The sequence below is a fragment of the Eulemur rufifrons genome, chromosome 23 (assembly GCF_041146395.1).
Source record: "Eulemur rufifrons isolate Redbay chromosome 23, OSU_ERuf_1, whole genome shotgun sequence".
In the NCBI taxonomy this organism is placed as follows: domain Eukaryota; kingdom Metazoa; phylum Chordata; class Mammalia; order Primates; family Lemuridae; genus Eulemur; species Eulemur rufifrons.
This window is the reverse complement of record NC_091005.1, coordinates 28,347,825-28,488,257: the sequence shown is the minus strand read 5'-3', so window position 1 is coordinate 28,488,257 and position 140,433 is coordinate 28,347,825. Positions and strand designations below refer to the sequence as shown.

Sequence of the window (140,433 nt, the reverse complement as noted above, 5' to 3'; positions counted from 1 at the left end):
TGCTTCACTGAACCTAAGCATGGAAACGGACACTTTCCCCGGTATCTTTGGTTTGGGTCTTCATTCTGAAGGCTCCCACGTATGCATGTTAAATAAACCTGTGTGTCTTTTCTCCAATTGATCTGCCTTTGCGAGTTGATTTTTCAGTGAACGTTCAGAGGGCCAAGCCCTGGGCCTTACAATAGCATCTGCGATGATGTCGCTGAACCACAGAACCAACCCAGCCCACGACAGCTGTCCCTGGGCTTGTAGTCGAGTGACGTAATTCACCCTCTCATTGTACAGCCGCTAAGAAGATCTCTGAAGCTTACCTCCTGCCACCTACCAGCTGTGTGACCCTGGGCAGGTTACTTAACTTCTCTTGCCTCAGTTTCCTCATGTGTAAAATGGACGTAAAATAATAAGCCCCACCTCAGGAGGCTGCCGCAAGGCATAAATGTGTCTGTATAGGTGAAGGGCTTAAAACCGTGCTTGGCATTCAGGAAATGGTGTTTCGGTGTTGGCTGTTGCTGAGTTTCCCTTTACGAATAGGTCCGAGGTAGACGGCCCTGGATCAATCACAGGCCTTGGTTCCTGACGTGCCACTGGGATACGCATCACAACAACAAGCACCTGGGATCCCACCACTCGTGACAAGAGTGAGAATGTGGCCAGCAGTGGCCACTCCTGCCCTGACCACCTCACGCCCCCACCCCCATAAGCACCGTCCTGAATTCTGGGTTTATCATTCCCGTGCGTGTGCGTGTGTGTGTGCACGGATGTGTGTGCACGCACTCGTGTGTGTGTGTGTGTGTGTGTGTGTAGTTCTATCACACACAAAGTACGTCCCAGCAGCATATGCTTGTTTTGCCGGCCTCTGAGCCTTACCCAAAAGGTTACACACCGCGTGGCCTTTTGGAAGTTTTCCTTTCTGTGAAGACACTTGTATTTGGGGGTTTCTGCGCCTCACGGCTGACGGGACCCAGTCACATGGCCCTTCTAGAAGGGAGGGAGGGAAGCCTGCTTCAGCTCACAGGACACACAGTCAGATCTTTTCTTCTTTCTCTGTGCACTTCACTCAGCTGTGGAGCCGCGCCGGCCCTCAGGAGAGCCCTTCCAGAAATGCTTCCTTCCGAATCAGTGTGCGAGGGAGTTCTTGTCCTTCTGGCCTGGCTGCCCTGCTGGGCACAGAATCCAGGTAGGAGGGACCAAGAGATGTGACTGCTCCGAGCCCTGAGCCACACGGAGCGGCCACGGCCCCTGTGGAATTTTTCTGATGTTTTCGAATCCCCACTGGGAATCATTTTCCCTTTTCCATCCCAAATATGGGCTGGGGCTCTGGAAGGCGTGGGAGAACTAATTTGAGGCGAGTATAAACACTTCCATGCCAGTGGAGCCCTGGCCAGCAGGAATTCCGAGGCATCCAAGAATTCTGCCAACCTAGAGTTGGACTTTGGCTGGGGCCCTCTTGTGTAGCTACTTTTAGCTGGGAACATTTTTTTCCCAGACTCTAGAAGGCCACACTTGAAGGGCTATAGTTTAATTCAACAAGGACCCGCACTGACCAGGGCCATTTCTATGCTGAGTTGGCCATTTACAAGCCTGCCTCCCAAATCTCCCCCCCTTTTTGGGTGATGGAACCTACATAATTGTTAAGTTCCTACCTTTGGATCTACCTCTTATTGACTTTGGGCCAATTATCTAATATGTATGAGTCCCAGTTTTCCAATCTGGAAAATTGAGATAATAATAGTATTTACCTCTAGAGTTGTGGTGAGGATCAAATGAGATAATAATACGTATGAAAATGCTTGCACAGGATGAGACTGTACCTGTCAGCGCAGGTGAGGCTATGCTGCTGTAACAAACATCCCTGGAAGCTCAGGGGATTATCACAACTTAAGTTTATTTTTCACTCCCATAAAGTTTTTTTCCCTCCCCAGGCCAGCTTTCTTCTACATGTTACGTATGATCCACAAGATCAAATTCTGGCTCCACCATTTCAACCCCAAGCCTCCATGTTTACTGTGGCAGAGAAAGAGATGAAGAATTGGCCAGAACACTTCTGCTCCCAACTAACTGGCCAGGCAAGCCACGTGCTTCCAGCTCACAGCAAGGGTGCTGGGATATGTAGTATCCAGGAAAGAAAACTGAGCCAGATATTGGGGATCCCTTGCAGTATTTACCATAGTGTTCAGTAAACGTTCGTTTCCTGCCTTTATTTTCTACTCTCAAACAATTTAGAATGCTTTCAAGGTGACGAGGCAGATATAGATGAAAAGATCAACATGTTTTCCTTAATTCCTTAGGAGCGTGCAGTCCTTTGCATTTTACAGAAGGCTTTTTTCGGCCTCATTTCCACAGTCCCCTGGTGAGCACTTTTTCTCCTGGAGCCTGGGGAAAGGGAGGGCAGGGAATGAAACGCCGGGGACCCACTCAGTGGCTTGGCCGGCGAGTGTCAGAACTGGCTGGCCCGGCAGGGGAACTCCAACGTGCCGAGCCTCCAGGGGGGCAGAACACGAGGCGGGCACCTCAGAGGTTCTTTGTGGAGAGAAAGAAGGACAGTGATGACCCCTCTTGTCTTTCAATCCATGTTGGGATCTGAGGCTGGCCAAGATCAGGGTCAAAGTCACTTTCCCTTGTTAAGTTGAAATTGAGACCCAGGGTGGGGAAGGCTTTCTCCAGGGTCACGTGGCCAGGGAGCAGCAGCAGCAGCAGTTGAGGACCGAGGTCTCCTGAGGGCCTGTCCCCTCCCCACAAGTCCCCTCACTGCTGCCTCTGCAACAGAGAGAGAAAAAGAGAGGTCTGTGGCCGTGAAGTCACAAGCAGCTGCCACGAGCCCCGTGTGTAGGCAGTGCTGGCACAGTTGCTGTCCCCTCTCCTCCAGGACAGCAGGAAGGGAGTAGGGGTCGTGACACCCCCACTGCACTTCAGTTTCCCGAAATGTCCCATTTTCTATAAAGGTGATACGTAGTATGTCGTCATGACATCTATGGGGATTGTGGTAAGATGGCAGAAAAAGCAAGACCAAGAGGTATAGAGGAAGGCGAATGGATGCGGGTCACCTTTTGATCCGTGTTCACCCTGCAACCCCAGCCAGTGCAGTAGGCCCTGCCCTGGCCCCCTGCAGCCGCACTCTCCTGACACTCAAATAGGGCCAGCTTCCTAACCCCCAGAACTTGGTTTTGACAGGAACTGAGATTTGGGATCTTCAAACTTGGATAGGCTGCTTGCGGGTGCAGGTGGGGGACGAGCTTCCCACGCTTGGACATGTGCACGTGGAGGGTGGTGCGGATGTGGCATGCTGCAGGGGGAGTCCCGCCACGCACGGGGTGCTGGGTGTTCTCTGCTTGCCCCTCCAGACCCTGCTCCGTGCCCCGGATAGCTTGGTCCACACACCTGCATCTTCCGGCCTCCTTTGCCCTCTGGGAGGTCGGAGAGGGCAGTCAGGCTGCCCATTCTCTGGTCCTCTCCCTGCCAGGCCACAGTTTGGTGGTCTCGGTGTTCCTCCCTAAAGCCACAGCTCCTATTGGGTGGCCCTCTCTGATGTCACCCTCTCTGGGAGCTGATAACTGCCTGGCCCCCTTGTCTTTCAGGCCTAGAGGCGGTAACGGTTTCTCTCTGGTGCCAGTCCCGGGGTGCCCTCCCCCTGTGGGTTCGCCATCATTAGGAAAGGTGCCATCTGTTTCCTGCCCGGCCTGACGGATCCAAACGGGAAGGATGAAACGTTGACCTCCTTGCCCTAGTCTTTCCCAGAGGCCACGGTTCCCGGGTCCCCGTGGTCACCGTGCAGTCCTAGCACTTCCGGCAGCCCGGCCCCTCCGTGTGCCAGGCCTGCGCCGAGCTCCCGCCAGCCTTATTTATTTATTGAGCAACATGCAAGCACAGTTTCCTTTTGTGCTTAATGTGTCAGCGTTTCAGTGGATTCGGACTTCAAGGCTTGGATTTTGTTGACAATAATGAGATCACCCAGACAATTATCGTTTGATTTTCAGTTTGCCAGAGAGGGGAAGATTAAAGAAAAGTTAAGAAGCTTTGGCTGTTTCCTGTTATCCATTTGCTGGGAGGGGTGGGGGTGGGGTGAGGGGCTGGGAAGGGTAGAAAATCTAACTGCTTGAAAACGTCCACATCCGGAGACTCCCAGAGTGTGTGTGCCTGAGCGGGCTTCACACATATAGGAGGGTGTGCACGCAGGGTGACGCTTGAGGTCCCCAGAATGCTCCTGTCCCCAGGTACCTTCCCATCTGAGGCCACAGGGTCTGAAAATCCATCAGCTCCGGTCTCCGGTCCTCCAGCTTAAATCCTGGAGTGAGAGATAGGAGAGGGGAACTCAACAAGCGCTTACTATTATTATATTACCATTATTATTGATAGAATGGTTATTGCGTCAGCACAGCCATGCATTTGTTGACAGGATGGCTTCCTCCTCTGGCTTCAGTTTCCCCTCTGCAGAGCGAGGGATGATTGAATGAGATGTCCAAACCGCCTCGGCCCTGCCTCCCCGCACCCGCCGCTCCCCCTTAGTCTGCGAGGCTGACTTATCGGCAGGAAGGGCCCGAAGCCCCGGGGAGAGGTCGGAGGCTGCTCAAGGACAGGAGGGTGCTGGAGGGGGAGCAGGTACCAGAGCCTTCTTGGCGCCCATCACGTGCTCCGAACGAGTCCCCGGGCCCGGGAGGCCAGGACTCCGCTGAGGGCTTTCAGAGCACGTCCCGGGGGTCCATGGAGTGTGGGGAGGGCAGGGCAGGGCTGCAGCGATCGGCCCCCCTTCCATCCTCACCCGGGTTCCTGGCTCAGCCACCGATTGATGGGATACGGCTTTCCTGCCCAGAATGGCCCTCCGGAAAACCACGCCACCTCTGGACATTCTCAGCAGCTCGCGGATGCCTCGTGCCCGTCTAGAACACCAGAGACATCCCCACCCCGCCCCCCGCAGAGTCAGCCCTTCCCTCCCTCCCCTTCTCCCTTTCTCCCTCCACCTGCCTTTCTAGCCCCGTCTGCCTCTGTGGCCGTGCCTCTCTGTCCCTTTTCCCGTCCCCTCCCCCAGACTCATCACGAGGCTGCTTCCCCAGGTTGTCCCCCTGTCAGTCTGTCTGTCTAGGTGCTGGCACTTTCAGACAACCCGCTGAGTATGGATGTTGGAAGGTGACCACTGGGACAAAACTGTTTGTCACTGGGGGAAAAAAAAGAGGAATGATGGGCGTGGAGGAGGCTGAGAATCCTTAAAGAAGAAGAATGCTGGGCAGATGAGGACACTCAGGCCCAGAGAGAGGAAGCCCTGTCTCCCTCCTGGCTCTGAACGGCAGCCCCTCACCGAGAGCTTCGATCCACGGCGCAACAAGGCCAGCGAGGGCGATGTCACTGCGTTTTCCGTAAAGCTTTTCATCCAGAGTCGGCCTTTCCTACTTTTGGTGTTCAAATGTCCATTCTTCTATAAAACCTTAGTGACAAAGAGTAGTTGCTGATTTCCTTTTAAATGTCCTTGCTTGACCTAAAGCATCCTAAAGTATACTTTTTCTTTTTAGAGACAGAGTCTCTCTCTGTCACCGAGGCTGGAGTGCAGTTGCTCAATCATAGCTCCCTGCAGCCTCGAGCTCCTGGGCTCGAGCGAAGCTTCTGTCTCAGCCTCCCGAAGAGCTGGGACTACAGGCGCTCGCCACCATAACCTGGCTAATTTTTCTTATTGTTAGTAGAGATGGGGTCTCACTGTGTTTCCCAGGCCACTCTTGAACTCCTGGCCTCAAGTGATCCTCCCACCTGAGTCTCCCACTGTGCCCAGCCCTAAAACACACTTTCCAAATTGGCGGCATCATACCGACAAGCCGAATCTGGGGGAGATGTGACTGTTCCGGGACAGCCGACGTCTAGGCACATGCGTCTCCCGGCACACTGTGATGTGTGTGGACCAGCATTTGCGAAACTCCTCTCTTGAGGGGAGCTCCCAGTCTCCCCTGGAATGTGATTCTGGGGAGCACAGCCTCAGGGAAGCTTCTGGCTCAGGCCTCAGCCCGCAGGTGGGCCAGGAGCCCCCACTCTGAGAGGACGCTCGCAGCCAAGCCCCGGCCACTCTGGTTCCTGGAGCTTCGTTCCGCCTTGCATGGCTGCAGGTTGCAAAAGGGACACGATTTTTCCTGCCTAGCCGGTGATCGTGGGCGGCTTTTCACTTTCCTTACTGTTTTTTGCTATTTTCTGAATTAACACAACGAGCAGAATAACTTTTATAACCACCTCCAATAAATCATCTCCATATTAAAAAATGTATACACCCATAAATCTTTGCTCTCCGCTTTTAAAAGTAATAATTACTCATGGTGCTAAGTTGGGGAAGCCAGGAAAGGACAGTGAGAATGTCTCCTCCTGTGAGAAACTGACTGATGGCGTTTTGGGTCCTTCCTTCCGGTCCTTGGACCCACTTAAAAATGACAGAGGCAATGGCGGCTGCGGGGACAGCTGCTCACAGCAGGTGTCAAACTCCCCTGCTTTGAGGATGCAAAGTCCCTGGGGACAGAGACGAAATCCAGTTCAGTCCTCTTCTCCTCCGAAGGTCCCCCCAGCCCCCTCCAGCCTCCCTGGACACTGACGCCAGCCCGGTAGCGGCTCCCTTGATAAATATTTGTGGAGCTGAGTTAAAAGCAGCGCAGAAGAGCAGCCCCTTGAGGAGCGTCCAGCCACCGGCCGGGGACAGATCTGCCTGCGGGACTTGGACAGACGGCGGTTTGTTTCTCATGTTGTTCAGCTCAGAACGGAGCTGAGACTCCTCATCATCTCAAATGACCTGAAATGGTTTCCCAAGCAACCTGGGCAGACCCTGGGGGGTCCAGAGGGCATTCAGGGGCCCCGGGCCTCTGGGGCTGGAGGCCTGCCTGCCGCTGCCCTGCTGTTGCAGATTCCAGAAGGGGGGCAGACGCCTGACGCCGGGGGTTGGGGTGGGCGGCTAGGGAGTGTGCGCGTGTCGGTGTGGGGGAGGGCTGGGCAGGGAGCAGGGGTCCAGCCTGGGCCTGGGGCATTGTCTGCAGGGACAGCTGCGTACAGGATGAACGAGAAGAACGGGGTCATTCTCCCAGAAAGCTGAATGCTCCATCTGGGGTGACTCCCAGAGGCAGGGGGCCTGGCCACTGTTTGCCCAGGGCAGGGTGGCCTGGGGGTCAGTGCCAAGCATGGCTGGGGTGCTGGGACACCACGCAGTTTTGGCATCTGTGGCTGTAGGACCTGGGAGGCCTTCGGGTCATCAACAAGGTGAGAAACTTGGCCGGGCGCGGTGGTTCACGCCTGTAATCCTAGCACTCTGGGAGGCCGAGGCAGGAGGATCACTTGAGCTCAGGAGTTCGAGACCAGCCTGAGCAAGAGTGAGATCCTGTCTCTACTAAAAGTAGAAAAAATTAGCCGGACATGGTGGCGTGTACCTGTGGTGCCAGCTACTGGGGAGGCTGAGGCAGGAGGATCGCTTGAGCCCAGGAGTTTGAGGTTGCTGTGAGCTAAACTGACACCACTGAACTCTAGCTGGGGAACAGAGTGAGACTCTGTCTCAAGAGAAAAAAAAAAAAAAAAAAAAAAAAGAAAAGAAAAGAAAAAGGGAAAAAAAAAAACAAACCCAAGGTGGAAACTTGTTCCCAGACAGGAGCAAGGACTGTCCCAAGCTCCCTTAATGAGATAGTGGCAGAGCTGGGACCTTAATCCAGGCGACTCTGGAAGCCTGGGGCAGTCATTTATTCAGGTCAGCGTGAGCTGTGGGGCCTCACCTCCTTCATTGGAAAACGGAGGTGACATAGTCCCTCAAGGAGCTGACGTGAGACCCAGAGCTCACGTGCCCAACGGCACCTTTAGTGTGCCATGTACGACTGGGTCTCAAATCCGCGCCCCCTGCGCTCTGCCACCCCAGTCTCTGTGCTCCTGGCTTGGCCTTCAAGGCTCCCACAGCCCAGCAGAGTGTGGGCACCATTGCTGAGGGATTTTCTAGCTGTTTCCATAGCAGCTCTGCCCTCAGACTGGACGTCCCGCAGTTTCCTTGCAGAGCTCGGTCTTGAGTCACCCTTCCCTTCCAGGTCTGCGAGGTCAAGGGGGGGTCAAGGTCAAGGGAAACATACAGGTTCGTGCCCCACCTTTAAGAAGCTGAGGCCTCCGAGAGCCCTGGGGCTGCTCTCACCTGTGATCTGCCAGGAAGGCCCAGGAAGCCTCCCCCAAGGTCACATGGCGGGAGGCAGAGGTGGGCTCATACTGCGGTCCTTGCACTTAAGTCTGTCTTTGTTTCCAGGCACTTTCATTTTCCAAAAAATTTTAGGTAAGGGAGTCTTTGCTTCAAGTGACATCTTACATGTAACCCCAAGCAGAAAACAGAGAAAAGGGCCGTCACTGAGGAACAGGGTTCAAAATCTTGTCTCCCCATCCTGCCCTTCACTGTCCACGTGGAGCGCAGGCTGCTGGCTGGAGTCCACTCGGAGTGCTGTTGTTGGCCCACACAGTGATTTTTATTTTACTTTTCATTTTTAAATTAAGGTATAATTTTATTGTATAGCTTACATACTGTAAAATTCACCCTAAAAGTGAATTTTGTGACTTTTGACAGATCACCGCCATAATCAAGACAGATCATTTCCATCACTCTCCAAAATGTCCCCTTCCATGTCCATTTTGGATAATCTCTGTCCCCGTGCCCAACCCCTGGTAACCACTGATAACACGGATCTGTTTTCTGTCCCTGTGGTTTTGCCTTTTCCAGAGTGTCATAGAAACGGAATCCTACACCGTGGTTTTTGAGTCGGAGCTCTTCCACTTGGCAGAATGTGTTTGAGATTCAGCAATTTTATTACATGTATAGGTGGTTTGTTCCTTTTTTATTGCTGGTTCGTACTGCATTGTGGGTATACCGCAGTTTGTCCATTCCCCAGGTGAGGGACATTTGGAGTGTTTCTAGTTTTTGGTGATTATATATAAAGCTGTTATAAATATTCACATACAGGTTTTGGTGTGAACATAAATTTTCACTTCTCTTGGGTAAATACCTAAGAGTGGAATTGCTGGGTCACACGGTGAGAGTATGTTTTACTTTATAAGAAACTGCCAAGTGGTTTCCAATGTAGTGGTACCATTTTGTATTCCCAGCAGCAACGTGAGAGAGTTCTAGTGGCTCCACATATCCCTCAGCACTCCGTACTGTGTTTTTAAATATTTTAGCCATCCTAGTAGATGCATAATGTTGTCTCACTGTGGTTTTGATTTGCATTTCCCTAATGATTAATGACGCTGGCAACTTTTCATGGGCTTATTTGCCACCTGTGTGTCTTCTTTGAAGAATCCAACTCCTTTGCTTATTTTGTTTTTAATTGGGCTTTGAGAGTAATTTATGTAATCTGGGTACAATACAAAGCATTTTTTAAAAATCAGGATCTATTTAAAATATCTAAAGATGTCAGTAGATTGCATGTAGAAGTATGGATTTCTGTTTTTGTTTTTAAAAAGGAAGATCTGACAAGGTTGAGCTCAGTGTCCCACACGGCCACTGTGGCAGGGGCCGGGTAGCGCTCGCATCTCTACAGGGCCGTGTCTCCCAGCTTAGCCTCTTTGCATGCTGGCATTTACATGCTCCTGTGGGCATTTAAGTTCCAGACCCCTGAGTAATGCAGTCTTTGTTTGACCTGTCATGCATGTTACCCACATATACAGCGCCCCCTGGGGCTGAGTTCAGGGTTTGCACTGTTTTTCTTCCTATCGCCCCAATTGCCCCTTGTGGGGGACTGAATCCCCAAAACCTATTTATTCAAATGACCACAAGATTTATCCTTACGCCCTTTGTTCCCTGGTGTTTCCACCTGTCCACCATGCTATACCATTCACGTGGTAATTTTATGTGGATGGCATCCCCTAGAGTTGTGCAGTGTGCAACCCATACTGCTGTACATGCTGGTCCCGTCTTTGTCCCTTCCTAGTCCAGGGCTCTGGTGTTTGTTGTTTGCTCACCAGGTAGGAAGATGCTATGTAGCAGAGCAGGGCCTGAAGTTGTCTCAAGACAAGCCCCCTTCTTGATTTGAAAAGCATAAATTCTCTGTGAGGATTATACTGGACCAGTGGTTCTCCAACTTGAGCATGCACCAGAGTCATTTGGAAGGTTTGTCGAAACACAGATTGCTGGGCTCCACTCCCAGAGTATCTGATTAAGCAGGTCTTCAGAGAGGGCCAAGAATCTGTATTTCTAACAATTCCCAGGTGAGGCTGGCGCTGTTGGCCCAGGAGCACATTTTGAGGATCACTGTGTTAGGTCATCCTGGAGAGGAGGGTGGGGAGGAGAGTAACTCTGAGTGGGGGAGGTTGATTCAGGGAGAGGAAAATTAGGTCCCTGAGAGCGGAAACGGGTGTGTGATTTCTCTGATCCTTGAAGTCACAGGACAGTAGCTGGGAAGATGGGTGTGATTGTCCCTCCGGAGGAAATGGCTACACCTGGAGTGGCTAGAGCGCGGCCTCCGGCCTTGGCAAAGCTCCTACGCACAGGTGTAGCCGGAGGCATTACAGCCGCAGCCTCCGAGGGACCCTGTGGGGTTGTCCGGCTCTGCATGGGGTGGGGACCCATCGACCGTGACCAGGAACAAACCTCCAGTCAGGCTTCTGGGAGGGTGCTTGGAGTCATAGTTAATCAGGCTTTATTTTTAAGTATTTATATATTTAAAAATATTTTCCCAGCTTTATTGAGGTATAATTAACAAATTAAAATTGTATACACAGGCATTCCCCCAGTCATGGTTGAGATAAGTTCCTGAGAATGCCTTTAGGTTGGATTTGGTGTAACTCGGATCCCTGATGAACAGCACATACAGTAATAATAATAATAATGGCAATAATAACAATACTACAGTGGCTCACATGTGGTGATAATGACACAGTGTCATCCTGTGATAATGAGAATGATAGCCTGTACTGTAATATGTTACGGAAACTATTGTGCTCTTTTTTTTAATTCACACACAAAAAACATAAAAACAAGCTCATCCAAAAAGTTTAGATAGGAGATAGGAGAAATTTCAAAAAGACTATTAAAGGTTAACACTCAGCTAATGTTGCATCAACCCTAGGCTAATAGGGATGTTACAGTTATTTTGATCTTCTCACCACATCAATGATAGCCTCTCCATTTCCATAACTAGTCCGCTAGGTTGCTTAGTAATAACTGACGCATTCATTGGAGCACTCCTTTCACCTTTCATCTTGTCACCTTGTCCTTTATAATCGTCCCGACGGTCCAGCGACTGAAGTCCAGCGTTTCCCAGTGAGTGACTGGCGTGGGGCCTTTCTCCGAACACTTAATTATTCCTACTTCCGTTTCCACCGTAATCACCTTTCTCTTCGCCGCAGGCTCACCGGGGCCTGCCGTGGACTTCGCTTTGGAGGCGTGGCCCCCGGGAAAACACAGGCTCGCGACATCAAACACGAAAGTGAAGGCGGAAGTGACGCCGTGTGGACGCGACCGTGTGGACGCGACCGTGTGGACGCGACCGTGTGGACGCGACCGTGTGGACGCGACCGTGTGGACGCGACCGTGTGGACGCGACCGTGTGGACCACGAGAGCAGCCGCTGGCATCCAGACGCGGCGCCCACGGATCACCTACCCCGCGCGAGTCTGTCTACGCGCAGGGAAGAAACTAGTTCCCAAATGATTAATGTAATTATTAATTATAAATTATCCTCCCGGGCAGCCTTGGGAGCCCGTCCGTAAGTACGGAACGCTGGAAGTTCGGCCGTGACCCGGGGACTGCCTTTATTTATAGTACACGATGTGATGTTTCGATGTACATATACATTGCGACGTAATTACCAAAATCAAACTAAATAACATACCCATCACTGCACACAGTTACGTGCGTGTGTGTGCGTGTGCGTGCGTGTGTGTGTGTGTGATGGGATACTGAAGATCTCCCTTAGCAAATTTCAAGTACACAACATAACTTTGTTGGCCGTGGCCGCGCTGCTGCGGCACGTCAGATCTCTAGCACCCACTCCTGCGTGCCCAAAACTCTGACCCCGGGTCCCCACCCCAGCGCGGGCAGCTACCATTCTCCCCTCTGCTTCTATGAGTTCCACGTTTTTAGACTTCACGTGTAAGTGAGATCATGCGGTGTCTGCCTTTCTGTGCCTGGCTTATTTCACTTAGCGTGATGTCCAGGTTCATCCATGTTGTGGCCAATGACTGGATTTCCTTCTTTAAGGCTGAATGATACTCATCTGTGTGTGTGTGTGTGTGTGTGTGTGTGTGTGTACACACACTAGATTTTCTTTATTCATCTATTCATTGATGTACTCTTAGGTTGATTCCATCACTTGGCTATGATGAATAACGCTGCAATAAACATGGGAGTATAGCTATCTCTTCAAGACACTAGTTGCGTTTCCTTCAGTTATATACCAGAAAGGGGGAGATCGCTGGATCATATAGTTATGTAAGCTAGGTTGTTCTATTTTTACTTTTTTGAGTGACATCCATAATGTTTTCCATAATAGCTGTACCAATTTACATCCCCACCAGTAGTGGACAGGGCTCCCTTTTCTCCACATTCTTGTCAACACTTGTTATCTTCTGTCTTTTTTATTATAGCCATTCTAACAGGTGTGAGGTGATATGTCACTGTGGTTTTGATTTGCATTTCCCTGATTACTGATGTTGGGCATTTTTCATATATCTGTTGGCCATTTGTATGTCTTGTTTTGAGAAATGTCGGTTCAGGACCTTTGTTCATTTTTAAATTGTTATTTGTTTTACTGCTATTAAGTTGTTGGAGTTCCTTGTATATTTTGGGTATTAACCCATTATCAGATGTATGGTTTGTAAATACTTTCTCCCATTTCATAGGTTGTCTCTTCACTCTGTTGAATGTTTCCTTTGTTATGCAAAAGCTTTTTAGTTTGATACAATTCCATTTTTCTATTTTTGCTTTTGTTACCTGAGCTTGTGGGGTGAAATCTGAAAAATCACTGGCCAGATCAATGTCATGTAGGTTTTTCCATATGTTTTCATTTTTTTTTTTTTTTTTTTTTTGAGAAAAGTCTCACTTTGTCACCTGGGCTAAAATGCAGTGGTGTCATCATAGCTCATTGCAACCTCAAACTCCTGGTCTCAGGGGATCCTCCTGCCTCAGCCTCCCGAGTAGCTGGGACTGCAGGTGTGTGTCACTATGCCAGCTAATTTTTTCTATTTTTTTCTCACTCTTGCTCAGGCTGGTCTAGAACTCCTGACCTTAAGTGATCCTCCTGCCTTGGCCTCCCATAGGATTACAGGTATGAGTCACCATGCCCAGCTGCCTATGTTTTCTTCTAGTGGTTTTATAGTTTCAGCTCTTACATTTAAATCTTTAATCCATTTTGAGTTGATTTTGTATATGGAATGAGAAAAAGGTCTAAGTTCATTCTTCTGCATGTGGATTTCTGGTTTTCCCAAAATCATTTATTGAAAAGATTGTCCTTCCTCCATTGTTCTTGGCACCTTAGTCAAAGATCAATTGACTGTAAATGTGCAGACTTATTTGGGGCTCTCTATTCTGTTGCATTGGTCTACATGTCTGCTTTTATGCCAGTACTATGCTGTTTGGGTTACTCTAGCTGTGTATTATATTTTAAAATCAGGTGGTATGATGCGTGTAGCTTTGTTCTTCCTGTTGGCTATTCAGGGTCTTTGGTGGTTCCATATAAATTTTAGGATTGGTTTTTCTACCTCTGGTAAAAAATGCTACTGGGATTTTGCTAGGAATTGAATCTGTACTTCAGTTTGGGGAACGCTATGGTTTGAATGTGTTCCCCAGAGAGCAGTGTATTTGAAACTTAATCCTCTGTGTAACAGTGTTGGGAGGCAGGCCTAATGGGAGGCTCCACCCTCATGAATGGATTAATTCGAATTATAAAAGGGCTTGAGGCTGCAAACTGAATCTCATGCTCGCTTTTGCCCTCTCTTTACCCTGCTGCCATGGATTATGTAGCAAGAAGGCCCCCATCAGATGCCTGTCCTTCAGTCTTGGACCCCCAGACTCCAGAGCTGTGAAAAATACATTTCCTTTCTTTATAAATTACCCAGTGTCTGGTATTCTGTTATAGCAACACAAAAAACAGACTAAGACAGGTAGCAGGAATATTTTAACAACATTAATTCTTCCAATTCAAGAACATGGGCTATCTTTCTCCTTATTTGTGTCTTTGTCAATTTCCTTCATCAGTGTTTTGTAGTTTTCAGTGTACAGAGCTTTCACCTCCTTGGTTAAATTCATTCCTAAGTATTTTTTTATGCTGTTGTAAATGGGATTGTTTTCTTAATTTTTTTTTTTTTTTTTGAGATAGTTGTTCGGTAGAGAAATGCCACTGGACTTTGTATGTTGATTTTGAATCCTGCAACTTTACTGAATTTTTTTATTAGTTCTAACAATTTTTTGGTGGAGTCTTTAGAGTTTTCTATATATAAGACCATGTCATCTATAAACAGAGACATGTTACTTCTTCCTTTCTGATTTGAATGGCTTTTATTTCTTTTTCTTGCCTAATTGCTGTGGCTAGAAATTCCCATACTGCTTTGAATAGAAGGGGTGAAAGTGGGCATCTTTGTCTTGTTTCTAATCTTGGAAGAAAAGCTTTTAGCTTTTCACCATTGAGTACGATGTTAGTTGTGGTCTTGTCATGTATGGTCTTTATTATGTTGTGATACCTTCCTTCTATACCTAATTTTTTGGGAGTTTATAATCATGAAAGGATGTTGAATTTTTTTAATTGCTTTTTCTGCCATCTATTGAGATGACAGTATGATTTTTATCCTTTGTTTTGTCAATGTGATGTATCACATTTATTGATTTGTGTATGTTGAACCATCCTTGCATCCCAGGGATAAATCCTACTTGATCATGGTGTGTAATCCTTTTAATGTGTTGTTGAATTCTGTTTGCTAGTATTTTGTTGAAGATTTTTGCATCTATGTTCATCTTGGTTATTGGACTGTAATTTTCTTTTCTTGTAGTTTCCTTGTCTGGCTTTGGTATGAGCTTAATGCTGGCCTTGTAAAATGAGTTTGGAAATGTTCTCTCCTCTTCAATTTTTTGGAAAGTTTGAAAAGAATTGGCATTAATTCTTTTTCAAATGTTTGGTATAATTCACCAGTGAAGCCATCAGGTCCTGGGCTTTTCTTTTTGGGGAGTTTTTTGATTACTGATTCAATCTCCTTACTCATTACTGGTCTGTTGAGATTTTCTGTTTCTTCATGATTCAGTCTTGGTAGGTTGCATGTTTCTAGGAATATATCCATTTCTTCCAGGTTATCCAACTTGTTGGTATATAATTGTTCATAGCTGTCTCTTATGATCCTTTGTATTTCTGTGGTATCAGTCATAATGTCTCTTTTTCATTTATAATTATATTTATTTTCCAGCCTTTCTCTTTTTCTTAGTCTAGTTAAAGGTTTGTCAATTTTGTTTTTTCAAAAACCCAGTGCTTTGTTCCTTGATTTTGTTCTATTGTTTATTCTGTTTCATTTATTTCTGCTCTGATTTTTATTGCTTCCTTTTTTCTGCTAACTTTGGACTTAGTTTATTTTTCTTTTTCTAGTTCTTTTTTGTATAAAGTTAGATTAAGATCTTTCTTTTTTCTTGATATAGACATTTATTGCTATAAACCTCTTTCTTAGAACTGCTTTTGCTGCATCCCATAAGTTTTGGTATGTAGTGTTTCCATTTTCATTTGTCTCGAGATATTTTTTGATTTTCATTTTGATTATTATGACCCATTGGTATGTTGTTTCATTTCCATGTATTTCCAAATTTTTAAATTTTCCTTCTTTTACTGATTTCTAGTTTCATAGCATTGTGGCTGGAAAAGATATTTGATATAACTTTGATTTTCTTAAATCTGTGAAGACTTTTTTGTAACCTAACATATGATCTATCCTGAAGAATGTTCTGCATGTTCTTGAAAATAATGTGTATTCTGCAACTGTCGGATGGAATTCTCTGTGTATGTCTGTTAGATCCATTTGGTCTATAGTGTTGTTCAAACCTGCAGTTTCCCTCTTGATTTTCTGTCTGAATAACCTATTCATTGTTGAAAGTGGGGTATTTAAGACCCTTAATATTATATTGCTGTCTATTTCTCCCTTTAGTTCTGTTAATATTTGCTTTGTGTATTTAGGTGCTCCAATGTTGAGTGCGTGTATGTTTACAATTGTTATATCCTTTTGATATATTGACTCCTTTATCATTATGTAATGACCTTATTCATCTCTTGTGACAGTTTTTAACTGAAAATCTATTTTGTCTAATATAAGTATAGCCATTCTTTCTCTCTTTTTGTTAGCATTTATGTGGAATAACTTTTTTAATTCTGTCACTTTCAGCCTATGTGCGTCCTTAAAGCTAGTGAGTCTCTTGTAGGCAGTATATAGTATATAGTAGGACCCTGTTTTTTAAATCCATTCAGCCACTCATGTCTTTTGATTGGAGAATTTAATCCATTTAAAATAGTTACTGATAGGTAAAGGCTTGCTATGGCCATTTTGTTAATTGTTTTCTGACTGTTTTATAGTTCCTTTGTTCCTTTCTTCCTCTCTTTTTGTCTTCCTTTGTGATTTAAGGGTTTTTTGGTAGTGGTACACTTTGACTCCTTTCTTTTTCTCTTTTGTGTATTTACTACAAGTTTTTTTGTGTGTGTGTGGTTATCATGAGGCTAACATAAAATATCTTATAGTCATAACACCCTAATTTAAGCCAATAACAACTTATCTTCATCCACATTCAAAAACATATACTTTAACTTTTTCTCCCTCTAAATTTTATGTTATTGATGTTATAGTTTATATCTTTTAAATGTTGTATATGCATTAGAAAATTATTGTAGCTATAGTTATCTTTAATACTTGGCTTTAACTTTATAGACTTGAAAGTGATTTACACCCACCATTACAGTAGTAGAGTATTCTGAATTTGACTATATTCTTACCTTCACAGTGAGTTTTATACTTTCATCTGTTTTCATATTGTTAGTTAGTATACTTTAATTTCAACTTGATGGCAGGTCTAGTTGATGATCTCCCATAGCTTTTGTTTATCTAGAAGTCTTTTTCTCTCCTTACTTCTGGAGGACAGATTTGCTGGGTATAGTACTTTTGGCCATGTTTTTTTTGGATTTTTTCCCCCTTTCATCCCACTCTCTCCTGGCCTGCAAGGTTTCTTCTGGGAAATCTCCTAATAGTCTTTTTGAAGTTCCTTTGTATGTGATGAATGATTTTTCTCTTGATGCTTTGAAAATTCTCTCTTTGTTTTTGACTTTTGAGAATTTGATTTTAATGTTTCTTATTGTCTTTATATTTAATCTACTTGAGGTTCCTTGGTCTTCATTGGTCTGGATTTTCATTTCCCTCTCCAGATATGGGTAGTTTTCTTTCATTCCTTCCTCTTTTTCTATTCTTTCTGGGGATCCTGTGATATGCATATTAGTTTGCTAGACGGTGTCTCAAGAGTCTTATATACTTTCTTCACTTTTTGAAATTTTCTTCTCTTTCTGTTCCTGTGACTGGGTAATTTCAAATGACCTGTTTTTGAGCTTGCTGATTTTTTTTCTTCTGCTTGATTGAGTTTGCTTTTAAGCCCTCTATGGATTTTTTTCAGTTCAGCCATGTGCTTTTCTGCTCCAGAATTTTTATTTGGCTCTTTATTATAGTTTATATCTCTTTGCTGCATCTCTAATTTTGTCCAGGTATTGTTTTTCTTATATCATTTTGTTGTCTATCTGTGTTCTCTTGTAGCTTACTGAGCTTCTTTAAGATAATTATTTTTAGTTCTTTGTTAGGCAGTTCATAGCTATCTATTTCTTTAGGGTTGGTCACTGATGCTTTATTGTGTTCCTTTGGTGGCGTCATATTTCCCTGATTGTTTGTCATCCTTGTAGCCTTGCACTGATATTTGCACACTTGAAGAAGCAGGCACCTCCTATAATCTTTACAAGCTGGCTTTGGCAGAGAAAGCCCTTCACCAGTCAGCCATCCAGATATTCTGGGCAGGCTGTCTGGTGGTATCTTTGGGAAGGCTTGCTGCTCGAGTCCTTGGGCAGGCTGGTCTGGTCAGTGGGCAGGTGGGTCTGGTACCTGGGTCCATGGGGTGAGCCTTGAGCCATAGTCCATTGGGGCCAGGTGGGTGCTGGGCTGGGCCTGGTCCTAAGTCTTCAGGGTCATGGCATCAGGGTCCACTGGATGGACCCTAGCACTTGGATTCACAGGGGTGGGCCTGCAGCCTGAGTATGTGGGGGTGGACCTGGGTCCTGGGTCATAGGGTCAGACCTGGAGCCTAAGGCCACAGGGGCTGAGTTGGAGCCTGTGTTCATGGGGCAGTCCTGGTCCTATGGCAAACCTAGAGGCTGGGTCTGCAGAGACAGGCCTGGAGCCTGGGTCTTTGGAGCCAGCCTGGCACTGGAGTGGGCCTGGAACCTGGAGCTGGGGTGTGCCTGGAGCCTATGCGGGCTGGTCTGGGGCTACAGGGGTTGGCCTGGTGCTGCGATTGAATTGCATGGGCCTGGTGTTGGGGTTTGTGGTGAAGTCAGGTCTGTGCCGTGCCATCTGGGCTTGGGGGAGGGGTGAAGCTGTTCTTCCTATCTGCCCAATGTGTTGTGTCGTGTCTTGTCTTTTCTTTTTCTTTTTTTTTTTTTTTTGTTTGAGGAGTTTATCAATTTGCCAGCAAATGAGGAGGTTGTGAGACTCCCATCTCAAAGTACCAACGTCCTGCTTCTGAGCAGAGGTACAGAGATTTTAAAGGTTCTGATTCATCCAATCTTTGGCTAAGACAATCTCATGACCTCCACCCGGACAATTCCCCTGAGCCATCTCCTGTGGTATGAAGAACTAAGGACACTCCTCTACCGCTCCGGACAACTGGCGTGAGGCAGGGGTATAGGTTATAGTTCTCAGAAAAGGAAAGGGGATTTTGAAGAGACAGAAAACACTTTTATATATTTTTAGGCCATTTTCTCTGCTACGTATCCCCTACTGTCAATTTCACCCTTCCACGTCTGTGGGAGGAGGGGCAACATAGTCATCAAGCTACTTCCTGCTGAAGTGTGTTTTCTTATTTCTGTGTTCCACCCAGGTGGCCTAATATTTCACCTGGATTCCTTAGCTCTTGTGAAGGTATTTGTGTGCATGGATGGTTGTTCAAACTGATGTTTCTGTGAGGGAACAAGGGTTCAAACTCCTAGTCTGCCTTCTTGGTGACATCCCTCTCCAACCTTAATCTGATTTAGAGAAATACAATAGTGACTTTTTAAAAAACACACTCAAGATCATGGAGTAAAATTCATACCTGCTATACATGATTTTAGCTGTAAGCATCTCTGTCTTCACAATTGCAGGAGTTTAGCCAACAATGAAACAATTCTGTCTTCCTTGAACATGCGGAAACTGATAAGGGAAAGGAATCGATGGATGATAAAAATTGGTCTGTGGATTAGCAAAGAGGAATAATCTAGAGTTGGTTAAAATTCCTGCTGGCTCTACCCATCACCAAGGCTTTTTAACAACAACAACAACAACAACAGCAATAGTGATAAAAGCATTAGCCTGGTGTTGAAGATCTGCTGTGTTGGATACCGTGTGCAAGAATCTCCAATTATATTATTTAGTTCAAATCTCCCCAAAGCTCTATGAGGTAGGAATTTACTATTCCCACTTTATAACTAGGAGAAACTGAGGTTAAACAGCTTGTCTAAAAGCACGCAGCCGGGGCAAAGGCAGGATTGGAACCCCGATCTGTCTTACTCTGTTTACTTGGGGGATCACACAGCTGCCAGAGCAGGTCGTCTCCGAGTCAGCTTATAGAGACAGTGCTGCTTCTTAGGTAGGACACGGCGTGATGCCCAAGGGCAAGGGCTAGATGTGAAACCGGACCTGAGGAGGGGCTGGACGCAGCGTTGGGACTGTGTAGCCTCAGAGTGGCTGTCTCTCTGCACATCAGCTCCATCCTTCCCTTTCAGACACTGCGTCCTGCCGCTCGCCTGTGGTCCAGTTTGGGTCACCCAGCACAGCTTTACGTGGCTGGGCCCCCAGTCCCAGCGCCCAGGGATTGGCCTAGTGTGGGTGTGGTGTCCACCACTGGCCCAGTTGGCCGTCTCAAGGGCGGCGGGGTGGGGACCTGTAAACAAGGCTGGGGGAGGGGAAGGAGGTGGGGCCCCGAGTGGAAGGCTTGTCAACCGGCCACACAGGACAGCCTGAGCCTCTGAGAAGCAATTGGTCTAAGATCACCCAGCTCATCATGGACCCGGAATGGAACCAGTCGCCTGGGCTTTTGAGCCGGGCAGACCTGAGTCTCAACCGTGGCCCCACTGTGTAACCTTGGGCGAGTCCTTGAACCTCCGAGGACCTTAGTTTTCTCAATTGTCAGATCTAGAAAACAGAAACGGCTGTGTGGGATTGTTACGTAGAGTGTGTTTACTCAGCTCCGCACACGTGATAAACCCGAGTGTTAACATCGTGCGTTTCTAGGTGATGGGAGGCAGCTTTTTTCACAATAGCTGTATTGACCGTAATAGCCAAATGAGAGAAGACAAGTAAGTGTTACTTCCTTTTGTCTTGTGCTTCTTGCTTCTTGAGTCTATCACTAACCTCTGTGTGACCTCTGGCTAGCTATTTGAATGCCACAGGGCCTCAGTTTTCCCATCTGTATAGTGGGGACAATCATTTTCTCCCCTGTCCCCAACCATCTCCCGTGGCAGGGGTGAAGTTCTAGCGGGCCCAGGGATATATAAGCAGAAATGTCAAGAGAAACAGTAGTTTACAGCAATAATTTCTTTTTAAAAAATCTGAAAAGCGTTGAAAACTCAAATACCCCGTGGAGTAGGCAAAGCCTTCAGCAAACTGGTTAGCTCATTCTCTTACAGAAGTCCAATATTGCCAGATACCCTGATTTGTAAAGAGAAATTAGAAGGGAAATATACTATTTCCTTGAGAAATGTTTGAATATTTGAATTAATACTTAAACAAAAAAATCCTCCTGGGGGTGAAATCAAACACACCCTGGGGCCACCATGTGCAATCCGGCCTCGGCGGCAGGCAGGGGAGTTGGGGGCCTTGCTCTGAAAGCTGTCCCCCTCTCAAGCTCTGGTCCAAGGCTCGGACCAGGCTGCAGAATTCCTGCCCCTCGCTCTCCCCCCGGAAGCCTCCTCCCTGCCTGGTGCCAGGGATGACTTCAGCTGGAAGACAAAGGGGCCTTCATGTTCAAAGGCCGCAGGACGGTTCATCCTCCGTCCTCCACAAACAAACAGGGCGGCTTTGATCTGGGTGGGGGTGGAGGCAGCGGCTCCAATTAGGAGATCAGCCTGCGTCTGGGCTAAAGAATGTTTGTAATAAAATAAAAGATCTAAGTGGCTGTAATGAAGGGCAATAGAAAACTGGTGTCACTCGGGATTCTCTCTGCGTTGCCCTATTTGAAGTGGGTTCACCGAGTGGTATGGGAGAGTGGACGGGGGGCCAGTCCCCACAGCCTCTCCCAACCACCCCCACTCTGGGGTGGGTGGACATGTGGGTGCACACCGGAGGGCAGCCCGGAGGCGCGGCAGGACTGTATTCTCTGCAGTGTGCCCCTCCTCACCCGGCAGACACAGCCACTGCCACCCTCCTTCATCTGACGCATGCAAGCCAAGGTGGGCCTGGTGACCCTCCTTTGGGGAGGACACCCCTGCTGTTCCTGAGCTTTGTTCTCCTCATCCTGCTGCGGATTGTTTTGCTCTTTGGAGTCTACCCCCATGGAGTTTGGTCCTGCGTTATAGCTCGGCTTGGGCTATTTCCTGCCTGAAACTTCAGTTTCTTGAGGGCAGGAACCCTCGTGGATTGGGGACAGCACAGATCTTCCTCAGTGTTTGCATCTACTATACTCAGTATGGAGGAACGTTTGTGGGAAAGATTTTGAGTTAAAGTCAATGGTTGATATGCAAGCCTACCAAAAAGGAGGCACGGGGGTGTGTCCAACATGCTAACTGTTTTATGTTCATCATCAGGGCTGCTGCATATGGTTGCTCAGACTGTGCACTGCACAACCCTCGGGGATTTCATTTACAGCTTCAGGAATGATTCTTTTCATAAGTCCATTTTTCTTTATGATAATGCTGCAAGGCAGCCATTTGTGTTCTCAACTGAGGAAACTGAGACTCAGAGGGGTTACATGATATCCCCCAAACATGGTAACTGAGCTGGGAATGTGCAGACTCCTGGATCCCGAAGCTCTTAGTCACCACATCAGGATGCAACACCCAGCGTGTCTGGTATCGGAATGTGGATTTAGTAGCCACTGCTCCAGGGCTGTACGTGTATTAACCCATCAGATCCTTGCACTTCCTGATGACGTGGTCCCACGTTTTGTCATCTCCATTCTACAGATTAGGAAGCTGAGGCAGGGTGGACATGAAGTAACTAGACCAAGGACACGTAGTAAGTGATTTATGAAGATTTGAGCTCAAGCAGTTGGGCTTCCACGGTGTTAACCACTGTGCTACCTTGTCGTCATTCTATGCCTCCTTTCTGGCTGCTTGGGTGGATGTTTTTTACCCTTTTTGAGCTGGTGATTTCATTTACCTGAAAAGGCCTGGGGAGAGAATGTTTGTCCTGTCCCAGATCATATTGTCCCTTCAAAGTGGGCTGGGATTCCTCAGCGGGGACTTACTGGGGTTATGGGGTCTTCCTCCTTGTTGGGACCGAATCACCCAGCACCCCCTGCCCAGGGGCCGCCTGCCCAGGGGCCCGCTCTGTGCCAGAGGCAGCAGGAGACATTGCCACTCGGCCTCCCTCCCTGGGACAGGGTTACGCTCCCAGGGAAACTGCCTGACACAGTCTGGACGGATCTATATTATATAAAATTGAGAGCGTCCTTTCCTTGACATGGAATTCTTTTATTTTTTCAGTTTCTAAATATCAGCTTCAGTTAATTGGGTATGACTTAACATCCATTGCTGCTAAATTTACAGTGAGTAGCTGTGCTTGGGACATTAGCCTCCTTTTCATCTACAGTGACATGAGAAGCACCTTCTGGAAGACAACAGGGAGATTCCCAGGGAGGCACCACACCATCCTCCTAGTGGCCGGAAGAGGGAGAGGGGCCCAGGGAGCCGTGGTTCTGGAGTTGTGACTCTGATTTAGCTCTTAAAACAGAGGGGGTCACCGAGCCTGGGACGTTGAGTCAGTTCTGGTCTGAGCAAGGACAAGCCATTCCAGAAGGTCACCCCAGAGGCACCTTTAGAGACACACGTGTGTTTTTCTTCATACTGGTCACAAACTTTTAAAATTTATCATGCTTTTGAGGCAGGTGCATGAAGCCATACCTCTGCCCTGCTGAAGTTCCAACCACGTTGCTAAGTCTACATCCAGGTGGGGCCCAAAGCAAACTGATGAGCGTCCTTTCTGGCATTCTAGGGTGGCTAAGGCTCCCTAACCACCCAGGAGTGGCAAATTTCAGCTGGCATTCACCTGCCAGGGCCCGGGGCTCTCTCACTGTCTTTGGAGCACCTTGGGCAGGAGCTTCCATGAGGGAAGTGACAGACCTATTTTCTTAGTTTATTTCTTCGAAAAGCTCAGACTTCCCATCCGAGATCACAGCCTTCTCAGGAAGCTCCTAGCCAATGACTGAGAGCAACGTGGGTACACTGGGGCCTGGCATTGGTAGTTTTGCAACCTGGGGCTCCTCTCATGGGCACTCTCTGTTTTGGAGCTCTCTCTGGCCTTGGCTAGGCTTTGTCAGTTTCATATCGCATCGTGGTCTGAGGCCGCCCCGCCCATCCCACATCCTCCCCCCTGTAGCTCTCCCAGGCATCGCCCCAGGGCCTGTTCGCACTCCTAGCTCCCCCTCGGGGTCTGCTTCCAGACTCCCTGCAACTCAGAGGATGCCACAGAGACACAGAGAGATAGAGGGAGGAGGAGAGGGAGACAACACTTTATATGGGACAGGTGGGGACTGCCCGAGTGTGGTTCTCACGTGTAATGTCACATGGCCTCTGTGTCAGGGTTCTCCAGGGAAACAGAGCCAATGGGTTTTATATGTACACATATCATATGATTTATATAATAAGATTTATCATAAGGAATTGTCCCATGCAATTATGGAGGCTGAGCTGTCCCAAGGTCCGCAGTCAGCAGTGGAGAGCCAATGGCGTGGCTCCAGCCCGAGGCAGAAGACGTGGGGACCAGGACAGGCGGTGGTGGAAGTTCCGGTCTGAAAGCCGTCAGGCTCAAGACCCAGGAAACACTGATGTTGCCGTCCACATCTGAAGGCCGGAGGAGCCCCATGTCCCTGTTCAGGCCTTCGGTGGCGCGGGTGAGGCCAGCCCGCACTGGGGAGGGTGATCCCCTGGCTCAGTCCGCCTTTCCGAGTGTCAGTCTCGTCCAGAGACACCCTCGCAGACACACCCAGAACGTCCGGTCAGATGTCTGAGCCCCCCTGGCCCAGTCAAGTTGACACACAGAATTCACCGTCCTTGCACCCCGCGGGAGCCAACCCCTTCGAGAAGAGACGGGCGCCGGCTGGCTCGGCGTGGCTGAGGGAAAGGCGTGTGCACGGAGAGCCATGCCGTGCCGCTCATGGTGACTGTGACCACGCTTCATCTCCCAGCCCCGCGGAGAGCCCTTGGCTCCCCGTGCACTGCAACCCCCACCCCGAGTGTGCTGTTCCCTCCGCCCACCTCGCAGGTCCCAGCTTCCAAATTCCACTCACCCTCACGACCAGTCCAGGGCCTCGGTCCTCACACCCTCTCACCTGCGTCCACTCTCTTCCCACCCGGCCTGGGCTGCCAGCGTGGACTCCAGAATGTTCTCCTTGCATGGGATATTGGCACTGGGGCAACTTTGGACACAGAGTGGACTACAGCTCGGAGACGGAGGCCCAGCGACGGGAAGGGACCTGCCTGTGTGGCTGCTTTGCTCTCAGGCCTGGGCTTCACGTGTGTCCTTGGGGTGGCGACAAAGGAGGGTGGTGCGAGAGGGTGGGTGCATCACGGGTAGAGAGGACATAAGTAGCGTGATTGGGGGGGGCTGGGAGGGGAGCTGCGGGTGCGCGTAAGTCTGTGTTTGTGCGTGTGTGGCTCGTACCAACTGATCGCAGACAAGGGAACCTGGCTCGGATGGGACAGGGGTCGGGCAGGGGCCCAGCTAGTTCCTGAAATGAATAAAGCCCATCCTCCAGGATCCTCGTTAGAGGACTGATGTCTCCAACCACTGTAGGCTCAACCCACTCCCACGCAGACCTTCCTGGGGGCTTCCAGCGGGCTGCGCTGCCCCGCTCCCCTGGGAGGGCTGGAGGAGGGCATGGAAGTTCGCCCAGAGCCCTGCTGGCAGCTGCTGCTCTGCCCAGAGGCGAACCCAGGGTTCAGCTCGGTCGAACCGTTTTTCAGCTGTCTTCCCGCTAGCGCTCCGCCCTTCGGGGCGCAGTTTCTCTCATCTGCACAAGAGGCGTGTGTCAGGCTGGAGGCGGTTTCCAAATACCCGTCCTCCATGCCAACATCGGCCCCCTGGCCTTGGCAAAACCAGAAAAATAAGGACAATGCAGTGAGTTGTTCACAGAACTAAACGCACCCAGTTTAACGGACCACCCTTTCTTCCAAGATGACGTCCTTCCTCTTTTTGATATTCAAATGCCCTTTTAAAAATCAAATGATAGCAGCTCTGTGTGTGTGTGTGTGTGTGTGTGTGTGTGCATACACGCATGTGTGTACGCTTGTGAATAAAGGCAGGCTCATGGAAGGCAACGCTTACCAGAGTGTGGTCTGAGAATGCCTGGGCATCCGCAGGACAGCTTACAAGGGTTTCAGCAGGTTTACAAGGTCAAAACCATTTTCATCATAATACTAAGATGTCATTTGCCCTTTCCCCGTGCTGTCGTCTGCGCTGGCGGTGCCAGAGTGCTGCAAGGACAGTTCCCGAAATACAGCCAGTTAAACACGGTAGAAGGTGATTTCTCGCGTGGAAAACTCTGCGCTAGGAGGCGGTCTGGGGATGGAGGGCAGTCTGAGTCCATGGAGTGCAGCGGGGATTCATGTAGCTTCCGTCTTGTTCTCCGCCCTCTCCGCGGCTGCAGCTGGGTCTCTGCGCCGCGTCTATGTGGAGGGAAGGAGCGAAGGGCCAGCACACGTTGCTTCTGCCCGCATGCCACTCCCAGGTGGCCACTTAGCTGCCGGGGGCTGGGAAGTGTAGTCTCCAGCTGTGAGGCCGGCCCAGTACTAAACAGCTTAAGGGGAGAAAGGTTACTGGGGATGGGTAACAGTGTCTGCTACAGTTGGAACGGGGCAGGGTCAGGAGAGGAAAATGTGAGAGTAGCCAAAATGTGGAACCCGTGGGGCTCTCAGCTTCAAAGAGATGCTCAGGTGAAACCCAGAGGGGCCTCCCTAGACTCAGGGGCGCTGCTACCTCTTCTCACCTTGTCAGTCTGTATGTGGGATCCAGGCCACGTGTCCTCCTCACCTTTTCTCCAAACATCTGAATATGTAGATCTAGAAGGGACCTTAGAGATCTCCCTGTAGTCTATAAAAGGGGAGGCTGAGCCCCAGAGGGGGAGACTCTTGGCCAATGACATACAGTGAGCCAGAGTCAGGTTTAGGACTAGAACGAAGCTCTCTGGCCCCCGGGCCCATGGCTTTCTTGCCGTGCCATGCAGCTATCTCTGCGATCATGTATTCTATCAGACCCATTCCCTCCTGAACATACCAGGTAACTCCCCACCTGAGCCGACTACCTGATTCCTCACCCTTTAAATAGGGAAGGCGTGGAGCAAACTTGTATCACACAGTCCAAAGGAAGAACAAGCACAGGGATGTAGTTTAAGGAAGATTATTTAGAGAAGGGGTTTTTCCATCCTTTTTCATTCATACATCGGTCAAGATCCTTTTGGATGCAGGTGCAAAAATCCCACTGAAACTAGCTCACACAATTGAAGGGGAGTCATTGGCTCACACACTCTCCAATTCCATATTTTTAGCGTGGGTCACTTTCAACACCCCACTCCTGGTACTAATTTCTGCATCAGTTGGGGTAACTTGTTGACAAGCAGCAACCACATGCTCTCACTAACGTGACCCTTCAGGGCTTTTATTGGAATAAGCCTGGGGGAGCTTCAGTCAGAGCACTGGAGAAAGGGCTGAAGAATCAGATCTGAAACTTGTATCTCAGAGTTTGTCTGCAGCAGAGGGTCTGCCACCTAACGGTACAGCCACCTTCCACCCCCAGTCTCTGTACACGGGAGTTCTGACTGTATGCCCACCCCTGTCTGATCACGACAGACGAAAACATCACCGTCACACCTTCAATTTCCCCCCATAAGTGCATACTGTCATTATCCGTGTTTGATTAATAGATTGGTTATTTTTTCTCAAATTTTAACTTATAGAAATATGGATAGACCTTATTGATGACATCTTTCTAATGCCAGGTAGTACATACAGCGGTTAGGAAATCTTGGCTCAATGCTTATTAACTACATAACTTTGGGAAACTTACTCAAATTCTCTGAGACTTGATTTCTTCACCTTTCACATGGGCATAAGAATTCCCAGTAGGGGAACTGAGATAATTAAGACAGCTAATGCATGAAAGGGTCTTGCAGGAGGGTGAGCAGTTGAAGTAAAGTGGCCATTTCTATCATTTAAGTTTTCCTCCCTCTCTGCTCTTAGGCTGGGCTCCCAGAGGAGGAGAAGTGTAGGGGTGAGAAAGTGGGGCAGGAAGGGAAGGAGGCCGTGCAAGGATGTGACATCAAGCAGAGTCCCACAGAGAGTAACTGTGGCTCAGTTCCACATGGGAGCTCTGGAGACACAGGAGTCACAACTCGGAGTTGTGCGAGCAGGGAGCAAGGGAGCCGGGGCCCTGGTACCCTGTGTTGCCCGTCATTGGTTGGGGTGTCTGGCAGGCTGAGGGGAGCCTTCTGATAATGAGATGCAGGTGCTGGCTCTTGGGAGTCAAAGAACCCTAGGGGTCAGGAAAGGGGGCAGAGGGGGTATGAGTGGAGCACCCTGCCTGTCCTCAGTGGCTCAGTCTTATTCACACGACAGACTTGAAGTGGGAAATGATTTTAACAAAGGAGCCAGGGCTAGAGAGGGCATTGAGGTGAGTGCGACTCAGCAACCTTTGCCCTCTGGGTCAGGCTGTGCTTGGAGCTGCCAATTTGGGAAGCACTTGCAAGGAGGAGGCTCAGCAGGCCTGGAAAGGCAGTGCGCTCAGCTCAGAAGCTGGGAGCATCTGTGTTAAATCCCAGGCTGAGGGATCGGGGGTTCTCCCCTGGAGACCGTTTGCACTTGGCATTCCATCCGCAGGCTCTGGGCTGGCTCGGGCTGTGCATACCGGCCCAGGCTCACAGCGGTAGGAAAGAAATGAGTGGTTGTCCCCACTGCCCATGTCCTGAGGATCTAGAGGCGGTCTGGGGTTTCACAGCTGGCAAAAGGCCCACTCGCTCAGGCATTCTCTCAGCACGTCCTGAGTACCCGCAAGACCCCGGCACTGGCCTCCGCCGGGGAAGGCCTCAGGCCTCACGAGTCCACAGATGACTCTGGTCCCCTCTCTGCATCCAAGGAGACAGGACGATCAACTGTGTTGGCAGTGCTGGGGAAAGAGACATCACTTTCCACCTGTCATGGAAAGTCTCAGGGAAGGGGTGGCTTTTGAGTTGGCCTCGAAAGGACCTGCATTTACTGAATTGGAAAAGAACATTCAAAAGGGCCTTATTTATAAGCCCATGGTCTAGAAGTTATATATTTTAATATTTGTTTGAAAAACATTCATATGGCATTTGCCACGTGCCAGAAAAAGTTCAAGAGCTTTGCGAGTACGAGCTCAGTTACTGTTTGCAGGGAATGTGAAGCTACAGGGGACGTTTGTGGGGTTTGGGCTGCCTAGTGGGACCCTTGTCCCATTCAGGACTCTGACACCTGTTCTCTTTCTCCATGGTGGCCAGGGTGTGGCTGGGCCACATGGGCGCTTTCCTCTCCAAAGCCGCAGGGAGAGCTGAAGCTTCCTGCCCGGCACGCGGTGGCTTGAGGACCCAGTGCCTGGTGTTTGGGTACCCGGACAATCTCTCTCTGCTGCGGTTTTGTCCTCTTCTTGCCCCGGTCCCAGCTGCCTGACTTTTCCTGCTTTCTGTCCATTTTTCTCAGTCTGATTTTACAGCTACCTCTGAATCCCTTTTCTTTTAGGGTAGGTGAGGGTTGGATTCTGTTTTAGTCCCCAGAACCTTGACTGGTTCAGAAGAGGAAGCTGCGAGCTGAGGCCAGACATAAACAGAAACCAGACCGAAGAAGGTCTCGACTCTAGACTGTTCGTGACCTCGTCCTTTGGTCTAGTCATTCTTAATCAGGGGTGTGCTTCAGACCCGCCTGATGTATTCATTAGCTATCACTGCAATAACACTGCGTAACAAGGGACACCCCTGACCCTAACGAGGGTTTGCAACAACAAAAATTTATCTTTCTCTCTACAGGTCTGTAAATCAGCCAGGGTGACGCTGATGAACTTGACTAATATTGGCTGAGCTTGGGTCCAGGCTGGGGGCTGGGCTCAGGTCTGTTCTGTCTCTCACTCGGGCTGAAAGGGTAGTGTCTGTCTGGGCCAAACTCTCTCCTGGGGGATAGCGGAAATGCAACACAGAGAAGTGGACATATGCAATGCCTTTTTTTTTTTTTTTTTTTTTTTGAGACAGAGTCTCACTCTGTTGCCCAGGCTAGAGTGAGTGCCGTGGCGTCAGCCTAGCTCACAGCAACCTCAAACTCCTGGGCTCAAGCGATCCTCCTGTCTCAGCCTCCCGAGTAGCTGGGACTACAGGCATGCGCCACCATGCCCGGCTAATTTTTTCTATATATATTTTTAGCTGTCCATATAATTTCTTTCTATTTTTAGTAGAGATGGGGTCTCGCTCTTGCTCAGGCTGGTCTCGAACTCCTGAGCTCAAACAATCCGCCCACCTCGGCCTCTCAGAGTGCTAGGATTACAGGCGTGAGCCACCACGCCCGGCCGGCAATGCCTTTTAAGGCCTTGGCTTGGAACTGGCACGGTGTCACCTCTGCTTGTATTCAACTGGGCAAAACAAAACACATGGCCAAGGCCAAAGTCATCGTGTAGGAGTGTTGCCTCTGCTCACAATCATGCTAGAGGGAGGCAAGCGGAAATTGTGGATGAATAATTTAATCTATTACACCACATTCTGGTACCCCGATTCCAGGGTGTCAGAGTGGAGTATCTGCATCCTGCAAAAGCTGCCCTGGTGATTCTGATGTTCGCTCTGATGCGACAGGCACTACTGCTGGGGACATGAGAAGCCATTGGAGGCTTCTGAGCAGAGGAACGGTACAGCAGCACTGGGCTGGGCAGATAGCTTGGGGGAGCAGGTGGCTGTGGAGGCCAAGAGCTTAGTTATTTTGCAAATGGTTGCAACTGACCCAGAAGGGGTGATGAGCACTTGGACCTGGGGTTCTGGGCACCGCTTGCCGTGTAACAAACCACCGCAAAACTCAATGGCTCAAAAAACATTTGTGTTATTAGCTCTTGTGACTTTGGGGGATGACTGGGCTCGGTGGGTAGCTCTGCTCCGTGTGACACCCACTGGGACTGCAGGCACTGGGGACTCATTTGGGCTGGACATCCAAGACGGTGCACTCCTATGGCCGGCAGCTGCTGCTGGCAGCTCAGCTGGGGCTGTCCACCGACGCACACACACGTGACCTCCCCACGTGGCTTTGGAATTCCAGCATGGCAGCAGCGCTCTGAGAAGGAATGTTCCAGGAATGTTCCGTGAGCATTGCAAGAGGGCAAAATCAAAAGCGCCTTGTCCCCTTAAGCGCGAGGTGCAGCACTTGCACGCGCTGTGCTGGTGCGGCGGCCACAGAGCCGGCCGCATCCAAGGGCTTCCTAGGGGGAGAGAGGAATCCTCCGTGGCCACCTCTAATCCATCACACCTGGGCGCTGGCGGGGTTGCGGGCAGGGATGCGGATTCAAGAGAGATTTAGGAAGAACGGACAGAACTTGGCGCCTTATTGGTCATGGAAGGAAGAACTGGGGCTGCCGAGAAAGTCTTGCCCTGAGCATGTGTCAGGATGGCCACTTCGAACCCTGGAGACACTGTGGGCTTCTGACCTGGGACGGCCCCTCGGCTAGGTATCGAACGCTCTGTGGGAGAGAAGGGGCTCCGTGCCTTTGCCCAGGACACGTACAGTCACGCCAGCAGCCAGCAGCCAGCCACGCTGGCCGGCTTGTCACAGAGCACTGAGCGAAGAGGAATCTGCAGAAGCAGGAGCAGGCTGTAGTCTGGGCGGGTCAGCGAGATGGACAGAGACTGGCCTCTGACTACCCGAAGTGCTAAGTCCTTGCAGATGTTACCAGGGACTGAACTGTCCCCCTCCAGAGCAGCACTGGCCTCCCCCCAGTGGCGTCAGTTGATCCAGGCGATAGGGAAGTCTTGGTGACAACACTGCGTCATTGTTTCCCTCCACCTTGGCAGCCCAGGACCACCTGGTGAGAAGGTCCCATGGCCCTACTCAGTGGGAGAGAATCCAGAACTCACTGTCCTGGGCGTCACCGAGACCAGGCCTTGGAGGGCAGTTCTCGGTCCGTGTGTGGTTTGTACTCTCCTTTCTCTCTGAAGTGTCATTTGCTCTGGCTCTCTCAGCAAGCTGGCTTTCCTTCAGCTCTGGGGCTTCCGGTCTCAATGTCGCCTGTATTTTGGGGCCAAGTGTGGTTGATAACGTGCTCCTCGATTGTTCAGTCCCTTGTTCCTCTGCCTTGACCAAGAGGTCATGTGCGTGCATGGAACGACCTCTCCAAAGCCCGGGCTTGGCTCTGGGCGTGACAGGACCGGCTCAGGCGGGCAGCTGACTCCGCCACACGCAATGTGAGCACCTGTCCGTCTCTCCCTCCTGGGTGCCAGGCCCATGGGGGTGAGATGGGAGGGAAGTTATGGAGGCGGACCGTCCTTCTGAGTCCCAGGGCCACCACTTATAAATCAGGTGAACTTGGGAAAATTGGTCCGTAAAATGTGGGACGTACTTTCTTCATCCATGAAGTGAAACTGGGACCCCTCCAAGAGACCCTGAGTTCTGCGCACTTGAGGGGTCAGGTTATGAGGACACTCTGCCTTCCTTGGGTGAGATAATGTCCCTCTTCCCCCTTCCTACAGGGAACTTGATCCTTCTGGTCCGATACTGTGGTTGGGGCGGGGCTGCCAATCAACTCCATCTGGTTGCAGGGTTGGGCATCGGACTCAAGTTGGACCAATCAAACTCCCGTAGTGATTGGTCCAGGAATATGCGCAGGACCCAGGCTAGACCAATCAGAGCCCTTCCCCAGGACTTTTCCCACCTGAGCTGGGGAAGAATCATTTTCTGTTCACTCTCAACACAAGGCTGTTAGATTATAAGTCCGAGGATGCCGCTGATCGGTCCTCCCAACACCTGAGTTCTATTAGTTCACAAGTTTCTGTTTTGCTTAAGTTAGTTTCAGCTGGGTTCTGTCACTGTCCCTTGTAATCAGACAGTCCTGAGGAAAATACTGCTTTTTGAGGCTTTTATAACAATAATAATAATGATGATGATGAGAGCCACTTTTATAGCACGCTGCTGTTTGCCAGACTGTGCCAAGCACTTCCACCTGTTTGTCATGATGTACCCATCTGTGGCTGTCTGTGTGCCTGGTGGCACTCCCCGACTCCACCTCACCTCCTTGAGGTTGGTTTGTCTCAGCATTGCCCAGAGCACCCGGCTTGGTGCCCGTCCTGCACCGGGAACACAGCAGCCGAATGACAGCCCCTCGGAGCTCACACTGGACTTAGCATCCATGGGAGACGAATGGGGTGGTCAGTGCAGCCCCGGGAGGGGCACAGACAGTCTGTCACCACCCAGGTTCTACAGGCCACATGCAGTTGTTCCTCTGGCCGTGGGTTGGCGGGACTAATCTTCATGGGGAGGCATGACAGTGGGAGGGGTCCCTGTTCCTGCTCATGCTGCAAAGCCCAGCCTCAGCCTCTCCTTTCCTCAGCAGCCTTTCTCATTATTACCCGAACAGCTGCCTCCGGAATTCCTTCTGGAGCTGGGGAGAGGGGCAGCGAGGAGCTTTCTGCTTCCGCTAAGCCCCCTGGGGTGAAGGTGCGACCTCCCTAGGGCTCCAGCGGTTCTGTGCTGGACTGAAGGACGGGCAGGCGCCAGAAGTCGGGACAGCAGAGAGGGGAACGGCGTAGGGGCCCCAGACTCAGGAGGCAACGCGGGCAGACGGCGGAGCCCATGAGGCCTGGGCTGTGAGGTGGGGGAGCGGGGACATCCCGCACTGGCTCTCGCGGTACTCCAGCACACCTCGCTGTTTTTTAGGAACAGAAAATCTGGCATTTTTATTGGTAATAAAAAATGTTTGAGATCGGAATTATTTTCATCTGGAGCCAGAGACATCCAGAATGTTGCATGTGCATTAAAACGTTGAAGGGGGTGAGGGAGCACTGGTTTTGAAAGTGGCCACAGCTCTCCACTACGTGAAGCCCTTTCAAGACATCCTAGTGCTGTTTAGTTCCCGTTTCCCAGGTTTTTAGTGAGGGTGAGGAGCTTTGCAAAGGTGTGCTCGGCCCCAGAACCATTTGGGTCCCTGTAGTTCCAGAGGACCCCATGGCATCTTCTGACAAAAAGGAAGGTTATGGGTTTAGGGGAGGGCAGGGAGGAAGGAGGGAGGGGCTCCCAGGCCCGTCCCCAGCCCTTCCCTCCCCTCCCCTTTTCTTTCTGAGGCCAGCTCCATTCTCTTAGGGCCTGACCTGCCAACCTCAGAGAATGTGTTGTCACCGGGCCTTCTCCCCCCTGGTGTCCTCCCTGGAGAGACCCAGGACAATGGATGGAGGAGGCTTGTCTCTTGTCCCTGCCCCTCCAAGGGAACAGCGTCTGAGGTTAGCGGGCGGCAGGCAGCGTGGGAGCTCTGGCCCTTGGCTCCTGTGTTGCAAACGCCCCTGGAAAGGTCAGCCCTGCCGTGCTGCCCCGTGAGTTCTTCAAGGAGTTGGCCTGATGCCTGAAGAAAGTAGGAGCCATGGAAGGTGGCATGCAGGAGAGAGGCATGGTCCCTCCTGAGCATGTTTCCACTGATGGGAAGTCATAGAGACAATGATGTTGGCAAGACCAACCCCTCCCGAGAGCCCACTCTGAGCCGGGCACTGTGCGCCATTTGCAGATGAAGGAAGCGAGGGTGAATAGTTGGCCACGGCCACCCAGCTGGCAAGGGAGGAAGTCAGAGCCACCTCACTGAGCCTAGAATTTCTCTCCAATTGCTTCAGATGTGTTTGATTCATTTCCTAGCAGTAGCTCTCTGAGGACCGTGTTATAATCCCCATTTACAGATGAGAAAACTGAGGGCAAATGATGGAGCCAGGAAATGCTAATGTTCTGCAAGGTCTTTGCTTCTCTCAGCTACCCATGGAAGGCAGAAGGTCTGGGCAAAGAAGGAACAAGTTTCTTTATCAGAAGCAAGATTTGCTTCTGGGAAGAGGAATCTCGGGGGAAGCCTCAGCCTTGACATTCCTGGGCTAAGCCCCAGGGCTTCATACATATCTTGATGATGAGCACTTAATGTGTTGTAATTTGTCTGTTCTGCCACAGGGTCAGCATGTACAGTTGTGCAGGTTATGCACTGCGCAATTCCAGGAGTTACATGGCATAGACCTGGCGGACCCATCTTGCAGCCTGTGAGACTGTGTACAGTGGTGGCCGCGCAAGGGCTTGGCTGACAAGCAGTGGGGTTTGGATCTAGTCTCTGCTACTTTGTTGAGTAGCTTTGTTATTTGTATTGAGCCCATTTCCTCATCTGTAAGGTGGAGATGGTAATCACGGTCTCTGCTTCCTAGGGGATTGTCAGAGTCTCGGGAGATGACAAACCATGTACAGCCCTTCACACAGGGCCTGGTGCTAGTGACGCCTGAGTACAGTGTAGCTTCTGGAACCTCCATCTCCCTGTCTGGACTTGAGGGCAGGCCAGGGCCCTAATTCATTCTTGCGTCCCTGTGCCCAGCCCTGTCCGCACGTGGGAGGGACTGGTCGCCCATTTGCCAAGGGACTGCAGGAAGAATGCTGAGGGCGGTGAGGGTATTTGGGGGACACTGGTATCCCAGTGGGGTATTTGCAGCAGGCCCCAGTCTGGCACCACCCCCCTGTTTTCCCAGCGGCCTGGGGCCTGGTCCGAGTTCTTTGCCTTCCCAACACCTTCCCTGCCTCCGACGTATGTGTTCTCTGGGACGGGTTCACCCACCAGAATGGGTGTTGGACACAGGCTGGATTCCGTCACAGGCACGTTTCATTTGGCCTGCACCATGACTTAACATTTTTTAAATAATTTGGAGATTTCACCTAGAAACCTGGATTTCCAGCTATTCTTGAAAAGATTGAAAGGTCTAGCAACCCTGAGTCCTTGGCCCGTAGCGGATGTGGAGCAGCAGCTGTCCCTTCGTGCTGGGCACGTGCCAACCAGTTTGCCACCAAGTCTCCGCGCACTACATCCCTCCCTTACGTCGCCCGCCCTTCCCCTGGTGAACCCGCGACCCCTGGCTCTCTGGAGCTCCCGGGCAGGCCCAGCGACCTCTCAGGTCTTGGTCTGGCAAGTCATGGCCACGCCAGGGGCTCCATCCGTGGAATGGGTGTACCTCCCCGGGGAGGATCTGTGGGTGGGGGCGCCCTCCAGACGTGCCCACGCTCGCGACCAGGCCTCCAGCGACCAGGCCTCCGGCGCAGCGACCTGCCCACTTTCTCTTCCTCCCCCTGCCTCCGCGAGCTGGCGAGGCTGCTGCCTTGTTTGGGGACGCAAACATACACACGGTATTAGAACCCCAGATCAAAGGCGGCGTCCCACGGCCTGCCTCTCAATGGTCCCTTTGTGCAGGCGGAAGCCTGTGAGAGAGTTAGAATCCAGGCAGCGAGGGAGGAGCTGGGGAGGGGGAGCTCAGTACAAAGATACTTGTCACCCGCAGAAGTCCGCAGAAATGATGTTAAAAGAGGCGCCAGGTGGACGAGGTACCCCAGCTCGCTGTTGGAAGATGCAAATGGAGAATTCTCAGCTGGGCAGAGGAGAAGAAAACACCTGTCCCTTGTGGGCTTAGAGGAAAGGGAGGACAGTGGCTGGGGGCACGGGCAGCAGGCTGCGTCTGCCTTCCCGCCCACTGGGGCTGGGTGTGAGAGGGGCAAAGACTTCTTAGAGCCATAAGGTGGTAATGACCTTCTCCTGGGTCGTAAGAAACAAAATGACGTTTCCTACGGGAGGGAGGGGGCCTGGGGGAAGGCCAGGAGATGCCGTGGGGGACAGTGTCACCTCTGGCCTGATGGCCTGTTTGTTCAGCCATTCAGGCCTACAGCAAACGTTTCAAAAGCCCCTACTGTGTGCAGGCAGGGCGAGGATTAACTCGGGGCCAGGCCCACAAGCGGGGCGCTACAGCCGGCGGGTCAGAGAGAGCTGGCATCCACCGCGCACCCTCGCGGGCGCCCTCGCGCTGCACACACGTCGTCTCATCTATCTCTGGGGCTGGTTTGAACAAAGACTTGCTTTGAGAGTTCAGATGCAGAGCCGGGAAGCCGCTGCCACGGATGTGGGGAGAGGGGTGGTGGGCAGGTAGTGAGGAGGGGCTTCTCCAGGCGGACAGGGGGCTGAGAGGTGCAGGAGACAGGCAGAACGGACAGGTGTTGGCCGCAGCCCAGAGCGCTTGCTGCCCTCCAAACCGTGCAGGGCCCAGCGCTCTCTCCTGGGCCCTCCTCTCCTCCGTCCGCACTCACTCCCCAAGGATCTCGTCCAGGGTCGGGCTTTCCATTCCATGCTTATGCTGGTGACAGCCGGTGCACACCTCCAGCCCGCAGCTCTCTCTACTCTAGGCTCATAGATCCAACTGCCCACTTGATCCCGCTGCTCGGAAAGTCAACAGGCCTCTCAACATAACGGAGCTTGCGTCCCCCTTGCCCTGTGGACCAGCTGCACCCACAGGCTTCCCCGCCTCGGTCAATGGCAGCTCCATCCCTGCCGTTGCTCAGGCCCATGACCTTGGCGTCTTCCCTAACTCCTCTCTGTCTCTCCCACCCCTCGTCCAGTGAATTAGCGGATCTGTCGCCTCTAATTCCAGAGCACATTCAGCACGCAGCTGCTTCCACCTGCCCCACTGTTGTCACCCCGCTCTGAGCCCCCATCTTCTCAGGCCTGGCCTCCCGCCATCGCCCCCCAACCCACACTCTGTTCCCCACACCGCAGCCCAACTGTCCTCTAACGGCCCCTGTCTCCCTCAAGGAAAGCTAAAGCTCTTGCCCAGCATCACGAGGGTCTCACGATCTGGCCCTGTCACCTCCAACCACATCTTCTTCCCCCTACTCCCAAACCCTCACTTTCTCTGCTTCAGAGCCAGTGGCTTCTTTGCTGTTCCCAAAATATTCGCAGCATGTCCCTACCTCAGGACCTTTGCACTTGCTGCTCTCTTTGCCTAGACCCACTTGTCCCCTGACATCCTCGTGGCTCCCTTCCACAACTTCAAGTCCTTGCTCAAAGCCTACCCTCTCTGATCTGTCTACCTAGAACTGTAACCCCTGGCCGGCCCTGATATTTCTTCCTTCTCTTTCCTACTTGATTTTTTTCCCCCATAGACACACCATCTATTTCACTGGCTTACTTATTTATTGTCTGTCTTCCCAACTAGAATGTAAGCTTTATGAGGACAAGGATTTTTATGTTTTGTGGACATGAGAGCCTGGCATAAATTAGGCTCCCGGAAAAATCTCTGTTGAATGACAAGATTAATAAAAGAGAAACACCTTTATTTCTTGGCTCCCTCCGTCCTGACATCTGTCTCTCTCGCTCCTCCCCAGTGTTACTCAATGCAGCGTTGAGCAACATGACCCCATTAGCTGCTGGGAAAGGTTCTCTAGAGCCTCCCAGTGCGCATGCTCCACAGGCCAGCCGCGCCGCCTCTCCAGGGCGCTTGTTAGCAATGCAGATGCCCGGGCTCCACTGCACTGCGTTTCACAAGGTCCCAGCGGATTCGCAGGCACGCCAAATCCCCGGAGCCTTCCTCTAGGCGCTCTGACCCCACCCAAGAAAGAGGGACTAAGGGTCTTCCAGGGACCCAGGGTCGGGACACACGGGCAATATTAGGGACTGAACAGCCTGTCTGTGTGTCTCTGTCCCGTGGTTTACTATCCTTCCTTCTTCCTAACGGCTCCTGCTTCTTTCTGCTTCCTCGTGCGCCCTTCGGGGACCTCAAGCGGCTGCTCCGGCCTCTGGGACTATAGAGCCCTGCAGCTTTGGAGACCACCAGGAAGTGGACCCCAGGCCCTGGGCCTCTCTGTTCAAATTCTTCAAAGACATCCTGATTGGTCAGGCTCATGGGCCAGGCACCCAATCAGCTGTGGCCGAGAGAGAGGGGGTCATGGGTCATGCCTCACCAGCATGGTGGCAGGCACCACCCGGAAGCTGTGTCCTGTGTGATGGAAAGAGGAAGGGGAGGAAGCCAAGCTGGAAGGGAGGGCGGGTGATACAGGCGGTTACCCATGAGCGGTGACTGCTTCTCCTTCAGCGCTTAGGAAGCCCCGTGTTCCAGTGTGGAGCCTCCGGCATTGCAAGTGTCCACTGCTCAGAGGCCTGGAAGGGGACGAACATGTCTTAAAACACATTAAATGCACGCCACAGACGCATGCGGATGTTCTCATTCGGGACGCTCTTTCACACGGGCTGCGTCCTCACTGGGCGCTCCTTCCTACCACCCTCTCAGTCTAGGCCCCTGGAGTTAGAATTTCTGATTGCCAGAAACCTGAGAAATCATCTGGTCCAGTGTTTTCCAAAGCATGTTTCATGAAGACTTGCTTTCACTGGGACTTTCCAAATAGGGTTCCCTGATCTGGTTTAAGAAACCCTGCTAACAATGTCCTCTTCTTAGAGAATTACAGAGCTTGGCCACTCCATGAAGGCTCTGACAAGTCCTGCAGAGAAAGAACTTGTCTCCCTTGGCTAAGCCAGGGCTGCCCAGAGTTACTCACGAAGCTCCCTCCTCCAGCCTCCCCAGAAGACAACGCTCTGAACTTGTGGAAACACCCTAGACCTGGGAAGAGTTGGCGGCACAAAAATTTAATTCAATTCGACCAGCATTTAGAGGGGCCTCAAGCAGCTGTCTTCTGGGGCCTCTCTCCTTTAGGACCCAAGCAGAGTGGCTTGTTCTGGGGGAAGCCCAGCCTCCCCTGCCTCCTCTCTGAGGCCTGGTGGCTCCTCTCGCTGGCTGCCTGTCCCTCCCCCGTCCCCCTGCCAGCATCCCCACTCTGCAGGTTGCCTGTCGCCCCCTCAGTGGGTGACCTGCGTGGGGCTGTCTTTCTGCTTCCTTCCTCCTGTCCTGTGCCATTAGCCGGGGATGTGGTTAGGATTCTGCCAAGGACTTGGGGGCACAGAGGGAGATCACAGCATAGAGCTGAACCGGGGACAACTGCCCTTCGCATGTCGGTGCTCACTGTCCTGAAAGTGAGCTGGCCGCTCCCCCCCTCACCGGATGTGCCCCTCTCAGGCCGCTGCTATTGCCGTCTTCTCATGCTGGACACCCCTCTCTCCCCGCCCTCCAAAAGGCCTGCTACATTCTCACGCAGAGCAGTGCAGCTCTCCCCTCCTCACCCAAACCAGGCCTCCGGGCGCCTTAGCAATGCCGAAATCACCAGGGAACTGCGAAGAAGCAACTCTGGGGACCTAGGAGGAACCAGCGGGAACACAGGTGCTAATTTTTCCCTTAGTATGTCCCAGATCTTATTCTTGGCAGCCCTCCCCTCCCCTAACTGACCACAGACACCCCTGGGCCAAGGTGGGGCAGGATGGGGTTCTCTCCTGCCATGCAGAGCACCCACGACGTGGTGCTGTGTCGGGCACTGCATCCAGCGAGGCAAGTCAGGTGAGACGTCAAGAAGGCCGGACTCTGGGAGGGAAACTTAGCTTCATGATTAAAAAATAAGTAGAGATAGGGAGGGGGAAGGGAAACCTTGGCAATTCCGAGCAGAGAAGAGCTCTTCAGGTTGGAAGGTCAAGGAGGGCTTTCTTTAGGAAGTGGCGTTTGAAGGGGGCCAGGTCAGACGGCTTAACTTGGGGACAAGTGTGGGGGGGGGGGCGGGGAATCAACCAGGGTGATGTGGTTTAAAAAAGAAAAAAATCTCCCAGTGCTACATCTGACAGATTTCACCTAAACCAGCCTTGCTAAATCTCAAGCCCCATGAAACCCGTTTCTGTTATAATCTCTCTCTCTTATCTCCTCCTTGCCTTCCTTTCCCATTCTCCTCCCCCAAAGGATGGGAAATCTTCAAAGAAAAAGATGTGTCACTGTTAAGTATACAGCCCAAGAAATGGGCCAGATAAATTATTAAAACACATAAAAAGACAGTGAGTCGTGGGGTGGGAAGCCCTTGGAGGCTGAGTAGCCACCCCAGGTGGACAGCACGCTGGTGGCCTCTGGGGAGCCCCTCCGCAGAGCGCTGGACGACATTTCCCCACAAGGGCCTTGCCCCAGGGGCGGGTGGGGCGGGGTGTCCCATTCCAATAGCAGCGTTGTCCCAGGCGCCTGCTGGGCGGGGAAGCGCCAGGGTGAAGGTGGAGGGGCCTTTGTGTCCGGGCTGGACATTTGGGATTTGCTCCCCCCAAGACTCAAACTGCTAACTGCAGAGTTTTAGTTCTTGCTTTTATCTCTTTTTGAACTGTAAAAAGAAATTCCCAAGGGGAAGAGGGGATACTTTTTTCTCACGAAAGAAGAAAGCCACGACCAGTTTAAGAAAGTAACCAACTTTCTAAGCAGTGTGAGAAAGAACTCTCGGAGTTTTGCTTTGATTTAGATGTATCCGGGCACCGGTGGGGAATGGGGGTGAGAACCCCAAGCAAATTCTCTTTCCTTTTGAGGGGGTCTGAAAGAAGGCTCCCACTCTGATTCAGAGACTCACAGCCCCTGCCTTCCTCCTACTTCTGACCCCAAAATTCTGCTCTACTTTTCATGTTTCTATAGCTCAGGGGTTCTCACTTTGTCACTCTGCCACATCTGGGGCTGGGTAATTCTTTGTTGTGGGTGGGGCTGCCTCGTGCATAGTAGGATGTTTAGCAGCAACCCTGGCCTCTCTATCCACTAGATGTCTCCAGACATTGCCATATGTCCCCTGGGGGGCAAAATGGCCTGCTGTCAGCTCCTTATGGGATGGAAAGAAAAAAAATTGCCTGCGGTAGCTGGTGTTGCCTTCTAACCTACCACACTATTTACTCGTTCATTGCGTATATTGTTTCTAGCCTATCTTCCCCCACCCCAGGAGAGTATGAGCTCCATGAGAGTGGCAAGTGTCTATTTTGTTCACTGATATATCTTAAGGGGCTTGTCACATACCTGCCACTTAATATTGTTTCCAGATGGGGAACTCTCTCTCTAATGGTAGAATGTTAGCTTTGGACAACTTGATATAGTGGAAATAAGCATGGGCAATGAAATCAGCAGATTCAGGTTCAGTTCCTCAATGGGCCGCTGACTAGCTGTGTGACCTTGGGCAAGTGACTTCACCTCTCTGAGTCTAATAGGTTCTCTTCTTTCTACAGGGAGTCTGCATCAGAGAGTGGTTGTGAGGGCTCTGCATGATACAGGACAATGACTGGAACATAGTAGGTACTGAATAAGGAACTGCAATATAAAAATGACAATAGCATATTTCCTTCTGGTCCCAGCACTCCACAAATGAAACCACCCTGCCAACAGCATTAATGTACCTGCTTATAAGATCAGCCTTCATTTCCACCAAAAAGGGTGTGTAAAAAAGGAAGCTTAGAGGATGAAAGTAAGACACTGTGAGATGAAGAGATTTATGACTCTGGAGGGTCACGAGTTCCCAAAGTCCTTTTGAGACAGGGAGATGCTCCAGAGCTGTGCTGCCCAGTACGGGAGCCACTAGCCACAGATCACTTGCAAGGTGGCTAGTCTGCGTTGAGATGTTTTAAGTGTAAACAAATACACACTGAATTTTAACACCTCGTGTAAAACAAAGAATGTAAAATATCTTACTATATGTTGAAATTATACTATTTTGGATATACGTGTTCCCTCACTATCTGTGGGGACTGGTTCCGGGACTCCCTCGGATCCCAAACTCCTCGGATGCTACGTTCGTTATAGAAAACATTCTGTGGCATTTGCATATGACCTGCACACATCCTCCTGTATACTTTAAATCATCTCTAGATTTCTGAACATATACAACACAATGTAAATGCTATGTGAATATGCCGCTTTTTAAAATTTGCATTATGTTTTATTGTTGTATTGTCATTTTTAATTTCCCCCCCCAAATATTTTCAATTCATGGTTGGTTGAAGCTGAGGATGCAGAACCCGTGTATAGGGAAGGCTGATTGTATTGTAGTACATAAAATATACTGTTAATACTAATTTCACCTATTTCTTTTTACTTTTTAAAAATGTGGCTGCTAGAAAATTTAAAATTACAAACACGGCTCACATTATATTTCTATTGGACAGTGCTGCTCTAGGGAGACGGCAAAAAAGGCAGAATTGAGCCCCCATTTTACAGATCGTAAAACTGAGGCTCACACAGGGAATTCACTGCAAAGGGCAGGGCTGGTCTCCTCGCTCTGAGCTCGGGTTTTTCCTTCCCAACCCAAACTGCCTGGTACCAGGATGAGCTTAACACAGGCCCACCGGTCCCCGGCAGAGCAGGCGTTCTCTCTGAGAACCACAAAGGTGGGGTGGAACCCCTTGATGTCGCCCTCCCCTCCGCAGAGACCTCCCCAGACAAAACAAACAAGCCCTGGGGTCTGGCGAACTGCAGGGGAGCGGAAACCAGGGAAGATCAAAGGCCCAGCGGTTACCCCCTTCCGGCCGCGCAGCTTGGCAGTGCGCCCCGACCCGGGCGGGCACCCACGGGCCTCGGACGGACGAGGAGATGGCGAGCGACTGGCTGATTCTCGGGGCTTTTGGACACTTGTCACCGCCAGGCCTCTCCTGGACTCCGAAATAAACTAGAGGGGTCGTGGAGGGAGGGGACGCGGGGAGGGTAACGAATACTTTTTGTAGAAGGCAGGTCCTGGGGAGACTGGGACAGTGCCATACCGCGGGCAGCAGGCGCACGGCAGCTCGGGTCTCCTCTCCTGACCTCAGTTTCCCCAGCTGTACATTGGAGCCTTCAAGTCCTGCCAGGTGCGCTTCGAGGGAAGGCGCAGTACTGTTGGCGAGGAACCGGCTGTGTACAAAAGGCAGAACCCAAGAGGTGTCTGTCCCAATGCGCGTCCTGGACAGAGCCTCCGCTCCGGGGCCCCACCCCAGCCCTGGCCCCAGACCTGGCCCCAGACCGCAGCCCGAGGAGGCGCGGCGCTGAGCCCCGCCCCCGCCCCGCAGGCCCCGCCCCCCGCAGGCCCCGCCCCGCCGCCGCGGCCGCCCGGCCTTTGATGCGCCGCGCCGGCCAATGGGCGCGCGGGGAGGCGCGGGCCGCGGCGGCGGGCTGGGGGCTCGGCGCGCCCGGGCGTCAGTCGGGCCGCGGCGACGGCGGCAGGAGCGCGTCCCGGCGCCGCCTCGGGCTCCGCGGGGCTCGCGGACTGCTCTGGGAGGAGGGGCCGGGCGAAGCGCGGGGCCGGCGGGCCGGGCGCATGGCTTAGCGACGCCCCCGCCGCACCCCCAGCATGGGGAAACTTCACTCCAAGCCGGGTCAGTGCCCCAGCTCGCGCGCCGGCCCCCGCCCCGCCGCCCGCAGCGCCGCCGTTGCTAACTCTCTCCCTCTCCTTTCTTTCCGGCTCCCGCCGCCGCCGCCGCGCGATGGTGCCTGCAGCCGCCGTGTGCAAGCGCAGGGAGAGCCCAGAAGGTAGGGGCGCGCGGGGCACCGGCCCCGGGGACGGACGGGGAAGCGCCGCGGACGCGCCGAATGGCCCGGCCCGCCAGATCTTACTACCAGGGCCACCTTCCACCCCAACTCCGGCCACCAGTCGCCCAAACCTGTTCCCGGAGCAGCCTCTGAGCCCCCTCGTCTGTCCCTCCCGCTCGCTCCCCGCGGTCCTGCGCTCCCACCACGGACCCTCAACCCCCTCCCGCGTCCCTACCCACCGCGCTTTCTGCGCCCCCTCTTCAGACCCTCAAGCGCCTCCCCCGAGACTGTGCTCCCCTCTTTCTGGCCCCCAGAGCCTTCTCCCGAGATCTTGGCTCCTGCGTCCCCTCTCCTGACCCGCAGCCCTCTCTCCTTCGCAGTACTGGCCTCCAGCACTCCCTCCTCTGACCCCCAAGCCCCTCCTCCTGGGGTACTGCTCGCCCCTCTTGCCGCCTTCTGGATCCTCGCTCTTGGGGCTTCTTTGAACCCCCTTCTCCTGATTACCTGCATCCCTCTCTTGGATTCTGTCCGAGCTCTCGAACCCCGCTTCAGGCCCCGGATGCCTTTGCCCTGCGCCCTCAGCCGCGCCTACTGCTCCCCTCCGCTCCCTCTCGGGTAACTTTTGGCCCCACGGCCAGACTCAGGGGCTTTATGTTGTCCCCGCCCTAGGTGACAGCTTCGCTGTGAGTGCTGCTTGGGCTCGGAAGGGCATTGAGGAGTGGATCGGGAGGCAGCGCTGCCCGGGCGGTGTCTCAGGACCCCGACAGCTGCGGTTGGCCGGCACCGTTGGCCCAGGCACCCGGGTACGATCCCCACCCCACCCCAGGGAGTGAGTAGGGTCTCCATGCCTACTCACCCCAACTTTTAGACTCTCCTGCACAGCTTCTGGGTCTAAAAATCCCTTCTTAGCTGTCCCCTGCCCCATCAAGATGATGGTGTACACCCCTCTTCCCCCTTGGGGAACCTAAAGGCAGGCTGGCACCAGTCTCCTGCCCAGTTGGGGACAGAGGGCTGCCTGGGGGGAAAGGTCCTAGGTGAGGAGGTGGTGCAGGTCCAGTTGATGGGGAAGCTTGGGTGTGCTGGAGGGATTTGGGGGCCTGCTCTACCTTCTTTCTGCAGCCAGAGTTCAAAGGTGGAGCTGGAGGGGGGCTAGGGAGAAAGGGGAGGTATCAGGGGTGTCTAGGGGAGGGCAGGGTTGTACTGGCCCCAGGATTTTGTGATCGCCTCTGAGCGTGTTCCGATTGTCTGTGGCATTCATCAGTGCCATCCGTCCAGGAACCCCAATAGAACAGGCTGCCTTCGGGGTGACAGAGCTTGGGGGGCAATGAGATCCGGCACACCCCTTACTTGGCCTACAAGGAGAGAGAAGGCCTCATTCGACTGTAGCCTGGGCCCACCCCTGAGCCTTCACCCCATGGGTCCCCAAGGTTGGAGTTCCCGGAGGAGCAATATGTGTGATGGGATTGAGTGAGTCCAATCCCAGCTCCTGGCCTGGGACTGGTGTTCACAGATGTCCTGTGAGCTCCAGAACTCTGCACGGGGCTTTCAGGTGGTCTGCGTGGAACTCTCGCAAGCTGAGGATCAAAGGATGAATCAACTTTTTGATGTGACATTTAATTTTTTTTTTTTTTAACTTAGAGGGGGAACAGACTGAGTCTCAGGTCTGGTTAGTTCTTTGGTCTTGTCCATGGGCTGGGGAGAGGCCAGTGGAGTCTTCAGATGTGCGTGTGCATTTGGGTGACGGGACCTGGCAGGTCACTTGCAGAGGCCAGGGTGGGGAGGTGGCCTTTGGATAAAGTCGATTCCTGTGTGTGTATGAAATAACCTCTGTGTCGGGGAGAAGCCCCCCTCTGCTCCTCTGCCCCCACTGCTTAGCTGGGGGCTTGCTCTTCTCCACTCCTCTTCATCTGTTGGCTGGGGCAGAGTTGGAGCTGCTGTCCCAGTGAAGGTCAGAACTTGGTGGGTGGGGGGCGCTGCCGTTGAGGCCCTTTAAAAACAGAACTACAAACTTCCCCTTCTTCCCCGACCATTTCTAGTTTTTGATCTACTTATTTATTTAAAGGCCAATGAAAATGATCCAACTTAGCCATGTGAACAAATGCATTTGCAGCTCCAGACAGAGGCCAACTGAGTGGATTTCCATTAATCAAGTTTTGGGTTTTTTCAGCCTGTTTATTTTTACAAAGTATTCCTGCAGAATGACATTTATTTGCAGTCCCTTTTTTTTCCCTTTCCTAAACTGCCCGGCAGCTTGCTCCATGCTAGAGGGGAAACTTGAAATACCGCGAGGGCTTACTTCAATTGACTTTTATCTTCAAAGCCATAACAAATGTTACCCGCATGTTTTTGGTGGGTCTCCTTGGCATCCAGTCTGGGAGGATGGGAGGGAGGAGGAAGGAAGGAGAGGAAAACAAAAGTCTGTCGTTTTTAATTAAATAGTAGTGTTCCCAGCAAGAGGAATGTGAGCCTGTAAAAGTTGCCATTGGGGGAAGTGCGGGAGGGTGGGGAGGGGGCCCCAGCTTAAGTCTGTGGCTTTGGTGAAGTCACGGAATTTTGTTGCCTGGTTTCTTCCCCCAGCTGAGGACAGCATGGGATGTGCTCACCACCCCCCCACCCCTCCCGCCTTGTCCCCTCTCTCATAGAAACACTGGGGGGTCATTAATGTTTGTTCAAACTACTTTTGAAGATGTGAGGCACTGAGCCATTGGCGTGACATGTGTCAGGTGGTGGGAGCGTGGGCCCCAGCCATCAAAGGTGTTGGGGGAGAGCCTCTGCCTCCTTGGGAGTTGTTCTTGGTGACTGGGACCCGGATGCCTGGTTCTCACTAGGACGCCTGGTTCTCACTAGCCGTGGCCCCAGATGGCCCAGCTGGCCAGGCTGCAGAGGAGGGCATAGCACGCCCACCCAGGGGGAGCCCAAGAGTGTTGGGGGCCTCCAAGCTGTTTCAAGTACCTGGAGGAATATTTTAAACCTTCAGAGTTACCTATTTTTTTTTTTTTTATTTTTTACTGGAAAAAAATAACTAGGACATCCAACCCGTGATTTCACAGATATTATTGCTTAGGATGAAGCTAAGTAGAAAGAGATAGTCCAGTGTCGAGTCCATCCAGAGAGAAATGTTCAGTGCAGGCAGTCGGAACTGTGAAAGTGGGAGAGGAGTGCCCGCAGCCTGGGATGCCGCACAGCACGGGGCGGGCGGCCCTCACTCTGGCTGGGCTTCCCCGGTTGCCATCAGCTCTGAGAGGCTGCTGGCAGGTTCTTCGTGAGGTCGTCAAGATGTAGGAGGGCGTGGGTGTCTGCTGGGGCCCCAGGGCTGGCAGAAGTCCTCCAACCAGCCCCAGGCCCATTTTGGGGATCTGTCTCTACTGCATTACCTGGTCTGTCACCAGGGTGGCTGGGGACACATTAGTGGCTCATCCAACTGGCATTATTGTTATTGCAATGATAACTACTATTTATTGAGTGTCTGTATATGGGCAGCACTTTGCTTATGTTATCTTAATCTTCCCCATAACCCTCTGGAGCTGACAGCCAGCTGGTGTGGACTGTGTTTCTCCCTCTCTGGAGCACGTTCCGGGACGAGGGAAGCGTGTGTGAGGAAGCCCTGTACCAGAGCATGCGCCTGGAGGGTGCTGCGTTCACTAGTTCCTGGAGAGTCGGTGCTGAAGGCTCTGAGATGAGCTGGGCTGGGGCAGGCAGAGGGCAGAGTGGCTCCTGCCTACCTGCCTCCTCCCCTCTTGGTAACTGGTCTGGGTGGGGCCAAGTTGCACGCAAGGTCTGGGAGTGTGAGAGGGTGAAAGGCCTGGGGGTGAGAGGGTGAAAGGCCTGGGGGCGTGAGAGGGTGACTGCACTGGCACTAAACTAAGCCTGTCCTCCTAAATACAGAAATGAATGTGGTCAGGCTCTGTCACGATTAGTTGTCACCTTGTGCAAGCCATTTGATCTTTGCATACCTCAATTAGCTCATCTGCAAAATGGGTGTAATAATAGTCTCATCCCTTGCAGTGTTATGGCAGATAACTCTTCAAAGAGAGTGAAACCTGGGAAGGAAGGTACTGGGAGGTTCACTGAGGCGTTTGTAGGGGTGGAGATGGGGCCCCTAAGCAGGGAGGGGTAGGGCTGGGATGATGAAACCGGAGGCTCTCTGCCTCTCCCCCCTAACATGACAGGCTCACGTGGAGGGACACAGGCTAAAGCCTGGGCTTCTGCCTTTTCCGTGGGGACATGGTGGAGTCCAAGGGAGTATGAGCTCACGGGAGGCGTACAAGTACCGTGAAAGAAGACCAGTAAACTGAGCAACATACATGGCAGAGAACAATGTGCTAAACAGGATTAGAAAGTAAACTAAGTACAATAATCTCAAAGATACACGAAGCTGCAACAGGCAGTTACAAAAGAAAATCAATTGGAAATACCGGGTATGGGAAATAGAATGAATGAATTAAAAAGCTTAATAGATGGGTTGAATAGCATAGTGGGTGCAGGCATGAGGAGGAAAGCGCTTGGAGGGGCAGAACCTGCGTGTGTGCGTGTGTGCATATGGGAGCGTACACAACCAGATTTAAAGCAATCCCCTCCCCACCCCCTGGGTTGACCCTTTTGTTCCTTTGTAGCAGAGCTGCCTCAAGAAATAGGCTGAGAGCCATAGCGCAGGCAAGCGCACCTCTGGATCAAAGGCGGCTGCCAGGCGGTTTGGTAATTTGATGAGGGGGCACCTAGTGCATTTTGATATTTGGGAAGATTAGGAGGGTGCAGGCCCCGTTGGAGCCCGCAGGGACGTGTGGGGCTGGGTGACAAGCTTGGAGGCTGGCCCAGCTGCTGCCCGAGTGCTGGATTCCAGGGGAATTACCCTTGAATGATACCAGTTGGCACAATTAAAAGGCCCCATGTCTTCACCATATGGAAAGTGTTAGGCTTCTTTACGTGGTTTCAAAGCTATGTGCTGGGAGGTGGACTTGACATTTGAGGTAGAGCATAAATATTTGGTGTTTCAGAATTAAAAGATGATTTGCTTTGGGGAAGGACTCCGGGTGGAGGCGTTTGGGCCTCTGCTCGCTGGCGTCATTAAGTTCTCCATGGAGGGTCCCTGCCCACCGGCACCCAGGGCCAGATTCAATGCCCAGCCCGGGCGCTTTCTGTACTCTTGGAGTGGGAAGCAGAGACCAGGAGAGCTGGAGCTGGGCAGAGTACCAGGGGGGGCTCCTGGTTTTCAGTAGGTCTGGGCCCCTCAGGGATGGGTGGGTGGCAGGGCAGAGATGTCACCTTCCTAGTGCTTTAACTCGTCTTTGTGATGTGGTCTCTGGCAGAGGCTTGAGGAGTGTCTTGGCCTCCCCTTGAAACTTTTCTTCTTTGAAAAGGAGGCTGGATTGACCCCCAGAGCCGGCTGTGTGTGTGCTCTGTCCCCTCCGGTGCAGGGGACAGAGTGCAGGATCTGTTGCCCCTGTGTGTTCAGGTTTTGGTAGGAAACCCAGGGAGAATCTAATCCAGGGGGCATCCACTGTGTGTCCTGCAAGGTCCTTGAACTTGGGGGACATTTCCTCCCCTTGTCCAGTGGGGATGTTGGAACTGGGGAGACAGGATGGGGATAGAAGGAAGGACAGTGTTCCTATTTGTACCAGGAAGCTCAGACACCCTCTCAGGGACCAAAGTGTCCCCTTGTGGGCTTAAAACTTCAAGGCTGAAGTGTGACAACAAAAGGATCGCTTTCTGAATAAAACTTCTTCCCTGCGGTCTCCCCAGGGCACAGAGTAGACACTCACCGTGCATCAAATGATGGGAGAAAAGAAGGGAGGAAGGAAGGAAGGGAGGGAGGGAGGAAGACAGATTAGGTCACCGCCCTGCCTCCTCCTGCCCAGCTCCTCCGCCCCGCCAGCTTCTCCCCTCACTCCTGCCCCCAGGTCCCATCTTTTTCCGGGTCCCACTGTCCAGAGTGGAAGAGTAGAGTCAGGCCTTTCCTTTCAGGGGCTCAGCTCAATTAATTAATATGAATGCATTATTCTCAATAATGGATGATTATTAATTATTAGTTAACAATTCCCTAACTGTGTCAGGCCCTGGGGATACAGTGGAGAATGAGAGCAACGTGGTCCCTGTCGGCCTGTGGCTTCCAGTCTAGCAGAGGAGACGGAGCAGCAGCGGTCCCCAGGCACAGGTGTAGGCGCCGGCGGTCCCCAGGCACAGGTGTAGGCGCCGGCGGTCCCCAGGCACAGGTGTAGGCGCCGGCGGTCCCCAGGCACAGGTGTAGGCGCCGGCGGTCCCCAGGCACAGGTGTAGGCGCCGGCGGTCCCCAGGCACAGGTGTAGGCGCTGACGCCTGTGAGGAGCCTGGGGGAGCTGGTGGTACACGCAGGAGACCGGCTGAGGGGTAGGGGAGACAGCGAGGGGGAAGGTGAAGGAGGGGAGGCGCGACTGGGGCCCCAGGCTGGCCGCTGCCCTTGCAAGATGGGGTGGTCGTGTCTGGGGAGGCCTCTGTGTGAAGTTGGGCCAGGTGGTCGAGAAGGGGCTGTGGGCCCCAAGGGCTTTGCAGCTTGTGGGGACTGGAAGTTCTTCCCGGTACCATTTTCTTGGAGAGCCCCACATGTTGGTGGCTCTTGGCACGTTTGAGCTACCTGTCCCTCTGGACAAGTGTGGGGTAGAGAAGGGTGGGCAGTCCGTGTACTTGCCTGGTGGCCCATGCGGGGACTTGGGGGCATCCCCCCAGCTGGGTGAACGGGCTGAGATCCCCTGCTGCTATTTCTGAGGAGTCAGCTGTGAGGCCGGAGGCTCCGCTGTGGGGGGTGTGGAGGACCCGAGCAGGGGGTGGGCTGCTCAAGGGCCGGGGGACAAGAGGCAGTGACAAGCCATCCCCAGAGAGAACTCATCCTGCCCCAGAGCGGCAGTGAGCCTGTGCCTGAGGGAGGATGACCCTTGTGCTGGCTTTCCCTATCCGAGAAAGGAAGTGAGGGTGACCCTGCGGTCAACGGGCTAGTGCAGTGGCCCACGGGGAGACCCCGGCACTGGTGAGCCCGGTACCCCAGAGTCCTCCCAGCTCGTCGATCCTGCAGCCTCATCCGATGGCTGTGGATTCACAGCGGGCTTTGCTTTAGAAACTTTTGGAATTTTTAGGTCACTGGTTGGATTCCAAAGCAGGCACTTCCGGCTGCCTCCCCGACTTCCCAGCTCTCCTGCTCACTCACACATGCTCCTTTAGTGGCTCTTGTCTCTCGCAGACATTCTTTCCCTCCCCCTCCCCCCTCCCCCCTCCCCCTCCCCCCTCCCCCCTCCCCCTCCCCTCCCCCTCCCCCTCCCTCTCCTCCTCTCCCCGTGGAAGGAAAAAATTCCGTCTCTCACAAACAAAATAACTGCCATTCCATCGGAGGGAGAACTGAGGCAGGAGCCCAGAATATCCTAGAAGAAACGCCAGGGATAGCTGAAGGCCTCAGTTGTTTAATCTGGAAGGAAGACTTTGATGTCACCCTGCTCCGTTTATCCTGGGGAGCTGCCTGCTTCTTTATGGCCTCAGCCTCTCCGCATGAAGAATGGCCGAGTTGCTTCAGGGGCTGGCGGGGCCTGGTGGCTCCTGAAGGGCAGCCTGGTGATGTTGCCGCCAGTGCCAGGCCCAGGTGGGGCGGGGAGCATTTTCTAAACAAGCACTTCCAGAGACATAAGTGATTCTTTGATAGCTTCCTGGGAAAGCAGAGGAGCCTGTTTATCCGTGTGGGCAGCAGTCACGGGGCCCTGGGAGGAAAGCCGCAGGTCCCGCCACTGAAGTCATCCTCAGCCCCAGAGCGGCCGCACGCACCCAGGGGCTCTCGCCAGCGCGGCTCAGCCCACCAGCGTGGGTCCTGGGTGTGTGTTTGTTTAGAGGGCTCTGAGGAATTGGTCTGGGCTTTGCTTTCTTGTTGGGCTACATGGGCTGTGGTGTGTGTGTGTGTTTGTGTTTGTGTGGCCTTGCGTGTGGCCGACGCCTTTCAGAGGACCCCAGGGTGGGCCTCACAGTGGCGTGGCATCAGCTAATGGCACTTCCCGCCCTTTTCTGGGCGCTGGATTCTCCAGCTGAGAAGTAGGATCAAATTATTATAATTTAGCAGCTCTGTTGAATGTGGTCTAGTCAAGTCATTCATGCATCTACGGTGGGTACTGAGTACCTACTGTAGGCCAGGTATACATTTGGTCTGTAAATATAGTCCTTGTTTTCATGGAACTTACAATCTAGTAGGAAAAGATAAATATTTTCGTAAACTAAATTGTACAACTTAAGTTGTGATATGTGGCTTAAAAAAGTACTGGTTGTTTTGAGAACATATACTAGGGATCAGAGCTCATCTGGGTGGTTATTCATTCCAGAAATACTTGACTGCCTTCTCTAGCCCAGGCAGTCTGCTGAGGATGTTGTAGAAACGGTGAGGACCAGGACATAGTTCTTGCCTCAAGGAAGTCAGAGTTAGTGGAACTGAACTCTCATCGTTGTCTCTCCTCTGTTTTTCTTCTCTTATTGCATTGGTTAGAATCTCCTATGCTCTGTTTAATACCGTTAAGTATGGTGTCATGATAGATTCCTCTTTTAAAACGTGGCTGTATGTGATGTGGTAATATTTTACTTTGGATCTTTGCATGGATGTTTGTAAGTTAGAGGAGCTCTTAGTTTGGGAAGATCAATACTGAGCCATGAAGATGCTGTTAAGGGACGGTTAGGGGACCCCCTGGGGGCTCTGAGAGTCTCGAACAGGGAGTGCCAACCGGTCTGGGGTCATAGGTGGTCTCGGGGGGAAAAGCAGAGACCCAAAGGTGAATGGGGCTGGCAGCGTGAGCGTTTGGTCAACACCCGGCATGTGCGGGAGAGCCCAGGAGTGAGGAGGGCAGTTTGTTCGAGATGCTGCTGAGGTTCAGCTGGCTGAAGAGGGGTCTGAGGGCCTTTCCAGCTGAGGTGTGGAGTTTGGTCTTTGTCCAGAGGGGAGGCCAGTGGCAGGCTCTCTGTTGAGGGGCCAGCAGGACGGAGGTGAGAGCCCTGTGACCTGCCGTGCAGGGGAAGGAGGAAGGAGGGGAGGGGAGGGGAGGAGAGGGGCTCTCAGTTGTAAAAATACTTGGGAGGATAAAGAGGAAGCAAGTAATAGACTGTATTCTGTGGGCTGGGTGATTCTGGAAGGTCTGCAGTGGGCCAGGCACTGTGCCTGGTGCTCTGGGGGACATCTGAGGGACCCTTGAGAAGGCGACAGGGAGAGAGAGAATAGGATGTAAGGTTAAAGAGCGGGGGCTCTGGAGCCCGGTGTCCTGGGTTTGAATCCTGCCTGCACCATTTTTCTCACTTGGGCGTAGTCAGCTGGGTCGGGGGTGTTCCGGCAGAAAACAGATGCACTCTAGGTAGTTTAAATGAAAAGACTTCCAGGGCTTCTAGAGGTGAGAGCAGGGTTAGGGGAACCCTCGTGGGGGTTGAGGCACCCAGGGACTAGCAACAGTGGGAGCTGTTACTGCTCCCAGGGCAGAAAGGGCCAGGGAGGAAATACTGTCGCTGGATCCCCGTAGGGGCCACAGCTGAGGACTGAGGGGCGGGGGCAGTAGGAGCTATCAGCGTGGAGGACTAACTGTCATCAGAGACATGGTGTGGAAATTCTCCGTTTTCTTGCCAGGGCCTCCCACTGGCTGCAGCCAGAAGCCAGCAGGTGAGGGAGCCCCGGTGAACTGGCCCGCAGGGGTCGGCTGCCTGGGGCACAGAGCAGCACAGAGGACGGTGGGGGTGGGGAAGGCTGTAGAAGAATCAACTCTGTGCCTCGGTTTCCTCATCTGTGAAGCTGGGGTGACAACCACCTGCTTCCTAGGGTGGTTGTGAGGACTCAAACTGTAAAATGATTATAACTGCCTGGCACATAGTAAGCGCTCAGTACTAGCTAATTATTAAAATCGGAAAACCATCAGGCGCAGGGCCGTGAGGATTTGGCGACGACTTTTTGAAGGAGGTCGGAGTGTGAGTCGGGCTTTGAAGGATGGTAAGATTGAGATGGGGTCAGAAAGTTGAGGACCTGCAGGGGCCAGAGAGGTCGTATTAATGAATGATGCAGGCTGAGTGAGAGACATCTGGGAGAGGTGGGGACTGGGGCGCCCCGGGGAACATGTGCCCTGCCTCAAGGGGGCAGTGCCACTCAGCCCCAGCCAACCACTGCCATGAGGGAATGTCGCCTTGGCGTTGCCACCTCCTCTGATCGTTAAGAGAATCCAGTCGTCTGGATTTTTATGTGAAACCTTCAGAATTAAAAAAAGTTATTTTCAACCAATTAAAATTTTGAGACAGTTCTTTCTTTGGGTGACACAGATGGCTGAATGTGGCCTGTAGTACCCTGGCTTGTGATTGCCGATTTTGGTGGTGGCGGTAGTGGGGTCAGTAGTGGTGACAGCACATACAAGTGCGTGTTCTACGTATGAAGTACTGTGCCTAGAGTCCATGCGTTTCTTGTCGAAGCCCTGCCACCGCCTGTGTATCACTCGCTATCGTGCAGGGGAGGAGGCGGGCTCGGCAAGTTAAAGGCACTCGCCCAGCCAGGAGGGCGGGATTCGGGCTGCGTTTGAGATGGAGCGCGCAGCCCAGACAAAGCCCCAGTCCCGGGAAGCTGTGGACAGCATGCTCGGTTTGGTGGGCGGGCGGGGTGGGGCAGTCGGGGGCGGGTAGGGTAAGTACAGTAAAGATGTGGGTTGTGTGACTTTATACCAAAGACCATTGTGTGCACGTGGAAGGTGCCAGAGGCGTGGTTAGACCTCCCAGAATCAGACTTCTGGGTCTGAGTACCAGGTGCACCTCACCCCAGCTTGGTGGCCTCAGGGCCAAGTGATGGCTCGGCCCTGATCCTCAGTTTTCACATCTGTGGAATGGGTAGAGTAACAGTTCCTACCTGGCAGAGCTATTCTAAGGGTGAAAGGCATTTATTTCAGCAAACTGGAGGAGGAAGCAGATGTCGGCCCTCCTCCTGCCGCTTCCTGGTGTCGCTGATGGTCACCCAGAGGTGCGCACAGTGTGGTGGAAAGAAAGAACCGGGCGTGGGGAAGGAGAGAAGGTGGGATTCTGAGACCCAAGGAATAAATCGGAAATAGCCAGGTGACGGCGGGTGTATTAAAAGCATTCCAGGCGAAGGCCAGGAGGCATGCGAGACTAGCGCGGAGTCTTCGTGCCAGTCTTGGGTGCCTGACCTGGGGCCGGGTTCTAGTCCTGTGGTCCCCAATCCCCGGGGCCGAGACCTGCTGCCGGTCTGTGGCCTGTTAGGAAACAGGCCTGAGCTCCGCCCCTCCCAGTCTGTGGAAAAATTGTCTTCCGTGAAACCAGTCCCTGGTGCCCAAAAGGTTGGGGACGCTGCTCTCGTCTCTGAGATGTTACGGCAGCCGTGTGTGGTCGGGCAGAGGGCTGGGGGCGCTGCTGTACGTTGCCACCCACTGTGGGTCCTTGTCTACCCAGTGCAAACCTTCCGTGAGGTTTTATTAACGTCCGTGGATGCCACCTTCCCTCCTTTGTGGCCAGGTACAGGAGAACCTCTCAGTCACAGGAGAAGTGTCATCCTGGGGCTGGCTGGCTGGCCCCGTGCTTGAGTGTGGAGCTGGCCTGGGCAGGTGGAGGCCGAGCGAGCCCCTCAGCGGCCGGGCCTGGCTGCCCTCAGGCCGAAGCCCCCCAGATGGGCTGAGGTCCAGGAGGTTTTTCTGCTGCAGAAAGCCACGTGGGCCGGGGGGCCTCCCGCAGAGGCCGCGGCTTGCGGGGGCTCGACTGGGTGGGCTTCGGGCTGCTGGGTAGTGGTGCCACCCCCTCCCACGCCTAGCTTCCAGAAGGAGCCTTGTCACAGGGCAGTTTTTGACCTTGACTTAGTTGTTTTCCCTTCCTTCCCCCTTCAAAGGCAAAAAGATGTTGGAAGAAAACTGTGGACCGGGAGCGAGGTTGCCTTTTCAGCAGCTTCCTCTTCTTGCTCCCCAGCCTGGGTCAGCCCTGGGCCGGGGCCTCGGTGTTCCGCGGCTGCAGGCGCAGCGTGTCTGTTAGCCGCCCCCTGCATGCGTGGCCCCGCGCTGAACCCTGGGCGCGGCAGCCCATGGAGGAGGTGGCACATCTGCTGTGGGCCAGGCCCTGGGTGGGCGCCGTCCACACCGCCCAGGTCTCGCCGCACCTTATGGGGTAGGCGTCATTATCCTCACTTTACCCACAGGGAAACTGAGGCTTTAGAGAAGTCTGCCACCTGGCCCCTGGCCACTGGGACTTGGAAGTGGAATCTTGCTCCAGCAAGGTTCAAAGTCAGGTCAGTCTGCTTTTAGAGCCATCTTAAATCAGTATAGAGGAATTTGGGTTTTTTTTAAACTGTATGTTACAGCCCCATTCAAGGCTCATGAAATCGGCTTAGTGACCAGCATTTAAAAAAAGAAATAGAAAAGAGTAAAAATATCAGAAAATATCTTTTAAGTAGGAGTAAATATTATTTTGTGTAACTTTTTATTTTAGTTTAAAAAAAGATGTATATATGTATGTGTATACACACACACGCATACATGCCCTGTCCTCAAACCCACGTGTGTAGAGGTCATGATCAAACTGTCAGAAGAACACTGGTGCAGGCCCTGAGCCCTAATGCCTGGTGTCAAGCCCTAGTGCTAACTCTCACTAGTGGTGTGACCTTGGGCAATTCCCTAACCTCTCTGTGCCTATGTTTTCTTTCTTGGCTCTAGAGCCTTTTGGTTTGTTGACTTTTTGGCCAGGGCAGATGCCCCCAGGACTGCCGTGGGTGCTTTCTTGCTGACCCACTCCTTTTGCATGGGGGGTGAAGAGAATGAGGAGTCCCTCGGTGGGGGAGGCCATGGCATCTTACCTGAGAAGCCATCATCTGAGCCTGGCCAGCAGCAGCTACATCTTGGGAGGAAGACATGGCTGTGTCTTCGGGGACAGGACAGAGCATTGGGCTGGGGGCCCTGAGCCTGGGGGTGGCCTCAGCTTAGCTATTGGGTATCTGTTGTGACCTCTCTTGGCCATTGTTTCCTCCTCCCAGAAATGTAGGGAAGGAAAAGGGGGTGCTTTGTTTCTACTGCTGTGAAAAAAATAGTCTAAAACTTACTCCTTAATCACATGATGACTTGCTTAAGAGTATGCAATTTGGGCAGAACTTGGCAGAGGCAACTTGTCTGTGGCTCCTGGTGGCACAGTTGGGGTGGCTCAAACAGCTAGGGTTTGACTGTAGCAGCTCCACTTGGGAGGAATATCCGGGGCCTCAGTTCTCTTCCAGGTGGCCTCAGCTCGTGGTTAGCTTGGGCTTCCTCATAGTATGGTGGTATCAGGGTAATCAGGTTTACATGGTGGCGGGCTTCCCAGGAGTATAAAAAAGTGGAAACTGCTGCCAAACTGTGGATCTGGAATTACCAACAGTACATTTTCTTCCGTAAAGCAAGTCATAGGTTCAGCCCAGATTTAGGGGCAGGGCCTACACAGGGGCATCCGTACTGGGAAGTGGGATTCACTGGGGCCATCAGTGTGGTCTGCCAGAGAGTGTGTGCCCTCCTGGAGAGAAAGCTGCTGAGAGGAGTCCTTTGGGTTTAGCATCCTCGTGGCCACAGTGGGTTTGGCAGGAGCTGTCTGGGTGAAGTGACAGCAGAGGTGACACTTGGGTGGGTCATGAAGGGACTGAGAAACATGGACATGTGAGCAAGGGCACAGACTTTCAAGGACATTCATGGCTGCATTATTTGAAAGAATGAGAAATTTATGACAATTCAAATATCCATCACTAGGGGACAAGTTAACAGCGGAGGAACCTTTTCATGGAGCTCTCTGCAACTGGTCAGAGCAGGGCGAACCAGGACCTCTCGTGGGGGCGGGAAGGAGGCCCCGAAATGCCGCCGAGCAAGCAGAGCACGTGCAAACCGTAAGGAGCCCGTGGTTCTGTTTCCTGCAGTGTACAGAAGTGTGTTTGGGGTGTGTCTCTGTATGTTTGCAGGTGCAAAGGGAAAGATCTGGAAAGATACAACGTCAAAGACTGTTTCCCTGAGTAGAGAATTTCACTTTTCCTGCTGTACGTTTCTATATTGTTTGACATTTAAAAAAAGTGACTGCTTTTTGTATTTTTCGAAAAGCCAATATGCTTTAAGTGTAAGGAGAGATGAGGAAGCAGCGTATGCAGACAACACTGTGGAGAAGCTTCACTGGAAGGGGTGGGGGGAGAAGGTAGCTGGAGGGGTGTGTGGGGTTGGGAAGGACTCAGGTGTGGCCTGAGGACCACCCACGTCTGAACCTCCTGGGTGCTGGTTAAGATGCAGAGTCCTTGGGTTGAGCCTGGGGTTCTGGGTGACAGCCGGGGTGCCTGGGCCCTGAGGCAAAGGGGAGGGGAGGGTGCAGGGGTGAGGAGAGCTGAGCAGCGGATGGCCCTCCCCATCTGTAGCGTAGTGGGGTCAAACGAGGGGCCCCGCGGAGAAGCCAGCACAGTGCCTGACTCGTGACAAGCCCCCAGTCAACGGTCCTGTCTCTCTCTTCCCACTCCCCTGTGGCTGTGGCTACTCAAACCTGCAGTGGATTTCGAGCTTGACTGACCGTTATTGACGTCTGGACTCTCTTTAAAGGGCTGCCAGGCACCTCCTTGTAGAACCGGCAGGAAGAAGGAGATGTTAAAAGGCCCTCGGGACTGTGCTGTCCAGTACAACTTTCTGATGACGGGAATGTTCTATGTCTGCACTGTCCAGTATGGGACCCGCTAGCCACCTGTGGCTGCCGAGCACTTGCAACGTGTCTACTGCAACTCAGGAATTGAATTTTAATTTCTTTCTTATCTGAATGAATTTAAATGCAAATTTAAATAGCCCCACGAGGATAGTGGCTCTTGCACTGGACAGCGCAGCTCTGGGCCGAAGGAGAGGTCCCTGTGCTGCGCGTGGCCGCTACGCCCCGTCCCCAGGGAGGGTCGAAGGAGATGTTTACGCCACGCGGCGGTGGGAGGAAAGCTGTCCCTCCCCAGTAAGCACGGGTTCAACCCTCCTTGGAGCCTATCCAGAGCGCGCTCCTTGGAGCATGGCTTTGTTCAATCCTGGCGGGATGCAGTCCCGGTTGGCCGCTGCCGCCGTCACAGTTAGGTCGTGGCTGGGAATGACGGTGGACTTCCTTCTGGATGTGTGGATTGGAGAACCTTCTCCTGATGCCACAAATCAGGGCCTTCTTAGCCTTCTTGACCCCAGAGGTGCTACTTGGCAGCTGCTTCTGGGGTTCCTGGGTGGGGACTTGCGGCCCTGGCTCTGGTCTGGGGCACTGGGAGCCAGAGCCCTGCTGGGGCTGCAGGCCGCAGCTGGGGCTTGTCGTGAGGATTAAATGAGATCATCCCTGTCAAGCGCTGACCCGTTCACTCAGCCCCTGGTGTCGGCGCTGATGGCTGGGAGTCAGGGAGACGGGCCTTCCTTCATCCACAGCTCTGGACCAGCTCGTCCCGCGGCTTCCTTTGCTTGAGTGCAGGGGTCAGTGCGGTGGGAGATTGGAAATTGGGGCCAGCTTTTCCCCAGCCAGTGTTTATCCAGGGCTTTATGGTTTGCAAAGCCTTCCTCGCAGTGACTTGTCAGGCATTTACTATTCACAGAAACCTGGCCAGGATCAATACTGTTACTATGGGGAAACTGAGGCCAGCCTGCAAAGGCCATGGGGCAGCTTCTGAGTTGCTCCCTGCTGTATTCTCAGGGCCTTTGGCACTGCCTGGCACAGTGCAGACGCTCAAGGAGTATTTGCCAGGTGGGTGAGGCTCAGAGCACCCAGCAGCTTGGCCAGAGGGCACACAGGGCAGGGGTTCAAGGCCCGTCCCTTCCGATCCTTACCCCTTTTCACAGAGCCACGCTGCTTTGTGCCTTTGAGGAGAGCCTCTGCTTGCTGCCCTGCCCTTCATAAAGGGTCCTCACCTTTTTAAGTCATGTACATGGAACACATAGAAAGAAAATCCAAAATAGTACTAAAGGGTGTGCACAGGAAGCCTCTCCCCACCTCCATCTCCCAGCCCCCCTCTTTAGAGACGCCTGCTATTACGGGTTCCCTGAGGGGCCCCTGGCCATGCTCTGTGTCTGTGCACACTTATCCCGGCACAGAGAGTAGAAGAGCCTTCTTGGCCAACAAGATGGGGAAGCGTTGGTATTTGTAGGTTAATTGGAAAATTCGTTTAAGGTGGGAACCATAAAAAGGTGATACAGACCTTAAACATTTTCTTTGAGCTTAAGATGCATGTTGTATGTCTGGTTCTGCACCTTGCTATTTTCACTTAACGGTATGTCTTGGAAATCATTCCATATCAGTAGGTTTAATCTTATTGTTCTTCATGGCTGTGGAGCCTTCTGGTGTAAGGATGGGCTGTAATTTGTTGCACTGATTCCCTGCTGGGCATTTAGATCGTCCGTGGGCTTTTGGTTGTCGTTGGCTTTAGATCCGTGGTATGCATTTCTGTAGTTGTGCTCTGTCCCTCTGCCCCCCGTGCCCCTGACATACATGCTTCACCCCATCATGTGATCTCCAGGGGTGGCTCTGCTGTTTTTCTGGCAAAACTAGAGTTTTTTTCCCCCTGTTGGTGTCTACAAAATTCAGGAGGGGAGCAGCTTCAGGGGGAGTGTGTAGTTAAGTAGCTGACTGTTGGGGAGAACTACTCATTGCCATCGGAACTTGGAAGAGCCTCGGTAGTTTGCCATCTCCTCCATGCAGCCCACATGGGTCACAGCCTTCCTTTCAGGCTCCTAGCCTCTCTGTGGTGATCATAGGTCAATGATTCTTAACCCTCAGCGGATGAGTGACAAGACTTTTATGGGAATCCACTGAATCTCACTGTCTCTCTCCTCAGATAAATAAATCCTTGACTCCAATTTCAGGGCACCCACAGCCTCTAGGTGAAGAACTCTTGCCTTAGACTGTATGGCTTGTTTTTTTCTATCTCATCACATTATTTAAAATGTGGATCTTCTCCTAATTCAAGGGGGCCCAGAGCTCTGGGCCTGGGCTTCAAACCTGGGTTTATGCTGACCAGTGTTAATGGTGGGACTCAGTTTCCTTACCTGTAAAATGAAGAACAGAACGTCCACCTCTTGGAGTTGTTTCGAGAATTAAATGAAATGATGCACACAGCCACTTAAGGCTTATTTTGCAGTAAGCATTTTGTAAATGTACTTGGTGGCCCTTTAAGGCCGCTGGGGCTGCTGATATGTTCTGGAGGATTCCTAGTAAGCTCACTTCCATCTCTTTGGGACCTAAACCAGCACCCGGTAGGGGCTCGATTGCTGTTTGATGGGTGAGCAGTTCAGAGGGGACATCTCGTTAGTTTGCTCAGGAGTTCCCCTGAGATGATAATTCTTCATTTGCAGATGGGAAAACTAAGTCCTAGGGAGGTTTCAGCGACTTATCCAGGTATCTTGGAGTTAGTTTGGTTTAGTAGTGCTTTTACACTCTGATCGTGGGACACCCCTCACTTATTTCATAAGCTGCACCTCCCCCCTGGCCAAGGACAGGCCACAGGTGACAGCTTCCTGGTGCATTATGGTCCCCTGAAGGAGTTCCCCGATCTCAACCGAGTCCTTTCCAGCCCCTGAGCCCAGCCATGGCTCTGCTACCCGCCTGGCTGGACACCAGGTTCAGGGTGGGGAGTATTGTTCTGGTAGAAATGTGAACTGGTGCTTTGCTTTGAGTGCATTAAGACACAAAGTCCCTGTGGTTAACAGCAAATTAATCACAGCGTTAAGGAGGGAATGTCTTGGGTAGACATGACTTCATGAGCTTGTCATAAAGTCTGCCCCTGCCATATTTCACCCTCCAAGATTTTTGACTTTCAGAAAAAGAACTGCAGATAGAGTTACCAAGTTTTACAGAAATATTTTTACTGGGCAGAAGATTGCTTTATGGCGAGAGCCAGTTATTTCAGGAGACAAGCAAAGAGCCCTTTATTCTCACGTTCTGTGGGAGGAAAATATTATGCTAGAGAGCCCGCTTCTTGGATGGGCTGTTTGGGAGGCGGGGTGGCATTTCTGAAGTTGGGAGTGGGTGACAGGAGATGGCTCTGGGAGGCCTGGTGGGGGGGAGGGGCTGAGCTTCCGCCCACCTTCTCCTAACCCTCCCTGGGGATTTCGGGCTCAGTTTGCAGGCAGAAGGAAGCCTGAGGATGCTGAGCAGGGAGGGGAGGTGGTCAGCGCTGGGCCCAGCCCTGGCTGTGTGGCAGAGGAGGAGGGAACTGGGGGTGGTGCACCAGCGTGAGGCCCCAGCTGGAGACAGGAAGTCTGGGTCAGAGCCGGTTCTGCCATTTACCAGTCACGTGACCCTGGCTTTTCTATTGGTGAATTGGGGATGACAGCAGTTCCTGCCTCATGGACTCGTCCTGAGTGTTAAACGAGATCATCCATGTCAAGCGCTTACTCGTTTACTCGTCCACGATGTCCTTGGTGACAGCCGGGAGTCAGGGAGACGTCCCTCCTCCACACCCCTGAACCAGCTCACCCCTCCACTTCCTTCGCTTGTGCTCTGAGTGTGGTGGGCCGGCGCGGTGGGAGATCGGAGATCCAGGCTGCCCTGGCCAGTTGGAGGTTTATGGGCCTCATTCCCTAAACTCCAGTCGGCACCTCAGTTCGCGGAAGGGAGCGTTCTCGCCTGGAAATCAGGAAAGAAATACTGGCTTGATTGCACTCCAGGAGGATGGGTTTGACCTCTGGATGAAGGCTTTGTTCAGCCCCTTCCCCGACGTGGAGGCAGGACGCCGGCCAGGAGTGCGCCTGTCCGCCGCGCCGTGTGCCTGATAAGGGCACAGCCTCGCCGCTCCCCTCTCCTGAACATAATCCCTTTTAAGTCGGGAGGTTGGAGCAGGTTGATTTATTTCCTTCTCTTCCCCGCCTCCCTTTCATTATTTAGAATGTGAGGGAGAGTTTATCTTGTTCTCCCGGAGATCTATCGTTTCAGCTTTGGAATGGCATCCAAGTTTACAGAACGGAGTCTGGTGCCCAGAGTTTTCTGATAAATATTTTGGGAAGGCGGATTCCACTGGCATTATGGCCTATGGGTTGGGCAGTGGGTGCTTTTCCATGACCAGGTGATTGAACTTGGACTCTTCTCAGACCATGCCCAGTGCACGAGCTTCGCGCTAAGGCATCTTGGCGCCCCAAAGTCCTAGCTCCGAGGTGCTTCTTGTCCATCGGGAATCTACCCATTACTTCTGCACTCCCTGCAAGTACACACGTTCCTTGTTTGTCCTTGGAACTCTGCTTCCTTCTTCCTTGTCACACTCCCTCCCTGCTCGCTCACTCCCTCGCTGAAGCCTTCCCTGAAGCTGCCTTCCTTGTTCTTAAAAGCGGTTGACATTGCTTTGCTGACACCTCCTTTGTTCTGCCCTGGGTCCACCAACTCAAATAGGTGAGCCCTGGGCAAGATCCGTGGTCACTCAAGCCTCAGTTTCCTCATCAAAAAATGGGATGGTAACAATAGAACCCGTCTCCTAGGGGGAGTATGAGGATTAAAAGATAATGGGGCCAGGCCCAGTGGCTCACACTTGTAATCCTAGCACTTTGGGAGGCCAAGGTGGGAGGATTGCTTGAGCCTAGGAGTTTGAGATCAGCTTGGGGAACATAGCAAGACCCCATCTCTACAAAAACAAACAAAATTAGCCGAATACAGTGTCATGTACTTGTAGTTCCAGTTACTTTGGAGGCTGAGATGAGAAGATCGCTTGAACTTGGGAGTTCGAGGTTGCAGTGAGCTGTGATCAGGCCACTGCACTCCAGCCTGGGTGATAGAGCAAGACCTGTCTCTTAAGAAAAAAAGGAAAAGATAATGGGTGGGAGGCCTCAGGGCCTGGCGTGCGGTAGGGTTTGCTGAATATTTTGCTCCCCTTCTCCTCTTTAGTTTTTAAGCTGCGTGAGGCCAGAGGCCAGTCCTCATTCATCTTTGTGTTTCCTCTTGAGTTTCTTAGCGTGATGTCTTGTCCTTGGTAGGTCCTGAGAACCCGATAGGTGGAACCCGCTGCTTAGGGGTGGAGGTGACCCTCCGAAGCATTCCTTGGGTGGAGAAAGTCCCTCAGCGCGCGATGTTCAGGAGCTCTGGGGAGGACAGACCGTATTGCTTTGGCACAGTGGTTAGAGCCCAGTGGGCGCCGGCCACCGTGGTGTCCTCTGTCCTCGCACGGCTACTGAGCATGTGCAGTGTGGCTCGCCCGGGTTGTGAATGCACAGGGGATTGCAAAGTCTTAGTGTGGAAGGAAAAAAGGAATGTAAAATTTCCTATTAATAATTAAAAGTGTTTTCACTTGTAATGATAATATTTTGACATGTCAATATTTTGGATACATTGGCTTAAATAACATTTTAAAAATCAGTTTCATCAGTTTATTTTTTCATGTGGCTACTGGAAAATTTAAAATTACGTAAATGGCTTGTATTCTGTTCCTGTTGGACAGCAGTGGTCTCAGCTCAAGACCTCATCTTAATGAAGATAATATTGTCCTCAAGGAGGCAAAAATTGGGTTTTGGGTGGCAAAAAAAAAATCGTATTCATTTTATGTATATGTGGTATATAAACAGATACATACAGATACGTAGAATATCTGTGGTATTACAATTTCATGGTGGGGTAATTAGGAAAAATAAATATCTAAATAGGCTCTGTATGGGGGAGGGGATGATGAAAATGAGAAACACTGTTCCAGAGACAGCCAGGCCCGATTCAGATGCTGGCTATGCCACTTGTTAGCTGTGTGACCTTGGACAAGTACCTTAACCTCTCTGTGCTTCTGTGTCCTCATCTGTAAAATGGGAGTAAAAATGGGATTTAGCCCATAGAGCCGTTGCGTGGATGACGTGAGCGTGCCTGTGAACACTCAGCTTTGTGCCTGGCTCACAGAAAGCAGGCAGCACACAGGACGGTCCTTGTTATTCCTCCTACATGCAATAAGCGTGGCCTTTGGAGGCAGCACGGGGTAGGACTTCCCGTCCTGGAACTTACAGAGTGACCACAGCGCCTGTCAGCCTTGGCTTTTCCGTCTGGAGTGTGCATTGCCGGGAGAGCTGTGTCATCTGGGCACTGTGCTGAGTGTGGAATGTGGCCGCAGGGCATTAGAGCCATGCAGCCCGCGCCCCCAGGCATCACAGCCCCGCACAGGCGTGGGAGGTTTCCGAGGGCAGGCTGGCGCGGCCCTTGCCGGGCTCGCGGTAGCCCCTCCTGGGTGCAGGAGCGTCCACCTGTCCGGGCGGGCCCTCTGGGCATCTCCTCCCTGGGGCTGACTTCAAAGGGAGGAGTGGGTGGGGGGAAGGAGGGGCTGCCCATGGACAGCCCGACACAGACAATTGGATTAAACGTCCCTTTCAAGGCCTTAGAAATTGTCAGTGACACGGGCTCTGGCCTGGGGACCGGAGACAGCAGCCTCCCAGTGTCAAACCCAGATTCCCTCTCTGGAGATCGCCCTTCGAGAGGCACAGAGGCCCGGGCTCTGCCCCCCGTGGGAGGAGGGGATTGGGAGGGGGCAGGTCAGCGCGCAGCCGGGTTTGCACAGGGAGGCTGTGGGGGTCGGACGGGGCTTTGGGGGTTGTGAGCAGTCTGAAGACCTGGGTGCCTCCGCGTCCCACCTTTGCTCACTATCGCTCGCACACCCAAACATAACCTGTCCCAAACTGCCTTCCCCTTCGCACTCTCATCTACCTGTTGCTCAGGCCAGGAACCCCTGGTCACCCCTAACCCCTGTTCCCTCCACAAAGAGCCACAGATTTTGCAATCCTGTGACTGTGTGAATCCCATATTTGTCCATGGCTTGACGCAGTCCCCATCTCGTCCTAAGCCACCGTTATCATTCTACTTGAATCTGTCCTGTGACTTCGCATGTCTCTTAGAGAAACATGTCAGTTCCTTTCCTTAGTCTACGAACGGAACATGACCTGTCCCTTTCCTGCCTCTCATCCCTGACTGCCCTTCCTCTCACTCGCTGTCTCAGCCGCCCACCTGCTCCCACCTCAGGGCCTTTGCACATGCTGTTCATGCTGCTTGAGCTGCTTCCCAGTGCTCTCTCCCTCGTTCTGCCCTGCTCACCCTCAGGACTCAGCTGAGGCCCCACTCAGCTCCGGTTTCCTTCCACGCTGTGTGTAACACCTGCTCCTGCCACTTCCTGGGGTGCTCGTCACCGCTGGTCCTTAGCAGCTTATTCATGTGGCTGTTCAGTTACTGCTCACCTCCAAGGGAACACGCAACTCTGTGGTGGCAGGGGCAGGGCATTGTCATTAACCCCTGGGGCTCCATCGTGTAGCACAGTGCTTGACATATAGTGGGCGTCCATTAATAGAGAGTGAAATTGCTTTGCTCTGTGCTTTCCACAAGTCCCTCCCCCTCTCTGGGCTTCAGTTATCCTGTCTGTAAAATAGGGGGGCAGGTAGTTGGACTACGGCACTTCCAAGTTGCTTCCACGTTGGATATTTCTGTAGTTAACCCCGTGTGTTACTTGGGGCTGGCAGGCAGGCTGGTGTGGGGGGTTGTTTGCATCACCCTGTCCTCTGTGCTCTAGCTCGGGGGCAGGGCTCAGGGGATCTGCCGTGGCCCCCTGGGAAACAGAAATCCTCTGCGCACCAACCAGCCCATCCCCCAAAATGGAACCCCCATGGCTCCTCCTCTTAACCAGCTTAGACACAGCACAGTGCAGGGGCTGAGCGTGTCTCTGAGACAGACAGAGACAGATCCGGGGCCAGTCTCTGCCCAGCCCAGAGAGTACTGAGGTCAGAAGAGGGTAGGAGAGGAGGTTCTGGCATCAGATGAGTTTGAGTCCTGGGCCTGTTACCTAGCAGTTGTGCAACCTGAGGCAACTTCCCTAGTCTTTCTGAGGCCTCAGTCTACCCGTCTGTGGATTGGGACTAGCAGTTGAATCTGCCTCTTGGGGTTGGTGTAAGAATTGGGTAAGATGTTGCATGTGGACCCATGTGGCCTGGTGTAGATGAAGAAGAGCTCAGTAGAGCTGCTCTTACTATGACTAAGTATCATTCCCTCCCAGAAGGAAAAGTCCTTTCTGGAAATCTCTTCCCTGCCATGGAAAGGTCTTTGTTATTTCTTTCTTTGCTGGAAACCCCCCACCTCTACCCTCAGCACCACCCAACCCCGATCCCTCCTGGTCCCCACTGCACCTGTCTTGTCACCAGGTAGCTCAGTTACTCCAGCTGGAGGGTTGCCGTGGAGACCTGGTTATGCGGAAGTTGTCCTGTGGGCAGGTGGAGCTCCCTGCCCCTCCCCCATGAGTTTGCAGCAGGCCGGCTTGGAGCTCTTCCCGTCCCTTGTCCCTTTGATCTGCCCTGCAGTGTGAGCCCTCACACTGGGGGAGAGCAGTGAGGGGTCAGATCACAGTTCTGCCTGCTCTCTGCCCCTCAGGGCCTTCCCTTGTGGACCCTGCGTCTTGGCTCAGGGCTGGGAGAGGGTCCCATCCTGACAGCCCTTTGGAATCTGAGAGCCTTTGCAGATGTGCAGCTTCCGGGGGTGGGGGGAGGTTTGGTCCCGCTCTGAGCACAGCCCCTGAGCTTGCTGAGTTTTCTTGGCAGCTGCTCCTAAGACCGCCTCTTGTGTATCAGAATAACTTGGGGAAATTAAATAAATAACCTGCGTTCAATTCCTGGTGGTTCTAATTCAGTCGGCGTCTGAGAACTCTTGCAGCAACGGACCAGGACCAGGCTGGCCTCAGTCACGGGGCTGGTGGGGAGGGGTGAAATATCAGGGTGTTGCTACCACCAGGTGGGGGAGGGGCACTGCGCAGCACAAACAACAGCTGTTGACTATATATGTGTGGGGTGCGGCCTGAGAGTCTCTTTTTAACATACATACATATATGTCTATATACATGTATGTGTGAATGTAGAATACATGTATATGTATATACACGTAGACATTTTGAAATTCTATTTGTGTCTTCAAGAGTTTTTGAAGAAGACGTTCTCACGCCCATTTTGTAGATGGTAACAATGAGGCTCCAAGTGACACAGTGCCTTCTTTTCAGTCTGTGGGGACTGGGTCCAAACTCAGAATTGCCTGTGCTCATTCTGCCTCACCACTGCATCTCTGGGGACTCAGTGTCCTCGCCTGTCACATGGACATACTTCACTTGCCTTTACCACCTCCTGGATGTGCAGCACTTAGGGGGCCTGGGGATTGGAATCGTGTGCACGCGTCACCCCTCCGCAGTTGGGGTGATCTTGAAGTCAGGGCTTGGGGTGGAGGTGTCCTGGGAGGATCTGTTTGCTTTGGTTGACATTTCCAAGGGATGCTGGGCCTCCCTGGTGCCCCAGCTGAGCAGACGCAGCCGTCTTCCCCCAGGGACTAAATTTAGGATTCCTTGGGTCTTGGCGGGGGCCCCTCTTGTTTTTGGAAACTGTCCATTGTGTTCCTCCTGCTGCCGGTGGCTGAAGCCCAGCCACCGCCGGATGACAGGCCCGTGTGCTCTGCGCTTGCAGAGCTCTGGCCTGAACTGATCTCCTCGGAGCTAATTAGCAGCTGGCCTTGCAGTCCTGGCCCGGTGGGCAGGAGGAGCTGTGCCTGGGGTGTGCCAGGAGCCAGGGGGTCCCCTGCCCTCACCCCTGCCCCGCTGCGTCTCAGGCAGAGGCCCTCTAGGGGAGGCGCTGGGGTTTTCTTTGGCACTTGGTGAGCAAATGGCTCCTGCTCCCTTTTCTTCTGAGCCCTGTAAAAATAAAAAGTTAAAAGACCCTAAAGTTTGAACAGTAAAACCAAATACATGAAACCAAGCTGTTTCCATGTGGGGGCTACAGACTGTGAACACCCAAGTTTGAAACTTCCTCTCCTCGGAATTTATGGAAGCCTTGGAAACTTTTTCCTTTTCCCTTTAAATGGCAGAATTGGCTGAGGGATTCTTTAAAGGCCTAACCCTGGTGCTTCGCACAGCTTGATTTAACACAGCTTGAATACAATAGTAACTTCTGAACCCGCTCTCTTCAGAGAGCGCTGGAAAGTTGTTTCATGACACCAGTAAGTAGGTGTTTTTTTTCTTCCCTTTAGCCAAGGAGTATATTCTAAGATTTATTAGATTCTCCACTGCCCTCCCCCTAGTAACCCAGATTTTTGCTCGAAGTAAAGGAAACTTGCTCAGATGAAGTTCTTTAACTAGGGGCTAGAAGACGGGGAGGCCGGTCTTCTGGGGGGTGTTGGCACTGGAAGATTCACCAGCGCCCAGAGGCCGGCTGGTTTCACGGGCCGGTGGTTCACAAGGGGTTGCTTTACAGACCAGAGTGGGCTTGGGGCCTGGGCTGCAGGAACATGAGCAGAGGGCGATTGTATTTTGGGGGAGAAGGAGCCAAGTGGGGTTGGGTCCCTGCAAAGCTTCTCGAGGGGCGTTTTCAGCCAGTGTTCCTGGGAGGGGCATTTGACAGACTGTTAGACAGGTGACACTGTGACAACACGACCCAGAAGGAGCGACTCCTGACCTGTCTCTTTGCTGTGTGAGCCTCACGCCCCAGGGCTCCTTCCCAGGGCTGTGGGGTTGGGTTTGGTCTTTCGAGAGCTTGGGGGCTCAAGTGTTGACAAAGTGGGTTGCGTCCTTACTCATTTCCATCTGGACCGAGCAGAGGGCTTGGCAGACGCTGGGGCTAGTGATCTGCACACATGTTTTTTGGGTTTCACAGCATAAAAAATTTTAATTAGTTGCCAAAATTTAAAAATTGAGACACATCCCATATAAATCCAGATAGGAGAAGATGGAAGATCTGAAAACACCAGGCCTAAGTTTTGGTGTGGCAGCCGTTTGTTGTTCTCTTTGGAACAGGGGTGCTCCGTGGGAGCGTGGGACATTTGGCAGTGTCTGGATGCATCCTTCACTGTCATGAGTGGTTGGGGGTCAGGGGCCAGGGATGCTGCCAAGCATCCCACAGTGCACGGGGCAGCAGAGAGCGGGCAAGGCAGGCAGTGGTTTGTGGGGGGAGGTGCAAGATAGTTCAGAGCAGGTAGATTGGTGGGAGGAGAAGGGACTTACGTGAACCCAGCTCTACCCCACGACAAAGAATTATCTGGCTCCAAATGTCAATAGTTCCAAGGTTGAGAAACCCTTCTGTAGGGCAGCATGGGGGCTGCAGAGCCCACCAAGGCCACCACCTGGATGTCGGAATATTCTAGAAGATTCCAAGTTCCTGAGATGAGTTATTGGCTTCTTAGCTTATTCCTGCCTTTTGTTCAAATTTGGGACTATGTGCTATTTTGCCTCACTCCTCCAAGTGTCCTCCCCAGGCCCTGAACAAGCCCTGGACAAATGGATGCTTGGTGGCGGGCGGATGTGTATGTTGCTTAAGCAAGCCCCGGAGCAGAGCTGGGAGAAGCTGCTGTCCTCACCGCCAAGTCCCGCTACGCGAAGACATTTGGTCCCTCCCTTTCCTCCCCTCCTGCAGACAGCAAAGAAGATGCAACCCCTCCCCGCCCCCGTGTTGACAATTCCTGGTTTAAATGTTGATAGTTCAAGACTCGTAAGATTACCCATCCACAGCCAAGCTGCTGTGACCGAGTGGTGCTCGCTCGGGAGCGGAAGCAATGCCTGTTCCTTCTGACATTTCTGATTGCCCTCTGTGGAGAGAGTTGGGTTACAGGGCAAGATTTGGGGTGTCAGCCTCCTGAGTGTCCTCTGGCCTGAGAGCTGCTGCAGTGAGTGATGGGGGTCCCCGCTGGGGTGAGTCTGCTCTGATGGATGGCCGGAGCCCCCACCTTCGGAAGGCACCCCGAGTAGCAGGAGGCCACCCTGCCTCGCCGCCTCGTACAAGGCAGGGAGTAGTTTGTGGGAGAAGGTGCAAAATACTTCAAAGCAGGTGGGCTTGGTGGCGGGATCAGGGGCTTATGTGAACCCAGCTCTGCCTCCACCAGTTCCGTGCGTGACCTCGTGGCCCTCACCTGGTGATGGAGATGGTGGGAGCACCTCCCCAGTGGACTGTTGGGTGGGCGGGTGGAGTACATTAGGGAAATTACTTTTTTTTTTTCCCCAAAATGAGTTTTTATAAGTCATTTTTTTTTTTCCCAAAGTCACTTTATTGAGGTATGATTGACTTGTAAAAAGCTCTACTGTTTAATGTATACATACAGCTCCGTGAGTTTGGGATAAGCATGCACCCGTGAAACCGTCTCCACCATCAAGGCCAAAGGCGTATCCATCACCTTCCAAAGTTTCCTCCTGCCCTTTGTTATGAGTTACGTGTGTGATTGTATGTGTGTGTGAGCGAGAGAGAGAGAGGACGCTTAACCTAAGCTCTACCCTCTTAGAAAATTTTTATTATATAACGGAGCCTTGTTAGCTATAGGCGCCGAGCTGTGCAGTAGTCCTCCAGAACCTGTTTCTCTCGCATAACTGAAACCTTTACCCTTAACCATCACCTCCCCGTTCCCCCCTCCCCAGCCTCTAGCAGCCACCATTCTGCTTTCTGCTTCTATGAATCTGACTCTTTTAGATTCCACATATAAGTGAGATCATGAAGTATTTGTCTTCATAAGTCATTCTTGATCAAGCAGGCATAGCTAAGCACCCAGGGGTCTTAAATTTGACCTTTACCTGGGGGCATCCAGGTGGGCTACACGTAGGAGGTGGTGGCTGATCCAGCTTAGCAAGGTGGGTTTCTCCAGCATTGCTTTTGCCTTGTGCTGCTCACCCTGGCTAAGATTTCTTTTTTCGTGGTATGTTTCTTTCCTTCCACTCCTGTTAATTTAGATGGGAGAACCCTGGTTGTTAATAGCAAATAAACCTTGACGTTGCAGTGGTTCAACACACTAGAATTTTATTTATCACTGTATATACCAGTCCAAAGCGTGTATCTCGGTTGGAAGGTCACTCTTGCCCTCTCAGTGAATTAGGGGCCCAGGCTCCTTCCGGCTGTGGCGTGTTTGCCTGCCAGGGCTTTGAGTTCTCTGTTTTCATCTGGGGAAAGGGGAATGAGAGAGTGGGAAAACCCTCCCCAATTCTTAAAATCCCTGGCTGTGAGATAGCACTCACCACTTCTGCTCACATTCCATTGGTGAGAACTAATCATGTGGCCCCACCCTGACGCAAGGGGTGCTGGGAAGTGTAGTCCCATCTGGGCCACCACCCGACAGCGACAACCCCACCCCGTGGCAGAGGGAGCAGGAATCTTTGAAGGCAGGTGGCCATCTCTGCCACAGGCCCAGCTTGAGTCCTTGTTCCCTTGGCAGGTGCCCTTGGTACCTGAGCCTCCTTTCTTCCTCAGCTGGCCATGTCCAGCTCCATGTTCCAGAAGCTTCTGACTCTTCTACCATTTGGAGGACTGCTTTCACCCTGGGGGCTGCCAGTGCTTTGCTGAGACTCATACCCAGGTTCCCACTGGGCGCCTGCACCATGTGCATTGCTCACGTTGCTGTGTCTGTCCACCGGCTTCTGAGAACCGTGTGAGGACAACGTCCCATCCCTCCTGATTCTGAAAGTGCCCAGGAGGCCTCCTGGTAGGCCTGTGGTCTCCTGGGTGGCTTGGGAGCCGCCTGGCTGCAGGACCACTGGCTGCGTTTGGGTCACTGCTTTGGTGACACCTCATCTCTTCAGAGGCTGCTTTTGTCTCTGAGATTGCAGGTGTCGCTGTGACCCCTAGAGAAGTCACTTTACATCCACGGGCCTCATCTTTCAAAATAAATAAATAAACATTCAAAGCACGCCCTGGCAGCACGGCAGCCCGGCCTGCCCTGGCACCATGAAGATCGCATGGGACCGCTGTCACTTATGAGCTCCTGCAGTCTGGCCTGTCGCACGCATGTTCTCTCAGTCCCATGCCTGTGTCTTCCTTTGTTAGTCTCTCCAGGTAGGTTTTCGGTTTGTGTTTTTGATTTGAGAATCAAATCCTATTGTCCAATTGTCCCTATTTCTGAAAGGGACCTGAGAGAGTGTTACCATCACACCGGGGTGAAGCTTCCCTGGATGGACTGGCCATTCTGGTCTCCCACTGTCTTCTGGACTCAGAGCTCACCCCTTCCCACGTGCCAGGGCCAGCCCAAGTAGGGGAGAGGGCCCCGTGCCTGGGGTGATGCCTTCACACGGCAGAGTCTGCAGCTTTGGGAGGCCCTCAGCGCCCCTGGCTCAGCAGCAGGTAGGCGCGGGGTGCAGTACACGTGCTGGGGAAAGCAAGAGACGGTACCCAAGAGAGCAAGAGCGCCCAAACCCTGCACAGGTTCCCTGGCCAGAGGGGCTTGCGGGGCAGGTGACAGCACCAGTTTAATGAGCATCCTCCACCTCTCTTGGCAGAGACTGCAACCGGGCGGGCTGAATCCAGCCACCACAGATGTTTTATTTGACCCACGCAGTTTTGAAAAATTTTGAAAGATTTGAGGCAACGTCTCTTACTTCTCTCTCTGTTGCCTTCGCCATTGCTCTTGTACATTTTTTCTTGTGGAGGTATGTTTCTTTTAAATAATTGTTTCTATTTCTATCATAGGAAAAGAAAATGCTATAAGGTGGAGGGGAAAAGATGAACCAAGATGGTCCTTTGTTTTAGGAAAAATGAGAGCAAGCACATACTTCTTCATCTTCCTATGCAAATATTAAACCTGGCCCGCCTCGCTTATTTAAATAACTCAGCTCCTGTCGGATTGGAGCTTGCAACGTCTGGCCTATACTGATGCGTTGCTTTCCAGAGACAATATTTCCCAAATGTATTATCCCACTAGAGGTTGTAGGGGAAGAAAGAGTCTATGCAAACATAAGTTTGGGGAACAATGGATGCAACAATCAATTAAACAAGTTTCTTTGCTGCAGGACTTCTCAGAGCCTTTGTTGTCCTAATGTGCATTGTGAATCTCGAGTATGGGATTTTAGTATAACTCAGTATTCCTTCAACTTGGGGACCAGTTTCCCAAGCTTCTCTGGCCAGGGAACCCTTTGGCAAACTGTCCCAGAGGGTTTGAGCGCTTGCATTCACTCAGCACACGAATTGCATTCCCTGCACGTACCTGCTGTTGTGCCAAATGCATCAAGGGCCCCCCAAAGACGCAAACCTCGCCTTTGTGAAGGCTTTGTCTTCTGCCAGCTCCTCACTGAGATCTCAAGTCCTCGCTGCTGCGCGGGACCCCTGCAACTTGGATTGAGAGACCTGGCTAAACAGCAAGTGCCTGCTGCTATCTGTGGTGGGTTTTGAGGCTCTGGGTGTTTTTTGGGCTTCCACAGAGCTGGTGATTTATTTTTCCGATCCAGAATGGTGATGCGCCATTTTGCAACAGCTCTCAGTGGCCGTGAGCCCACAGGAGGAGTGGGGCAGTGGTCTGGGGGGCAGCATCGGTGTGTGTAGGCATACGTGCCCTTTATTGCTGTGAGCCTTGATTTGGAAAGTGCAGGTCGCTCAGGAGGCAAAGAGCATGTTGCTGACTGCTGAGAGCAAAGGGTTTGTGTCCAGGACCTGAATGTTGCAAGGACTGGTTGTTGGGCGGTGGAGCGGGGAGATTGCCTCGTGGGTCTCTCTGCACTGTGCACAGTGTAAGGTGTATTTCTTGCCCAGGGATGGCATTTGTCTCTCTGCCCAGCCATCGTCAGGCCGCTCATGGACCGGATGCCAGCCTTGATCTGCTGAGCTCCCTGGGATGTTTCTGAGAAGGCCAGAGTGTGTTGCCCGCCCAAGGATGTCTTAGCTAATTAGCCCATTAGAGCCAGTGGGCCTCAGATCATGAATCTGGAGCTGTCTGCTAATTATGCCTTGAATGTGATTTTAGTTAAATGATTACGGGCTCTCGCAGGGCTGTCTGCCCCATGGAGGTCCCTCAGGCCTGTGCCTAGAGCCCCAGCCAAGACGGGATTCGTTCCTGTCCTGGGAGAGAGAGGGCTGCCCCCTCCCGGGGCCCAGGGGAGTCTAGATCTTGCAGGTGCTTGTTTCCAGACTGAAGTCTTGGCGAAGAATGTGGTTGCCTCACATCTGCCAGACGTCCCTGTGTGTGCGCAGGGAGAGGAACACTGCCATTCAGTGGTCATCCCATACATTCATTCTGGAAGGGACCTCAGGGTCCTCTCGTGACCCAGCAGGGATTCTGGGGTTCAGAGGCTACTGCCTTGGTCTTGGTCATCCCGTGAGTTGTCGGTGGTTCAGCGGGGGTGCAGCATTTGCTAACTCCGTGCATGCGCTGTGGGCCTGTCTCAGGCCTGCCGCCAGGGTGGAGTAGGGCATAAGGTGCATTCTCGCTCCACTCAGGGCGTGTCCTGCTGTGGACCTGAGCGTTAGGCCGAGTGGGCTGTGTGTAGGAGATAAAAGGGTGCGATAGATTACAATGGCTGTCATTTCTTTGTCACCCTTCCACGGAGAGGTAGAGTTTTTTCCCCACCCTGAAGCTGAGTAGCCCCTGTAACTGCTGTCACCGGTAGAGTGCGGTGGAAGGAACACCTAAGGAAGCCGGGCAGCTTCTTCTGCCTTTGTGCTTTGGAGAGCCCCAGGCTGCCCTGCGCAGGGTCCCGCTCCCTTGCTAGGGAAACCGCCCTTTGATTTAAGTGAGTTTCTCATTCAAAGGAGGAACTATTCACCCTGTTACTTCTCAGGAGGTTTTTCCCTATGTCAAAAGAGAACAGGCAACGTAGTTAGTATATCAGTTAGCCTTTGCTGTGTAACAAACCAACCCAAGACCTAGAGACTAAATTAAACATTAATTATCCCTCCCGCATCTGCGGGCTGGTGGGAGCAGGTTGGCTGATCCGGGCTGGGCTTGCTCATGCTTCTGGGGACGGGTGGCAGGTGGGCCAGTGGCTGCCTGGTCTGGGTAGAGTTGGCTGGGACCAGGTGCCTCTCCGTCACGTGTATTTCACCCTCCTCCGCAGGCAAGCCCAGGCGTTTCTGTTCCCAGGAACAGGGCCTAAGAGAGGAGGTGGAAATCCCAAGCGCCTTATCAAGTCTCTGCATCACACTTGCTACTGTCCCATGGGCCAGAGCCTGTCACGGCTAAGCCCCGGTCTCAGGGTGGGAGGACTCCGCCAAAGGGCATGGATTCAGGGAGGTCTGAGCGATTGGTGTCGTCAATGCAGTCAGTCTGCACAGTTGGATTGAGGGGTCTTTTCCCACCCGTAGGCCATGGAGTTGGGCAGAGTTGTGCCTTTGCTACTTTCCAAATGTGTAACTTTGGGGACTTACTTCGCCTGTTTCTCAGTTTTCTCATCTCTAAAATGGGTATAATAATAGGAGGGATGTTGTAAGGGTTTAAAAAGAGGATGAATGTTCAGCCTGTGGCACGACTTGGTAAACCTTAGCTGGTATTAAAGTCTTAGCCAGCTGAGGAGTCAGGGGCACATGGACACGGGTGGCTACTGGGGCTGTTTGGTTTGTTTTCTTTGACCTCCATGGACAAACAAGGGTCTGTTCCATCCAGGGTGGCCCTGCTGAGGCCCCCTCTCTGACTGTGGGCAGCAGGAGCCTCTTGAGACGCGCCTTCCCCACACGCTTGTCCTGCAGCCCCTGCGTGCCCGACGCTCTGGGCTGTTGGTGGTAACAAGGCCAGGCGCCCAGACTGAGGGTCCCGGACATGGGCCTGGGTGCACAGATTCCTGACTGGAGGGACCTGCTGGGGGCCCAGGAGTGGCATTTCCCTGCCTGTCCTGAAGGATCTGGGGAGCTGCCAGATTTGGGGTGTGCTGCTCAGGAGAACAGAGGGGGTTCTTTTTTGTTTGTTTTCCCTTAAAACTTACCCTTTCGTAGGATTTTGTTCCAGTCCTTGGAGAAGGTCACGAAGGAGGTGAGTGGGAAAACCTGTCATCAGATTCAGATTTTGACCACGCGGTACCTGCCACCGTTCAGGCACCAAGGGACCAAGGCGAGGTGGGGGTGGGGTTGCTAAAGTCCCTCACGGCGCCCCGGCAGCTGGGCTCTGTCAGCCTCACGGAGACGTGGTCCCTGCTGGCCAAGGAATTCTGGGCCTGAGTCTGAGACGAGGCTGCTTTGGAAGCACATCCTGGGCCCTGGAAGAATCCGAGCGCCCTGGGCAGCGGGCCCGAGTGGGGACTTGGGGCTGGAATGCCGGGAAGCGAAAGCTGGCCTGACTTCTGAGGCCTGCGGAGCTGGCTCTCCCAGGCCTTGTTGGCTCCAAACTCCAGCCGCCAAGTTCTACCCAGGCAGGCCTGCCCCTCCCCCGGCCCTGCCCTCCTCGCCCTGAGAGGCTCCCGTCCCCATCCCTGCTCCTAGTACCTCGACCCCCGGGCCACACTCTGTGGTCTGTGTGGATCGTTTTCTCCTCTCCAGTTAGAACTTGGTGGTAGCACTAATGGCCGCGGCAGGGGCGCAGGGACAGCAGCTACCACGGAATGAGAGCGTCCTGTGTGCCGCAGACGAGCCGAGCGCGTTGTGACTTCACCGCGTCTTCGCGCTGCTTCCCGACCCCAGTAAGGCTTGTCCCTCTGTCGCAGCACGAGGGTGCTTCTGTCCACTCTTCCAGTTTGTTTGTTCTTTGGAAGCAGCGCTTGCGGCGTGCCAGACACTGCGTGAAGTTTCATGAGATAGGTATGATCCGTGTCTTCAGGTTCCAGATGGGATCCGGGGCACGGTGTGGCCAGTCCACACGTGGAGCTGAGGCCTGAACTCCATGATCAGGCTGGGATCCTCAGCCCTGCTGCCCCTGTGCCAGCTCCGTGTCCCTGTGAAGAATTCCCCTGGTCTTTGGCATGTTAGGGAACAAATTTCCAACAGGGTTTTCCATCTTCGCCTTGTTCTTCTGCAAGCAGAGCAGACGTTGCAGTCGCTCAAAGATGCTGGCAGGTGGGGTCTGGCTGGTCAAGGCAGTGGCCCATTGGCGAGTGAATGGGGGACTAATTCAAGGGATTTCCCTGCTCGAGGAGGCTTGGATGGCTCAGTCACAGAGGCATCCCCTTGCTGGGGGCGAGGGCATCTCCCCACCTGTCCTCATTCAGGGGTCGGTTGGCTCTGCCTGTTATCCGACGACCATCCTGTGCCGTGCGTCTGGGGTCCAGGATGAGGGAGGTGCTTGAGCTGGAGGGTTAATAATGAGCCCCACAATCTGTTCAGACTTTCAAGGCCACAGAGGCACCCTGGGGGCCACAGCTGTCCACAGCCAGCTTTCGTCGGGGAAGCGACGGCACACTCACCTTCCGGTCTGCCTGGTGGATGTGGAAGACATCTTCCTGGCCTTAGGATTAGAGTGGAAAGCCCAGTGCATCAAGACTGATTCCTTCGTGAAACAGGAATTCTCTCCAGTGCACCCTGTACAGAAGGCCTCCCATCCTCTGCTGGAATACCTCCCGGGACAGGGAGCTCACTCCCATGAGTGGCCTCTTCCTTTGACGGATGGCTCCAGCTCCTAGAAGGATAGAGAATTTGGGCCCTCCCTGCCATTCATGAGTCCTGCTGTGCCTTCAAGAGGCACCTAGCATTGGCCATTTCTCTCGCTAAGGGGGCGTTCTTTCCCCCTGTGAAGGCAGGAAGCTGCTTCTTCCACCCTCTGTCTCAGGTTACTTTGGGTCCTCAGCTGTTCCTTGAGTTCCTGCCCCGTCACCATTATGCCATCAGCTTGCTACTCCAAAGCCATGTGCGTGGGAAGTATTAAAGTAGGGCTTGATCCATGCTAAGTGTATCAGTGTCAGCTCTAATCATGCAGTCCTCTTTCTGGTCGTCCGTATGCCATGCCTTATCAAGCTTGAATGTGCGTATGAATTACCTGGGAACCATGTAAAATGCAGATTCTGATTTAGTAGGGCAGGTGGGGCCTGAGACTCTGCATTTCCGGCAACTTCCCAGACTGCGTCAAGGCTGCCAGCCCTCAGCCCGCACTGCGAATAGCGGTGAAATGTCACTCTCCAGGTGCCATCTGTCCTGTTCCAATGGTGTAGAATCATCACCTCCCGTGCTATAGGTGTAATACTTCTATAAACGCAGTCTAACGTCAGGTTACCTAGCGGGGAAAGTCTTATCTGGGGTATCAAGGTAACTGTCGTCCTCTGGCTTCTGAGTTTGACTTACAGAAAAATGGCTGCGCAGTTTGCAGATGTCCTGATGGATCTGAAGGAACCTGAGTGCCCCTGGGAGAGACGCCTTCCCTCTGGACTTCCCTCTGGCCCTAGACTTGGGCTGTGCCGTGTGACTAAGCCCAGCGCTGGGTCAGGAAATGGAGCCCCAGAGGGTCCTATAAGGCAGATTTCCTCGGGGCAGGGGTGTCCGATTCAGTGCGCACGACTGAGGCAGCCCCATGGGGGGGATGGGCCGGGGCCCTGGTGCTGCACTGATTCCCTACTGTCCAGGTGACACCATTCGTGCGGGGAAAGGAAAACCTACACCCTTTCATACTTTGTCTATTGCCCACTTCACTCAATTTACCCATCTGATTGAAGAACCAATATTTCTTACATATTTAAATGCTGATTCAAAGTTAACATAAACAATTGGGACTGGCACTACAAGTTTAAAATGACACATCAGACACCCTAATAGCAGATAACGATAGTTGTCAGCTTATCATTGCACTTATGATTAAACCTGCTGCAAAGCTTTTTCTTTTCTTTTTTTTTTTTTTTTTATTTTGTTTTTTGAGACAGAATCTCATTCTGTCACCTGGGCTAGAGTGCCGTGGCGTCAGCCGCCCAGCTCACAGCAACCTCAAATTTTTGGACTCAAGTAATCCTGCCTCAGCCTGCTGAATAGCTGGAACTACAGGCGTGCTCCACCACGCCTGGCTAATTTTTTTTCTATTTTTAGTAGAGATGGGATCTCGCTCTTCCTCAGGCTGGTCTTGAACTCCTGAGCTCAACCAATCCTCCGGCCTCGGCCTCCCAGAGTGTTAGGATTACAGGCGTGAGCCATTACAATTGGCCCAAAGCTATGTTGTTGATGCTATAACTTTTACCCATTGTTTCATTGCTGTTTGTATATCTGACCCTGCTGGGCTGAGATCTGCTCTGGGCTGACATGGAGCAGCTGTTCAGCATAGTGGTTAGAACACAGCCTTGTGTACACAAGTGGCCTGGGTTTGAATCCCAGGGCTACCACTTTTTGGCTACTTGGTCGAGTTTCTTTCTTTCTTTTTTTTATTTCAGAATATTGGGGGTACAAATATTTAGGTTACATATATTGCCTTTGCCCTGCCTAAGTCAGAGCTACAAGTGTGTCCATCGCCCAGATGGTACATGTCACACCCATTAGGTGTGAATATACCCATCCCCTCCTCTCCCCCACCTGCCTGACACCCAATGTATGTTACTTCCATATGTACACATAAGTTAATTAATACCAGTTTGATGGTGAGTACATGTGGAGCTTGTGTTTCCATTCTTGTGGTACTTAGTAGAATGGGCTCCAGCTCCATCCAGGATAATACAAGAGGTGCCAGATCACCATTGGTTTTTGTGGCTGAGTAGTACTCCACGGTATACATATACCATGTTTGATTAATCCACCCATGTATTGGTGGGCTCTTGGGTTATTTTCCCATCTTTGCAATTGTGAATTGTGCTGCTATGAGCATTCAAGTGCAGATGCCTTTTTTATAGAATGTCTTTTTTTCTTTTGGGTAGATGCCCCTCTCAAGTTTCTTAACTGCTCTCTGCCTCAGTTTCCTCATCTCTAGAATGGGGAAGTAGCAACGTCTGCCTTACAGTCGTGAGTTAATAAACCCATAGTCAGTGCAGCATATGATTTGGTCTCTTTCCTTTTTGCTGTGATCTCACTGTGCCTAAAGGAAATCTAGTGTCTGGCTGGGCAAAAGACGGTGGCTTGTGCCTGTAATCCCAGCACTTTGGGAGGCCAAAGTGGGAGGATTGCATGAGGCCAAGAGTTTGGACCAGCCTGGGCAACATAGCTAGACCCCTTCTCTACAAATTGAAAAAAAAAAAAAAAATGTGTCAGACACAATGTCACAGGATCCTGGTTGTCAACTGGCTGGTTCCTGGTGAGCCATGGGCCTGGCTGCCCGTTAGAATCACCGTATGAATGCTCAGGCCCCTGGACGTCCCCTTATAACAAACTAGTTTAGGAATTTTCAGACATACACAGAAGTACAGAGAATACAGAAACGAGTGTCCTTGCACCAGTCACCCAGATGCAACAACTAGTTGACTCTCTTGCCTGCCTTTTTCAGTGGTAAATTTCACTGGTGGCACAGTCGAGGTTTTTGAGCCTGTGCCTTCCTCAAGGGTTTTGTTGGTTTTGCTTTTTCTACAGCCCAGAGTGCTCCGAGGGGCTGCAGGGCAGGGCCCTGGGCAGCCAGCGCTTGCAGCCCACTCTACTCAGCCTGGTTGGGCACCGTGGAGACAGGGCTGGCTGTGGCTCGCTAGTTCTGACCTAGTAGTGGAGGTGGTGGCTCGAGTGTGGGTCGTTCACACTCCCTTAAAGGCATCGGGCAAATGATCGTGTTGGAGCCCTTTGTTGAAGGCTCTTTTGACCCTGGTGTTATAGGTGGCCTCTCCTGCCAGTCCAGCCTTCCCATTTCCGGAAGAGGCTCAACCTTTTCCAGGATTCTTAACTCAGCCTCAAGTCCCCATGTCGATCCCTCAGTGCTTGCACACATGATACGAGAACATGCCAGTACCTCGTATGGGACTGGCACGTGCCTGGTGGAGGAGGCAGAAATACCCACACGTGTTCATATCCTCCTATGTGCTAAAACCAACGAACACTGAAGATCTTTAGAAACAGACATCCTTCTTTTTCTTGGAGGAAAGGGGAGTTATCCTTCTTTTATATTACAAGTGTATCTTTCTGTACTTTACGTTAACCCTTATTTTTGTTTGTTACGTAAGCATTTGTATAGTACTTATCACGAGCCAGGCATTGTCCTGAGCGCTTTACAAATGTTACCTAATTTAGTGATGCCAGCATCTCTATGACGTAGATGTGATTTCCTGTGATACAGAGGAGGAAACTGAGGCACAGAGAAGTTTAGTAATTTTTCCAGCCTCACACAGCTGGTAAGTGGCAGAGTCTGGGCCCTACACCACTTGGCAGTGCTGTTTGCTGCTTTAAAACCATTATGAGCTCGTGGCCACTTTATAATTAACCTGATAATTATTCCTTTTTGAGGTGCTGGTTGTCAGGCTGAGGCTGCTGGGGTCCTTCCTGGGGTGTTCCACGCAGGCAGATGTTAGCTGTTTGTCCCGGGCGGGTATGTAGGTGCAGCCGTCTGCGAGCTAAACTTCTCGCTCAGTCTGCAGCCTGTGCAGCGCCCCGGGACAGGGTGTCTGGGGCTGGGAGAGTGGGGTGCTGGGCTGATGCAGAGTCTGGTTGAGGGGAGCATTTGAACTGCACACTTTTCTTTCCTTCTCCCCAAAGTACTTTTGCCTCCTGAGACGGACAGTCCTGAGGACTGACTGACCAGTGACTCTGCAAGTGGGTGATGGTTCTTCCGGGTGACCTGAGGACAGTGGAGGAGGGACGGTCAGGGCCTGGCTGAACTGACCGTGTTATGAGCCCATGGAATGAGCAGGAAAGCCTTTAGAGACACCCTATGGCCCTGCTTCCTCCCTTTGTACAAATGGGGAAACTGAGGCAGAACACCTAGCTCCTGGGCTAGCATTTTTTCCCACCGTAACTATGTGTTTCCCTGTGAGCAAGACTGAGAAGGCAGGCAAGGCTTCAGAGGGTTTTGAGTGGGTTGGAATAGGGAGCCACTGAAGGCTGCGGAGCCGGGGAGGGTCCTGTGAAAATAAAGGAGTGTGCCATCTGGGCTGCGGTGGCAGCCAGGGAGCGGGTGTGGCAAAGCGTCCTCCAGGCAGCGGACCCTAGGCTGTGGGCCTGGCTACACTGGAAGTCGGCGGCAGGCTTTCCTGGTTCAGGTGGGAGAGCTGCGTGGGAGGGGCCGAGCAGCCCAGGGGACGCCCCAGCCTGGGCCACGTGTGGGATGTGATAGCCCCGGTCTCAGGTTGGAGAGGCCCTTTGCACCTGCCCCATTTGCATTCTGGGCAGTGACTTGGCTGCCGCCTAGGACCGAGCTGGCTTGCGGCCGCAGGGAGACGCCGGGCCTGTGTTTTGAGCGCGGGCCAGGGCTGGATGCTGGAGGAGGCAGCCGGCCCAGGTCCAGTCCACGTTGGCTTCAGATCAGTGAAAGCTGTCGTGGGGCCCGTGCGTTGCTGCCACTGCCGCCTGGGGGCTGCTGGGCTGGGCGGAGCCTCCTGAGGCCGCTGTCCCCGAGTCACGGGCTCTGGAAACATTGTTAGTACCTGTGCCTGCCAGGGTGGGTCCTACCCCTGCTGCGTGCCCTCCCCACCCTGTGATTCACGGTCCCACTCGTCCCTGCTTGGCCTGTCAGCCAGGATGGTGTCATCGGCGCACGGAGAAAGTACAGAACCCAGGGAGAGGAGGGAAAGGAGGCTCCGCCATGTCCTTCTCTGCGCTGCTTCGTGTGCTGGGCACTGTGCCAGGTGTGTAGGGCGTCCAGTGGTGAAGAAGGAATTATGGACTCTGTCCTCAGTGGGTCTGGCCCGGTGGGGAGACTGGCGGTTCCTGAGGAGCAGCACAGAGCACCCAGGGCCGCAGGGGGAGCGCAGAGTGGGGGCCGTGCTGAGCCTGGGGCTCCCGGACCCCTCCTCTGAGGGGCCATTGAAGCTGAGACCGGAAGAGTGAATTAGGAGGCGGCTAGGAGAAGAGAGTTGGGGGGCATCCTGGGCCGGGGGCAGCAATGGGGGAGGGGAAGGGCGGGGTGGAAGGCCTTGGCCTTGGCTGTGGGGGAGCGGCGGGGGTGGGGGGGTGCAGAGGCGGGCGGAGCTGGGCAGCGTCAGGTGTAGCTGGGGCATCCCTGGCCCATTTGCCCAGGACGGTTCCAGCCACTCCCGTGCCTGGGCCTGGGTATTAACGCCGCTCCTTCACTCTCAACAGTGTCCTGGTTTGGGCAGTAAAATTGTAGGGACACCCCAGAGATCAGCACGGATCCTTGTTTTGCAGATGAGAGAACCAAGGTTCATGGAGGCTTGAGTTAGTTGTGTGAGGCCTTGGACGGAGGATGGGACAGAGGTGGACGGGAGCCCTCACCCCACACTACCTTCCATGGTGAAGATGAACCTCAGTAATCTCTGAGCCTAGTCCCCACCGCAGCACCGTGAGAGGAGTCGGGGGTGGGGGCGGGGAGAGGGAGCAGAACACATTCAGAGGCCCATGACAGAAAATAACCTCAAACTGGGTTAAGCAAAAAGGGGAGATTTAGTGGTTCATGCCATTAAAAAGTCTAGGGGAGGCATGAGCTTCAGGCATGGTTTGATCCAGGGGCTCAAATGATGTTGCCAGAACCCATTTTCTCTTGCTTCACCTCTTGGCTCTGTTTTCCTCTGTGTTGGCTTTTTTCTTAGCCAGGATTTCCCTGTGAGGAGGTGAAATGTTCTCGGCAGTGTCAGATTCCCACTCTCACATCTCACCAATGTCAGCAGAAAGAGAGCAGATGTCCTGGGATTACATCTCTTTGGCCTGGCTTGAGTGAGTGTCCAGCCCCGACCAGTGCCTGCGGCCAGGGCAGTGTAGAGTCCTCCTTGGTTAAGCCTGGGTCACGTTGCCCCCCTCGTGGTTGGGGGAGAAACCAGCCCTGCCTGTGCCACTCAGATGAGAGTAGTGGAGGGGTAGGGTTTCCAGATGAAACACAGGATCTGCACACCTATCTCAAATACTGCAGGGGACATACTTACACTAAACTATCGTTTATTGTTTGTCTGAGATTCAAATTTAATTGAGTGTCTTAGGTTTTTATTTGTGAAGTCTGGAAAGCCACCAAGGACAATCAGGTGCTACCAGAGGAGAGACAGGGCTGCTGGGGGCAGGGGCTCCAAATCACAGACGCCCACTGCAGGAGCAAAGACAAGAACAAAGGGTTTGCTTCACCTCGGATTCCTCCTGAAGTTCCGGTCTGTGAAGTCAGCCCGAAATGCTGTGGGTGTTCAGCGAGACGTTGCTGGGGAGTGAGGTGCTCAGAAAGGGCTTCCTGTACTTGAATTTGGCACCGAAAGATGGGGACAGGGGTTCCTGAAGTGGGCGTGGGATAGGATGGGGTGGGGTGGGAGAAAATCTGCCTGCCGGGCCTGCGCCTTGGTGTTAGGGTCGCTGGCCGCTCACCTAGCTGGGCTGGCTGACTAGTGACGCTGCCTTCCTGGGCTGGACCAGTGTCCCATCTGGTCTGTCTGAGACTGACCAGCTTGCTGTCTGTCAGCCCGTCTGCTCCCTGTGAATCTGCCAGACGGGTCAGGATTCCTCCCTGATGACCCAGGCAGTCCGGGGAGAGCCATCTAGGTCAGGTCCCAGAAGCAGAGCCTGAGGCGAGGGTCGTGTGCCAGTGATTTGTGAAGAACATTCTCTCGGGGCAGACCAGCAAGGGAGGGGGAGCTGGACAGAGAAGGGAAGAAGCTAAGAAAAGGTGCCATTTCGGACGCGGTCTGGGCTTCAGCCTGACCCGATGGGCAGTTCTGGAGTGTGAATTTGTCCCCACTGAGAGGATGGGCTGGGCCCAGGCTCAGGGCCACCTGGGGTGGGGGCACTGCAGTTCTCTGAACCTGCAGACGCAGCCCCAGGGCAGCCTCTGAAGCAGCCCCGCAGGTGAGAGCTGCCCGAGTGAACCCAGGTGAGGGTGGGCACGCAGACCGGAGGGGATCTGCAGGCATGTGCTGTGCCTCGGGGAGGTGGCCACGATCAAGGGGCCCAGAGACCAGACACTGGGGAGATCCCGCATGCTGCGAGGACCTTGTGGGGGTCCTAACGCAAGTGGTCTCTACGGGCTTGAGAAATCCTGTGCATGTTTGTTTACATGGCATTCCCCAGAGACACGGACCGCACCACGTGGAGACAGTGGCCGAGGAGCTGGGCCGTGGGCTGGACGCACCTGCTTCCCGGCTGTCGGTGGAGGCGGGGGATTCTCGTCCTTTGCGACTGCTCCCAGGGGGGACTGGTCTTCTGCCGGCTCTGCTGCCGCCTGCTCTGGGGCTTCTGGATTCTGATCGTGGCTCTGCCGCTTTTTGGCTCTGTGGCCCTGGATAGGTCCTGCCCCTTTCTGAGGCCTCAGTTTCCCCATCTAGACTCCGAGAGGTTTGCAACTGGGCCTGTATCAGGGAGCTTCCTGAGCCCCCTGGAGTTCAGTGTGCAGTTTTCTTTGTGTGGTGTTTTTCTGGGGGGACATTCTCAGAGGCGTTTGGGGTCACAGGTCAGAACCCCTGGAGGAGAGCTCCAGCCTGGCCCGACACCTGTGGTCTGGGCACATGTGGGGGCCTCGGGCTGCCGAGGACTCTCTTGTGTGTCCCCAGGAGCTCGCCCAGGGGTGCATCCCTGGGGCCTTGGCCTTCCTCGCAGGAGGACTTGGTCCCCCCCGACTGCACTGCTTTCTTGCCTCCCCTGTGACCCTCGGTCTCCCCATCTGTAAAAGGGGGACAGCTCACTTGGGGACCGCTGAGGGTTGCTGGGTGAGGTGTAGGTGTGATGGGCAGAGTCGCCCCGTGAATACCTTCTTACCCCCAGGCCCAGGAGTGGGCTCAGCCCTTCCGTGCTGACCATGTGGCCTCTCCATCCTCGGGTCTCCCACGGGGCCACCCCGCGGTGACACCTGCACGGGACGCTGACCAGACCTGCAGGGGCAGGCGGCTGCCCCAGGGATCTCCACTGCTTCTTGCTCTGAGATCTCTGGTTACCTGAGAAGGGAAACAGTAGAATGTGGTGCGTGCTGGTTGGGGTGGGGAGGAGGAGAGCTGCTACCCACTCTCCCCAGGCCCCACTGACAGCCCAGTTTGACACGCTCAACTGGTCTCGTGTCATTTCTGGAATCAAGCTTTGTCTGTGTTACACAACCACAAAAAAGGGTCTTGCAGCCCCTCGGCCTCCTACGCCTGTGTAGCCGAGAGCGGTGAGAAGATGCCGGGTTTCTGGCAGTGGGCTCCTGTGGGCTGTGCGTACCGGGGGGCTGTCGGGGAGAGCGATGGGTCTGGGTGCTCACAGGCCTGGAGCCTCCGCCTGCCCTCGTGGCTGGAATCAAGAGACCGCCCATGTCACTGCCAAGCTGCAAGACCCTCCCCTGCGGGGCCCAGGCCTCCACAGCCAACTTACGTGTGTGAGTCCTAGAACCAGCGGGGTCTCACTTCTGTTTGCTTTAGTGTGCTTTCTTGAAAATGTTTTGCCATCCTTTCTGATGGCAGAAGTAACCGTGCGTGTTTGTGACAAACATTCGGATGGCCTGGAATCCGGCACCAGGCACAACCTCTGGGAACATTTTGGTGCCTCTGACTGCACGCACGGAGACATGTGCGTGTGATTGCGGTGGATGTGATTGCATTCTCTCTGCTCTTTGGCAGCTGCTTTTTTCTTTCAAGAAAATGCAGGGAATGTTTTTCTGAGTCAGTAAATACAGAGCTGCGTTGGGTCGTTCAGCACATGCTCGCTGAGTGCCTGCTCTGTCGGGCCTTGACACATGATACGTCCGATGGCTGAAAGTGCTCAGGGAAAAATGAGGCAGGGAGGAGGGGGAGAGGCTGCAATTTTAAATAGAGAAGTTTGGGTGACAAAGTGACGGTGAGCTAAAACCTGCAGGAGGGACAGGAAGGAGGAGCTATCTGGAGAAAGAGCCTCCCAGGCAGCGGGGACTGCACGTGCAAAGGCCCTGAGGTGGGAACATGCCGGACATGTTGGAGAAACAGCAAGGAGCCCGTGTCTGTGGTAGAACAAGTGGAAGGGAGTTGTGGGTGAGGCCAGGGAGGGGTGGGACGGCCGGATGGGATGGGGCTCTGTTGGGCATTGGTAGGACTTTAGAGGATTGGGTGGGAGTGGAGCTGGGGTGGGGGTGGGGCAAGGGCAGAGAAGGGGAAACCATGGCCGTTGAAAAGAACAGTGGCCTGGAATGCACAGTAGTTGTGGAGGAGGGAATGGTTTCAGGACGTGCTTTGAAGGTAGAACCGACAGGATGTGCCAATGGATTGAAGGAGGGTCAGAGGACAAGCTGGGGACGTCTCCTGGGTGTCTGGCCAGGGAAGGAGGGAGCTGTCCTGTTTGCATCAGGGAGGACGGGTTTGGGGGGCGTCAGGAGTCAGTTTTGGGCACATGAAATTTGAGGTGCTTTGTTGAGCAGGCACCATTTGTTTTAACGGAACAGCTGCTTTGGGAAAAGCTAATTTTTTTTTTTAGTATAAAAGCATTGTGTGTTCTTGGTTTAAAAAAAAAAAAAAGAAAAAGAAAAGGGGTTAAGGAAGAGAAGAGACAACACAAAACTCAGTCCAGAAAGCAGGACAGCTGAGGAGACGGCACCCCAGTTCCCACGCCTGAGGGCAGCGCATCCTTCCAGAAACGCTCTGGAAAATGTGCCTTTTTGTTCCTTACCACGGTGAGACTGTCCCCCCGGCAGCGCCTGTCCCACCTGCACCCTGGGAGCCCCCACTCCCTAACAGCGGCTTGAGCTCTCTGGGCTCTTCCGTGCCCGCCCTCTGTGTGGGGACAGGGTGGGGCCGGTGTCCCCATTTGACAATGTGGACACTGAGATTTACGTGTCACAATTCTGGTGACGCATAAAGTTGGAAGTTTCAGAATGGACTGAGTCCTCTGGCGGCCCAGAGGTGCGACCCTTGACCGCCCAGAGTTGGCGGGTTGGGGGTGGAGTCGGCGTCCACAGCAGTCCCGGGGGAGGCGAAGGCTTCGCCCGCAGTGGGGTGACGTGGGCTGTCCCGGCGGAGGAGACAGCTCGGGCCCGGGTTTGGTGCTCAGGGCGGTGGTCTGGCCCGTGAGAGGCGCGGGGCCAAGCTTCCCAGCTGCGCCGTGGGCTGGGGATGGGCAGGGAGGCCCGGGGGTGGGGACCAGCGCGGGCAGGATGGCCTCTGCGGGATGGTCTCCGCGGAGCACTCCAGGGCCGCACGGGTGGGCTGTGTGTGCACACGCAGCAGGAGGGGCCCGCAGCCCGGCCCAAACTTACATTTTCTTGTCCTGTCCAGAAAATGAGGACCCCTGGGTGCATGAATTGCGAGGGTCTTGTGCCATCTGGTTGGAACGGGAACAGCGTGAGGCCCAAACTCCTGGCCCCCGAGGCCAGAGTGAGCAAGTCCAGGTTTCTCAGGCCTCTGCCCTGGGTGGGAGCCCAGCCTTTCCCCACGGGGAGGTGGGCCTGGGCTGTGGGCACATTCTTTGGTCGACAGATGACAGTGCTGCCTGTCATAGGTGGCTTGGCTCACGGCCACCCTGTCGGCGGGGAGCACGCCCTGGACCTCGGCAGCAGGCCCAGGGCCTGTCCCAGGGCCCAGCTGCTCGGTGATCACGGACACACCACAGCCCCTTCGGCCTCTCCTTTCATTAGCACTCGGCTATGTGGTGGGGTTAGTGGCATGGCAGGGCCATTGGCATGGCAGGCAGTGGCATGGTGTCAGCATGACGGGGTCACCAGTGTGGCAGGCAGTGGCATGGTGTCAGCATGACGGGGTCACCAGTGTGGCAGGCAGTGGCATGATGTCAGCATGACGGGGTCACCAGTGTGGCAGGCAGTGGCATGATGTCAGCGCGACGGGGTCACCAGTGTGGCAGGCAGTGGCATGGTGTCAGCATGACGGGGTCACCAGTGTGGCAGGCAGTGGCATGTCAGCATGACGGGGTCACCAGTGTGGCAGGCAGTGGCATGGTGTCAGCGTGACGGGGTCACCAGTGTGGCAGGCAGAGGCGTGGTGGCTCAGTGGCACGTGGGTGGTGGCATGGCAGGCCAGCGTGGGTAGGAGGGCAGAGACTCAGACAAGCGCCAAGTGCAGCCAGCCAGGGGGATCCCTTGAGCCCTTACGGGGTGATGGAGGCAGGCCGAGCCAGTCTTTGATCAGCTATGTGGCATCCCTGATGACAACGGGCGCAGGAAAGAGGACAGGAGGGGAGAAGGGCCCGGGCCCAGAGGGAGGAGGAAGCAACAGCTGCGATTTAGGACGTGCTGATCGTGCCGGGCGTGCGCTGAGCACTTTACACACACGCTCTCCTTTCCCCTTCACAACTGCCCTGCCGGGGAGGAGGTGTCATTTCCATTTTCTGCTGGGGAAACTGAGGCACAAACAGGTGAAATCATTTGTATGAAGTCACATGGTATAAAACAGTGGAGCCAGGGATCAAACCCAGACCCGATGATGACTCGGGTGCTCACTTCACCTCTCCGAGCGTAGGGTTCCTGCTGGCCAACGTCGAGTGATGACAAGGTTCCTGCTGGCCAGCGTGGAGTGATGACAGAACCCGCTGCCCAGCGCCGTGTTTAGCTGGGGAGGCACCTGCAGGCTGAGCGGGCACGGGGTGCACGTCCCGCACTTGCTACATGCTAGTTATCATCATCACCGAGTCTTGGCATCCATGACCTCGGTGACCCCAGGCCCCGACAAGCCCAGCGCTCCTGGAGTCCACCGTGGAGACGCCTTTGAACACTGCCTAGACAGAGGTTTCGGTCAGGCCAACAGCAAAGCCTCCGGCCCCTGCCCTGCCAGCTCTGGGTGATCTGCCTCATGGTTGGGTCACCTCCTAGGACCTCGGACATGCCACCAGTGTGAGAGTTGAGAGCATTCTGGGCAATGCCAGGGTTTACTGTTTTCCACTGGTTTTCGTCTTTTTTTCTCCATCAGCCATTTTTCCTCCTCTATGCCCAGAAATCACGTTCCGAAACCGTGGGCCCGTGGCCAGATGGGAAGCGCGCTGGGGCTTACCTGGCGCAGCCTGCTGGCGTCTCTCCCCTTCGCCTCCCCCCTGCCCACTGGGGGGGCTCTTTAGATTGTGGGGTTCCCAAAGCAGGGTCCCTGTCCTACTGAGGGGCTGGGACCTGAGGGCATAACTGGTGGACATCTGGTCTCTTAATGCTTCTGTATTTGTTTAATGAGGATTATACTAAAGAAAACCGCTCCGTGTAAGTAGGACTCACGCCTGTGACGACTAAGTTAAAGAGAGAGTGCGAGAGCCAATTTAAGGAGAAGTATTAAGTACTCACGCAGCCCAGGTGGGTCCTAGCTCTGGGAAGTCGTGACAGTGGCACGTGGGTGCCTGCAGCTTGCTGGGTGACAGCGCGGGAGGTGGCCTTTGCTGGCCGTGTTCCAGAAGTGGCACACCCGTCTCCGTGTGCACCCTGTGGGTTCTCAGGCCCGAGGCTTGGAGGAAGGGGCTTGGTGGCTTCAGAGTCAGGCCCCGGGGTCTGAAGTTCCTCCCGCCTGCTCTGCCGTCCCGCTCCCTGCTGGAGTCCCCAGGATGTGGGGAGCCAGGGCCGGGGATGTACAGTTAGGAGCACGTTGATTACATCTCCAGCAGTTAAAAATAGGCAGGGAGAAATCTGAGGAATTTTAATTGCTACTCCACATCTTTGGAGTCCTGAAGGCCGGGTCCTTGCAGGCCAAGCACGACAGGCCTGCTCTGCGTGCCCAGCGTGGGAGCCGGCCTTTCCCTCCTCCCGTCAGCCGCCCGGCCCGGAGTCCGGCCGGCCAGGGAGGGGCCGCGGTGCGGCGGGTGGCGGAAGCTTCCAGGCTGGCTCCCAAGCTTGGCTGGGCATCTTGGACGCAGGTTTTAGGAGACTGGGCTGCTGCAGGGGGCTGTGAGAGTCAGAGCCTTCGGTCCCAGTAAGGGAGGTGCCCCCTGAATTGCTGTAAGCAGCGAGGCAGTTTGGTGGCTTCACAGGAAAGGCGGGTGATGGTGGGCCTGTCCCCAGGTTCCCCCGACAGGGACGTATCGTGTGCCTGCTGCGTGGATCAGGTGCTGTTCTCGAGCAAACAGACCCGGATCCCTGTCCTTGGGCAGCCTGTTTCCAGAGCCAGCCCGGCCTGAGGCCTGTCCCCGTGCGGCCACCGTCTGTCTCTGTGTGAGCGTCCTCAAGTGAGCCATGTCCGAGAAGCAGGAGGTGAGGTGGGACGCGGCCTTGGCACCAGAGAAGGGTTCTTTCCCGCCAGCTCCCGGGGGCCCGGCTACGGCGGGGGGCCTGGCTACGGTGGGGGGCCTGGCTACGGCGGGGCCCGGTGCTGGGCAGGCGGAACCAGCAGCCACCGCTGGGTGAGGTGAGCCCCAGCAGGCTCGGGGGGCTTCAGGGCAGTGGCCGAGGGCCTGGCCCACGTTTGGGAAGAGACGCCACCTCTCTTTGGGAGCAGCACGTGGAGTCCGGGTTCTGGTGCCATTCGAGAGAGGAGCGTGTCTGTTTTCCTCCTATCTCCAGGGAGGAGGACATGCCCAGCGCCTCCTGTCCCCGGGCCCGGACCTCCAGGAGCCCTTCCTAGTGTCTGCTGCCAGCATCCTGTTCCCCGTCCCCCCCTCACCCCCGGCCCTTTGACGATGACCATTTTCGCGTCACCGGCCTGCGTGTTCCGTGTGGTCGGGACGGGGTGGGGGCGTTCCCGGCGCCCTCGGCCCGCCGTGCCTGCAGGGAGAGTGGGCTCCGAGAGTCCGGGGCTGGGCGAGGAAGCTGCGTGGGCAGAAACAGCAGAGGCTCACAGGTGAGAGGTGTGCTAAGTAAGACACAGAACTTGAGGCCCAGAACGTGGACAGCCCTGGTTTTCCCTCTCTCGTTTCCTGGGTGTAGCCCTAGGGAAGAGACCTGCCCCGCTGGTGGCTGGAGCCCCCGAAGGCCTGTGCCCCAGGGGCCACACGCGTCACCTTGGCCTGGCGCCTGATCCCTGGAGGGCCCGAGCCCACTCTGTCTCCTTCTCTCTGTGAGACCTTGGACCTGCCACTTACCCTCCTGCTGAGCCTCCGTTTCCTCTTTGGTAAAGGGGGCTATTGTCGGGGGGTTTGTTAAATTCTGTTTTAATTACCCAAGTTCCATGTGAATATACTCGTTTGTTGAGACTGGGACAAATCTGATCAGGCTGAGGCCTGCGACCCCCACGCCCCGCTCTCCGCGCTCCCTCTGCTCCTGGAGGTGACCGCGGTTGTCGTCATCCTGTGCTCACCCCCACGTGGAGGACATCGAGTGTTCGGCAGTTTCCTCGAGGTGCCGGTGGCATCGCACCTCGTGTCTTCTGGCGTTTGCTCTTGCACTTGTGCCGTGGCGTGGCGCACCGCGGTCAGCGTGGACGGGTCTTCCTCGGTCTCCTGACCGCGACGTGGGGTCCGCTGCGGAGATCCCGCAGTTCCTCCGATGGCGTCCGGGGCGCTTCTGACTGTGGGTCACTGGGAAGCGTGTTGCCCTAAACGTCGCTGAACTGAATGTGCCTTCCGGCACGCACATGTGAGTGTCGTCTCAGGGTAGACACGTGGCGCCGACTCTCCGGGCGCTGGGTTAGCGTAGGGATAAAACGCTGGGCGTGTTCCCGGGCGCGTGTGGGAAGCAGCACACTGCAGAGGGGGAGAGGCTGATGTGTAGTGTCCCCCTTTGCCCCGACGCCGTCCTAGGTGTTCTGTCCACATTTTTTCTTAGACTGCTCCTTGACATCTAAATCCCCATTTTACAGAAGAGGAAAACTGGGGCCAGAGAAGTTAAGTACCGTGTCTGCTGCCACTCAGCTGCCGAGGGTGGGCCCGGGCCCCCTGCCCGGGTGCCCGACTGCCGGATCCACTGGGCTCTGGGGAATGGGGCGTCTCAGTCCTGCCTCTCGAGAAGGGACAAGAGGGAGGCAAGGACTTGCTCTCAGCGAGGCCCTGGGATCGCCTGGCCCGGCTGTGTCTGTAGCGAGCTGGGAAGAGGGAGTTCGCCAGGAATTTCCTGGGGCAGCTCCAGGGCAGGCTGCCTGGATCTCGGGGTTGCAGGGGTGGCCCGGGTCCTTCCCCCTCCCTGCTCTTCCCCTGGCGTGTTCCAGCCCTGTCCGCTCTTGGAATCTGTAAGTTGTGCCGTGTTCTGTGGGCACCTGGGGTTTGCTCTGAGACCCTGTGGCACCAACATCTGTTAGCTCTCAGAGAACAGACAGATTGACAAAGCAGTGCCGGGGCAGCGGCAGGGAAGATATTAAGTCCAGAAGGACGAGGTCTCAGAGACAGAGAGGAAAATCCTCGCCCAAACTCCAGCCTGCTCCCCAAGGCCCCGCTTTGATGTGGTCTCCCCGTCCCCGGAGGCCTTATAAGGCATTGTGCCTGCGATGCGGGGCTCTGGGTTGGTGCTGGCCCGTCTTCCTGGGGCCCAGGAGGAACTCAGGAGGGAGGCACGTCTGGGCCATGTGGCTGAGAGGCCACTAAGCCAGGCCACTGGGCAGGGGCAGCCTGGCACCAGGCCAGGTAGGTCAGGGACTCCGGGGAGAAGGTCTTTGATCAGAACTTGGAGCAGGGCTGGGGCCCACTGGGGCCCAGGGGCCGGAGTGACAGCTGAGTAGACCAAAGAAGCAATGAAGGGCAGTCACTGCATACCAAGGCCCACACTCGTGTTTCTTATAAGAACAGTGGTTTAGAAGATACAATGATTTCAAGTAAAGAAAAAAGAACAGTGGTGAAGGGTGTGGGCTCTGGCTCTGGCACTTACTCTCTGTGTGACCCTGAGCAAGTCACTTAACCTCTCTGTGCCTCAGTGTTCTCATCTGCAAGGTGGGGATAATGGTAGAAATACTTGAAAGGACTGCCACGAGGATGAAACGCCGAGCACCGGAAACAGCGTGCTGGGCAGGCCAGGAGCTGCTCCCACACGTCCCTGTGGGTACCCGGGGCAGGTGAGTTCTCCCAGCAGTGTTCTGGTGATAGTGCAAGGAACGCGTGGTAGCTACTGGTCCTTTGAGCTGCGCCCATGGAACCAGGTGCCACGCTAAGCCCTCTGCACGCGACTGCTTCCTTGCTCCTCGCAGCCCCCCAGGACGTCCTGAGTGCTGTCGTCCTGTCTGTACGTGGGGAGACCGAGGTGCTCTGGAGCTCGGGTTCCTTCTGCCAGGGGATGCAGCGTGCGCGGCAGCGCTGCAGTTTGCACTGAGGTCTGACCACCCCTAGTTGCGTGCCCTCTGCGCTGTGGCTCCCCGTAGCGCCTGCCTTCCTGCAGCGTGGCGCTGAGGGCCTGGCCCCCGGACCTGGCGCGGGGCTGCCAGCCAGGGCTCAGCTTGAGGGCAGGGCCAAGTCCCCGAACCGTGGGGAGGAGCTGTGGGGGCCTTTGAGTCCCACTGACCCCCTGGAACTGCTGCTGGGCTGTTTCTCGTGTGCTTCTCTAGGCATGATCTCTGGTCCCTGGCCAGTGCCAGGACGCTTGGCCACCTCTGCCCCTGTGCCTGCAGGAGCCCTGGTTGGCTGACTGAGGCCAGGCTGGGGCAGCCGAAGCAGCTGGCTCGAAGCCTGGCTCTGCCTCTCACTGCCTGATGACCCAGAGCCGGTCCTGGGCTCCTTCCTCCTCACCGAAGTGCAGGCTGTTGGGCGGCCTTCCCGCCAGGATTCCCTCCGTGACCCTCGTACGCCGTGAGCGGTGGGTGGCTGTCATTAGATTGCTTTCCTGTCTTCCATGGTCCTTGAGGGTTGGGGCTACTTTCTTTGTGGGAAAAAATGGTAAAGATTATACCTCTCACTTTACAATTTGCAAACCATCGTAATAAGCATGTATTTCTTGAGAGATGGAAAGAGTAGGGCTGTGGCGATGATTAAAGGGGTTAATAAACACACAGTTGGCCCTTCGTATTCATGGCTGTGCATGCTTGGATTCAACCAGCCACAGATAGGAAGTATTTGGGGGGAAATGGCTGTACAGAACATGTACAGACTTTTTTTCTTGTTGTTATTCTCCGAACAATACAGTGTAAGAACTATTTACATAGCATGTACATTGTATTAAGTATTATAAGAAATCTAGAGGTGATTTAAAGTATACGGAAGGATGTGTGTATGTTATATGCAAATACGACACCATTTACATAAGGAGCTTGAACATCCATGGATTTTGGTAGCCTTGGAGAGTCCTTGAACTAATTGCCCATAGATACCAAGGGACGACTGTGCATGCAAGGTACCTAGCATGGTGCCTGACACCTGGGAAATGTACAGTGTCAGTTGCCTTATTATTATTGTGGTTTATTACTGTGCCCATTTTACAGATAAGTAGACCGAGGTCTAAAAGTGAGGCAGGCAGTGGAGCCAGGACGTGATCCTGTGCCTGGCTCGACATCCCACATCACCTCTGGCCTAGTGACTGCAAGCTTGGGGCCCACAGACGCCGCAGGCCACAGCCCCTGGGCTGCGTGGCTCTGCAGGTGAGGTGAGTTTCTGCTGTAGTCGAGCATTTGCAGGGCACAGTGTGTCAGCAGACCGTGGCGCGGAGGAGCTCTCGCCACGTTCTACAGAGCAGGGACCATTTAGCAGTAAGAGACTGATGCCAGAACTTGCTAGAACTCTGCTTTGCGAGTGTGTCAGAGAGCTTGGTCCTCCCAGCGGGGAGCACCGAAGCAGTCATCAGAGTGGGGACTGTGGTGCCGGGTACACACGCGGGCACTGTTGTTGGGGTCCCACACGGCTGCCTTGTCGGTGGCCGTGTTTGGAGTCCTAAGCTCTTCCGAGTGTGCCAGTAAAAAGACACGAGAACTCCAAAGGCTCATCAGTGCCTCACCTGGCTGCGGTGTGGTCGGGGCACATGGGGGGCGGCACGGAGTCCCCTCTCTGCAGAGGACCTGGCAGGAGGGGGTTTGCGGATTCTCCTGAAGGCCGTCTCCCGGTCCTCGAGGAAGCGCTGCCTGCCAGCCTGTGAGGGGGTGGCGGCATCCGTCTTTTTCCAGCATGAAAGATGAGCTTTAATTGGCTGCCGCGGCGTCCCAGCCATCTAACGATGCCACCTGTGTGCGTCCCTTTCCTGTCACCGTCTCCCAGCTCCCCTGTCAACTCTGGCTGTGTTAACACAAACAGCCAGTTTACAAGCCCAGGAAATGTTCGGTGATTATAATAATTGGTGGCGGAGGAGAGAGAAGCCGTCCTGACGGAGGAATAGAGTGGCGGGCTCTGAAGTAACGGGGACACGGGAGCCTGAATGGCCACATTTTATCAGCCTCTGAGAAAGAGCGTGTAATGCCCTAGAAAGATTTGCGAGAAGAAAGGGAACAGCCACAAAATGTTAGCTGTTTGTCTTTAAAACAAACCCCCAAAACAAGACGCCTGCCTCCAGCTGTGTCCACTCGGTGAGCTCAGCAATGCAGAGTCCTGTGTTTTTGTTCCTCACGGTGAGGACTGGTCTTTCTTTTAAGCATCCATCAGAGGTGTAGGGGTTTTTCCCCCAAGGAGAGGGTGTTTTTTTTCTTTCTTCTTTTCACAAAGAGAAGTTGGTGACAGCTGCTGAGTTTGGGCTTTTTTATTGCTTGTCATTTTGTGGTTTGAGAAGCACTACCATGGCATCATTAGGAGCGTTAAGAGACATAAGTGTAAGCCCCCTAAACCCTGTCAGACCCCCCCCACGTTAGGAGGATTTCCCAAAGTGCGTTCCTTGGGACATGAATCCCATATGATGCTTTTGAAAAACAAAATCCGTGGTCTAAAGAGGTTTGGAGAATGCAGTATGCACTAGCACTTGGAGATTCACAGTGTTGATAACCACAGTAAAAGCCCTGATAAGTCCTGCAGTGAGGGACCTTGTTTAACTTTGTTTAAAACAATCTTCTTTGATCACAGAACTCTTCTTGACAGAATACCAATAAATACAGAAGACAGTTCGATAAGCCCTGGTCATCTAGCATCTTCCATATCTAGAGATATCCTGCTGGGTGGGTCAGATCAACGGGGACTTTGTTGACATCCCAGAAATTTCCCAGCCTGTAGACCAGCCAGACTCCCCTTGTCAACCTGACATCACCTGGCCAGGCTGCTTGGGAGTAGCCCTGCCACGTGGGCTGAGAGACCAGACATCTTTAACTCTCTGGTGGGCAGGGCGTGTGCAAGGATCAGGCTGGTTTCCGGAAGGTGTGAGTGGGTGAAATATGGGAGGCATGACCGAAAACCAGCTGGAGCCAGAGCATGTGGGCCCCTGAATGTCGTGCTGAAGAGCTTAGGTTGACGTTAAGGAAATGGGGACCCACTTAGAGCACACCAGGCCCTATGGCTTCTTTGTAACCTGCTGAGACAGCCCTCCTGGGACCCTGCGCTGGAGGAAGAAGGATCCAGAATTGAGGAATTGAGGTCTGTTCTTAGGCCGGCAGGGGAATCTTGCTGGTCCTGGGTCCATAACAGCACAGACGAGGCACATTGGCCTGGTGTTTGCAGTTCCGGGGTGGCGGGCAGAGCCTCCTTCCTGAGGGAGCAGTGTGGGCCCGTGTGGGGTTTCACGGTGGGCTGTAGGCTGAGCGACAGTTACTTCCTAAAAAAGCATCTCAGTACTTGTCAGGCCTGATAGGATCTGCCTCAGTTGACCAAATTCCCACCGGAAGACTCAGAACAGGGTCCTCACCACACCGCTCTTGCCGTCCCCACCGGGTTCCCACCTGTCCCCGAGACTCCCTTAATGCCCTGCTTTGTCTTCCCCCAGGAGCTCGTGGGCGAGGTGTTCAGAGAAACGCTCAGCGAGGAGGAGGAGGAGGACTTTCGGCTAGAAGGTACTTGCAGCCCGTGGTCTCTTCCCAGTGGCAGCGAGCGGGGAGCGGGGTGTCTGGCCGCCATGTGACCCCCACGGTACTCCAGGAAACCTGCAGCTGAGGCAGAGGACGAGGGCTTGTGACTGTCGGTGGGGGGGGCTGGGGGCGGGCTGGGCGTGAGGCGGGAGAGGCCGGGTGGGAGCCCGACACCTGCTCCACAGCCCGGCCCTGAGCTGCGCTCGCTGCGGGCCATGGATGGATGTGGAGCCTCAGTGTCCCCTCTGTGGGTAGCAATAGCAGCCACTCAGGCTGCGCGAAGCCCCCAGACGGCGTTAGGCATGTGCTTAGCGCCGCGTGCAGCTGCGGCTGTGTTTTCCCTTTCTCCATTCACATCGCGCCCGGTGCATGAGCCTGTGTGCGTGCAAGAACACACACACTCACACTCACACACACCCCCCCGGCCTCTTGCCTCTCGTGCCTGTAGCCCTCGTTTCTCCCTTGCTTCACGGAGGAGTGCCGTATTGTAGAGAGAATTGGGACACGAAGGTAGAGCGCCTGCTGATTTGACTTGGGACAGGCTGGGCCTTCCTGAGCCTCGGTTTCCACATTTGTAGAATGGGGATGAGGGCCTTTTCCCTGCTTTGCTCCCAGAGTTGGTGCAAGGAATGGACAACGTGAAGCTGAGCGTGTCTGCCGGATGGGTTAGTGTCTCCACGCTTTGTTTAGAACGAGAGAGAGACTCACCGAACGGGGCAGCCTTGGGAGAGTAAGGACCTCTCTGGAGCAGCCAGGGCGGGCACTGGCTGGAGGGCTGGGGGGCCGTGGTGCAAGGGTCCTGGGAGGTCCTGGGGGGTCCTAAGGGCCTTGAGAGGAGAGCTGTACTTGGTGGGTTCTCAGTGCCAGGAGGTCCAGGGCAGCCAGGGTCTGACCTGAGGACTGGGGCCACCTGTGGCCCGAGAGCTGCTATAAACGTTCAATGTCAGGCTCCACCCAGGCCCACTGAATCCCATCCGCGTTCTGATAAGCTCCCGGGTGACTTGCATGCACATTGCACTTGGAGGAGCACTGTTTCAAGAGATTCACCCTGTCGCCCAGAAGTCGGAGGCAGGCTGGAGATCCAGGTATCCACCAAACTTCGCTAAACATGAGCAGGCTCCAAAGCGAGGCGGAGGAGTGCGGCGGAGTCCCATGGACAGAAAGCTTTGTCCTGGCTGTGGGTGTATCCTGGAGTGTGTTTGCCTGTGACCTTGGTGCTTGCACTGAGGGGCTCCGTGGCTTTGATTATTGTCACTCCCTGGGCTCCCCCAAGCCTGAGATGCCGGTGGAGAGATGGTCGGATTTGGTGCCTGGAGGAGGTCTGGGGCGTCAGGTAAAGTCTGCAGGATGGAGGCCCTGGGGGTCGAGGTGACCCCAGAGGTGGATTACGTGGTCTTCAGCTCTCACGCCATGTATCTATTCATGTGCTCGTTCTCGTGGTCGCCTAATAGCAAGTTCATCCTCTTGTCTGTCCGTCCTTCCGTCCACCCGCCCGCACACCCGTGGCCCACCCCTCCCGCACGCTCATCCATCTGTCGCTCCACCCGTCCTCACCATCCTCCCTCCACTGCCCGCTCATGCACCGGCCCCTCCTGCCACCCACTGTCCCCGGCCCAGGCAGCCACGGTCCGCCCCACTCCCCCCTGCACCATCTGCGCAGCCTCCGTCACTCCTCCCTGGCCCATCGCGCCTTCGTCCGTCGGTCATTGTCCCTCTCTCCCTCTGCCTTTCCCTCTGGCCACCAGTTATTGGTTCCCTGGGTAGAGCCAAAAACCAGGGACGTTTTTGTCCACTGAGGCTCAGAATGAAATTATGTGATTGACTTCGAAGGAGGTGTCCTTACCTGCAGACAGACGTGGCTCCCCTGCCCGCCCTGGCGGGGACTTGGGCTGTGACCTGGGGCAGGTCTCTCCCTGTCTGTAACCCGGTGAGTGCCCACATGGATCTGGGCACTCAGGGCGTGGGCACCTTGTGGGAGGATGAGCCACTCTGGGGTGGCACTCACAAACGTCGGTTGACAGGTGGGGGATACTGCGAGATCCCCAAGGGTCCCGGCTCTTGTCAGGGAAAGGGGGTGAGGTTGGCGCCACTTGTCCGGTCAGGGGTGGCCCAGGCACCTCGCCACTTGCTGGTGGGACCAGGCATGTCGGTGCCGCCACTGACAAGGCAGCGGGTTGGGAGCCACTGGCCTGCCTCAGTGTCCCAACTGGGGATTGGGCTAGGGTGTTGGTGGTCAAGCTTTTCAGCCCCTTTCTTCAAACAGAAGCTTTACGCAGAAGCACAAAATGTAAAATAGTTAAAACAGGCTTCAGAAAGATGCATACACTATATCTTTTATATTAAAGAAAAGGTACCCCACAACCCCCGCTGTATTTTCTTGGGGTACCACGTACTGTGGTATGTTATTGTGTGGACAGAGGCCTGGGTAGAGGGTAGCAATGTCTCTTTTCAAACACGGGAGGAGAGTAAAATTGGAAAGGTGGTCAAAGGTGGCTGTAGTATTATCTGTAATTCCTGTTTTAACTTTTACAAGAAGAATGTAATCATGTGTTCCTTATGAAATTAAAAACTAACGACACGATTTAAAAGTGAAAAACAATAAACAGAGCATCAAGAGTGGAGCTGCTCTGGATTGAGCACCTGGACATGTCCACTTGGCCCGAGACCCCTCGGAGGGACCCTGGGCCCGGTGACTGTCTGTGGTTCTCTGGCCGCCCTTGGTGCCGTGGTCTGAAGCCGCCCACCCCAGCACGGTCTGGTGAGAGCTGGTGCCACCAAGTCCTGGCCACAGAGAACCAGCCACCTGCTCTGTCCCCGGGGCTGCGGTGTCCCTCTGTGCTGCTGGCCAAGGGAGAACCAGCTGAGTCCTGAATCTCTTCTTTGTCTTCGTGTTGGCCAAGTTCATTGCCTCTTGGCGGGCTGGAGAGCTGTTTAAGAGAGAAAAAAGGCCATCTGAGGCGTGAAGATAAAAAGAAGTCTTTTAGCCATCCCAGGAGAGGATGGCTTTAGCTCCCGCGTTGTTATGTAAAGCCGGCCCTAATCCAGCGTCTTAACCGCCTTAACTGGCCAGCTGGGAGCGTGAGGGATGGGAGATTAAGGCTGGGTTTGGTGCGGGGGCCAGGGCTGTGGAGCTCCTTTTGAACTGGGGAAAGAACAAAGTAAACATCAAAAGTCCCAAGCTCTCAGAGCTGGCTGGGCGTGGCAGGGCTGGGGAAGTGAGGCTTTCACGGGGAGAAGGGGAGAGGGACCCCCTCCTGCTGGCCCAGCTGGGTCTGAGGACCGGGGAGGAGCGACCCCACACTCACCTCCAGCACCCACCCAGCGTCCCCGCCTCCCCAGCTGGGCAGGACGCGGGTGGTGGCAGCCTGCAGCTCGGGCCCTGAGGGGAGAACTTGTGCCAGGCCTGCTCGGCAGACCCTCGTTCCTCCAGGAGTCACTGTGTCCCCTTCTCCCTGGGCCCCTTCCACCTCCCCAGGGCCGACTTTGTCCCCACCCAGCTCCGTGTCTCTCCTCTGGCCTCTGCCCACTGTCCCTCCCCACCCCCGAGTGCCCGTTTCTTGTCTCCTGAACGCTTGGCATCACCTGTCGGAAGCCGGCTCTGCAGAACCCAGCCCAGCCTGCTGGTCCCACCCTTACAAAGAAGATGCTCAAAGCCACTGACGTCATGTGACCCCCTCCCCCTTCAGGGGCCAGCCTGTCCCTCCAGGCTCCCAGGGCAGGCCTCCCTCTGCCCAGGCTGTCGTCCCCGCCAGCCTGGCGTGTGGACCTGGCAGCCTGGGGGAGGGCTCTGCTTCCCGGCCGAGGGTGGGTGTGCCTGGGGGATCAGCTTCTGCCCAGCAGGGCAGCGGTGTCGGGACGGAGACCAGGGGCCGAGCAGCCTCCGGGGGCTCAGGGCCTCTTTGGCTCAGCACCGGCCCGGACTTCACCTTCCTCATCTGTCCTGCCTCTGTCTGACTTCCTGGCAACTTGCGACTGGGGTCCCCATTCCAGCCTGGCTGTCCCACGCGCGCCATGTGACCTCGGGGAGTCACCTAGCTTCTCTGTACTTGCGTTTCCTCGTCGGGTCCCCGTAGCACTTCTGCCTCGGGGTTTTGCAAAGACAGTGGAGGGGCCCCAGGAGCAGCCCTGGTGCAGGCGAGGGCCCCGTGTGTGTGAGCTGTCGTGACTGCTGTCATGCCACGGGCCCCACATGTTTGTGATCAGTCACCTAGTCCAGATCAAAGACGGCCTCTTTTCAAAGCTCCCCTAATCCTATTAGAATCTCTGAATGCCTCCTTGTACTCCCAGGGTGTGGTTTAGGGTCTGGCATGCTGTAAGTGCTCAATAAATACTCACTAGAAGAGTGAAAATCAACACCATAAAGTCACTGAAGTCAGGTGACCTCCTCCTTCGGGCCACTCAGGCAGGTCCTGTGTTCCCATGTTGGGGCCCAGGCCAGTCCGTCCTGGCTTCCTGGTGTGAGATGTCATAGCCGTTGACAAAGCTGAGGGGCCCTTGGGAGGTCTTTAGTCCCTTCCATTTGTAGTTGGAAAACTGAAGCCCAGAGAGGGAAAGTGGCCTACCCAGGGTCACACAGCAGACTGAGAACAGAACCCACGACTCTACCTCCTCCTCAGTCAGCATGTACTGAGCACCTGCTGCTGCTGGGGTTCCCCGCTGGGCCCTGGGTTCCCCACTGGGCCCTGGGGTCCCCCCCCCCCCGCCCCGCCCTGAACAAGACAGACGGGCCCTGCCCTCAGGGCTGTCACAGCGGGGAGGCAAGCAGTGAAGAAATAAACCAGTGAATGAGCACAGAAGTTTCTGGCAGTGGTGATCTGTCAAGAGGCAAGACCCAATGAAAGGCAGAGTGTGAGGCCTGTCTGCGAAGGTGATTTTTCAGCTGAGATGCAGATGCCAGGAAGGAGCCAGCTACGGGAGAATGTGGAGGGAGAGCAGCTAGGAGGAGCGAGCAAAACCCCAAGGTGGAAGGAACTTGGTGTTTTGGAAAAACAGAAAGGAGGCCAGTGTGATGGGGGGAGACAGGGGAGGCAGGTGGGGAGTTGGTGAGCATCAGACTGGAGGCTTGGGTAGGTGGCTGCCAGATTCTGACTTCCAACTGAAGACGATGATTCTGGCTGCTGGGAAGGATGGCCACGGGGAGGGAGGAAGGACGAGAGGAACCAGGAGGCAATGGCAGTAGTGCTGGCCTAGCCCGGGGGCTGTGGGTCTGGGGTGGGGGGCGAGGAGGTGGGGAGGGAAAGGGTCCCGGGTGCACTGTAGACTTCTGGCGTAAGGAACTGAGCAAATGGCAGTGTCACGTCGGAGGTGGAGGTTTTGGCGGGTGACAGTTAGACATCCAGGTAGAGAAACCCAGTGGGCAGCGGGATCCCTGGCGTGTGCAGTTGGGTGCAGGGCGGTTGGGCAGGAGAGCGACAAAGAGTCAAGACTTCCCAGGAGGTAGCCACAGAGGGTTGCACGTGACTCCCGGGCGAGGCTGGCTGGTGGCGCCCTGGAAGTCTGAGAGGAAGGGGGGTCCACAGGAGAGCAGCGGGGACCCCCGGCCAGAGGGGCAGGCGGGCCACACCCCGCTGGCTGGCGTCCCTCAGTTCAGAGCCCGTCCTGTCGCCGAGTGTCAGCCAAGCCTGACTCCACTCCCCCGAAGTCCCCCGGAAGCCGAGTTTCAGCACTGACAGGACAAGCGCACTTTGTACCTCGGCAGTTTCTCTCAAGTCTGTTCTTCATAAAAGCTCAGCTTGAACAGTGGAAATTCTGACTCGTGGCAGATACTGAGGAGGTTTTAATAGTTTCAAGTAGCTCGGGGTTACATTGTAAAAGTTGAGTTTCATCACGTGTTTTAACTTGGGTGGGGACGGGAGGAGTGGAAGGGACATGGTATTTTTAGCCCACGGAGGCTCCCCCTTCCTTCTCCCTCTCCCAGGGTCCCCTCCCGCCCTGAACAGATGTTTCCTCTCGGTCCTGTTCAGGCCTCCGAGCGGAGTGGCCACCAGCCTTCTGCTCAGATGCGAAAGAAAGGCCAGGATGTTGCGCGCTGGGAAGGGTTTTTCCCTTTCTCTGTCCCCTCAGTGACAACTGGCCCTTAAGCGAAATCTAGGGACAGTAAAATGCAGCCTGGGGAGGCAGGATTGTGGAGAAAAAGACCCTAGTGGCGTTTCTGGTCTCAGGAAGGGGCGCACCCCCGCTGGTGGAGAAGCCCGAAACCGCCCTGGAGCACCGCACTGGTGATTACTGTTTGGGTGGCGGTGGCCGCGACGGTGGTTTTTCCTGAAAAGCAGGAGCTCGAAGCGATGGATTAGTTAAGTCAGGATTCTTTTGGTTCTTTTGGAAACTCACCCCAAACTTGCTTAAGCTTTTGGCATGTGATATTGAAAATCCTAGGGTAGATCTTGCCTAAAACGGCCTGGCCAGATTTAGGAGCTGAGACCGTGTCGTAGACACGCATACACACACACACATGCACACACACACACACACATACACACACACGCATGCACAGACACAGTCTCTCTCTCTCTCTCTCTCTCTCCCTACCCCCGCCCCGGCAGCCTGCCCCCCACAGCGGGCAGAGGCGGTTGCCCCCAGCCCTAGGCTTGCCCGTCCCGTGAGCTCAGCATCTCAGAGGAATGGGAGCCCCCACGTCATGCTATTCCTTACAGATATTTGACTCTCACTTTCCTGATAAGGGTGGATCTAGGTTTTCCAGGATCTGAAGCTTATACAACTTTGCGACTAAATCTAAAAATATAATATTGCATCTCAGTCTCCCCTTAGCTCATTTCCAGAAATGCCTATGTATCCCCACAACGTCACCTGACACAAGGGGAAGCATGGGACGTCAGAATGGAAAGAGATGATAGTCTTAACCGATTGAGGATAAAATGCCTAATTTTGAAAATGTTACAAAAACATACAGCCACGCGAACACGTTGTGAAGGTCCATTCCGGCTGGCAAAGGGCGGGTGCGGTGAGGGGCCCGGAGGCCTGGCTCCATCGGCTCCACGAGGGACCCTCGTCCCGTGCAGACCCAGGGCCAGCGCAGCGGCGTCGGGATGAGATAGCTGGGCCGGGTGGGGGTGCTGGGGACACCCCTGACACAGGGGTGGGGTCCGTCCCCATACACCGCACAGATTGAGAGTGGGGAAGGGGGGAGGCAGAGGAGCGCGGATGCTATTATCAGAAGGAGGAGGAGGCTGCTGGACAGGCAGGAACAGGTGCCAGCTATCGTGGCGTGACAGAGTGCAGAGACCAGTGGCTTGGGGAGTCAGGACACTGGGATTTCAGTTCTTCTCGTTCCACAACTCCTGAGTTCAAATCCTGGTTCTGCCTCTTACCATTATTTCATTTTGCTGAGGAGGAGGAGGAGGAGGGGGAGGAGGAGGAGGGGGAGGAGGAGGAGGAGGGGGAGCACCTGTGGTGTGGCAGACACTATGCTATATATGTTGGGGTGACAGAAGAAAGAGTGAGATGGTGCATCGAGTGATGACAGTAACACCGTGACACAGGCTTACTGAGCAGGGACAACGAACCTCGCCCCAGAAGGTGTGAGACTCGCTTCTCCCAGGAAGGGAGGCTTAACCGGAAGAGCTGCGGGGTAGAGGGGTGTCCTCGGCAGGGGCGGCCGCGGGAGCACGGCAGGTCAGACACAGAAGCAGCTCTGTGGAGACGTGGGGCTGAGGGGCGACAGCACCAGGTCGTGGAAGACTTTGGACGCATCGTTAGGCAAAAAGGAGCCAGTGGAGGGTTTTAAGCAGGGACGTGGCTTAATCAAATTTGCTTTTTAAGCTGAGTTTCCTCTTTTGTAAAATGCAAATAGTAACACACTCTACACGGGGGTAAGAGGACTTAAGGGAACAACGTGTGTAGCTACCAACGTCACCCGCATCTCCAGGGCAGCCCACCCGTGTGCGTGACTGTGTTTACAAACTGATTCGTGCGTATCTGGGACTCAGCCCCTAAGGAGAGCCGGACGCAGATAGTGCAAGAAACCATTTGGCCCGGAATGCACATATGATATCTTTCTCTTTTTACTGGCAGCAGATTTATCCGCCTAATTATATTTGGCACAGGCTAATATTAAAATTCATCTGCATTCCTTCTAACAGCTGCTGTCAGAAGGTTGGGGACTCAAACATCCTGGCAAGCTACCCTGAGACTAAAATATTTGCAGCAGATAATCTGTACGTGGACAATTGGAAAAGGACTTAAGGATATGTTAGGGCGAGCGTCCAAACTCCAGCCAGGAAGCTCTGGCTTGTGTTAAATCTTACGCTGTATTAACTGAGAAGAGCTTGCCAGGTAACTGGGCTGAGGGAGGCGTCTGCCGTGCGTTTGAAATGTTAGTAATTCCTGGTCTTCAGTGGGGCTGATTTAGTCATAACTGTGTTTCAAATTCCGTTTCGTCTTTCAAAGGTTCCTATCCATCAGGCCTTTCTGGATTGTGTTAAAATAAGCTGCCTTTTGCTGATGTCACGCAGGTTTCAGAGTTTCGCCTATTCCCTGTGCCAGTTTCTGGCGTCACTCGAGGCAGGAGGCGTGGTACGTCTGTCACGTAGCCAGCCGTCCTCGGGCCTGCCTGTGGGGTGTTCTGCAGCCCAGCAAACTGCTGGCGTGTCTGCTGTGTGCGTGTGCGGGGCGAGCCGCACGCTGGGCCCAGCACGGCTGCGTGCCGGCCGTGCGGGTGTGGAGGCTCCTGGGACGCGGTCAGAAGGTCCCAGAGAGGACGATGCAGAACGAAGTGCCCTGCTCGCTCCAGATGCGTTTGCACAAGCCAGGAAGGGCGCCCGCCCCGAGAGACCTTTCTGCTGTCCGTCTGGAAAACGTCATAAGCAACGCACATGTCTATGGTGTCTGTCCTGTGAGTGGCGCCTCCTGGAGTTGTGCAGTGGACAGCCTGCTTCTCAGAGCCGGTCTTCCAGTGACCCCAAATGACCCCAGACCGAGCGGGGAGAGTCCCGAGGTGCTCGTCCTGTCGGACTGCTCGGGAGGGGGGATCTGTTTTATTTCACAGCCCTCCTCATGCTGTTCAGGTGGCGCCATCTGTCAGCAGCCCAGGCTGGGTGGGCTGTGCCATCCGCTGCCTGGGTCACTGCCGTTTGCCAGGGTAAACAGTGACCCGACTCTCCCAGCAGGGAGTCCCAAAGGAGCCTCCCACTGGGCCCCTGGGGGTGGGGGTGGGAGTCTAGACCATGATCAAAGGTGCCACCATTCAGGTATTTCCTCTCTTCTTTCTCTCTCTTCCTCCCTCCCATCCCTTTTTTTAAACTGGGGGAGGGGAGAGGGAAGAGACTCTCTTTGATCTCAGCGGAGGAAAAAAGTCTGTTCTGTTCAGGCTTTTGGCTAACACAACAAACAGTGTTTAAAATTTAACTTTGCTTAATTAATTAGTAATTCTGTTTAATGCTGTCTGATCTCCCTCCAAAAGGTATTTTGAAGCTTGAGAAGGGAACATCAAAGGGAGCCGGGTGAAGATGGTCAAGTAATGCATTTAATCTGGCAGTTGCTGGGGGTGGAGAGCTGCCAGGCTGGGAGCTCGTGGGGGAGAGAGCCGTTGTAAACACAGCCAGCCGACTCCTCGTGGCTGTGGTATGAGGAGGGACAGGGAGCAGCTTCCAAAGAGAAGCAGCTCCACAAACCGCCCCCAGACTCGTTTGGGCTGGGAATTGGTTTTAGGAAAGCAGAGCTGACAGTTTCTTTCTTCCGTGGCCACTGTGTATGGTTGGGCAGGTTGTGTACTGAGTAAGGGTTTCCAGTCAAGTGGCAAGTAGTAGGTGAAATCCAGTCTGCACCTTGCTCGTCAAGCATGTACGCTGGTGGGGCTGGAGGGCTGCGTTCACCTACAGCAGCGATCCACAGACTTCCGTGAAGGGCCAGATAGCACGTATTTTAGACTTGTGGGCCATATGGTCTCTGTTGCGACTGTTCATCTCTGGTGTTGTAGGGTGAAAGCAGCCATAGACAGTGTGAATGGGCGTGACTGTGTCCCAGTAAAACTTCATTTACAAAAACAGGTGGTGGGCCAGGTTGGCTCACAGGGTGTAGTTTGTCAGCCCAGAGGTGCTTGGTAGGCAAGTGGAAGGATTTGCTTTCCTCCCTCCTCTGTCCCTGTCATTCCTTTCTCTCCTGCCTGTTCTGTGCTGTCCTTTCTTCTTCCAAATTAACAGTATCTCCTGCACTTACCCTGACTTGCAATTGATGAGTGAGACCCCCTGAAATTTTGTCCCCCCAAACGATGATCTCCCAGGGAAAACAAAATTGCTGGGCTAAACAGGAATAAGAGACAGAGAATGGACTCATCCTGACTCCATTCCCTGGTCGGCGTGACCGGGGTGACCTGCCGTGAGCACCATCCGCCCCCTCCCGCCTGCTGGTGAGTGCCACCTGTGGCGATTTGTTCTGTGCAGGGCGGCTGGGGGCCGTGGCTCTTTGACTTGGTTTGGTTTCGGAGGGTTCGTACGTGGATGTAGGTGCAGGGCCCCCGAGACCCAGCCCCTGCCCCTGGCATTGGGGTCTGTGTGCATTTCTGGCCAGTTGTCTGCCAACCCTCCGGCCACTGGGCAAGGGATGGCAGGAGGGTGAAAGGCCTTTGGTGGGGGAAGAGGGTGCTGACCTTGTCCCCGACCCCCACGTTCCCAGGGCAGGAAGGATCACACTGCTGCCACCTGCCTGTGTCCAGCCCTATGATGGCACTGGCTGCCTGGTGGGTTTACTGACTGCTGGCTGCCCCACTGGTATCTGGACGGTGGTCTGAGCTGGGACGGGATGAGGGACCTGGGACAATCCAGGCCACGCTGGTCTCTGGAGAAGACATATGAAGAGCTGGGGGATGTTTTCCGTCCCTCTTGGGTGGGGAGAAAGGAAGGAGGCAGGAGAGGACCTAAGGGAAGACAGGCTCTCCGTGCGTGGGGAGGAGGGGTGCTCCAGAGAAGAGAGCAGGGACAGAGGTTCCTTTTCTTTGGGTTTTATCAAGTGGAACATGAAAGGCAACATTGAACCTGAAGGTGGTTTTCTGATAACTTCCCTTTGAACTTGAAGTTTGGTTTCGATAAGCCTGGCCAGCTTGCATCTCCAGCCAGGACCTTTGCGGAGGGAGGCCGCAGCTTTGAAGATGGAGCCGGGCTTTGTTTTTCTTTCTGCTTTTTCTTTTTCTTCTTTTTATCCCCCCCAGGAGGGGTGAATAGAGGATGTTGTGGGCAGTGATATCACCGTGGTTTCTCCAGTGGGGCAGTTTTGGGGTAAGAGGGATCGTTTGGATGTCGGATATGAGCTGGGACCATGGCCCATCTACGTCCTTTGCAAAGCCAGCGTTTATTGAGCACTTACTGTGTGCCGGACACTCTCCTCATTGCCCTCTCCCAACAGCCCTGCGAGGGCGAGACCACTGCATCCCAGTTCACAGATGAGGGGCCTGCGGTCCAGAGAAGTCAAGTGGCTTGGCCAAGGCTGCCCAGCCAGCGGGGTCAGAATATGAACCCAGGGCATGAATCCGGATGTGTCCTCTCAAACGTGGCTCTCCTGCCCAGCTCAGCTGCACCCACTAAAGGTGCTGGAGTCTTCCAAGGCTGAGAGCTTCACTTGGTGCTGGGAGCGGGGAAAGCCCTGGCTCCCCGAGGGGGGTGACAGTGGTGCCTACGGCTTTGTGGCAGGTGGAAACGGCTGTGCATTGTGCCCTGTCTGGCCCTGTGATGGTGGCAGCCTGGCTCAGCAGGGCACCAGGTAGATTGGGGGTGGAGGGGTTGAGGTGGCCGGGCCGTGTGCTTGACTGTCCTTGGGTCCCTGGCCGATCACCTGCCCCCAGCGCTCAGGGTGCCACTGAAGTGGAACGGCCCAGCCTTTGAGGTGTTTGCTTTGGAGGAGCAGGGAGGGCAGGACTTGGTTTTATTGAGTACAGTATTGTAGAAGCAGCTGGCTTCAGTGACCCTGCCCGACAGTGTCGGTGTCCCCGTCCTCGAGGTCTTCTGAGGAGTTGGTGTCTCTCTGGCGTGTTCTCCGTGGGCCTCATGCTGTGAGACCACCAGGAGAGGAGCCGAGGTCCTGCTCTGAGACCCGGGTCTCCAGCTGGGGCCCCGACCGCCTCAGGGGGCTGCCGCCTCGCAGGCCCCGCGTGGGAGGCCCCGAGTGACGCGGGGTGTGCTCGGGGCGAGGGGAGGGAGGAAACTGTGGACAGAGCCGCTTGGCGGTCAGCCAGGTGCTGCTGTGGCCTTCCTGTCCCCCCTCCCCCCGTCTGAGCAGGGGACATCTCCCCACCATGCTGCTCCCCACGCGGATGCTTTGTGTCCATTTCTACTCCAAAAGCCTCAGTTTTGGGAAAACTTTGCTACCACCTGCCCTGATTCCCAAAAGAGGCAAGATGGTGAGGCCGTCCTCGCCCTGTTACTACCCACGGCCGGGACCGTGCGCTGGGCCCTGGCGGTGGCAATTTGAAGAGGGCGAATGTCAGCGTGGAAGGCAGCGAGTCAGGACAGAAAATCACCGTGGTCTCAGGGCTCCAAAAGTACCCTTGGCCCTCATCTGCTTGCCCTTTGGCCTGACACCATGCTGGGTGCCCGTGTGCCTCTGTGGGCACCCAAGTCTCAGGCTGATGGGGGCCCGAGGGGCCCACTGGGTAACCTGGGTGCCAGTGCAGACAGGCGTACCCTGGGGAGGTGTGTCTTGGGGTCTCCTCTCAGGCAGCCCGGGCGTCACCAGGGCCCGGAGAGTAGAGTGATTTCGCCCCCAGACACGGTGGGGCAGGAAGGCCCGGCCCGCTGGTGAGGCTGTCCTCCGCGCCAGGCTCGTGCGGGCGGTGGCCCCCCCTCATGCTCTGTCACCCGCCTCCCCGCAGTGGCCCTGCCCCCGGAGAAGACAGACGGCCTGGGCAGCGGGGATGAGAAGAGGATGGAGAAGGCGAGCGAATCCTGCCCGGGCTCCAAGAAGCAGCTGAAGTTTGAAGTAAGTCTCCTTTCCTGGTGCCGGGCCCTGGGGAGGCGAGATGGGCTCCCTCCCCTTGGTGCTCTGCGAGGCGGGAAACTGAGGCCCGCCCGGACCGCGGGCCCCTCACCTCCTGGTGAACAGCCACCCTGGGTGGGAGGTTCCTCCTGCCACTTCCAGGCCGCCCTGGCTGAGGGCGAGGCTGCGAAAACTCACCACTGCCACCGTCTCAGCCCGGTCCCCGGCCCCCCGCGTGGGTGGTGGCTAGTGGCCCACGAGTGGACGAGGGGAGGTGGGACGATAGGACCCTGGCCCTGGTGCTGCCGTTACCTCTCTGAGCCTCAGTTTCCGTGATGAAACCTTCCCCTAGAGGCTGTTCTGGGGCACGTGCGGGGGTGCTCGGGTGGGCAGGAGGCCTCGGGCAGGTCCTAATCCTCTCTGGGCCTCAGTTTCCCTGTGTGGTCAACACAAGGGGTGTGGCCTCCCTGAGCCCACAGCCCGTGCGTCCCTGCACCCCCAGCAGCGCACTGAGCCCGTCCACGCGCCACGCCCGGCGCCAGGTGCTGAGAGCGAGACCAGGCCTGCCGAGCTTCTCTCTGCCTGCTCCTTCCCTGCCTCCTGCCTTCGTAGCCACTAGAGCCAGTCCGGAGTCAGCAGGCCAGGGTTCAAGTCCTGGCTATACCCAGCAGTAGCCGTGTGACGTCAGGGCGAGTCCCTTAAAGTCTTGGTGGCCTCACTCACCCACCTTTCAGATGGGGCTAGCGGCGAATTCTATGGCACCAGGACGTGTGGGCGCTAGGGGCACAGGCACCCGAGGTGCCCAAGACGGAGTGTGCACTTTCCTCCCTTCTCACCAACGCTGACTGGGCACCGGCCAACCGGGGACCCGGCAGTGAACTGGGCGTGGTTCCTGCCTTCATGGAGTGCACGTTGGTGAAGGGACAGATAGGTGACCCAGACCCAGCCACTGCACAGCTGGCAATGTGTCGGGGACCTGGGAGCCTGGGGACGGTCGCCTCAGTCAGGCTGGAGGGGTGCGGCGCGATGGACACTCTGGTAATTCCAGATTTTCTGCAGTGCCTGGAGCAGACAGCAGGGCTGTGGGGTGGGCAGGTGCCACACAGGGGGGCCTTTGGGGTACGGAGGTCGTTTCAGGCAGAAGGAACAGCAGGGGCAGAGGCCTGGAGGCTTGAAGGGCTGGCACGATGTGAGGGGGTGGCAGGCTGCCTCATGTGGCTGGCGCAGGGTGGGGAGCCATGGGGGGAGACGGTACAGGAAAGGGGGACCAGGCCGGACACACGGTGGGGGCCCTACACACAGGCATGGCGGGGCCAGGCCACGTCTAGCTGTGGCGTTAGGGCTGCCGGCTTCTTCTTGGAGCCTGGCCCTGCCCGGAGCCCACCTGGGTCCTCGCAGGGTCTCCTGGGGGGCTTGGCAAAGCCAAGAGCTGAGCCGTTAGCAGAGGGAAGGCCCAGACCCGGGCATCATGCTTCCCTGGAAGCCTAAGTGTGTGTCCGGAGAGGGGCCGGCTGTGATCGGGACTGAGCCACAGACAAGGCGGAGGACTGTCCTGAGAAGTCCAGGTGGGGTGGCAAGGAGACCCCCACATGACGGGGTTGCAGGGGCAGGTGGCTATACTCACCCGTGTTTCTGAACTTCAAACTCAAGCTGTCCTGGAAACAGGTAAACCCTCTGTGTGTGTGTGTGTGTAAATGTATGTGCATAGGTGTGTGCACGTGTGTGGGTGTGTGTAGGATGTGTGCACATGTGTGGGTGTGTGCAGCCTGCGTGCATGTGTGTGGGTGTGTGCAGGCTGCATGCACGTGTGTGGGTGTGTGCAGGCGTGTGTGGGTGTGTGCAGGCTGCGTGCACGTGTGTGGGTGTATGCAGGCTGCGTGCACGTGTGTGGGTGTGTGCAGGCGTGTGTGGGTGTGTGCAGGCTGCGTGCACGTGTGTGGGTGTGTGCAGGCATGTGTGTGGGTGTGTGCAGGTGTGTGTGGGTGTGTGCAGGCATGTGTGGGTGTGTGCAGGTGTGTGTGGGTGTGTGCAGGCTGCGTGCACATGTGTGGGTGTGTGCAGGCTGCATGCACGTGTGTGGGTGTGTGCAGGCTGCGTGCACGTGTGTGGGTGTGTGCAGGCACGGGTGTGGGTGTGTGCAGGCACGGGTGTGGGTGTGTGCAGGCTGCGTGCACGTGTGTGGGTGTGTGCAGGCGTGTGTGTGGGTGTGTGCAGGCGTGTGTGTGGGTGTGTGCAGGCTGCGTGCACGTGTGTGGGTGTGTGCAGGCGTGTGTGTGGGTGTGTGCAGGCGTGTGTGTGGGTGTGTGCAGGCTGCGTGCACGTGTGTGGGTGTGTGCAGGCTGCGTGCACGTGTGTGGGTGTGTGCAGGCTGCGTGCACGTGTGTGGGTGTGTGCAGGCGTGTGTGTGGGTGTGTGCAGGCACGTGTGTGCAGCACATGTTTCATGCCACATGAAGCAGTGCCTCAGAGAGCAGAGCAGCCCTCGGCAGGTGTCAGATGGTCATGTCACACTGAGGCAGGGGTGACTTTGAACTCAGTGAGGGCTGCCCAAGAACTGCTGGAGGGAGCTGGCTTTAAGCTGCAGAGGCCGGGCAGGGACGAGGTGCCAGGCACACCCACCAGCGTTCCCAGGCCAGGTGCCTCCCCTGCACCCGGGGCTGAACCTGTCCCAGTGCGGGCCAAACGCAGAACAGAATGGTCTGGGAGCATCTGTTCTTGTTTCGTAGAGTCTTACGAATCTTACAGGCCATTTGTGGAACCTCTTTCCCCAAACCACATGCTTTCTAGAACTCTCTATGTGGCACTTAGCCAGCCTCTGCCCACAGGCCTCCAGTGACAGAGCTCACCACGCCCCAGCTCAGATTCCCTGGGATTAGACAGTTCCGGTTGCTGCGAATAATAGTGAAATTATTGTTGGATTAATCAATAGAGCAAAAACTGTAGCTGCTACCATTAGTTGGGCTTTTCTCTGTCCCATGTACCAAGCACGTCTCGTTTCCAGTTCCCCCAAAGCAGACCCAGACACGAGGCCCTGGGAGCAGGCAGTGAATGGGGGAGGGGTCCCGGGGAGCGGGTGCAGGAAGGGGGGAAGCCAGTGAAGGGTGGGTTGGTGCGGGGTCACCTGCACGGGCAGCTGGGCTCAGCCCTGTGGGGACCGTCCGAGGAGCCATGAGTTGTGTGCTCAGAGTTGTCCCCTGGAGGGATGAGGCGTCCCGAATTTGCCTGCTGACTGCTGTCCGGCCCTTGTTCGGTGCCTCTGGGCAGGATGCCTGGCTCTCGGGACTGCCCTGGACCAGGCTGCCCAAGGCACGGAGGTGGGAGGTTGGGAGCTGTCCGCCACGGCCGCGGGAAGCTCGGGTGGGCCGAGGAGACGTGAGTCGGGTATTTGATCTTCCCAGCAACGCTGGTGGGAAGATATTGTCATTTTCCATAATTTAGACGAGGGGAAACTGAGGCACAGAGCAGTGCAGTGGCACATTCAGAGTCACCCGGCTATGGAGGGCCCGGGGCCAGCTGGCATTTGAGCCCTTCATGCCCGTCCCCTCCCACCCTGAGAGTCCTGCCCGGGCCTCCCAGGGTGTTGCTCCTGTTGCCTTCTAGTTGCTTCCAGCCCTTGGGCCAAGCTTAGCCACTCTGAGGCTACAAAGCCTCTTCTCAGATCCCCCTTGTTGCGTTTCCTTTGTCTCTGAAGACCCGGGACCACTGGCCCCCCTGCAGGTGTCCCTGTGAGGCCGAACCTCCCCTGCCCAGGCTTGGCCACCCTCCCTGGCCGGTCCTGCCTTGGTCTTTGTGCTCCTCCTGCACCCAGGGTCTGGGGAGGGCAGAGGACAGATGGCTACCTGGTGGCCGCCTGGTGGCCTGGCCTCGGGGCCCAAGTGTGCACCACCGGTTGGTGTTACAGCCGGTAGGTGACCAGTCCCGCCTGACTCTTTGTGTCCAGGAGCTACAGTGTGACGTGTCGGTGGAGGAGGACAGCCGGCAGGAATGGACCTTCACCCTGTATGACTTTGACAACAATGGCAAGGTCACCCGCGAGGTGAGTGCACCTGCGCGGCCTCCTGCCACGCACCCCGCCCTCACGCAGGGGCCCAGGCCCAGCACCCGCCAGGCTGCCCCTTCCCCCGCAGGGGCGGCCACAGCAGGCAGCAGCTGGGCAGGGAGCGGGGGCCGCAGGACTGCTGGGAGCTTCCGGGAGATCTCAAGGGGCTTCCCAAGAGCTGACGGTGAGACGGAAGAGGTGACAGAGAGGGAGAGGTGGGGGCAGGCACAGAGCCCTAGGCCCTCCCCAGAAAAGGACCCCGGACCTTACAGAATCCTGTCCTGCTTCCTTTACTCTCTGGTCCCAGAGCTCCAGGGGCAGGGCCGGGGCCACTGCAGGCCACCTCCCCACACAGCCCTTCTGCCCGGGAGACCGGGGGTGGGAGGCCAGCACACAAAGGCCACTCGGCACCTCCCCTGCAGGGGTGAGCACCCCCAATACTAAGGGCCACTGGTGGCTCTGTGGTCACAGCTCTGGTCACGGCCTCCTCCCAAGCGTGTTCTTCCTCATCCTCCCCCTGCGTGCTTGTGTCTGTCTGCTCGCTCAGGGCCCTGCCCCCACATGTCCCTCCTGCCACCCGTGTCTGCAGACGGAGCACCAGCTCCGTGCATCCGCCAGGTACGCGGCGAGGACACAGCGGGGAGCAAATCAGTCACAGTTCCTCGCCGCGAGGCTCTGACATTCGGATGAGGGAGGCAGATCCAAACAATGACAGGATAAGTGTAAGCGATGATGTGTTCAGGGAAGGAAATGAACAGGACGGTACGACGGAGGTTGGCAGAGGGTCCGGGAGGGCTCTTGGAGGGAGCCAGGCCGTGCAGCATGCAGCGGGCACAGCTCCTGGAGGGCCCAGCGGACGGAGGGCCCGAGCGCTGGTGTTCCTGCCCCGGTCGCGGCAGAGTGTGCCCGTCTCTGTGCACAGTGCGGGAGAAGTTGGCCTTTATGTTGCCAGAGGGGAGACCTGGGTTAGAAAGGCCGCCTTCTCCTTAGGCTGTGGTTTAGGGGCTGATCCAACGGGTTAGAGGAAGAAACGGTGACTGACTTTAGTCACTCAGCACTCTTTACGTGTGAGTGACAATACCAGCTCCAACTGGTGGACTTAAAAACAAGAAGGAATGTATTGGCTTCTGTAACTGAAAGTTGGTCTGGGGGCTGATTTCAGGTACGGCTGGATCCAGAGGCTCCGTGTCTTCAGGACCAGATGTTCTTGGCTCTGCTTCCTCTGTGCTCTCCCACTATCAGGCGGGCTCTGCCCTTGGCAGTAGCAGGCTGGCTGCTGACAGCTTTAACCTGTGGCCCATCCTCCCAGCAAGCCCCCAAATTCAGAACGTCAGCACAAGCTCCCACACCAACTCTGACAGCTGGGCCGGGCTTCTCGGTGCAGTGGCATCTTCCTTTTCTTACGCGGGCCGTGGTGAGGACCACTCAGCCCCTGTAGCTGCTGCCTCCATTTTTTTCTGGTTTGGAAGGTGCTGAGGAGCCTCATGTACTGACCACACAAGGATTTGTCCCCCGCCTCAGGGACCTTGCAGAAACCCGTGGGCAGTCACTGTTTTCTGGCTCTGTATTCGTGTCCTCCTTATCCGCCTTGGTAATGAGAGGAAGGGAGAGAGGGTTTCCAAGGAGGGTGGCCCAGCGTGGCCCTGGGGAAAGAGTGCACTGGATCATGTTTTTCTCCTACCAGGGAGCTGGGAGGTTGGCTTCAAGTTGAGGGAGGACTCAGCCTCGTGTCCCCCTGTCTATTTATAGCCCCAAAGCCACTCCTCAAGTCTGGCTGCAAATGCCACTCCCCCCTGTGCCTTCTGTGTGCCAGGGCAGAGGGGCTCCCACCCCAACGCACCTGCAGACCAGGGCCGGGTCTGGGCCAACTTTCCAACTTGGAAAAAAGTACCTGTTCATCCTTCAGGTGTTCATTCATGCAAGAAGTAGTTATCACACCTTTCCCTGCATACCTGACCCTGTGCAGCCAGTGGGGTCCACTTTCAAGCTGGAACCATCAGGGCCTGCCTGTTCCTAGACCCCGAGACAGCGGCACCCTGGGATCACACGCCAGGCCCAGCCTCTCGGGGTGAAAGACGCCCGGGCGTGATGGCGGACTGGGGCTGCCTCACCTGTGTGACGGCACCTCCTCCACGGCTTCCCGAGGTGGCCGAGGGAGAGAGCAGCTGTGGCCACACAGGGGAGCTCAGGGGACGGAAAGAGGGAGGAGGGAGTCCTCTGCGGGCCTCGCCGGGAGAGCCGAGGTCGCTGAGCCAGCCACGTGAGCAACGGGGGGCCTGGGTCTCAAACTGGCAGCCCCCACAATTCCAGTCCAGCCCCCAGGTCTTCTGGTCTGGTACCCCAGAGGCTTTGTTGCCAGTATCAAAGATTCTGAAGATTTAACAGAAGATTCTGGATTTTGGAGTGTTCTGGGATGACCCTCGGCTTGCATTGCCAAAGGGCAAGTCAGCTGAGCTGAGCGACTGCCAGCTCCGGGGGGCAGGGCCCGTGCCTCGGTTGGCCCTCACCACTCCGGTCACCCACCCAGGTACCTGCCTGGCCGTGGCTATGCTGCGCTGCCACCTCAGCCTGGAGGGCTCACGGCCGGTTTGTGAAGGGAGGGCCGAGCCTGCCTGTGCTCGAGAATAGCTGGGAAGAGAACAGACCGTCCCTGGGCCTCATCCTTAGAAAGGAGGTGTCTTCTCCAGGGGTTTCTAACGTCACTGAAAGCAGGTCGCTGCCCCCCGAGACAAATGACCTCAGCAGACAAAGGGAGGCCCAGTGAGGGGACTCTGTACTCCTCTGTCCCTAGTCAGAGTCTTTGAGACACCCCACGGAGCATGGTTTGGAGACCCCTGTTCCGGTTGAGGGGGTAATTGAGGCCCACAGAGAAGAGGAGATTGGGTCAGGTTCTCACAGAATAGTTTATCTTTTAGGGACTGTCTGAGTCAGCTCAAGCCGCCGTAACGACACGTACCACAGTGGGCTTAAACAGCAGACCTTTATTTTCTCGCAGTTCTGGAGGCTGGACGTCTAAGACCAGGGTGCTGGCCCGTCCAGGTCCCGGTGAGGGCTCCCTTTCTGGCCTGCTGACGGCCACCTTCTCACTGCGTCCCCACGCGGTGGCGAGCAGGGCCTCCGATAGCTCCTCCTCAGGGAGGGCGCCACACCTGTTGGGTTAGGGCCCCGCCCGCAGGCCCTCGTTCCATCTTAGTCACCCCCTGCTCCAAATGCAGCCACAGTGGGGGTCAGGGCTTCAGCGTGTGAGCTGGGGACTGGGGGAGACACAATTCAGCCTGTAGCGGGCAACACATCTGCTTTCCGTTTTTTGTTCGGAAGGTGCTTATCAGACCTGAGGCAGACGCTGTGGCTGCCCCCCCACCCCATGTTCTCCAGGCCCACCTCGGAGTTCACCTGTTGCCAGGGTGGACAGCACCCGTGATGAGAGCTTTCGTGGGTGCAGGGCAGCCCGAGCTCAGGGGGTGTCGTCTCCTTGGGGCACCTCTCGGCCAGGGAGGGAGGAAAGCCAGTGCAGCAACCCTTCCCCGTGTGGCTGAGCCTGCTCCGAGGTGGGCTCCACGCCTTCCCTCGGGGGGCCCCAGTGCAGCCGAGCCCCCTGCCCGTGCTGTGACCCGCTCTTCCCGTTTACCCCTGTGGGTGTTTCCTCTTTCGCACTCCCTGCTCCTCACTCCTGCTTCCTAGGTCTGCCCCGGTGTGAACCTCCGGCATCCAGGTTTCCGCCTCAGGCTCTGCCTTGGGGGAGCCAGAGGGGCTCAGCACCGCAGCCCACCCCCCCCCCCGCCCCGCCCGCCGGGCCCTGTGATTGCTGCGTGTTCCGTGCACGTGGCTGAAGCCCACGTGGGTTCCCCCTTCCCTCCCCATCCAGGACATCACCAGCTTGCTGCACACCATCTACGAGGTGGTCGACTCCTCTGTCAACCACTCCCCGACGTCCAGCAAGACGCTGCGGGTGAAGCTCACCGTGGCCCCTGATGGCAGCCAGAGCAAGAGGAGCGTCCTTGTCAACCAGGCGGGTGAGGGTTGCAGGGCCCAGGCCGTGAAGCAGTGCACTGCCCTCTCTGCGGAGGGACCACGCCTGGGGGAGCAGGCAGGGAGCCTGGGGCTTTCTCGGGAGCTGCTTTGCAGACAGATGGGGATCCATTGGGTCCTTGAAGGAGCAGGATTAGAATAGCGGAGGAGAGGCCCTGCACTGGCAAAGCCATGGGTACGGGTGTGGCACGCAGCCATAGCTGGGGCTAGGGGGGTAGCGCCTCGAGGCCATCTAAGATGGGGGAGGAGGTGAGCAGGACAGGAAGCTGTGACACCCTCTATCTAGTCCTGGCCGGGGAACCCTCCCGCAGAGGCCCTGCAAAGCCGCTGTGGCCAGTTCCGCAGGGCTGCGGCTCACTGCGGTTTCCCGGACTCAGACCTGCAGGGCACGCGGCCCCGAGCAGAGACCAAGCCCGCCGAGGAGCTGCGAAGCTGGGAGAAGAAGCAGCGAGCCCCGCTCAGGTACGGCGAGCACAGTGCGCATGAGCACGTATTAAGCACCAGCGGTGTACCTACCCCCGAAGGACTCAGAGCAGGAGGCTCCAGTCTGTGCTGTCTTCCAGGGGCCAGTGATGTTAGACACACAAATAAAACTCTAAAATTTAGAAAATAACTAAATGTAGGTCTCCCACGTCCCTTTATGCCGAACACGTTGGGCCCAATGTGATTTGGAATTGAGCGTTTGTTGGGCTTTAGAAAGGTATCCCGGCGTGTTTCTCATGGATCACGCGTGGGGCTGGGCGGCGCCTCAGGGTGTCCCGCGCTGCCGTTCCCGCCGGGCGGTGCGTGGAATTCCCACCAAGTGGGATAAACACGGCAAACGCCTTCCCGTCCCCTTAGGGGGGACGTGGCTGCCAAGGAAGTGGGTTCTGAAAAATCTTTGTTTTCAGGCTTTTTGGATGTCAGAATTGTGGATACGGGATTGTCAGTCTGCAGTGACCTTTCACCTGTTATCTCTTTAACAGAAGGAAGGGAGGGCGGAGAGGAAAGGTGGACTGTTTAGAGAACAGCAGTGAGGAAATAGCAGGAGCAGAGCCGGCGCGGGGTGTGTTAACCCCCAGTGTGCACCAGCGAGGAGATGACTGGAGTGGGTCAGGGCTGGCGCGGGCGACAGCAGGGACACAGAGAGCAGGGACACAGCGTGGTGTGGGGAGGGGGCTGGGAATCGGAGGTGACGAGGCTGGCTGGAGATTGAGGGAGGGCGGGACAATCACAGAGGTCCTTGAAGGGGAGGGGCAGGGGGCCCAAATCCTGTAGGGACGAAGGAGGCCTCTGGCAGCACCTCTCTCCCCTGCCCCCTCCACACACACACACACGCACACACACACACGTGCGCACTAGTGAGGCCTGCTCTGGGCTTTAGGGCAGATCATGGAGTCTGCCAGCCTCAACTCCAGCAGTCTGGGGGACAGACCAGAGATGAGGCCACCTGCCTGTAGTGCGCACATGTGGTTTGAGCCTGGCTGTGGGGGAATCCTTAGATTTTGACCAATACCCCTCGCATTTGCTGCCAGCCTGTTCCCAGCAAAGTCCCTATCCTCTCCTCCCAGGAGCCCCGGGGAGGCCAGACTGCAGAGATGGTGGTTTCTCCCCCTGCCCTCTTCCCAAGACCAGGAAGGAAATTAACAGCAGGTCCAGACTTTGTCCCAGTGGCCTTCCCCTACCTGGTGCCGACAAACCCACTTGCTGTCCCCGCCGTAGGTTCCAGGGCGACAGCCGCCCGGAGCAGTCTGACTGCTACCACCACTGCGTGGATGAGAACATCGAGAGGAGAAACCACTACTTGGATCTCGCCGGGATAGAAAACTACACATCCCAGTTTGGGCCTGGTAAGGGGCTCAAGCATGATCCGGGGCGTCGGGGGAGGACAAGGGAGGGGTGAGTGTGGCTGGATGGCCACACGGGCGGCATTCATTGCTGCTGCAGGCTGGGGAGATGTAGCTGATATTGGACAGGCCAAAGACTCTTCTTGGAGGAATTGACATTAAAAATGTTTTCAAAATTAAGGCAATACCTGCACAAAGTCGAGCAAAATCAAATAGTATCTGAGGGCTTAGAGTATAATGGAAAACAACAGTTCCTGCCCCAGCCCAAGCCCTCCCCAAGGCAACTGTGTTGACTCCTTGTGGCTGTGAGTTCCATGGAGAACCTCAGTTTTGCTGAGTAAAACTTGCTCTGTCTTTACCAGCCTGTGCCCTATGTTGACCTCTTGCTTAATTTCGCTTCCCCCCAACTCCCTCTTCCCTTCCTCCTAGCATGTCCAACTCCTGTGTGGGTCACTTCGGCATGTTTTCAGTAATATGCTTAGCCTTCTTTCTTGCCTCAGTGCCTTAGACAGTTTCAGGGTCTCTGTCGTGGTCTCTCTTTCTCAGCTCTCTCCCAGAAGGGGAATTTATTACTTTTGAAGACCAACCGAAGAACCAGTTCCTTCCACTTAGCAGATGAGAAAGTTCATTTCAGAGTTCTCCTGCCAGGCAGTCGGGGTGTGGGAGTAGCTCTGATCAAGAACAGCTGGCATTAGGCCGGGCGCGGTGGCTCACGCCTGTAATCCTAGCACTCTGGGAGGCCGAGGTGGGCGGATCGTTTGAGCTCAGGAGTTCAACACCAGCCTGAGCAAGAGCGAGACCCCATCTCTACTAAAAATAGAAAGAAATTATACGGACAGCTAAAAATATATATAGAAAAAATTATCTGGGCATGGTGGTGCATGCCTGTAGTCCCAGCTACTCGGGAGGCTGAGGCAGGAGGATCCCTTGAGCTCAGGAGTCTGAGGTTACTGTGAGCTAGGCTGACGCCACGGCACTCACTCTAGCCCGGGCAACAAAGCGAGACTCTGTCTCAAAAAAAAAAAAAAGAACAGCTGGCATTTATCAGTCTTGGAGAACTGGGGGTGGGGGTGATTTCTAGGGTATAGTGCACACTGAGTCCTAGCACACAGTAGGTGCTCATTAAATGTCTGTTGAATTGGTTCCTAGGCTCCCCTTCTGTGGCCCAGAAGTCAGAACTGCCCCCCCGCACCTCTAACCCCACTCGGTCTCGCTCCCATGAGCCGGAAGCCATCCACGCCCCCCATCGAAAGCCCCAAGGCGCGGACCCGGGCTCCCTCCACTTCCTTGACACCCCAATCGCCAAGGTCTCAGAGCTCCAGCAACGGCTCCGGGGCACCCAGGACGGGAGCAAGCACTTTGTGAGGTCCCCCAAGGCCCAGGGCAAGAGCGTGGGTGTGGGCCATGTGGCCAGGGGGGCGAGAAGCAAGCCCCCTCTGGGACCTGCTGTCCCTGCGGTGTCCCCCTCCGCCCACCTGGCCGCCAACCCGGCCCTCCTCCCCACCCTGGCCCCCCTCGGGCACAAGAAGCACAAGCACCGAGCCAAGGAGAGCCAGCAGGGCTGCCGGGGCCTGCAGGCGCCACTGGCCCCGGGCGGCGCCGTCCTCGGGCGGGAGCACCTGCGAGAGCTGCCCGCCGTGGTGGTGTATGAGAGCCAGGCCGGCCAGGCGGTCCAGAGACACGAGCACCACCACCACCACGAACATCACCACCATTACCACCACTTTTACCAGACATAGAGCCCCTCCCCCGGGCCCCGCCCTGCCATATGAAGGACCCCCTCCCCCGACACCCCAAGGCATTATTATTCTATTAATTATTGTTATTATGACGATTATTGTTATTAATAATTATTGTTACTCCACTAATATTTAGCTAGCCTTCATGTAGAAGATATATGGAAACACAGAACTAAACTTTTATTTATATGTTGTGGGGATTGCATAACTTACCCAGGAAATGACTCCGGTTTGGAAGTGGCCTACAGATGGCAGAGGCTCCCTCGGGGCTCGGGAGCTGCGGTGTCCACACGCATTGGACCACACCCTTCCAGAGCCGTGGGAGCCCTTGGCCCAAACTCTGCCCGCCCCCACCCCCAGTCTCTTCAGGAGAACACCCTTACCTGGCCCGGCTTCCAGACACCCTCGAAATCTCCGAGAAGATAAACAGCTGCTACCTCTTAGTATGATTCTGATTTTATTTTGCCCTTAACTGATTGTAACGTGCTACAAGGGATTTCAGCGGACTGCAGACATGGGACCTCCTTGCTGTTGTGTTTTTATGTCCCAACCTAGAAACCTTAGCTGTCCTTTCTGGAGTTATCTTTCGCGCTTTTCCAGTGGGTCATACCCTTGCTCCAAACCAGGCCCATCCTTTCTGCCATGAACAACATAAAAATACACTTTCTTCTTTTCTTCCTTCATTCTTCTTTAGAAAGATACACACACACACACACACACACACACGCTCTCTTAAGGGCTGTTCCTGAAACCAGCCTTTTCATTTTGGAAACTGCTAGAGAGGGAACCAACCACATGGACAAACATGGTTTTCCAAGATCAGGCAATTGTGTGCTGTTGGTTGTGAAGGAGGATGTGGAAATCGTGTGTTTCACCATTGGCAAATATCTATGTACCTACGTGGTTCTCTAACAGAGCTTTCCCTATCTATAGATAGATGCCATCTGTCCGTTTCTGTGTGTCTTTCTGTAAATATACTCTCAGGTATCTTTTCTGGTGTGGAGAAATCAGTGGTTTGCTTCTCTGGATGCTTCATAAGCCCAGATGTGAGCCTGTGTGCCTCCTATTGGAGGTGGATGTCCCTCCAGTGCTTTCATCAGAGGTCCTTTCTCAGAATTTAGAATCTGACATTTTGGAGGGAAATGGGGACGGTGGCCAGAGTTGGGGTCCTGGAGACGTGTCCTCGTCTGGCCAGAGCCTGGAGTGACCTGGAAAAGAACCACTGTCAGCTAGTTGGGGTCCCCATGGAAAGCAGATCACACACTCAAATTGGGTAATGTGAGCAGAGTTTAATAAAGGGAGAATTTACACAGTGCGAGTTAAGCCTCTCAAGTGAGTGCAGAAGCCTGGGGCTGGTGCTGTGGGGCACCACTGCCAGCCCTGCACCCGAGGGGTGGGGGTGGGACGTCATCGTCACCAGACAGAAGGTTGGGGGTGGGGGAGACCCCTGAAGGAGCTGTGACCTTTGGTCGAGGGATGCCACCAGCCATGGGGACCCCCCAGGAACATAAATATCCTGACCCCACTCTCCTGCCCCTGTGAGTCCTGTCCAGGCACCGCTGGCTAAAGCCCCTGGGAGCCAGCAGGCCAGGAGCTTGTCGATGTGTGTCACACGGGCGTTCTGGGACAGAGGAGAGCGGGGAGTGGATCTGGAGGAACACGGGAGGGAAAAGCAGCTGCCTGCCTTTCTCTGCTTTGTCTCCCAGCGACGACCCCCTTTTCCAGAGCCTCAAGTTTAGGTCTAATGTAGTGAGTAAAGCATCGTTTCTGAAGGTAGTGGGCTTAGTTGTTGTGACTGTATTATTAATTTTACTAAATGCTGGTGTCCCTGGGACTGGATTAGTTCGTTAATCCTTAGGGTAACCCTACGAGGCAAGCAGTGGATGCTCAGGGAGCGTGTCTGAGGCTCAGAGAGGTTAAGTGACTCCCTCGAGACCACACAGTAAGTGGCAGAGCTGGGATTCTGGTGAAGGGCGTAACCACTGGGTTTGGGCCCCCTTGTTTGGGGTTGCGGGTTTCTGTTCAGTCTGAACCCAAAGCAAACTGAGGTGCATGAAACCAAACTGGGGGAGGCAGGGAGGGAGCATCACAGGATCCAGGATGCTAATGAAGCTACGCCTGGTTCTGGCCCCTCTTTCTGGATTTATACTTGTACCCCCAACATGTTTTGTCGCGGAGCCCTGGGCACCAGCATTCCGGGGCTCACAACTGGAAGGAAAAGGGTCTTCCCCTAGGGGAAAAGCCCAGGGGAGGATTCTGATTGGCTGGGCCTACATCAGCTGCCCATCCATGGACCAATCACTGTGGACCAGCGGGGGTCACGTGCCCAACCTGCGGTGAGGGGGCGGGGTCTATGCAGGAAGACTGGCAGGGCGAGGCGCTGAGCGGCCAGGACATGATGGCGCCCAGGCCTGGGGTTGCTACCCCCGTGGAAACGCGCGACCGCCGTTATGATATTAGGCAGTTCCTCCGCCGCCTTTGAGAGCAGGACCCCAGCCGCCCCCCGTAGGCCCACACCTATCAGGATACTGTTACTGCTTCCTAACTGGGATTTACCCAACTTAAATCATTTTTAAAACCAGTAAAAGATTCAAATGGTACAAAAGGGGTACAGTAAAAAGTAAACTTCCGGCCCAGGCCAGCCGGCATCCTCGATACCAGCTTCCTGGGTGTCGTTTGGGACCCTTCAGTGTGGTGTGGTGGTCGTGGGCACAGGCTTTGGCGCCAGGCTGTCTGGGTTCGAATGTGACTCCCTCTCCTTGTAGCTCTGTGCTTCAAGTGAAATAGTGAACCTCAGTTTCCCCTTTATAACGGGGGGGATCTTGAGAGTACCTGCCTCACAGTGAGACCCCAACGAGTTAAATCAGTGCCTGGCCCCTGTGAGCTATCAAAGTGTTAGCTGTCCTTCACCAGAATAAATGCATTCATATAAAATATCTCCCTATTTACATTTTAATTTTTTAAAATATTTCAAACATAAAGTTTGAAACAGAAAAATTGTGTAACAGCAACTATGAGCTCACCACCCAGAATTTACACATGCTGACATTTTGCAATATTTATTTCAGATTTATTTTTAAGAAAGAAAACCCTGCAGTTACTGCTTAATCCCCCCCCCCCCACACACACGTTCTATTTTTACACAAGGAGTAGCATAGTGTTCATACGTACACCCTTTTTCTCTGCAACCTAATATATTAGTATTTGGAGATCTTCACTCCTCAGTCCTATAGCTCTGTCCACTTCTCTCTAACAGCTGCTCTGCCTTGTGTTGCTAGAGGCGCTGCCACCAGCTTGCCCCATCCCCTCCTGGTGGGCAAGTGGGTCATCTCTCATCCTGGGCTCTGACCGACACACTGCACTGAGGGTGCCCACCAGCAGGAGCACAGCCCCGGAAAATGTCCACATGGAATTGCTGAGTTCAAGAGCAAGTGTGATTTCAATTTCGATGCTCTTGTAAATGACGTCTTAAAGAGATGCTACTGAGTAATGAGAAATTGAAGGAATAAGAAAGAGGAAGGAAGGTTGAAAGGGAGGAAAGGAGGAAAAACTAGAAGGGGGCAACTATGCTTCTTGGTGAGGCTTTGAGCACATTTTCTTGCGGGCTGGTGTGGGTGAGAAGTTAGTTTCGTCTTGCAAATCTGCTGACCCATTTCAGAGGAGCGGTTGCCCTGGGTCCCTGAGTTCTGAGCATGGGGGCTGCCGGGGATCTGCAGAAGTTGTAGAGGAGACCCCACTCATGGGGAGAGGATGCTGTTTCTGCTGATCTGTCACTGGGAACTGAGGGCTGGGTGTGTTTGAGGCAGACAGCTGGGTGAGACGCCCAGCTACCTGCTGTCATCTCCCAGAGCCTGGGAGGCTGGTACATTTCACATCCAGCCATGCCAATTACACTTTTTGGCAAAGGAAACAGCCTGAGCGGTTTCTTTTGCTTTCCCCTCTTTTTCTTAGCATTTACATCTCAGATCATTACTGGGCCAAGGGGAAGCAGCCTCTGAGGTGGCAGGAGGAAGGGGAAGGCTGCGTGCACCTCAGCGCCGCATCTGACAGATGCTGGCACTAATAACCCGGCTTCTGTGAGGCCTGTCAGTGCTGTCGGGAATGAAAGGGAACTCCTAAAATGTGCTCAGTGCTAGGGGGCTGTGAATGCCCCCCACCCCCCGCCTTCACCTCCCTGTTGAAGATGGGGCTACCTGCCATACAGCAGACACCTGGGTCCTGCACGGCCCGGAGACCCCAAGGCAGCTTTACCTTGGGGTAACACAAGCACACTCTGCACATTCTCTCCTGGCCCCCGGCTCGGCTTCCCCAGGCCAGCTGCGTCCTTCTCTAGGTGCGTGAGGGGCTGCGTTTTGCAGAGCAAATACAGACGGCTCAGCCACAAGCTTCAATGACTCCTAAAAGCTGTTAAGTTTTATCACTTGCCACAGTCATGCCCTTTGTTTGGAGCTCTGACCTGGTTTGGGTCTCAACACCTTCTCCCAAACCAGCAGAACCTTGAACCCAGTCCCTCTTCTCAGGGGCTCATGCCCCCGAAAGGTTTTCCTTATTAATGTTGGTAACTAAAAAAAATTAATGCGGTTTATACTTTGGAAAAAGGAGAGCTTTATTTCTCATAAAGGGTAGCAACCTGTTGGGTGGCCATTCCAACAGGTTGGGACACAGAGCCCCAGCCAGGAGCCAGGCACACGTGCTTCAAAGAAGTGGCCAAGAGGAACGGGTTTTATATTGAGTGGGGTGGTCAAATATACATATTCAACAAGCTATAGGAGGAGTCATGAATATTCATGAAGTGAAATCATACGCTTGTAATTGCGCTTTATCTCTTCCATCCCATCGTGTCTGGGAACTCAGTTTTAAGGTGTTTCTGGGGTCCCCTTGGCCAAGAGGGGTCCATTCAGTTAGCAGAGGGCTTAGGATTTTATTTTTAGCTCACAGTGTATTTCCAGGCAAAGGGCGTTCTGTATGTAGCATCTGCTTCTAGCACGAGAAGGCGGAATGGACGTGAGACCCATTTTCCAGTAGCAGAAGGTGACCCAGGGGAGGAAGTGGCAGAGCCTGGCTGAGACTCCCCACCTCCGGCTGACCGACTGGTGGGCTTCCTCCTCCCTCCACTTTCTCCCACGAAGTAGAAGAATCCTGGCACATTTAGCCCTTGAGCCTGGCAGAGACTCCTACCTAGACACGAGGCCCTGCAGGTGTGACTCTGGCATGGCCCAGCCTGCTGGCAGGGGGTGGGGAAGGCAGAGATGGGTACTCCCAACCAGTAATTCTCACCCTAGGGGTACTTCAGAATCCCCTGGGTAGGTTTTAAAAAATACTGGTGCCTGGGTCCCACCTCTGATGGTGCCGAGGAATGAGTTTGCAGCGTGGCCCCGGCATCAAAATGTTTCAAGCTCCCATGTGACTTCCTGTGCAGCACCAGGGACCTCCAAAAACTTCATGAATGTTGGAGCGAGTGGCCGTGACCACACCAGAGGACAGGATGGAGGGTTCAGTAACAGCCCTCGGTGTCTGGGCTGAGTTCTTTTCCTAGCTGCCCTGCCTTCTGGCCCTTGAATAAACCACCTCTCCTCCCTTGTCATAAAACTATAGGCACCCAAAGACAGAGAGTTAGCGAGACTCTGAATGTCCTCCAACCAGGGCAGGTCCACAGTGACCCCTGGTGTGTGGACCCCACACTCTCTTCCCTCCCTTGGCTCAGGACTGGGATCTGAAATGAGGGAGATGTGAGTGGTCTTCCAGAAAACTTCTCTTCCCAACCTTCCCACTTTGCTTCGGAGCCTTGGTCAAGGCCAGCCTTGCGGAAGAGGGCCTGGAGCAACAAACAGCTGTCCCGCTTTGCCACACTGCAGACCCAGGCTTGGTTCCAAGCTTGTGGGGGCTCTGCCCTGCCCCTGCTGGGGTCTGCTTTGGGGACCACATCTGGGCAGACCCTTCTGGGTGCCCTTCCCCAGCCCCTAAATCAGAGGAGAGAGGTAGGCAGGGAGGGGCATTAGAGCTTAGAAGGCCTAAGGTACAAGCAGCCCCAGAGAAGCTGCTGGGGTCTGAGGACCGGCCCTGGGGGAGGGGAAGAGCAGTCCAGGACCCCCTGGGCCGCTGAGCAGGACTAAGGCCTCAAGGGGTCCTAAGCACTGAGAAGATTACTCCTCACTCCCACCCTGGGCCCTGGCTTTGCCCTGCTCCGCTAAAATAACTCTTTTCTAGAGAGTTCTCATCACAAAATTCTAGATGAATTTGTCAGAGCTGATCTTTGCTATTTTTTATTTTCCAACGAGGCCTCGCTTCCTGGAGCCAGTGTCTCTGGTGCCCGGGCAGAGGGGCCGTCAGCATCCTGGTCTGTGGGCTGCCGTCCTCCCGCCCAACACGCCCCTGCAGGCAGGGCTGTGCCTTGGGTTTTGCTGTTTCCTTAGGGCGCAGCCGTAGCAGGTGGTTAATCCGTGGGAGACAGGGAATGAGAAACGAAGGGAGGAGGCAGGAGGGGGTGAAGACTTCACATCCTTACTGTCCGTTCATGGCGTCCTCCTGCCCACGAGTCCCTGCCTCGGGTGTTGTACAAAGCAGCAGCATTTCAAGTAAAATTTGGGAAAGCGACACAGCATTGGCAACTTTAATTTTGCTAAATAAGGATGTTTTAAAAAAAGAAGAAGAAGAAGGAAAAGAATAGAAAACTGCAGTCTCTTATTGTTTAAATGAAAACCAAATAAAGGAAGGACATAATTTAGCTTTATTTAAACAGAAAAAACTCTCATTGTGTTGTCTTGGTTTTTGTCCCTCCGCCCCCACCCCTGGAAACCAGGGAAAATTTGGTCAACTGTTCATTGTGTTTTTGGACAACTAATTGTGGTAGGGCAAGAATTATTCTTCCCATTTTAGGGATGGGAGAACGGAGACTCCGGGAGCGGGTGTGTGGTCCAAAGGGTACTTCTTTCCGAAGCTGAGCCCAGACCAGCTCTCGGGCCCCTTCCCGGTCTGTGGCCTCAGCTGCCTCTGAGGACGTGGAGGTAGGGTGGCAGCTGTGATCTCTGGGGAGGGGGTTCCACAGCCTCCGTCGCGGGTCAGTGACTGCAGAGGCCACTGCGTGATCCTGCTTGTGTGGGCAGGCCTGGCCCGGCCCGGCCCGGCCAGCGGTGTCTGTCAATGCATGGTAGAGGGGTTGGGGTCACCCTCCCCAAGAAGTTCCAGTGGGGGCTGGAACTCTGCCCTTCCCCTCTTTTCCTATTCTCTGCTCCCTCTGAGCCCCCAGGAGTCCCCTCTGCTGGCTGGGACCATACTTAGCATGTCATGTTTGACCATCCAGGTTTTCAAAAATTTTGAATCCATTTCCAAAATCTAATGGTTTCACCTAAAAATTCTGGATTTGGGGCTTTTTTAGTCAAACTCAGAAAGTGTGCTCGCCCCGGCTCACATTCCCACGTGGCAGCAGTCCGCAGGAACTGAGAAGCGGCTGCCCCTTCCCATGCGGCACCTGCCTTCCTCGTGTGCCCAGAGCCCGCGCGGCCTGGGTCGCCTGTGCCTTCCCTGGCCCCGGGGTGAGTCTGCTCATGACCCCTGCGTGGCCTCAGCACCTGACCTTTAGGGGTCAGTGGCGCCACTTACAAACCAGGCCTGTGCAAGGCAGAGCTTTAGCGAGGGAAATGGCTAAGGGAGGCGTTTTGGGTAGGGGAGGACTTTCATGGGGAGGCCTTTGGGGCGGTCCTGGAGACCGTCACTCCCAGCATGGCCCCATTCCTCCCTCAGGCGGGGCAGGGTGGGCTGGAGGCCCCTGACAAAGGGTCCCAGCCTGTGGGAGACTCTGCTTGACACTCCTGAAAGAGCCAAGGTGGGTGGAAAGAGCCCCAACTCCAGAGACTGGCTGGATTCCATCTGGCTCCGTGACTTTCCCTCTCTGAGGCTCAGTTTGCTTTTCTGTAAAGTGGGCCTAAGGGGGCCTTCAGCGCCAGGGGCTTTGGGGATTTAACAAGGCATGAAACGTGGGCAGAGATTCTTACAGACCAGACTCCCTGAACCAATGCCCCCGACTCTCTTGGAGGGGGGAGAGGAGAGGCTGGCGATCTAGGGGGGCTCTCAGGTGGGCACGCGGGGACTCCCGCTGCTGTCCTGACCAGCCCAGGCCCCGGCTGGAACTCCCGCCTCTCTGGGCTGCATCTCACCATTCAGCTCACAGTCTGGTCCTTTCCCATCTGCAGATCTGGGAGGATGTGGCTCCAAATTCTCTGGACGTGATGTCCCGGATCCTGCACGATTGGCTTAGTGGATAGAGTTTGAGAAGGTGGCAGGATCCGGTAGCTGGACCAGAGAATGCAGGCTTGGGGGCCCTGGTGAGCTGGGCAGAACGGCCCCTGCTTGAGAGTATGCACTTTCCACCCATTCTGAGTCCTGGTTCTGCTACTTCCCAGCTGTGTGACCTGGGACAAGTCACTCAACCTCTCTGTTCCTTGGTGTCCTTTTCAGTAACATGAGGCTAATCAAGAGTACCCACCTCACTCAGCTGTCGTGAGGATCAGATTAAATGGTCCAGTGAGTGTAAAGTGTTCAGCACAGAGCCTGGCACATAGTAGGCCCTTAATTCAAAAACAAAACAAAACAGCAACTGTAGCTGCTGTTAGGAGAATGTGACCCCACAGGGCTTATGGGGAAGGAGGTTCAGTCCTGACCAGTGACGGGTGCCCTGTCCCTACCCTGGCTGCAGGAACCCCTGTGTGGTAGCCGCCGCAGCCTCTGCCACACACTTCAGGGACACTCTGCCCTGTTGATTTTCCCTCCCAGGTTCGATGGGGGTCATTCCATTCCTTGCAGACCTGACTTGCAGTGTGGACTTGGGCAAACCCCTGCCCTGCCTGGGCCTGAAATTCCACAGTTGCATAATGAGACCGCTGGAGTGCAGGGTGACAGCTCTGAGCCCCGAAAGGGTGGGGCTGTGGTGGGGACAGGCAGCCTGGAAGCCACGCCCAGCAGCCCTTCTTCAGGGGACAGGGAACAGCCTTTGGAACAGTTCTTGGTTGCCCTGCCTCTGGGGCTGCCCTAGCCCGACTGCTGAGCCCCAGATTGCCGAGGAGTCTAAATTGCCATGTCCATCAACTATGGAGTGCCTACTGTATGCTCAGCCCATTTGCTGACACCCTCAGAACAGCGTCGTAAGGAAACCGATGAGAAATCGAGTCACTGTTCAGCTAAGCAACTTACCAAACTCATGGTTAATGCGTGGTAGGGTCAAACACAGCTGGACGTTTGTCCATGGTGACAAGCTGTTAGCCACTAGACCCACACTTCCCAGGAGCCTGTGGACATTGACAAAGGTTGACAAAGACCAGTCCTTCCCCCTCACCTGCCATCACCCCAGCCTAGTCCAGGGATATGTGAGTGGAGGGAGCTGGGGCGGCTGGTGTAGACGCGGGTCCAGCCTCAGCAGGACGGTGCCCTGAGATCTCAGGGTGCCCTGTGGTCCCCTTCATTCGTAGGCTGATCGTGTTTGCAACTGCAGTGGATTCTCATGAATCGTGGTAGTTATGTCCCGTAAAGTCTCTTCGGTGGCTGAGTTAGTGAATACCGAACTGTTGCTCCTAGTGGAAATACAGGGTTGGGTTCCTGCCAGCCTCTGCTCACAGCATTTTCCTCACCCCATCAGTACATGACCTTGGTGTGTGTGTTTTTATTTAGAGACACCTGAGTTACTAAATATTCTCGATTCACTGACATTGAACTCAGCCGACAGCCGTAACTCAGGACTGAGCCAAGCTCATCTAAGGCACATCACACCTCTGCCCTTAGGAACAGCAGGCAGCGCTTCAGCACCATGCCTGGGGACATCTTAAACGGCCACACCACCCATGCCTGGGGACATCTTAAACAGCCACACCACCCGTGCCTGGGGACATCTTATACAGCCACACCACCCATGCCTGGGGACATCTTAAACGGCCACACCACCCGTGCCTGGGGACATCTTATACAGCCACACCACCCATGCCTGGGGACATCTTAAACAGCCACACCCCCAGACAAGGCACAGAAATGCAGAAAGCGCATGCTAAACAGACCGTGAGAAGGGCGTTTGTTTGCAGGATGAGAGCTGGGACAAGAAGGCGGCACATCCCCGGGCTCACCCCAGCTGGGGCTGTGCACTCAGACGACTCAGATTTTTCGCTGCTCTGCGCATGTCCACAAATGATGCGAAAGCACCACGAGTATCGATTTTGGGTTACAGGTAAATTTGAGCAAGTAGGTGAATTTGCAAACACAGAATCCGTGAATAGTGGGGATCACTGTGTACACTTGTTTATGCCTCTGAGCATTTGGTTTCCACCAAAGCACTGTCTTTGCAAGATTATTTTGTAATCCCAAAGGCCCAGCAAAGACAGACATTTGCTAACTATCTGTTGAGAGACTTAAGGATCGCACACTCCTGGCCGCAGCCTGCTGTTGACACTCAGTACGTCTTTGCGGACTGGATTCATAAACACGGGCGGGCACGGAGCTTCCCTCTCACAGGGTCCCGGTGCTCAGGCTCATTGGCACGTTGATTCTGCCACCAGAGAGGGGGAGCAGCATTTAGACAAACAAAACCAGGACTCTACTGGGATATTCTGGGTGGCATCACTGGGCTTGGCCTGTGGGCTCCCAGCACAGCCCAGGTCCGGGGCCCCTGGGTGACTCTGAGTGGCTCAGGTGCCTTGGCCAGATCCCCACCCCGCCAGATGGAGGGGGCCCCTGGCCATCTTAGCCAAGATCACCTGATTCCATTTCCTCGGACTCTGTCCTCAAAAAGCAGCATCTGATTGTGATTTGGCCTAGAAATTCTTGGCCAGAACATTCCGGTGTGGTGCATGCGACCCTTCCTCCTGGCCTTCCTCCCTCCCGGTCTCCCTCCTTCCTTCCTTCACTGGGGAGAAGCAATTTGGCATTTGTGTATCTCACAAATTGCAATGTGGTTTCGTCACTGCAAGTCCGTCTCTGGAGTGTGACACACACACCCACACACGCCGCCACCCCTGGTGGCAAGGAGCTGCCGAAAGGGAACTTCTGGGCAAGACTTGGGCAGAGCCAAGAGAGGCCTGAACGTGGCACTCACTGCTCAGCCCAGCTGGCCTCTCCTGGCCCACACCCGCCCACGCTCCTCTCCAGGCGCTTCTATCCCTCCGTGCTTTCAAATACTTAGGGACAGATGTCATTTCTATCTAGCTTCACGGAGCTGTCAGTCTCGTGGAGTGGGGGGGCGGCTGTCACACACAAACGACATTGTTATAAACTGTGATAACTGCTGAGGAGACCTGAGGAAGTAACAGAGGGGACGTGAGAGAGACGGGGGCTGGGTGGCCGCTGGAGGCCGGGACGCTGGGGACAGGCAGCAACGGGGAGGCCCGGGTGGGCAGGGCCGTGGTGGGGAGTTTGCTCCTTACCCTGAGAGACGCATTGAGAAGGGCAGCAGCGGAAGATGGGGAAGACGGGCCGTGACACTCCGGGTTGGGGACAGTAGCCTGGAGAGGGGGCGGTCCTTACAGGCTCGGGTGGTGAGCTGATGGGTGCGTGCTGTGTGTCCCGCTTGTGCCCATACGAGTGCTAAGGAGCCGCTCGTTCACCTACGTCTGGGATCAGTGCCACCGTCCCTGCTGTCGAACAACATCTTAAGCGAGGAAGGAACAAATAGAAAAGTTGGAAAGACAGCGAGGGCCGGGAGAGAGACTGCGGGAGAAAGAGGCCTCGCTTTCCTCTCTGGTAATTGCTGAGCTGGCGCTCGCGAAGGCAGCCGGGGAATGGCCAGCTCACGTCCCTCTGCCAGGAGAGGGGAGGCAGGGAGGCATGATATTGACTTAAACGTGGGGGATTTAAAAGGCCCCTATGTTCCCACTTTGCGCTTTGCTTCTAACAGACAGCCTGGGACCTTTGAAGTCGGGCTGGCCCAGTGGGGTGCAGGCTTCTGCGGAGACAAGATGCTAACGGGGGCGGGGGACGGGGGCCAGGGGGCGGCCGAAACTCTATTAGGCATGCTCTAGCAAAAAGAAAGGCAAATCCAATGATAATGTACATCTGTTTCAGGGAATTTATAAGCTTTGAACATTTTTTATGGGCAGATAAGTGGGTCCTTTTCTTACCATAACTTAGAACTTCAAAGCTGAGTGTGTGGATAATGCAAATTGCTGAAATATGAGATTTTCCCTACAAAGAGGTTTCCAAAAAAGATGAGGAAGAAAAAGAGAGAGGGGGAGAGAGAGAAAACGGAGGCTAATTGATGCCACAGTCTTTTATGTACATGGCAAAAACGGGACAGAAATTGATTTTTATGAAATAAGGAATTGACGGGAGAGATGCGGGGAGGCGGCGGCTGTGCGGCAGGTGCGGGGCCGGGGCCGGGGCTGGGGCCGGGGCTGGGGCCGGGCGGGTCGGCCCAGCTGCGGGTCGGGCCCTGGGGAGACAGGCCCTCCCTCTAGGGCCTTAGCGGAGAAGACAGGACGAACACCCTCACCTGTAGTGGGCACACAGGGACCTTCAGAGTCAGCCAAGGCAGTGTCAGCCCAGGGCCTGGGACGCCCGAGGGGGCTCAGAGGCAGGAGGAACCCTCCTGGTTTGGGGCAATCAGGAAAGGCCTCCTGGAGGAGGCCACACTTGGCCCTCTGTGCTTTTCTTGTCTCCCCACTGCCGCCCCCAGCAGGGCAGGGACGTAGCGAACACTCAATATATGCTTGCTGAATGAACGTGTGAATGAACGAAGTAGAGAGACAACAGAGCTGGCCGGCAGGGAGCCCCAACCGGCTCTGCCTTTTCACCACCGGCAGCAGATTCACAGCGCACGGGGTCCTTGTGGCCGACCCCACTGTCCTTCCTGCCTGTAGGTGGTTACTCTAAGTGGCCCTGGCAGTGCCGTCACCTTGGCCGGTAATGGGTTCAGGAAGGGTCGTGTGACCCTGATCTGGCCACACTGCAGGGGCGTCTGTGGAGGCCTAGCGAGGTGCTGTCACGTGGCAGCCATCGCGTCACCAGCCTGAGGACCACAGGGCACAGACACACAGACCCGGGCCTGGAGGATGGCGCGGAGCGACGCTCACACAGCAGCCACGGGCACGTGCACCTCGGTCGCTGGCTTGGCTCAGGAGAAGACGCTGAGTGTGGACGTGGGTGCGGGCTGTTTGTTTCGAGGTGACCCTGGGACACGCGGGGAGGGGAGTGGGGAAGCGAGTCAGGAAGGAAGGGGAGCAAACGAGCTGCTGGAGCTGAATCCTGGGGGAGCCCCGCAGCCCACGCGGAGCACCCTCAGAGCTCTCCGCCCACAGCGGGGCAGCTGCGGCGCTTGCCCACCGTCCCTGGCAGCCGTCGGTCCAGGGCTGCTCCCGGGCACAGGCGCGGCGCAGCGAAGACTCACAGGGGCCGGCAGTTGGGAATCGGACCAGCGGACACAGTGATTCACGCGGGGGATACGGAGCCGGGGACCGGCAGTGTCTGTTGCTTACGGCTGAATGCTCCCCTAATCCGTGCCAGGTGACAGTCGAGGGCCTCAGAGGAAAAGGTGAGGGGTTTGGACGCTTTCCTGGGAATCCATGAGGAACCATTAAGGTTTTGGGCAGGTGTCATAATGACCACGAGTACATTAAGGAGGCTCTTTTGGCAGCAAAGGGGGTGGTGTAGCGGTGCCGAGAGAACTCTGAGGAGGCTCAGTCTGCCTCGACCTGACAACTGCCAGCATCCTGGGGGATTTCTGCGGTCACCTGGACCCTGACCTCTCCGTTGTATGTCCCCACCCCTGCAAAACCCTTTCCCCTCTTCTGTAGTCCCCGCTCCTGGGCCCCACGGCGGACCCAGAAGTGCCCTATCTTGGAAGCCACAGAATCTGCCATCTCCCTCTGTCCTCACTCCTGTCCTCGGAGCCCCTCTTGGTCCCTTCCTGGTGTCCCTTTCACTCCCTCATCTCCACGTCCTGCTTGCTCTGCTGTCGCCCGTGCTCTAGAGCCACACTCTGTCCAGCACTCTCGTCTCCAGCACCTGTGTTTCTGCCCCACCCACCGGATGAAACCGACTCTAGAGAAACATGAGCGCTCAGGATCGGGGCTCTGGGTCAGACGGACAATTGGCAGCATCCCCACCAAGTTGCCACTGACTTTCTTGTCCCTAAATCCACTGGGCATTTCAGTAACTATCTTTCTTGACTCCGTGACTGTCTTTGTGACGCTTCCGGAACACCCTCTGCCCTTGGAGTGGGTGCACGGGCAGCTAGCTGCTCCCCTGAATCCATCCTGCCTTTCTTCCTTGGGAATAGAACCTCTGGTTTTGAGTCCAGGAATAAAGACTACAGTTCTCAGACTCTTTTGCAACTAAATTTTGGGATTAAATTCTAGTCAGTGGTAAGTGTCATGTGGCAGCTCCTGGGAATCTCACTTAAAAAGAGAGATTGTTTCTACCTGTCATCATTGCTTTTCTTCTCTGTCCCTTATTCCATTCTTCTGCCTGGAAAGCAGGTGTGATGGCTGGAATTGTAGGTACCATTTTGGACCATGAGGACAAGGACAATACCCTAGAGATGGTGAGGTGGCTGGAAGAAGTATGCGTCCCTGAGAACCTAGAGAACCAGAGCCTCTATTCCAGGCTTGGGCACCTACATTTAGACTACTATATGAGGGGAAAAATATCAACTTTTCCTTGTTTTAACCTCTTTCACTTGCAGCCAAACCAAATCCTAAGTGAAATCACTTTCCTGACATCAAACCCTGTTGGATTTTCTCCAGCATCTCTAGGCTACTTTTAGCAGTCAGCTTTGCCTAATCCTTTAAAAATGGTGACAATGAAACTGGTACATGGGACCTCTTTGTGCTATCTTTGCGACTTTCTGAGAATCTATAATTATTTCAAAATAAAAAGTTTTAATAACGATGGTGGTGGTGTTCAGATCTCCGTCCCCGCCCCCTCGCCTGCTTTGTGGACTCACCTCTTGGGATGTCACCCCTGCCTGTGGCCTTCATGACCATCTCTAGGCCGCTTACAAGGAGTTCCAACTACAGGCCTCAAAGCAAACCCATTGTCTTACCCCAAAATGTGTTCCGAGTTCAGGAAATGGCGAGACAGTCTACCAAGTAGCCCGCAGCAGGAGCTTGGGTGTCATCCTTGACTCCTCCGTTTTCCGCATCACGAATCCAACTACCGAGATCCTTTGCTTCTATGTCCTAAAGAGATCCCCACTCTGCCCCTCCATCCCAGCGGCCACTGCCCCAGTACAGAGGCCTGTCCGCTCTCCTGGCCTGGGGACGGCTCCTTGTCTGGCTATGCTCCCTCCCATCGGTCCCCATACTGCAGACACTTTTAAAACACCAGTCTGACCATGCCACTTCCTGCTGCAAACACATTTGTTGTCTTCAGGACAAGGGCCCATCTCCCAGCCCAGCAGCCCAGGACCTCGGAGCTGCCCCTGCCTGTCTCCTCCTCTCTCGTATGTCTTGCCTTCCCTCCCTGCTTTGCTGCTCTGGGCTTCCTGACAGTTTCTGAACAATGGAGGATTCTCCTTTCCCTTCCATCCCAGAATATGCTGCTCCCTGCAACACTTGTTCCTGCCCCTCACCCAGCTACCCTTGGTCTTAGGCTGGGCTCCCCAAGGTGCAGCCTGAGACAGACCTGGGGGCAGATGGATTGTTGGAGGAGTGATGCCTGGAGAGGAGTGAGGGAGCAGGAGAGGAGGCGGCAGGTGACAAGGCAACATGAGGTGTGTTGCCGAGGTTGCCATGGGAGGCAATAGCCCTCTGAATGAGAACAGAATGCTCTGGGGTGTCCACCTGCAGGACAAAAGGCTGGAGCGTGTCCACTGTCCTGGCCTGTGTCTCGGGGGTGCCTCTGGGACGCTGACGCCCCCTCCCTTTCTGCAGGACTGGAGGAGGCCCTGGGAGTTGGCGGGAAGAGCAGATGAGGTTCTGTCAGGATGAGGTGCGTTTGTGTTTGCTGGACTGTCCCCGGCGGCCACAGCTGAAACTGCAGGTGGCTGTGGGTCCGTGGTGCATCTACCTCCCTCCTCCTTCAAGACCGGCTCCTCCAGGAAGCCCTCCCTGACCCCCAAGCCCAGGCAGGTGCCACTCCTCCTGCACAGACCCCATATCACAAATGATCATCTGCTGTCCCCCCTTGGCTGTAGACTTCTGCAAGTCATAAATGAGATGAGATGACAGGGCTTAAAACAAGGCTGAGGAAGCAAAGTGGGAGCAGAGGGGAGTGAGCTGTAGAGACGACTGGCGCTTACAGAAGCTGCAGTTGGGCTGGAACAGTGCAGACGGGCTGGCCAAGCCTCCGACGTGGGGCGGGGAAGCAGCCGCGTCTTTGCTCTGGACCCTCTCAGATGTCCTGGTGTCAAATCCCACTAGAGGCAAAGCAGCCCTTCAGGCAAAGCACCGCCCACTCCATCCTCACGGCAACGCAGGAGGTCGGTGTTCCATCACATCCATCTTACCAAGCAGGAGGGTAAGGCTGGGACATTGTGTGGTTTGTCTAAGGCATTAGACCCAGTCAGGTCCTAAGGCACGTGCCCTATGGCATTCCCTCTCTCTCTCTCTCTCTCTCTCGTTCTCTCTACCCCCTTCTCTGGGCATCTCCTGACCACCCAGGAAGCAGGGGCTCTGGTTGGACATCATATCCACTCCTGTCCCATTGCAAAGCAAGTCACATGGCCAAGCCCGTAACATCTGCTCCTATCCCATTGCAAAGCAAGTCACATGGCCCAGCCCATCACATCTGCTCCTATCCTATTGGCCAAAGCAAGTCACATGGCCCAGCCCGTAACATCTGCTCCCATCCTATTCGCCAAAGCAAGTCACATGGCCCAGCCCATCATATCTACTCCTATCCCATTGGCCAAAGCAAGTCACATGGCCCAGCCCATCACATCCGCTCCCATCTCATTGGCCAAAGGAAGTCACATGGCCCAGCCCAAAAGCAATGGGGCTGGGGAGCACCTTCCATGCTAAGGGGAACGGGGGATGAAAATCCACGGCAGCAATGCCGTCTGTCATACGTGCAAACTCAGGGTGAGGCCTTGTCTTGGCGCGTTAGATGAGCTAAGCTGGAGGCTTGGCTTGGTTGCTGGTTTGTTCTGCAGGGCGGGAGGAAATTGCTTCCCCTTTGCAAGTCTTAGTTTGCCCATCTCTGCAATGAGGCCAACGATACCATAAGTCACCGGCTGGTGTGAGCGGGGAGGGTGATCCCCAAGGCTGCTGACAGTGAGAATGGGGGCTGCCACAGTCCAAAGTGATGCAGGTGGCAATGACCAGCCTGCTTTCCACGTCAGCCCCCAGTTCGTATTGGTTGAGACCCACTTCCGTCTGATCTGGGGTCGGGCTTGACCAGGTACCCTGATGACAGCCGCCCCAGCCTCGCTGCTATCTCCGTCTCCCAAGCCCCCGGCCTGCCCACAAACCCCGTGGCGTACTGCAGGGGCCCTCGGGGCCTCCCGTCTCACAGCTGAGGGTGCGATGGGGGCTCGAGATGCGGGGCAGTCAGGCCTCTCCATAAACAGTCAGCCAAGCGTCACACGCCACCCGCCAAAGGCTGGTTTCAGATGCAGGGATTATGAGCACAGAGAGTACAATTTCCTGATAAAATAGAAGAGGCGATTAAGTTAATGAAGGATCATTTTGCTGATTTGAAAACGATAATTAATAGGCATTAATTGTATATTTAGAAGTTTAGCGTGGCGCGGGCTCGGGAGCCGTCGTCAAACACAATGACAGTGTAAGCGCTGCACAATAGACCAGGCCCAGATGTGCCTCAAAGCCCCTAACGAGAGCTTTGCAAGGGGCTGCTGTAATGATAAAAGATGCCACTTGCTGTTCTGCTCTTCCTTTAACGACATCCTTTCTGAGATGCTGCTTATCACGTGCACTTTCATCTTCAGTTAAATAGCATATGGCCCTGGCTGATTAAAACCCCCTCCTGG

The 140,433-nt window shown here is 54.5% G+C and overlaps 1 protein-coding gene across 1 annotated transcript; it reads left to right on the top strand.

Annotated features, from left to right (window-relative positions):
* The first annotated feature begins 43,475 nt into the window (after positions 1-43,475).
* On the top strand, positions 43,476-122,534 carry NKD1 (NKD inhibitor of WNT signaling pathway 1). The gene is made up of 10 exons (XM_069456448.1): positions 43,476-43,613; positions 43,735-43,767; positions 44,437-44,570; positions 97,900-97,966; positions 110,799-110,905; positions 114,842-114,937; positions 118,806-118,953; positions 119,347-119,431; positions 120,671-120,798; positions 121,945-122,534. The coding sequence occupies exons 1-10, from the start codon at positions 43,589-43,591 to the stop codon at positions 122,532-122,534; spliced, it is 1,413 nt and encodes a 470-aa protein (XP_069312549.1). The 5' UTR covers positions 43,476-43,588.
* The last annotated feature ends 17,899 nt before the right edge of the window (positions 122,535-140,433 follow it).

Coding starts and splice junctions, on each gene's coding strand:
- NKD1 (XM_069456448.1), top strand. CDS start 43,589: ATGGGGAAACTTCACTCCAAGCCGG. Junction 43,768..44,436: donor GCGCAGGGAGAGCCCAGAAG/GTAGGGGCGCGC, acceptor TCCCCGCCCTAG/GTGACAGCTTCGCTGTGAGT. Junction 97,967..110,798: donor GGAGGACTTTCGGCTAGAAG/GTACTTGCAGCC, acceptor GCCTCCCCGCAG/TGGCCCTGCCCCCGGAGAAG.